This window comes from Aotus nancymaae, unplaced genomic scaffold (genome assembly GCF_030222135.1).
Source record: "Aotus nancymaae isolate 86718 unplaced genomic scaffold, 86718_ANA_hifiasm-v0.15.2.pri h1tg000040l, whole genome shotgun sequence".
Classification (NCBI taxonomy): Eukaryota; Metazoa; Chordata; class Mammalia; order Primates; family Aotidae; genus Aotus; species Aotus nancymaae.
Genome location: NW_026988454.1, coordinates 89,791,047 through 89,935,225, shown reverse-complemented (window position 1 = coordinate 89,935,225; position 144,179 = coordinate 89,791,047). Strand labels below are relative to the sequence as shown.

The window sequence follows — 144,179 nt, the reverse complement described above, 5'->3', positions numbered from 1 at the left end:
ACTTTTTGTACTACTTGGGAGAATGACAATCATCTTTATTAGCCTTCTCATTTGAAGAAAATACAAACTTTCATCAAAGTTTTCATGAAGGACATTATTCTCCTCACTCCAGGGAGCTCAATAAGATCTGTGCGGTGGATCAGAAAACTGAACCAGGCCACGAGTACTCCTTTGGAACCTAAATTTGCTTGTTGAGATTCCGCCAGCTGAGGCTTTATTCTTTTTTCCTCACTCCTGATGATTCTTTTATTCTCCTTTTGTTTTTAGCTGGCACTACTGGAATTTCATCTGTTCTGTTTTTCCCATTCAGTGCCAAATCTTTTCCTCTGATCAGTGTGTTCGTTTGTAATTAAAGTTGCCCCATGTACCTTGAACATATCCTCATCTAATCAAATGAAGCCTGGCAGTCCATATACAAGTCACAATCTCCCTTAGGTACATGATTATTTAAAACTAAGAGTGTGGTAAACTTCTGGAGTTCAAACAAAGTTGAAACCCAAAAATTCATACACAGTAACATTTATTCAGTCTTAAACATCATGAGTTTCTGAGTGTATACTTTTCCAACTTCTTCAACTAACAAACATTACTTAAAATGTCTGATGTGTATTTCTTCATTTAAATATAAAAACATAGGGGCTGTATTTTGAAGCCTTTGTTTATGTAAAACTTTCCATAAAAAGAGTTTCCAGAGCTTCTGTACAGCAAAGGAAACAATCATTAGAGCGAACCAGCAATCAACAGAATGGGAAAAAATTTTTGCAATCTACCCATCTGACAAAGGGCTAATATCCAGAATCTACAAAGAACTAAAACAGATTTACAAGAAACAAACAAATAAATCCATTCAAAAGTGGGCAGAGGATATGAACAGATATTTTCAAAAGAAGACATTGATGAGGCCAACAAACGTGAAAAAATGCTCATCATCACTAGTCATTAGAGAAATGCAAATCAAAGCCACATTGAGATACCATCTCACACCAGTTAGAATGGCAATCATTAAAAAAATCTGGAGACAACAGATGCTGGAGAGGATGTGGAGAAATCGGAACACTTTTACACTGTTGGTGGGAGTGTAAATTAGTTCAACCATTGTGGAAGACAGTTTGGTGATTCCTCAAGGGCCTAGAAATAGAAATACCATTTGACCCAGCAATCTCATTGTGGGGTATATACCCAAAGAATTATAAATTGTTCTATTATAAAGACACATGCACACGTATGTTCATAGCGGCACTGTTTACAATAGCAAAGACCTGGAACGAACCCAAATGTCCATCATGGATAGATTGGATAAAGAAAATATGGCACATATACACCATGGAATACTATGCAGCCATAAAAAACAATGAGTTCATGTCCTTCATAGGGACATGGATGAGTCTGGAAACCATCATTCTCAGCAAACTGACACAAGAACAGAACACCAAACGCCGCATGTTATCACTCATAGGTGGGTGATGAACAATTAAAACACGTGGACACAGGGAGGGGAGCATCACACACTGTGGTCAGTAGGGGGTGCCTAGGGGAGGGACAGTTGGGGGTGGGGAGGGTGGGGAGGGATAATGAGGGGAGAGATACCAGATATAGGTATTTCTCCCTTATTACATGGCAGCAAACCACATTGCCATGTATGTACCTATGCAACAATCCTGCATGATCTGCACATGTACCTGGAACCTAAAGTACAATTTTAAAAAGTTTTTAGTTTTCTTTAAAAATGTCTACCTTTTCTATTTTAACATAATTCATATCTATTTAAAAATTTGGAAGATATTGAGGAAACACAAAAAAATTATTCCAAATTATATCAGTGTGGTTGCTATTGACTGATGAGATAGTCTATTTATCTATTAAGATGTATGTTTATGAGTATGCATATGATGTTTGTGTATATACACACATATGCAAGTATATTATGTATTTAATATAGAGGTATATAAATAAATTCAGATTGGTATTTACTGTACTCACTTTTTTTAAGTTAACGTTTCATGTTGATATAATTTTAAACTTTATTTATAGAGTTTTCAAGTTTGGCACAAGGAACCGCAGTGTGCCCTCTATTCAGATTTAACAATTACTTTAAATTATTTCTATTGGTGCTCAGCATTTTATAACTTGCTGTTTTACTAGCAAGGATATCATATTTTCTAGAATTTACTAAATACGATTGTACTGCATGATTCTAATGATGATGATGGGGCTGATGTTAACAATGATGGCGATTGCTAAATAGTTATTGGGCATTTTTATGTGTTAGGCAGTGTTCTAATTGCTTTACATGTAATATTTCAATCCTTAAAATAACTAGGAGGTATATATTCTTATTGCTCCATGTTAAAAAAGCACAAATCAAACACAAAGAAGTGAGGCATCACAAACAGGCAGGTGAAAAAGCGAGGAATTGGTTAGGGAAAAAAACCTCAACCCTTATAGCAGAGGCACTAAAAGTACTATTCACTGGGTCAGAGCAAGACAGGTCATCACTCACAGCACAGCAACAGCAGAAGAATCAGTGTAGTAGTGCTAGTTCTCCTGACCCTAAATATCATGGGATGATGCGATGGCCTGGTTGGGCTGCAACCCAGGGCTAAGGGCTTAGTGTCTTTTATAATATGCAATAAACAAGCCCCTCCTGAGCTGTCACATGGATATGCTGTGGTTGACTTGACATACTCAACTGTGTAGGAGTCTATCTGCAGAAACAGCATCAGACTAGAGGAGATTAGGCCTTGTAACTTGACACACTGAGCAAAGTTGTGCAGGAAAGCTGGGGGCCGTGGCAGACTGCCCTTCTCAACCAATATGTAGTCAGATAAATTGATCCACATGATTAATTATATTATGACACCTTTGATCTCATTTTAAAAGTTTACTATAAATTATTGATTAGTTCCATTGTTGGGACTATAAAAGGTGTTTCTATTTTTCTTTTTCATTTTTTTTAGGGAACTTATAGTCTTGTTTTTAATTTTTGTCTTAAAGAAAAAAGTTAGCATTTTATAAACCTTATTATAGTATAAATGGTCTGTATCTTCAGTCCCAATTTTCCCCTGGGTTTTCTTGTTTTAATTATGTATTGATCAATTATAGTTGTATGTATTTAAAGGCTATAAAGTAATGTTATGATTTTTAAAATGATGTGACATGATTACAGTAAGCTAATCAACATATTTATCACCTCAAATGAACATTTTTTATGATGAGGCCACTTGGAATTTATTCTCTTAGTGAATGATAGAAATATATACGGTTTTCAACTGTTAGGGATCTTCACTATGTTATGTAGTAGATCTCAAAAAATAAATCAGACATTCTTATCTAAGTGAGACTTCATACCCTTTTACTATCTCCCCATTTCCTCCACACATCGGCCTCCGGTAACCACCATTCTACTCTCTGTTTCTATGAGTTCAATTATTTTAGGTTCCACATATAAAGGAGAACATGTAGTATTTGTTTTCCCGTGTTGGACCTATTTTACTTAGTATAATGTTCTCCGAGTTAATTCATATTACAATTGACTGGATTTCTTTCCTTTTTAAGGTTGAATTGTAATACAATGTGTTTATATACCACATTTTCTTTATCTGTTCATCCACTGATAGACACTAAGGTTGATTTCATAACTTAACTATCACAAAAGTGCTGCAATCAATGTGACAGCACAGATACTTATTCAAGATACTGATTTCAAATCTTTTGAGAAAATACCTAGAAGTTAGATTGTTGAATTATATGATGATTTTATTTTTAGTTTTTTGAGGAAACTGCAAACTGTTTTCCATAATGACTCTACCAATTTATATTCTCACCAATACTCTACAAGGGTTCTGTTTTCCCCACATTCTCACCAACACTTATTTTCCATATTTTTGAAAATAGCCATTCTAACAGGTGTAAGGTGATATCTCATTGTGGTTTTAATTTGCATCTTCCTAATGATTGGTGATGTTATGAACTTTTTTCATATATCTGTTAGCCATTTGTATGTGATCTTTTGAGAAATGTCTATACAGATTCTTTGTCCTTAATCAGATTGTTTTCTTTCTATAGAGTTCCTTATATATTTTGCATATTAATCCCTTACCAAATGTATGACTTGCTAATATTTCAGTCCGTAGGTTGTCTTTCAATTCTATCAATTATTTTTTCCTTTCTATACAGAAGGTTTTTATTCTGATGTAATCTCATTTGTCTATTTTTGTTTTTGTTGCCTGTACTTTTGAAGTAAAATCTAAAAAATCTTTGCCCAGACCAATGTTGTATAGTTTTCTCCTATGTTTTCTTCTTGTAGTTTTACAGTATGAGGTCTTATGCTTAAGTTTTTGATACATTCTGAGCTTATTTTTATATGTGGTGTGAGACAAAAATCACTTTCATTTTTTTACATATGAATGTCCACTTTTCCCAATAGCATTTATTGAAGAGACTGTCCTCTTCCCTTTGCATATTCTTTGCACCTTGTCAAAAATGAATTGACTATAGTTGTATGGGTTCATTTCTGGGCTCTTCATTCTGTTTTCACTGGTCAACGTGTCTATTTTTGTACCAGTACCATGCTGTTTCGATTACTACACTTTGTAGTATAGTTTGAAATCGGGTAATGTGATGTCTTCAGCTTTGTTCTTTTTGGTTATGATTGCCTTGTCTATTTGGACTTTTTTTGGATCCATATGAATTTCACAATTGTCTTTTCTGTATCTATGAAAAATGACATTGGAATTTTGTTAAGCATTACATTAAGTCTATAGATTGCATTGGATGATGTGAACATTTTAACAATATTAATTCTTCCAGTCCATAAGCATGAATATCTTTCCATTTATTTTTGTCTTATCTGTTTCTTTAATTAATGTTTTATAATTTTCAATGTACAGGTCTTCCATCTCCTTGGTTACATTTATATCTAAGTATTTAAGTTTTTGTAGCTATTGTAAATGGGATTGTTCTCTTGATTACTTTTTTGGAAAGTTTGTTTTTAGTGTACAGAAATGCTACTGATTTTTGTGTGTTAATTTTGTATCCTGCAACTGTACCAAACTTATTATTAGTTATAACAGTTTTTGGTTATAGTCTTTAGCTTTTTCTGTATATAAGATCATTCCATCAGCAAGTAGCAATGGTTTTACTTCTTTTTTTATTTGGGTTTTACTATTTTCTAATTTTATTTTTATTTCTTTCTCTCGTTTTATTGCTGTAAGAAGCACTTCCATTGCAATGCTAAATAAAAGTAGCAAGAGGTGGCATTTTGTAGATAATTTGTTTCTTCCTCTCTTGCTGCCTGCCTTTGTGGTTTGATAATTTTCTGTAGTTGTAGTTTTGAATCTTTTTTATTTTTTGTGTGTCTCCAATAGATTTTTTTCTTTGTTTACCATGATGCTTACATAGAACATCTTCCTCTTATAACTACATATTTCAAGCTGAGAGTGAGCAATTTTGCATACAATAAATCTATACTTTTACTTCCCTACACACACAATTTTCATTTTTAATGTCTGAATTTATACCATTTTATGGTATGTATTCCTCAACAATTTATTTCAACCCAGTAGTTATTGTTTTTGTCCTTTACCCCTGTACTAGGAATAAAATTACTTTACATACCAACATTACAGTCCTAGAGTATTCTGATTATTGCTCTGTATTACTCAGACCACTGGTATTACTTGTGCATTTATAACTTCTATGTTATTTATTAGAAGCCTTTTGTTTCAGTTTAAAGAACTCCCTTTAGCAATTCCTGTAAGGCAGGCCTAATGGTGATAAACTCTCCTAACTTTTGTTTACCTAAGAATGTTTTTATTTCTTCCTCATTTCTTTTTTCTTTCATTTTTTTTTTTAATGTTTGTTACAACTTTATTCATCAGAACCAAAACACCTGGAAACAACTCAGCCATCCTTCAATGGGAAGATGATCAAACAAACCAATACATCCATAACATGGAGTACTACTCAGCAATACAAGACAGAAACTACTGATATATGCAGCAAATTGCATGCATTTTCAGGGAGTTATGCTGAGTGAAAAAAGCCAGTCCCCAAAGGTTGCACATTATAGGATTCTTCTTATATATCTTTCTTAAAATGACATAATTATAAAAATAAATAGTAGGTTAATAATGGCTGGGGTAGGGAATAGAAGAGGGGAGAGAAGTAGACAGGTGGACAACACAAGGGATCTTTCTGGTAGCGGAAGTTTTCTGTATCTTTACTGTATAAATGTCAATATCCTGGTTTTGATATTATGCACATCTTGTAAACATCTTATTTTGTAAGATGCTACCATTGTCTCCATCATTTCCAAAAGAATGCTTTGCTAGGTAAAGTATTCTTGATTGACAGTTTTTTTTTTCATTCAGCATTTTGAATATTTCATCTCACTCTTTCCTGCCTTGCGAGGTCTCTACTAAGAAGTCCACTGATAGCAGCATTAAAAAACCATTGAATGTAATGTATTTCTTATCTCTTGCTGCTCTCAAAATTGTTTGTCTTTTATTTTTGATAATTTGATTATTATTTGTCTTGGTGAGACACCAAAGAATTCACCAAGACAAATAATAATCAAATTTTCAAAAATAAAAGACAAACAATTTCCATATTGAAAAATACGGAAAGCTTCACAAATTTTCATGTCATCTTTGTTCAGGGACTATGTTAATATTCTATCATTACAATTTTAGTACAAATGCTCATTGGCTTACGATAGAGTTACTTTCCAAAAAACTTATAGGTAGAAAGTATTATGTTGAAATATGCATCTGACTGAAAGCAATGGCTGGCTACTGAATTTAGGCAGGGTGAAATAACTATGGTTTCTACCAAATGTTTATCACTTTTGCACTATTGTAAAGTTGAAAAACCACAAGATAAACCATTATAAATAGAAGATTCTCTGTATATGTGCTGCTAAAATGAGCACTCTATTTTCTTTAACCAGAGAAAGTTATTATAAACATTCTTCACATACATATTTTTTCATATCTCTGGTTATTTACTTCAAGTAAATTTCTTGAACTAGAATTATTGCCTCAAAGACATTACATATTTTAAGTATTCTTTTTGCTATATTGTCAGTTGCATCCCTGAAATATTTCATGAGTCAATTCTTCCAGCAGCATTTTGTACAAATAATATTATTGTCTCCTTTTCAATATTGATGTTTCAATATCTCTGCTTAGCCTTCTTTCGACTTACTGAATTGACAAGAAAGTTCAGAGCATTGGTATTGGGAATATTTATACAAGTAAAAATCTATTTCTAATGAAAATTCTGTTTTCAAATTATTTGTTGGCCACCCAAATAATAAGCCTTGTTAAAAACCAAATTTATTTGCTCACCTGTTTTGTCTTTTCCAAGGATCAGAACTTTGATGAATATATGGAGGGGTTGTTAAAGTGAGTATTTTATAAGACAATAAAAATGTCTTCTATGCAACAAAAAATACATATAGCAATACTAGATTAAAGTGGTTTAATTTTTGTTTTATAATTATGGATTCTGAGCAACATGTACTGATACACACTTCCATTTTCTTCTCAAAATAAAATTAATAAAAATTATCAGAAAGTATAGACATGGGAGCCGTTTTTACATGTTTAATTTTCATGTTTCTTCTTCCAGTTTTCACTGACTGACTGACTGCTGTATTCTTCCCATTTTTATTCCACAGTATTTTAGTCCTCTGTCAGTCAGCTCCAGATGTTTTCTTGCAACTGTCATTTGCATAAGATTTCTAGTCTTTGCCTGTGCCTTTGCTCAGCACTCATTTGAATTTGAGTTTTTATAATGCCTCCACAAAGCTTTTACTTCTCTCTAAAATACTCTGTAAAATGCTTGCTCTTGATTACTTATACCCTGAGAACAGCTTTGCTCTCTGTGAGGTACCAAAGCTCTAAATGTTTCTCTACTCTCATTACTCTATGCGTTTGCTGCCTCTGGCCTTTTGTGTTTTGAACTTCCTTTGGCCTGTGGCTGCTGTGAGAAGGTCAAAGCTATAGAGTGGCTAAAATGATTAGTGAAGGGCCAACCTGAGAGGGTATTGAGCTGTTTCCCCATGAAATAGCAATCATAATGTTTCTTTATTTTCAGAATTTATTTTTGTAATAATTTAAAATTTTTAAATTCAGAGATAAAATAGAATTGAATAAATAGTATAGTTTATTTAATATGCCTTTTCACTGTGTCTCATCACATTGGTGATACCAAAATATTCTTCTTCTGAGATACATTTGGGATCTAAGGGCAGGCATGTTGTAATCTGAGGGAGAGACAGGCTTACCAGTTAATGTCATAGACTTTTGAGGTGTTCATTTTCTATCCAGGAGAATGAGCAGTTAAGAATTCTAGCTGGCCCAGGTTCTGCCTACTGATATAACTTCTATATTTGATGTCCTTCAGAGATACCATGAAGGGAACATTGGGGAGAATTCTCGTAATGACCCTGTTTATAATGCATAGAAATCCAGTCTGGCTCCGCCAGCGTCTTTTGTAGTCCAGACTTAAACAAACAAACAAACACAAACAAAACTCTTAGTGTAGCTGAGTTTCTAATGTTGGTTTGAGTCATTTATGTTCTGTTTTTCAGGTTGAGAGTTTTGTTTCAAAAAACTTTTGGTCTTATTTTTTGATGTCAACATTCCTCTAGACTTCTGTTAAACCTTTGTTTATATTATTTGGTTTTAGGAAGCTCTGTTTGTAGTAAACCAAGCCAGATAACTTGTTGCATCATGGTCCTTCATGGATTTGGGTTATTATTTTTATCCATGTCTTATCCTGGAATACTGACTCCATTTTTACCTACTTAATGGCTGTAGTCTTAAGGCCCAGAAGAAAAACATTGATCAGCAGAGCACAATTTCTTAACCTGCTCATGTATATTAAGCCTAAATCATAAAATCTAGATAGTTCATGAAGAAGCCCAGCGATAATAATTTCTTTCTGTTACCTTAGTTAGTTGCACATACCCCATACAAATATTAGTATATAATAAGGACATCAGTCTAATTTGGAGGTTTGGAGATTTCTTGTCTTAAATCTTAAAGATACTCTGATATCTTTAAGTGGACGATGACATCCTTTAAAACTTTGCTTTTTATGAAATAGCCATAGATAACAACGATAGCTGAACTATTTTGTTATTGACAAACCAAACTGCTATTTTTATATTCCTTGATAGACGAATCATCATTGCCCCCCAACCCAGAACTCACTTTAATTTATCCAGTTAAATGGTTTTATTTGGAACTGTTAATTATAATGTCATTTCTTATACTAATTTCTGTTGCCTTTAAGGCTATTTTGACTGCAAATAACTGAAACCCACAAAAGCAGCTTAAGTAAAGGAGGAGAAATTATTATAAATGTATTCTAGTATCTCATGGAAGCCTAAAGCAGAAAGTATGTTAGGCTTTAGGAAGGACATAAAACAGGAATCTAAACAGCCATACTTTTTAGTTTCTACTAAGACAGTCTCTTACCTTCTTATGTCTGTTTTATTGATTTATTTCTATGAACTAGAATTCTATTTAGCCACAATGCAAGTTCTCGTATTATATATCTTCAGCTACAAGATCAGTGTCTCAATTACAGGCAACAAGGCAGAGAATCTGATTGGTCTAGTTGAGTTTGTTATGCATTCATATTCATCAGCTCTGTCTGTGAGATAGGGCCATCTAGGACAGAGAGAACTGTATAACCATAGGGACCCAAGAGGGCAGAATTTAGAATAGGAGATCATGGTCTGCTAGACATCCAAATAATTATCTACCAGATTTTCCGCTGATCGAAACATAATTCCAAGGAACAGCACTAAATAACATCTCAGTTAAAAAAGCTCAGAGAGTTTGATAATTTTATCCAGATTACCGTGTAGGCTGCAATTGATTTGGAGGATGACTTTGGAATATTGAACTCAAAATAGGTGTATTATTTCAATTTTATTCTCTAATGTCTGCATAATAACCACATGGGTTTAGCTTTGTCTCAAAATTTAAATTAGTCTTTAGGCTCATGTCTGAGTAGCTTTGTCTTTCCTAGTTCATTTCATTTCATTCTTTTTTGGCTGGATTTCATTGGCTAGTAATTTTATGAACAAAGCTCATGGATACTGTAATCCTGTCTACTTGTGAATGTTTGCTTTTATTTTTTTTAATAGTTGAAGAGTGACTTGGCCAGACAGAATCCTTTACTTCTACCATATTTTCCTCAGAACTCTGCAGACTGTGCTCCACTTTCTACCTGCCTGTAGTGTTGCTGTAGAGAAGGTTGACACAGTCTGATTATTTTTTTTTTTGCTTGGAGAGCGCTTTCCCTACCTTAAGTTCCATGTGATTTTTTTCCTTCTTGTGAAAGTTCCATAAATTCATCAGGATATAATTTGGGATTGATTATGTTTGTCAGTGGTTCTTGGGACACGATATGCTAATATTTTGGGGAGGTTATCTTATAAAATACATTTGAAAACTTTGATGAGTTCTCTTTTTTCAGGAATAACAAATAAGCATATTTTGAATCTTCTTTGCTATCATTTTCTAGATAAAGTCTGTCTATTTGACCCTAAAACTTCATTACACATTTTATTTAATTTTTATTTTACCAAACTATTATGTCTTTTCTTGGATTTTAGTCATGTTAATTTAAGTTGATAACCGCCTGGTTTTCTTCTTGATGATTCTGTGTTGCTCTTGTCTTTCTTTCTTTTTTTTTTTTTTAAATTTTTATTATACTTTAAGTTCTGGGGTACATGTGCAGAATGTGGAGATTTGTTACGTAGGTATATACATGCCATGGTGGTTTGCTGCTCTTGTCTTTCTTAACTGAGTTCTGCTAGCTTATGTTTCACTTTCTGTCTTCATGTAACTGTCAGAGGATCCTTTGGGTATTGCTTCACCAGCCAGAAAACTTCTGTGGCCAGCAGCGCCTCTGCTTGAGTTTTGCTCATGCCTGTTGGACTCATTCTGCCCACTCAGCCTGGCAGGTTGCACTTGGCTTGTGCTACCAGCCTGGATCTTATGTCTGCCAAGGGTGAGCCAGGTGTGGAGTGGCGAGGGGTGTGTGAGCAAGTGAGTGCAGGGTCTGGCCATTGCACAAAGCCAGGCATGCCAGCTGCGGTGGCAAGGCAGGCAGCCCCAGGCACTGGCACAGGTGCCAGCTGCACGTGAGGCTGCAGCTGGGCCAGATCGCAAGCAGCTTCTGCTGGGTGCACCACTGTCTGGACAAGGCGAATGCAGTGGCACCTGAAAGCTAGGAGACACCAACAACCGCAGAGCCCCAAAAAGGGCGTTATAGGGTATCACAGCCCTGGCCTGGGGAGCTCCTACTTCTGGGATCCCAGAAGGGCTGCAGCTCTTCTGTGCTTCTCATCACCTGCGGCACAGTGAGTTGGGGAGGGATGTTTTGCGGGGATGTGTTTCAGCCCATCTGTGTTACAGCTCTTTCAGTTCAGCCACCCAACTCTAGCCTGCGGCTTCAGCGCTGGACTGGCCCCGCCACTGCTTTCTGTCATCTGAAGTGTCCGCCCTTTGCTGGCAGAGGGCAGGAGGGCTGTAGCGTCATAGCCCCTTTAGCTCCTGCCCACAGCTTGGCGAGCAAGCCAGGGAGGTGTTACAGCTCCTTTCGCTCTGCCATTTGGTGGGTCCTGGGTTCTTGTTCTGCATGCAGGAAGAAGGAGGTTACACAGACAACTGGAGGGTAGCAAGGTGGAAAGGAGCTTTACTGGGAGACCGAACAGCTCTCAGCAACGAGGAGGCCGGAAGTGGGCAGCTCTTATCTGCTGGCAGGTAGTCCCAACGAATGTAGAGGATACCCGAGGTGGGTAGCTCCTATCTGCAGACAGGTAGTCTCCACAAATGTCCCACTGAGTCTGACTGAGTGAGTGGTGGAGCGGGGTAGGGGGTTGCGGTGGAGCGGGGTAGGGGTCGCGGTGGGGCTTTACCGGTGCTGAATGGGGGAAATGAATGCTAATTGGTACATAGGGAGGAGGAAGTGTGTGCTGATTGGTCCATGGGTGGCCAGGGATGGATGTGGAAAAACACTCTCTGATTAGCCAAAAGGCATCAAGGAAGTTCTCACTCCAGGTTGCAGACTTCACCTGGAACTGGCAGCCTGGCCCCCAAGGTTCAGACCTCTCTAGCTTGAAGGTGTGGTTTCACTGGGGACTCGCCCCTTCCTGCCCAGGAACCTGTCTTCCTCCCACCTCTGTCAACATGCAGTCTACAGCCCCCAGGCTCTCCTCACTGAGGGGTGCCCACAGGCCCATGTGCACCTGCCCTCAGCACTCCGAGTCTCCCTCCTATGCACCTTGGTGCCCCAAGTCTGAAGGGAGCCGAAACAGCAGGGACGGGGGCGGGGGCTGCAATGTCAGTGCTACCCTGAGCGTGTGCACAGCTGGCCAGGTCGTGACAGTACCTGGGCTCAGCCACAGCTTTGTTGTGCACTGGAGCGGGTGCCCGGAGCAGGGAGATGCCAAGAAGCAGGAGCATGCACTTCCAAGCCTGTGGGGGAAGCGGGCTTCCCTGGCATCAGAGTGTACAGACATGTCCGGAACTGTCGCTGGGAGGTTGCAGCTGCGCCCAGAAGCACGGGCTCCTGCCCCACCAACTTGATAGGGCAGGGGGGCTTCCGCCAGAATCACCTGTTCCTGGCCCTTGCCAGCTCTGCAGAACGCACAGCCCTAGCCACACCTTCCCTCTTATAGCCAGTGTCTTTGCAGCGGCCACTCCAGTTGGGCTGCCACTGCCATCATAATCTTATCCTTGAAACTCTGTCTCTTCCTTGAGACTTACCCTTTGTGGTAGAATCAGTTTGTTGTAATTTGAGATTGGAAAAACATGGAGAAATTTTATTATTAATTTGTTCATATACTGTTTTCCTTTTTATCTATTCTTAGGTTCATATTAGTTGTAGTTTGAACATGACTCATGTTTAAGTGGGACCAGATTATATTTTTATGTGAATAATGTGGAACAACTTTGGTAACTGAGCTGTTTCAGTCTCAAGCTTTGATATGGGACTTACTGTCTCATACATTCTCTTACCAAATCTACAATCTTCTTTGCCCTGGATGCACATCTCCTGTCAATATTGTGTGCATGTGAAGTGTGTGTGTGTGTGTGTGTGTGTGTCTGAAATTAGTGGTTTCTAAGCAATACTCACTAAACCTCTAGCTTTCTGATTTGAAATCTGGTTGTTTTTCCTTATCTGCACCGTCCTATTGTAGTCTCTGTTTTTCTATTTTCTTGGTTTACTCTCTACTTTTGGTGGGATTCATCATTCAGTCATTTATTAAAAGATGATATATTTGAGTAAAATTTTGAAAGCTCACATATATGAAAATGTCTTTGTCTTTCCCTCAAACTTAATTGATCATCTGTCTGGGTATAGAATACTGAATATAGAATATAGAAGACTTTATTCAAGTTTCCAAAGTTGCCATTAAGAAATCTGATGATTTTGGATTTTCAGTCTTTGTATTTACATTTTTTCCTCATTGCTTTTAAAAACTTCTAATTATCCTTGGTGTTAGCAGTTTTTTAATGGGTTTCTTCATAAAGGCACTATTTATCCATTTTGCTTGGCATTCATTGGTCTCTTTTTAACTTGGATGGTCATGTACTTCAGGTCTAGAAAAAACATTTGTGTTATTTATTTGAGAATATATACCCTGCCAATTCTCTTTTCTGAGATGAGAATTCTTTTGAACTGGTTGTCAAGCACTACAGACTGCCATCCATTTTTTGATCTCTTCTGTTTTATTTTTATCTTTTGTTTTAAAAATGCTTTTGAGAGATTTTTAACAACCTTAATGATTAAAATTATGTCTAATTTTTTAATATTTCAGATTTTTTGAGTGCTTTTAAAAAATGACATTCCTTAAAAATAGATGTAGTGTACCTTAATTACATTATATTTGAGATATACAGTTAATAGCTGTAATATACAGTTATCTGCATATGCTTATATATGCATATATAAATTTATGTATATAAATTATATATATTAAATATATACATAATTTATAAGTTACAGTGTATTTGCAGTTTTTTTTTTTTTTTTTTTGATCCCAGCATAGTCTCTGTTGCCTCTGGCTACTTGCTTGTTTCTGTATCTACATTTAATATTATAGGCTTTTCTCAACTGCCAGGTGATTGTTAGCAGTCTTTTCATATTCTAGAGTGAAACACTGAAATTCTGACTGCAAACTCTGTGGCAAAAGCAAGGTTTGTTGACTGCAAGATTTCACTGATAAGTCAAAGATTGATCATCTCTTTAGAAGATCCACAATGGACAATATCAATTGATCCTTTATTTTAGTCAGTTTTTCCTAAGAGGATATCTTCAGTCTCATGCCTGGAGATATAAATGAAGGTTCTGGAAGCCCCAGTGGGTCTTACTCTTCATATGTTATGTTTTCTGAGTTTCCCCAATTTTGATTCTGGTATCTTTTGCTTAGGTCTGCCTAGTGTCTTGACTCGAGGCATTGGGTTCTACCTCATTATAGAGTGAATCACCAGGCTTCTCAGAGTGGAGAAGAAGAATTGCTTGGCAATTTCCAAGTGATCTAGAAGCCTAACTGCACCCTATAAAGCTCTTCAGCCCATCATTCTGTTTGGAAACTACACAATATTTCTTCCTCTTTTGTAGTTCCAATTATTACACTCCTTGTATTTCTAATTCTTGAGATTTTCCAGGGTCCTAAGATGTGCGTTTTTAAATTTCTTGGCTTTTACACCCCCAAGTTCCTAAGTAATATATTTCTCTGCTTTGCACAGTTACTGATAAGAACTTCTTGCTTCTAAAATTTTTTGTTTACTGAGAGTTACTTTTTTATTGTCTTCCTAGATTAATATCTTATTAACTCTTTCTTTGTAACTGTAGTGGTGTTTTCAGAGGGGTTCATAATAAATGCATGTATTTAATCTGTGGTTAGTCACTGAAAACTCTTATGTACACTTTCAGAATCTCAGTGTCTAATAAAAATAGAGACTTTTCAGGGTCTCTGATGGTAGGCATTAGTCAATATTCAAGTACTTTATGTTGTAAGAATGATAGACATGGTTCATACTGCTGAGATCAAGCATGTTTCTATGAAATCTTGTAGTTTTAACGATGAACCTTAGAAGCACAGTCTTTCTTTGATAATGGAAAACTATGTATTGTTATTAACTAAAATACTATAGCTTTTTTCAGAATGGTGACTGAGTATATTCTTTGAAAGATTTTAGCTTGAAATGCTGTAGGGAAATGGAAAATGGTACAACCAGAATAGTATTAAATTGAGATGAGTTGACAGAGAGTCCAATCTGATCTTAAATTTTCACATTGCATTTAAACTCTATTATGTTATGATTTCTACTCTATTACTTTGTGATTTTTGATTTAACTTAGAAAAAATTGTGGGCATTAACACTGAAGTAAACTATTGCAGAACTGTGTAAATAATAGCTTTATTTTTGTATTAGCAATTGCAAGAACTTTTAGGGGTTCTGATAGACTCCAGGGTAGCTTTTCAGAAAAATTCAAATTTGTTAACCTTTATTTGATGATTTCCTATTAAAAATTTTTAAATCGCAATCTTACCTACCTAAAGAAACTTTGTTTTCTGCTTTTGGTAAGTGAATCTTTTAGCGATCCTATGAATGCTGGATTTCATTGGAACTATGGTGTAATTTACAATATGTGCCATCTCAGTTCAAAACATTTATTTAACAAAAGAAAGAAGAAAAACTAACAAATATTTATGTTAGTGGTATAAGATACTTCAACATTTTACAAATATTCAAATGTGAAAATTATATCAGTGAGTGAAATAAGATAACTAATGTTTATATTAACTACCTGTATATGTATGATGAGTTCTGGTATCAAACAATAAAAGAATAGTCGAATATTATGCTTCCTAATAAGCAAATTTTAAAGTGCTTATTATTGTAAAATTTAAAAATTATAAAATTTGTTTTTAAATGCTTAAAGTAACAATTTATTATTTATATATTACTTTCTAGAAAAAGTCAGAATTTCTATTGTTTTATTATTTGTGTTAATTGGTAGGATTAATGATGTTAATTGGTAGGATATGATTTAAGGCAAATGGGTAGCCATGTTTAAGTTTTTTTCAAAATTTATAAAACTTATAATGGACATTTTAAAAATGATACTTTCTTAAATTTTTCCTAGAAGAACTGTATTTTTTATAATACATGTTTTTTTTTAAAAAAAAATTAAAATTCTTTCTAGTACCTTGAAAAACAACTTATTATCTACATATACTATACTTTCATATTGCTTTACCCTTTTAAAGAAACTTTATGTAAATTGTGTTTTAGGCATTTTCTTTTTACAACATGTATAGTTACATACATGCATTGAACATTTTTTATTTTTAAAAAAATTTCTTCTTTTTTTCCAATTGAACTTGAAAATCTATGGTTTCTTTTTTCCATTCAAGATACATGTAAAGGTATAATGTTCCCTAAAAACTTATTTCTTTTCATATGTTTTAGCAGGACTGGTAAGGAGGCAGGGAGAGAGTAATGCTATGCTTTACCCCTTTTAAATTGTATCAATTACACTTCTTCTAAGATAAGTTTTACATTTTGAGCATTTCCTGTGGAATAAACAAATATTCCCATGCCTCTGTAGCTCTTTCCTGTAATGTGACTAGAGAAGAGCTCAACTTTGGTCCTGTCAAGGGCAATTTTTTTGGGTATATATTTAAATGTCTTTACAGTACTAAAATAAATGTTTGGAAGACAGCTGCAAAGCAATCTTAGTGCATAATTCCTTTAGAATCTTGTAGATTTTCCTACAACTTTTAGAGTTTTCTTCTGTATTTAATTTCATAGCACTTTTATCTTAGTAACAATTTTATTAAGTTTTCCAAAGAATTCAATATAGTTTTCATAGAAACAGCTATATTTAGCACTTACATTTCTTTAATTTGTGCTATCATGATGATAACATGTAAAAATGTCATACATTTTGGTGAAAATGTAACAGACTCTTGGAAACTGGTGGAAACAGAAGAGATGCATAGAAAGTAGCTTGACAGCTTTGAGTATTTAGTGTGACATGGTCATCATTTACTATATTTTACTGAAGAAATGAAGAGCGTTGCCTAGTCTGATGAGTCAATTATATAGAGATCAATTAAGAAATGTATTGCTGTAGTGAAACCCTGAGCATCTGTTGAGTGAGAAAGGGGTGATGGAATTCGTTATGTTTCCCCTGAAGTAGGTGTAATTTCTTTCACTGATATGCAAAACTTCTGTAGATTTAAGTACTTTTAATTCTGATTAATTAAGTTGTAGTACAACCATATGATGGACTACTACTTACAAAATAGTATCATGCATCATGAAGCCAATTTAAATACTTAAAAGAAAGATGCCTATGAACTATACTGAAGTGTGTGCATATATTTATGTGTGCCTGTGTGTTTAACTGCTTCATAGGGGGATTACAATGGGTGGGGGAAAATTACTCTTTAAACACTTTGAACTGTTCGTACATATATTACAATCAGGAATTGCTTTTACAGTGCTACAAAAAAGAATATATTAAAAAGTTCCCTGCACTAGGAAATTTATCTTTTCTTGCTATCAAATGCTGTCCTTAGTTAAGTGGAAATAAGAGTACTTTCCATACACAGTTGTTAGAAGGATTTTTTAATAGTTAATATTTATTCCGTACTTAACTTGTCCCAGACACTTCCCATGAGCCATCTTCTGTCAAATTTATTTTTTTAAATGACATATAAAATTGTATGTATTTATTATGTACAACATGAGGTTTTGAAACATATATACATTGTGGAATGGTTAAATCTATGTAATTAACAAGTGAATTATCTCACATAGTTTTGTGATGAGAACACTTAACATCCACTCTCTTAGCATTTTTCAAGAACACAATATATCATCAACCATAGTTACCTTGCTATGCAACAGATCTGTCAACTTATTCTTCCTAACTGTAACATCTCCCCTCCCTCCCGCAACCCAAACCACCCCAGCCTCTGGTAATTACCATTATATTCTCTACTTCTATGAGATAAACTAGAAGGGATAAATGTGGTAATAAATGTAAAGTGCTTAGAATTCTGCCTTGCACATAGCAAATGCTGTATATGTTTGTAGCATTATCAACATTATTACTATGATTGTTCCAGGGTCTGTGAACCAACCCTGTGCTCAGACCCCCAGTGCCATTCTTGACAGATGCGGGTCTTGAGCGTGGAAAGAGTGCACGTGGGCTTTGGAGTCAGACAGATGTGGTTTGAATTCAGGCTTCATCTCTTACAGATATGTGTTCTTGGACAAGTTATTTTAATTAAGTCTTTCAAGTTTTTATTCTCTAAAATAATGACAGTAATAACTGCCACCCATGGTTTGTGGCTATAAAATAATTGTAAGGGATATGAAATATTTAATATGTGATGAGGAGCATATAAGTACTCAGCTATGCTGTCTGCCTTCCTTCTTTCACTCCCTCAGGCTTCCTTCTCATCATGATTTCCTGCTTTACTCTGCATGACTGAACAACTTTTTTCTCACTTCTTTTATAGTATGAGTAGGAGACTGTATGCTCTTTCTCTTAGCATTTTATTTGTACAACTCCTACACAGACACTTACCAAATGCTGTTATAGTATTAGTCTTGATTGCAATATTTGTTACTAAATTTTGTTATATAATTTTACAATTGGGGTTTCTATCTAGAGAGAATAAACATTAATAGCTCTTTGTGTTTTCCTGATATTCATAGGTGCAGAATTGGAGCACAAGTTTAATTGTTCATTTCTACTTTGATGGCTCCATCCATTTTTTATGATTTTGGGAATCGTTTAGGACAGCTACCTCACTTAACCCCAAATAAGACTTCTTTTGTTATTATGCCACTGACAACCTTCAAATGAGTCACATACCTTAGTATACTTTTTACTTTTTAAAAGTGTCTGGAATTCTAGAGAACATCCAAATAGATTTTCTTTATACTTCCTTTAATAAACAAACTCTCTTTTAAAAAAGCAACCTGGAACAGGAAGTCAGAGAAAATTAAGTATGATTGAAGTTGTTGGTATCATCTGTCAATACACTTAAACTGAATATGTCTATGTTTTCTATTACCTGGATTTAAATAAAAGCCTTCTTGGTGGACATACAGTGTAAGGCTGATAACACCATGTGCACAGCGTACCCTTTATCTTTGCATTTTCAGAGATTACTCTAAGTTTTATTGTCCATGCAAGGGTAGATTCCCAGTTTTTTCTGGGCTAAAGGTTATACAGTTGTTGAGGGTCCTCTTTAATAAAAGGAATTCAAAATTTAAAATTCAAAGTCAGATACAAATATGAACATTTCTTAAGGATAAGAAAACACAACTTAAAATTTTATAAACCTTACACATTCTGTAAATATTTGAAAACCCCAAAATAGAACTTGCTACATTTGTGACTGCAGCGTGACTTTAATTCTTTTGAAAAGACCCTAAACCTGTGGAATAAACCTGTGCACACATCTGTGCTTGCTTATAGAAATGAAGGCTAGAGGCTGGTAACAACAAACTAGCCACAAGGTGAGAAATGAGCTCCGTAGTGCCACCCTAACCTGAATGCTCACTTTCTTACCAGACTAAAATCCCCATATAGTGGGAAGAGATGCACTCTGCTAGGCACATGTAGTTGTCAGACACAAAGGAAAGAACAAAACTACTACACTTCAACTTTCTCTGGAAAGTCCCGCCTCTGTCCCTGAATCATGCCCCCAGGCTCTACCTACCTGTCCTAAAAGTCCTTACAATCCCCCTTTACTTTACCCCACAGAGAGAAAGTGCTTTGAGTATAAGCTCCCCTTCTCCTTTCCTTGATGAATGAATGAAGTTTCTGTTCTGCTTTACTGAACCTGGTCTCATTTTATTGGTGTCAACAACACTGAGCAGAGAAAGGACCCATTAGGATCAATGACATTTTTGAGGATTGGTAACGTTATATTAATTAATTGCCTCACAAAGTTCTATAATACTCTTTCCTATATATTTAGTTGCTTGTCCTTTGATATCCTCATTGGAAAACAAATAAATTTATAATATCCTCTATAAAGACTATAGAAAGATAATTTTCTTTTAGCCCAGCTGATTGAAGTTTTTTTTTTTTTTACTGTTAACAGCTGGGACACATTCAATATGTAATTGTGCAACAAGATATACTTAGTATTGGTAGTATTGCTCTTGGTTTGTGCCCTACAAATGCAGGTATTCTAATAAATTCTATTTCAAAGAATGCATGAAAAACATGTTGTTTTGATAATTATGCGATATTACTGAGCATATTCTTGAAGGAATAGAACTTCATTTTGATTGGCGTTGAAGAGAACTGAATAATTTTCTTCTGATTTTACATGTCTGGTAATTAGAAGAATTTTCCGTAGATTAGCTTGTTGCTCTGTACATTTCAAATCTATTTCTCCTCCATTATCTATGAATGTTCTGTGCTGGGAATAAGAGGGCATGTTCATATCAAATTATAATCTCTGGAGATATACATTAATATCAGTGATGCCTGGTGAGTAAACAGCAACTTAAACATACATGTGAAAACTGTGAAACTTAAGTAGATTAGACCCAAGAAAATACATTTCCAACTCAACTTTCTTTTAGCCAGATTCAAGAACATCCATGGCTAATCCATCCCTTTTGGACTTCAGGGGATTTGTGATGGGGATGAAGTCAGAAAAGAAAGAGGCAGCAGTCCAACCAGTTGTCATTAAAATATCTCATGTTTGAAAGTTTTAGAAAAACTAGTCAGGAACACGTTGCAAGGGAGTCTCCCAGAGCATTGCAAGGGCCTCATCTAAGTGAGGTGCCCTAGAGATAAGCTTCATTAGTTTCACAGGAAATCTACCTCTGATTACAGAAACTTCTGAGTGAAAGGTTTGCCTAGAGGGACCTACTTTCTCTAAACTCAGATGTGTCACATTTGATTTTGTGTCTCGTTGTATTTTCCTATTTATTTTTTTCTTAAAAGTTAAGAGCAACTCCAAACGCACTGAAGTTATAACATAAGAACTGTTCTGTTTCTTAGAGTACCAATTCTGTATGGACTATTAAAAATGAATGACTCACAGCATTATAGACAACAAGGAGGTTGGAAGGAAGCAAAGAATGTGTGCTGATCTAAAGAAAAAAAGGAGGCCTAGTTTAAACTGTTGATGGTAGAAAGGCAAGTGTTTTAAAGCCCAGAAATTCCCAGAAGATAACCACTGGTTTTCTAAGAGTTCTTTGATAACTTACAATAACAAGACTGTCTCCAGAGACTGAAGAATAATCTCAAAAATGAAATTATTAATTTATAGGAAAATAAAACTTTACACAGATCAGAATACTTGTGTTAACATGACAAGGTTTCTCTCCTATAGGCTAGCTTGAATGGCAAGTCTGATTATGAAGAAAAAGGTGCCTGGTAAGTTTGAAATGTGAACACAGAGTGTATGTGATATTAAGCAGTTCCTCAGACAATATATTTTGAATCTTTCTTCCCCATGTCTACTGGCCAAGGCTGGCTTTTCTCATTGACTTTGTTAGATGCACACTGCCATGTTTGTCATGTATGTTCTTTCTGATTGAAACAGTCTTTGTTCACACATATTAATGCCATTGTTATGACTGTGGTCAAATATGCCAATATGGGACCTATTTTACATCTTCTAGGTAATATAATGTACATAATATATATGTATGTATATTAAATTTTTAGATGTTTCTCAAAGTAATATTCACCTACAATTGACAAAGCAGAGGGTTTAAACAAAAACAGTAGCCCACTGCCTCATCAACTTCCATTCCTGGATCTCTCTCCTGAAGGTGACCTGCGTATCTGCAAATAATGTGTACAGTGGAGTTTCTTGATTGACAGTTTTTAGATATTTTGTATTAGGTTCTCGCCAAGGTAGATGAGGATTTAGTCTACTTATACCTACCCCATCTTCCTTCCTTTTCGTATAGTTATAATATTTTGTTCCTGAATCCTTATATTTGAAACATTAAATAATACTCTTATACCCTTAGTGTCTGTTCTGCTAATTATAAGCAGTAATTCTTAAATTCTCTAGTTTATAAGATGTAGATATTAGTTACCTCTTACTCCTCCTTTCAGCATTTCTCTTTTCCAGTTTCTGTTATTTATATTTTAACTTTTACAGTGTCATGATTTAACTTTTACAATGTCATGATTGATAACAATTATTATATATTACATGAGAGAGGTAGTTTATTAAACTCAAGACAAATAATGTTTGCATTCTGTGAATTGATTGTTAGGAAAAAAACTATACTAAAACCAATTTTATGCACAATAACCAATTTTTTTGTTTATACTTTAAGCTCTGGTGTACACGTGCAGAATGTGCAGGTTTGTTACATAGGTATACACATGCCATAGTGGTTTGCTGCATCCATCACCTGTCATCTATGTTAGGTATTTCTCCTAATTCTACCCCTCCTCTAGCCCCCCTAACCCCCAACAGGCCCCGGTGTGTGATGTTCCCCTCCCTGTGTCCCTGTGTTCTCATTGTTCAACTCCCATTTACGAGTGAGAACATGTGGTGTTTGGTTTTCTGTTCTTATGTTAGTTTGCTGAGAATGATGGTTTCCAGCTTCATCCATGTCCCTGCAAAGAACATAAACTCATCATTTTTTATGGCTGCATAGTATTCCAGTATAAACATGGCTAAAAGAAACCTGTATATTGCTTTGCTTAAAAACTCCAGGAAAGAAGTCTCATAATATGCAATATGAAATGTGTTTAAAAGTTGCTTTGCATGTACACTATATCCTTAAGCTCTTAACACAGACACTAGGTCAGTCAGTTCAAGACAACCAATCCTCTACTTGGTAAGAAGCCTGATATTACTTTCTGATATTCTGTATAAAATCTCCTGAAAGTCCTTGAAGAACTCATGTCTTCATTTACTTCTATGTATACATACAGGTATTCACGCCCACAATGAAGCTGTACAAGCACTCAATTCAGGTGCTGCTTGTGTTTTTTAATCGTGTAAATTGAGAAAATTAATAGCAGAACTTATGATTATACAACTATATTTCATTGATACGTGTCTTTCTTTATGTTTCTGGCTTTTCTCTTGACTTTGTTAGATGCACATTGCTATATTTGTCATGTTTGTTCTTTCTGATTGAAACAGTCTTGGTTCACTTAGTTTTGTTTTTCAACTGCTCCTTTTTTAAAAATCACCATTTACATTCTTTATATAATATTTTCTTCCTTTTACCCACTTCATTTAATATAGCAGCATTCAACAAGTCAAGATAACAATAAGCATAAAAATTGTCTCCTGGATAAATCCCAGGAATCCTAAATTCAACGTGTTAAAAACTTAATTCAGAGCCAGTCACAGTGGCATGTGCCTGTAATCTCAGCTACTCATGAGGCTGAGGTGAGAGGATCCCTTGAGCCCAGGAGTTGGATGCTAGCCTGGGCAATACAGCAAGACCCCATCTCAAAACAACAAAAACATCATCAACAACAACAACAACAACAAAACAAAAACCTTAATTCATCATCTGTATCTAGCCCAGCTCCTTCTATATTCTCCATCTAAGGACACCCAGTACTAAGGGCAAAAACTGAGAAGACGTTTGGGTTTCTTCCCCTCACACTCCATATCTTGTCTGCTGTGAAGTTGTTATTTGTTCTGCCTCATGAAGAACAAATGGATTAGGGTAGTTTTCTCTGTCCTCACTACGCACCTTCAAGCCATTCTCCATTTCCAGTTATAATAGTGTTTCTTATACTCAGATCAATAAAACCATGTTTTCTATTTAAAAGCCTTATTTTTTTTTCATTGTGTGCATGAAAGTACCCCAAATCCCCCACACAATATTCAAGGCCTTTCATTATGTAGTTTGAGCTCATCTTACCAGCCTTGTATCTTAATACATCTTCCCTTACTCCACTCTGAACTGTTCCTGAACCTCTAATATGCCACTTCCTCTTTAGGTTTTTACATATTTTGTCTGTTCCCACTGGAACATCTTCAGTCACTGTTCACATGGTGAACAGGTGTGCCAAGTCTCAGTTTAGATGGTAAATCCTTCCTTGAATATCTTCTTTTAGAGTCATTAAATGCCAACTTTGTGTTTTCAAACATAATGTTTTAACTGCTTTTCAGAATACATATAGTAGGCTGAAATAATCTCTTTCACTGTTTTATACACTAGAGTATACATTATTCATGGAGATTATGTTTTATTTACTGTGTAGCCCTAATGCCCAGTATAGATGGCAGCATTGCCTGGTCTATTTGCAAAGTGAATGAATGAAAACATCTAAGTCCTTTTCATAGATTCCTTGATTCTCTCAAATTATTTTCAGTAGAACAGACAACTAGCTCATGGGATGATATAAGTATAATTTGGCTTTAAAAGAAATAAATGACACGTTCAAGTTGCTGTTAGGGTTCTGAGAGTAATAAATTTACTGTCTTCACAAATTCCAAAGTAGATACCATTACAATGGCTTTTTTCATAGCCCTCTTTAAGATACTGAGAGTGGCAGGAGGCAGTCAAATGCCTAGGCAAGTAGGAGTGGGTCCCTGGTGAAACCCCACTTCCAACCTGAAGACAGTTTAACACCTGAAAGCCAAGCTACAAGTCAAGTCCTTGGACTGGATTGAGAACTTGTCTTTCTGTTTGGCACACCTTCCTCTGATTGATCCTCACCCTTCACCTATTTTACATATACTTACCCTTTCCTAATTTGTTTTCTACACTGTCATGCCCACCTTTGAGTGATATCTTTACTTTAAACTTTTTTGCATATGCACAAACCAATCAGTATGCACTCCCCATTCTGAGTCCATATGAGGCCCCAGACACAGCCACATGGGGGAATTTCCTGCTTTTGGATAAGGGAATCACCGCCCGCCCCCCGCCCGCCCGACCACACACACAGTTCCCCTCTTTGCTGAGAGCTTTCTTTTGCTTAATAGATTCTACTACACACACACTCCAGTGTCTGCATGCCAATTCTTCCTGGTTGTGAGACAAGATCTCGGATCTTGCTGAGCTAAGAAATAGAAAGACTGCAACAATACCAGGCCTACTTATGGCTTGTAGAAATTGCCACATGACTAAGAAAGCTACATTTTTATATATTTTAATTCTCCAATGACATCAGTATAAGATTAGCAATTGCTGCTTGTATTTTGGGGATTATAAATAAGATCTTTGTAGTTATTCTGAAAGAGATTGCATTATAATAAATTTGAATCAACTATTTAACAACTTATTTTTCTCCAAGAAAGCTATTTGAGATATTTTTCTGTAATAAATTGATTCAAAGGAAACTCTCCAAATGGAAAATTTGTTCTCTAGTTCTTTAATTAACCTCCACATACTGTTGGTTGGCATTCTTTCTGCAGATATTTCAAAATTTTTTCTATGCACTGTAACATAGATATATCACTGGTAGAGCTCTGTTTCTCTTGGAGGGTTAGATTTAGTGCATCATTTTGGTTCATTCATCTCTTCCATAGTATCATATCCACTGTTAAGAGCAGAAATTTTCTTTTCCATATATTCTATGCCTTGTTCTGTACCTCCCCATATAGATTTGCTCTTCTTGTTTTGTAATGGCATGTTTGTGTTTGAGGGAATTTTGGCTAAATTGTCCACATTTGAAAGTTACTCTGAAAATTGTATTTTCAGACTAGAGGTTGGTATAAGGCAGAGCAACAACTTTAACATTTATAAGACCTGCTCCTTCATTTGTTCTTAGACTGACTTTGTCCACTCGAGTGATGGATTTTCAGCAGCTTTCCTTAAAACCCCACTCCACACACAAGCCCTGAGGCTGGTGGCAGGAGAAAGCTGGCGCCAGATGAGTGGCACAGTGCCTTTTACACTATCACACTCAACCAAAATAGCTCTCCTTTTGTTCTATTTACATGTTGAGCTTCTGAGTAAGATTTCATCTGGGAAAATAAAGTGAATAGAGCATGTTATTACAAATTAATTTTAAAACATCTGCCAAAGAAGCTGAATAAGGCTTAGGAGGTAAATGTGATACAAAACAACCGAAGAACATAATTTACTTTGGTTCTGGCTATCTCCTGTATGGCCTGAGTATTCTACCCATTCCATGTACAGACTGATCAACACTTTTGTCATTAAATTATGGCTTGTCATGCTCGGAATCTTCAAGGAAAATTCCTATTCATAATAAAATGAATCCAATACTCACTTTCTGCAATAATTGTCCAGTGAGTGCCTTTGAAACTTCTGCCTCACCTGGAACTGAGAATGGCTGGATTCCTCATGTTGAGTAGCATTCTGAAAGATATCTTATTTTTCCTGAAATCTTAGTCAAGCAGGCACAGTATGCATTTTTTTCTGCTTATCTTTGCATTTTTAATACCCACACTAAATGTTAAATATCTAAAATGTGCAAGTGCATGGAAGTGACTCAGATCTTGTTCATTTCTATTTCCTTCCAGTGCTGCTCATATCTCACTTGTCACTTGTAGAAGACATTGACTGGTTTTTGTTCAACTACCATTCTTTTTCCCTCTTGCTGGAGATGGCAACACCCACCCTGTTTGGGAAATGCTCTTCCTCTTTTCCATGGGTTCTAAGGAAAAGAGTTTCAATACAGCCCTCTGGAACATAGCTGAGAGTGAGTCACCTGACCCAATTAGCTAAACAAAAATGCTCCTGTAGGATTTATACTTTATTTAGAGAGAAGAATTTCTATTTACTGTGGGCTTTATTAAAGTGAGATGAGGTGAGCCTGAGTAATTGTAGAATGTCCTTGGTTACCTCTAGGTTTGCTCAGCTAATGTCTGTCTGTTGATTTATATACTCTCATGATAATATTCTTGGGGATGGCAAGAAGTCTATCTCCCTGGAAGGGTGCCTGTAGCATGATGACTCTACCCAGAAAAAAAAAAATAGTTTCTATGAAATAGAGAATTTCTGTTTCCAAGATTTTCAAAGTTTTAGTCTTTCTTCCCATTTCAAAACACTACCATCTCTTCTTGTTGCAGAAAATTTATGAAAACTAAAACTGAATTTTGGTGATAGATTGCTGCTCCCAGAGATTCTGTGGTTGATAAGAAAACCAACAAGCATTCAACAGTTCTTACCTTTTAATTCTTTCCAGTTTGTGATGTACTGAATAAATTCACACATATTATTATCATATGCATCTTACAAAATGTCTACTGTAAAATATATTCTCTTCCTGTAGGCTATTTGTTTGTATTGATTCCATGGGTCTACCCTATAAACATTTGCATTAAATATAACTACTAATGATGATCCATTTGAACTATTCTAATTGTTTTACCTTTGTTAATCTTTTTCCATGAAAATATAAACATAACTACTCTTAAACTCAAATATCTCTTTCATACCTTGTGAGTTAGTTTCTATCTTTCCAGTCAATGTACATTGAATAGACTCCTTTTCACTCCCTAACAAGTAGAGTGAGAAGGAAGAATTAGAGCTAGGGGTGAGACTGAACTCATCACTATCCAAGTGACTATCCAGGTGAACAGAGAGGTAGAAAACAGGTCATCACTTGGGTTCTTATTGTTTAACTTGATGGAGTCCTGCCTCTCTTCATCCCTAAAAGACTATAGTCATTGAGATGAGACATCATTTTAGCAGAGTGTATTTTGTTAATAAAAAAAATAAAGCAAAGCTCTAGGGGTTTGTTTATTCTTAAGTCACAATTGAAATACACAATTTAATTGCGTTACTTCTCTAATCATTGACTACTCCTTTCCTGCTACAAGGGTAGGTAAACTTTGTAGCAAACCTAACCTTGCCTACAACACCTGGGATTGCTCTTCACTACAGGAATTGCTACCCCTCTGCTTAGGACATCCCTTTCCCACTCATCAGGAAAAGGGATACCAAAAGCTGGAGGTAAAATGCATATTTAAATCATGTGTTATATCAAGAAATTTCAGTTTTATATATGGTGTTGAAATCTAAATCTCAGATACCTTGACGTGTCACATGATTTAGACCATTAGAAGAAAAACTATAGCTGAATTAAATTTAAAGGAGTTTAACTGAGCAATGAACAATTCCTAAATTGAGCAGCCCCCAGAATTACAGCAGATTCAGAGAGACTCCAGGGATGCCTCATGGTCAGAACAAATTTATACACGATAAAAGGGAAGTGATGTATAGAAATCAGAAGTGAGGTACAGAAACAGCTGGATTGGTTACCAGTTGGCATTTACCTTATTTGAACACAGTTTGAGCACTCTTCAGTGTATGATTGGTTGAAGGATGGCTGCTGGGATTGGCCGAGACACAGCTATTGTTACGGGCACATACTCCTAAATTAGGGTTTCAGTTTTGTCCACCTATTAGATTGTGGTTCATCCACACGGACTCAAATATAAAAGTACAGTGCCCTTCTCAGGTTATATTTAGTTCACTTTAACAAGACTAAAAGGTTATAGCATTCGCTCCCACTAGCAAAGATTACCTAAGAAAAATTTTTGTTTGAATGAGGTGTATCAATCCAAAACAAATATGCATATAGTTTAGCAGTTAATTTAGCTCCAAGTAAGTTAAACAAGTAACAGTTGTTCAAAAAATAGATTTTTAAAGATATTGCAATATCCAAAAGTATTTATCAATTATTTCATAGTAAATTTTCCTATGTAGCTTTTTACTAAAATTTACTTAGGTAAAAAGACATATTCAGAAGCACATTTCTCAACCATAGGTAAAGGAAGAGCCAATTTCCACAATAAGAATTAGGAATTCTCACAAGTGATATAATTAGAAGAAGAAGTAGTAATCTTATATTTGCAGCCCAAATGCCGAAATGAGGTTGTTATTTAAAACCCAACTGTGGTATATATTCTGAAAATATTCACATGTTACAGCATTGTAAGGGCCAGAAAAATTATTAAATACTTCAAGTATAAATGGTATGGCTGCAAAAGCGGAACCACCCCAAGGATATGCCCAGCATTCATTAACAAATCAGAGCTGCAGATAGCATTATCAGATACTCTTACCAGCACTGTACACTGCTCATTGGAAAGCCAGCACAGGACTGTAATTATCATGTTCACATACATTCTGTTCAAAATGTGTAGTTATCTCTAGCCCTCAGACAAATATACACTGCAGCATTTAGAGTTGCATAATAAAAACTTCTTGAATATACAGTATGAGGTGAAATGTGAACAAATATGATAAATATTTTTAGCTTTAGATAAGATTATTTTGAATTAGCAGAAAAAGGCAATATTACTATATTACTTTCTGGGTAAAGACATCTATGTGGTCTAAATGTGTCTTACTAAGGTGAATTGAATTTAATGTTTGTATTATGAAGAGGCAAAGTATGGAACAACAAAATTCTATCTAGTCTGTTAACCACATTAATAAGAAACTTATGAGATAACTTGTCTGATAATTTCATGAACCATTAAAAGTATTTGAGAGGTTTATCAGCAGTATGTTTCTGAGGTTTTTTAACTTAAAATCTTTATGGGGGAGAAAATTTAATGTTTCTTCTGGTGAATTCTAAACTATTCGTTCTTCAGAATTCTGGGTCAGGTTTTAAATTTGATTTTTATCGAGAATTAGGAAAGAATGAGAGACCACCTGTGTCACTCCTGCCTTAAAGGGGATAAAAACGCAATTTACAGGAGGGCAATTTGCTTTGTTTATCCCAGCTTTCACTGTGAACCTTTCAGTTTTAGGGATGATTGTGGTGGAGGTGAAAATGGATCTTTATTTCCCTGTCAGGTGCCAAATACCTTAACTTCTCTTTTCCATCAACTTTTCCGTAAAAATAAAAACTCCCATTTCATCAGTGTATTGACTATTTTATTATTATTATTATCATTTGAGATGGAATTTCACTCTTGTTGCCCAGGCTGGAGTGCAATGGTGCTATCTTGGTTCCTGCAACCTCCACATCCCTGGTTGAAGCAATTCTCCTCCTCAGCCTCCCCAGTGGCTGGAATGCAGGTGCCCACCACCACAGCTGGCTAATTTTTGTACTTTTAGTAGAGACGGGTTTCACCATGTTGGCCAAGCTGGTCTCAAACTCCTAACCTCAGGTGATCCACCTGCCTCAGCCTCCCAAATTGCTGGGATTACAGGCGTAAGCTACGATGCCGGGCCCAATGTGTTGACTTTAAGAATGAGTTGGAGAGAAAACATAGTGATTAAGTGGGAATGTTTGGCAGTCTTCTTCTCAAAAGGGTTGTAGTACTTTGTTCTAAGAGAATTGCGTGTTGATGCCCACTTGGTATAAAACATGGATTTTGGAAGTTCCAGAGATTGAGAAGTGGAAGCGTTCCCTTTAGAAGGATGTGGGAAGGGCCAGCAGTAGTAGTGTATCTCACCTTTTTGTCTTCATTTCACAATACAATTTCAAAGATGCCTCCTTGTAACATATTAAACTACTACTCCATAGCTGAACATACTGCAGTGATTTTTCTCTGGAGGGTGAAGTAATCAGGATGCTTTTACATTTTTCTTCCCTTTGTATAGCTCAAGTTCTTACAATTAGCTTATAGTCGTTTTATAATTTAAAAAAGGCAATTTCTATTAAAACTGAAATAAAATGAATTTAAAACTAATCAAGAGAATCAATATGGTCTTCTAATGAGAGACTGAAAAGTATGTGAGTAATGAGAATTTTGGGACAGAGAGAATATATGGTATTACTGATATGCTTTAGTTGGAGAATAGTATTTTGAATCAAGCTCTATAATTTAGGAAAATCTTCTGAGAGTCATTGTAAGTGTGTAGTAGGGATAGTCACTCACCCAAAAAGAATTAAGGAGAAATGAATGGAGAAAAATCAGAATTAGGAGTAGCAAGTGTGCCCTAGGCCCTTAGATACTTATTTTGCTTATTTTTAATTTATCTGTGAAGGAAAGGGTTGATAGCTGGTCTGTGACATTTCCTCAAATCTCAGAAACACCTGAGAATTTGATGATGCATTGCATCCTCCTGGGACTCAAACTCAAGGAATTGTAGAAATATACCAGATCCACGGTAACAGTACACCTACTGAGCACCTATACCTCATCCTAGGAACAGCTTATTGAGTAACCAGTAATTGCCAAATCAGTGTATTGATGAGAAGGAGCTCCACCAGAGAGTGAGAGTAAGTCATTTATCCTGATGGGACAATGTGACTAGAAGTGCATAAAATACAGGGTACACTTACATACCCTGAGGGACAGTAAACTCACTGTTTATGGCTTTCTTAGTCCGAAGTGGCCTGTATACATCCAGCCTTGTCTCCCCCGACTACACATGTTTAAAGTTCAGCCATGGGGCCCCTGCTGTGCTGTGGATTTCCATGCTACATTGCCTATATTGGCTCCTAAATAATTTGGTACTAGAAGAAACGTGTGTCTTTTACTGCTGCTGACTGTGCAGCGAGTGTTGCAATGTATACTAATAAGTCTACTTTGTAAGTTTTTTTCAACTTTTAAATGCTCATTTGTATTCAAAAGTTAGTCTTGGAAAAAATATATAAGCCATAATATAAGTTCTTCAGTATCTTTTGGGGGAAAAAAAAGTGGCTTCTTTTACCTCGTTTTCAAAGAAATCTGATGGCTTAATTATAATGCAAAAAACCTGTCGATTATAAAAATCAGTTCTTTCTCTGAGATCACAACATCAAGAGAAGCATACCACGAGGCACTGAATTTTATCAAATTGAGTGGAGACATTTTCAAACATTAATTTTTACTATGACTAAATGTGTAAAAGGACATTTTTAAAAGGGAAATTATTTTCAGTTTTATTCAGTCACTCAGAAGGAATCATGATGTACATTTTATAAATATCATTTAGTTTGACTTTGCACTTGTCTTTTCACCTATCTTTTACAGATAAAGTGATAAAATATGACATTTCAATGGAAGCCTTGAGTATAATTCAAATAGGACAAAGTTGCTAAAATATGCATTTTGAGAAATTCAGGACTGTCACACACAAAAAATGATAGGATAGTGTCATACACTGAGTTTTTTCTGAGGAGTCCCAAGCACCTTGCATGTATTATGTTATTGTTCTCACAAATCAATATAGAGAAGCTGAAAGACAAAAAAAAGTGCTTTTGCAGTATATATCACATGGACTGGGGATAATATTATTCAGGGTAGAACATGTTTTCTTCATAATCTGAGATTTCAGTATCTACGTTTTTTTGATACAAAAATACTGTTTTTATATCCCTTTTGGCCTTTATTTTATAGAAATAGTATTTTAGGAATTATTAGAATGAGTAAAATTTCTAAAGACAACTTTCTTTTGGGAGGGCTTTTTTATTATTATACTTTAAGTTCTGGGATACATGTGCAGAACATGCAGGTTTGTTACATAGGTATACATGTGACATGGCGGTTTGCTGTGCCCATCAAATTGTTATCTACATTAGGTATTTCTCCTAATGCTATTCCTCCTCTAGCCCCCCACCCACTGACAGGCTCCAGTTTGTGATGTTCCCCTTCCTGTGTCCATGTGTTCTCATTTTTCAACTCCCACTTAGGAGTGAGAACATGAGGTGTTTGGTTTTCTGTTCCTGTGTTAGTATGCTGAAAATGATGGTTTTCACCTTCATCTATGTCCCTGCAAAGGACATGAACTCATTCATTTTATGGCTGCATAGTATTCCATGGTGTATATGTGCCCAAATTTTCTTTATTTAGTCTATCATTGATGGGCATTTGGGTTCGTTCCAAGTCTTTGCTATTGTGAATAGTGCCGCAATGAACATATGTGTGCATGTGTCTTTATAGTAGAATGATTTATAATTCTTTGGGTATATACCCAGTAATGGGATTGCTGGGTCAAATGGCATTTGTGGTTCCAGATCCCTGAGGAATGGCCACACTATCTTCCACAATGGTTGAACTAATTTACACTCCCACCAACAGTGTAAAAGCATTCCTATTTCTCCACATTCTCTCCAGCATCTGTTGTTTCCTGACTTTTCAAAAATTTACTTTTGACTAGACCTATTCTGGTAAATGAAACCATTACTTGTGTCAAATGGAGCCACTGTTTTAACAGAACCATTCATTTTTTAAATAGAATCATTGTATAAGTATCCCAAGAAAAGAAAACTAATTGTCAGTCTCTATGTAAATATCCCCAAAGTAAATATTTTTCTTATTGCATTATTTCTTGTGCCCCTTTCTACTCTCAATGTTCTCCTTTGGATATTAAGTTGCATAGTCACTGGCAACCTACTTGACAGAGATCTAGCCTGGATTGCGGTGTTGCTTTTGTTCTTATAGAATATATTAACTTTCCCGTAATTAGTGTGATATAGTTACCTTGGCAGTTTTACAATCCAGCTTCTGCTTTGCCCAATTCTGTTTTCTTCTTATTAAACCACATAAGCCAGACTTGTCTATTTGTGTCTAATTTGTCTATATAACCTATTTTCCAGATTTTGATCCCTGACCACATTTCCAATTTAAATGTGGAAGGAGGTAGTAATGAAATCTCTAGACTGTAAAACTGTCATTCTCCATATACCTTCACTTCAAATATTCTTGAGGCTCAAAAATAATCTCAAGGCACTTATTTTCTCCTAGGGTGTGTAGAATGAAACCATGATACATGCCAGATTTTGTTCATGTAAGCATACAATATCATGACAGGTATCTCCAGAGACTATTAACAAAAGGACACTGATAGTACCCCTGTGGCTGGAGAAATGCAAAGAGATGATGTTAACAGAACCATGAAACGAGGAGAAACTAGACCCAGGGAGGATGATGACGCTCAATGAAAACTAAAATGTTAAAAGAGATGCCGGTGCTGAAAGGAAGAAAAAAAGCCACTTAAAGCAGATTTAGGAGGTGGGAGAAGTAACCTGGTTTTTCTCACCTCCGGTCTTCTAATTATCTTTCAGTGCCCCCTTTGGTCAAAGCTATTATCTGTGTGTACATGCATTGTATACAAAGGTTATTTGTCTGTACACATAGATCTACACAGAGAAAACCTTTGTACGTAATGCATGTTCCCAAAGATAAGATTGGGTCTCTTCAATCGTCACCATATTGATAGTAAAATATGGCACATGAATATAACTGTCCGGCAACTCCAAATAGTGCAAAACAACAGTGACTGATTTTCAAAAAAATGGAAGTATAATAATAGCCAGCCACTTTATTCGGAGGCCTTCACTCAGAATCTACTTATTTACTCTAATTTTGCACATACTTACCCTGTTTGCTAATTGCAAGCGGACCAGATTAGCAATTTAGAAATGTAAAATGGACTAGCAGGTATAGGCAGAGACAGATCAAAAGTTGGAATATTTAGCAATCTAACAATGAAGAAAATAGAAAAAAAAACAGTAAAATTCAGACAAAATAATTTTAGTTTTCCTGTTGTTGTTTAATATGAAAAAGACATCTATCAGACACAACTTGAAAGCCCCTGAGGGCATGCCCTCGAAGTGTGAAATTTTGGCATTTATTGATGTTGTTAAAGGTGAACAGGAATCACTAAGAAAAGGTTAAATTATTCACAGTCTCAGCTGTTGAAATGGGGAGAATATATAAAAGTTATACAGATCTTTAGGATCAGTGTCTGACCCCAAGTTGAAAACTAATATATTTTAAATTTTTCATAACATCTTAATACAATATGTAGGTACTATTAAAGATATATAAATATATTAGATGTGAACAAGAAAAATTATTGTGAAAAAGAAAAACGAAGGAAATGCTGTGCAAGCTTCTCTTAAACACGTGCACAAACACACACATCTTATAATAAAGAATCCAAAGGCAACATCAATCTTTTTCACAAATATTTATTGAGGACAAAATTTTCAAATTTTGAATATGTTTTCTTTGCATAAAAGTCAGTTAGTTTCAAACAATCATTTCGGAGGCTAATGATAAAAAACGGAAATAGCCAGATACATTTTTAACTGCATCATTTATTTTAGATTACCTTGAATATTTGTAACTGGTCACATGCAAAAGCCTGCCATTTTATTTTGCTTATTTACAGATATTAGAATAGTTCATTGGGGACATATTTGCTAATTGAAATAGATTAAATTTTAAAAATATGGGACGTTTGGCAAGGATGTCAGATAATTTAAAAAAGAAGAGGTGAAATTAGTATTCATATGTTATGGCTAAAAAACCTACAATTTTCATAAAAATACATTTTTGTGAAGATTTTTGAAAAAAAATTCTACAGTAGAAAGTCAGATGAGAGGTAACACTACAGGTTGAGTTGCCACCAACCTTACTACCCAAAATAATTTTTAAAATTATTTTGTGTTCCTCTGCATATTTCTGGAGAGAAAGCCCGTAGATTCCATCAAAGGGAAACCCTCCAAACAGTCAAGTAGCTTTCAACTAGAATAACTGCAGTCTGCTCTCCCAGTATCTCAACAAAAGATACACTAAGAATCACTGGTGAAAATAACTCATTTGTGGGTTTGGTCATTTATATGTTTTAATGTGTTTATTAATGATGAATTTGGACAAAAATTTCCCTCAATGTACTAGACAAGTTTTAGTGAGTGACAAAAACAGTTAAAATCATTTTGATGTTCGTATGTCATTTTTGCTATTGGATATAAAATTCCAAGTGTAAAATTCCTATGAGCTAAAATTCAGTATCGTCCTTAGAAGAGGGATATAAAAAATGACAGTTCTTCATTTGTAAAAGTTAAATGGCGGAAAATGGAATTGCATTTTTAATGACATATAATTTAACCAGTGAGTGAATAAAGATTTTTATCACCTCACAGAAAAGTATATTTTATATGTTTAATTTATACCTATCCTGAATATTCTTAAATCATTAAACATGAAAAAAAGTAAATTTCTGCAAGGACCTTAAATAAAGAAATTATAGAAGGCAAGTATATTAAACTCACCTTCCACTCTCTCTAACTTTTCCTTCCAAACCCCAGTTCTCATTTTTATTCTTGGGCTGGAGTTTATGTATTACAAAATCTAAAGTTCTTGATGACAGTTTACTGCGTACATTTCATCTGGTGCTGATTTTTAATTTCTCATCAATGAGTAACAAAATTATTTAATCTATACTTAAAATTTATCTTCTTACTTGTGTTGATAAATACAGTGGGCTATTGTCATTGTAGCCCTGAAATATTTTTTTGATGAACCAATTTTATTGAAATTGAAGAATAAGTAGGTAACAATAAGCACAAAAATAGGAATCAGGAATCAACTCATCCTAATGTGTTTCTTCATTAAAATCGAAATGTAAGCCCCATGAATAAAAATGTTTTTATCAACTTTATGCTGCAGCATTCTGAATTGTATTACAATTCATGGAATTCAGGTTTATTTCAAATGGTATCATTTACAAATGGGTAAATTTTAAAGGAAACATAGGCAATTAGAAATCCTTAAGCTGCATGAGAATTAATTGAGAATTAAGTGAGAAAACTAGAGAGACAGACTTCACAATTTCTTGATATTTGTATTTACATATGACATCCATTTATGTAGAATATACTAAATGACAGTCACTATATTCTCAAAATTAGTCTGCTCAATGACTTGATGAAGTACACAATATTGTCCTCATTTTATCTGTCCAGAGGAGTTAGCAATTTGTGAAAATTTACACAGACAATAAATAGGTAGTAACCGAGGATTAAGATCAAGAATATATGATGACGAAGTTGGTGATTGTTATTCTACTCCAGCTAAAAGTTTTCAGCATAAAATAACTAGAATTACTGATAAAAAAAAAATGAGCTACAGTAATCCTAATTTATGTTAGTAGAACAAGGAGCTGGAAGCTACACTGGCTGTATTTCACATGGCTTTCTGTCTTAGCTGACTCTGGAGGTCCAGTGCTTGTCTCTTGTTATTTCTTCTTATATTTTTTCTTATATTTGCAATGTGAATGATACTGGATGAGGAAAAAAGATATTTTGATAGCTGAACATGCGTTCATTAAATTAGATTCAGCTACCAATATTAACTGAGCATCTATGATATGCTGACACTAAAAATACTAGAAAGTTTTCTATGCAGGATTTCATTCTGGCCACATAACATTCCTTTGGTGGCATTAATGGTATTGGTTCTGTTTCCTGTATCCAGTTTGCCTAGTATTCTGACTGTAAGTGTCTCTTTCTCTCTAGCTCTCCATCCGTGACTCTTCGTTTCCCTTATTTCTCTCTCTTTCTCCCTCTTTTTTTTAAAACAAAATTTCTTCCATTCAACTTTTATTTTAAGTTTCAGGGTACATGTGCAGGATGTGCAGGTTTGTTACATAGGTAAACATGTGCCATGGCTGCACAGATCAACCCATTGCCTAGGTATTAAGTCCAGAAGCCATTTGCTGTTTTTCTTGATGCTCTCCCTCCCCCTGCCCACTCCCCATGACAGATCCTGGTGTTTGTTGTTCTCCTTTATGTACCCATGTGTTCTCATTGTTTAGCTCCCACTTACAAGTGAGAACATGCATTCTTGGTTTTTTGTTCCTGCATTAGTTTGCTGAGGATAATGGCTTCCAGCTCCATCCACATCCCTGCAAAGGACATGACCTCTTTCCTTTCTTAGGGCTGCATAGTACTCCATGGTGTATATGTACCACATTATCTTAATCCAGTGTATCATTGATGGGCATTTGGGTTGATTCCACTTCTTTGCTATTGTGAATAGTGCTACAATGAACATACGTGTCCATGTAACTTTATAATAGAATGATTTATATTTCTTTGGGTCTATACCCAGTAATGGGATTGCTGGACCAAATGGTATTTCTGCCTCTAGGTCTTTAAGGAATAGCCATACTATCTTCCACAATGGTTGAACTAATTTAAACCCCTACCAACAGTGTAAAAGTGTTTCTTTTTATCTGCAAGCTCGCCAGCATTTGTTGTTTTTGACGTTTAAATAATCACCATTCTGACTGGCATGAGAAAGTATCTCATTGTGGTTTTGATTTGCATCTCTCTAATGATAGTGATGTTGAGGTTTTTTTTCCTCATATATTTGTTGGCTGCATGAATGTTTCCTTTTGAAAAGTGTTTTGTACTTTGCCCACTTTTTAATGTTTTTTTTTTCTTTTAAATTTGTTTAAGTTATTGGTAGACTCTAGATATTAGACCTTTGTCAGATGGGTAGATTGCAAAGATTTTCTCCCGTCTTGTGGGTTGTCTATTCACTCTGGCGATATTTTATTTTGCTGTGCAGAAAGTTTTTAGTTTAATTAGATTTCAGTTGTCAATTTTTGCTTTTGTTGCTATTGGTTTTTGCATTTTTGTCATGAAGTCTTTGCCTGTGTTTATGTCCTGAATAGTATTATCTAGGTTTTCTTCTAGGGTTTTTATAGTTTTGGGTTTTGCACTTAAGCTTTAATCCATCTTAAGTTAATTTTTGTATAAGGTGTAAAGAAAAGGTCCAGTTTCAGTTTTCTGCATGTGGCTAGCCAGTTCTCACAGCACCATTTATTAAATAGGGAATTCTTTCTCCATTGCTAGTTTTTGTTGGGTTTGTCAAAAATCAGATGGTTGTAGGTGTGCAGTATTATTTCTGAGTTCTCTGTTCTGTCTCATTGGTCTGTGTGTCTGTTTTTGTACCAGTACCCTGCTTTTTGGTTACTGTGGCCTTGTAGTATAGTTTGAAGTCTGTCAGTGTGATGCCTCTACCTATGTTGTTTTTGCTTAGGATTGTTTTAGCCATTTGGGCTTTTTCGGCTCCATGTTAATTTTACAATATGTTTTTTTAATTCTGTGAAGAATATCAATGGTAGTTTAATGGAAATAGCATTGAACCTATACATTACTTTGGACAGTATGGCCATTCTTAGCTATGAACATAAAATATTTTTTCATTTATTTGTGTCCTCTGATTTTTTTGGAGCAGTGGTTTGTAGTTCTTCTTGATGAGGTTCTTCACTTCCCTTGTTAGCTGTATTCCTAGGTATTTTATTATCGTTGTAGCAATTGTGAATGGACGTTCATTCATGATTTGGCTCTTTGCCTGTTGATAGTGTATAGAAATGCTAGTGATTTTTGCACATTGATTTTCTATGCTGAGACTTTGCTGAAGTAGCTTATTAGCATAAGCTTTTTGGGGCTGGGTGTGGTGGCTCACACCTGTAATCCCAGCACTTTGGGAGCCTGTAGCGGGTGGATCACAAGGTCAGGAGTTAGGCCACCCATCTCTACTACTAAAAATATAAAAATTAGCTAGGCATGGTGACACATGTCTATAATCCATGCTACTCAGAAGGCTGAGGCAAGAGAATCACTTGAACCCAGGAGGCAGAAGTTGGAGTGAGCTGAGATTGTGCCATTGCACTCCAGCCTGGGTGACAGAGCAAGACTTCATCTCAACAACAACAACAGCAGAAGCATTTTGGCTGAGACGGTGGAGTTTTCTAGATAAAAGATCATGTCATCTGCAGACAAAGATAATTTGATTTCCTCTCTTCCTATTTGAATACCACTTATGCCTCAATCTCAGAACTTGTTATTCGTCTATTCAGGGATTCAGGGATTCAATTTCTTCCTGGTTCAGTCTTGGGAGGGTTGTATGTTTGCAGAAAATCATCCAGGTCTTCTAGATTTTCTAGTTTATGTGCATGGAGGTGTTTATATTATTCTCTGATGGCTGTTTGTATTTCTGTGGTTTCATTACTGATTTTCCCTTATCATTTCTGATTGTGTCTGTTTGGCTCTTTTTTTCTTCTTTATAAGTTTAGCTATCGGTCTATTTTATTAATTTTTTAAAGAAACAGTTCCTGGACTTGCTGATTTTTTAAGGGGTTTTCATGTCTATCTCTTCAGTTCAGCTGTGATCTTATTTCTTGTCTTCTGCTAGCTTTGAGATTTGCTTGCTCTTGGTTCTCTAGTTCTTTTAGTTGTGATGATAGGTTTTTAACTTGTGATCTTTCTAGCTTTTTAATGTGGGCATTTAGTGCTATAAAATTCCCTCTTAACACCACTTTAGCTGCATCTCAGATATTCTGGTATGTTGTCTCTTTGTTCTCATTAGTTTCAAAGAACTTCTTGATTTCTACCTTAATTTTATTATTTACCCAAGTGTCATTCAGGAGCAGTTTGTTCAATTTCCATGTAGTTGTTTGGTTTAGAGTGAATTTCTTAATCTTGAGTCCTAAATTGATTGTGCTGTGGTCTGAGAGACCATTTTGTTATGATTTCAGTTCTTTTGCATTTGCTGAGGAGTGTTTCACTTCCAATTATTTGACCAATTTTAGAGTAATTGCCATGCAGTGATGAGAATAATTGATACTCTTGTTTTTGGAGGGAGAGATCTGTTGATATTTGTCAAATCCACTTGATCCAGAGATGAGTTCAGGTCCTATAAGCCTGAAAATTTTAATGCAGTATATCATAACCATTTGTATTGTTCTGCCATATCTTGAATGAAGGCAACCCTATATATTTTGGAAACTTATCTACTAACTAACAACATAGGTGAATGGCAGATGCCCTATATGTTTCTCTCAGAACCATTCCAGTTAGCATTTCACTCTTGTCTTAACTTATGGCTTACCATCCTGTTCCTTAATTTCTTTTCTTTTTTTGAGACGGAGTTTCGCTCTTGTTATCCAGGCTGAAGTGCAATGGCGCGATCTCGGCTCATGGCAACTTCCACCTCCTGGGTTCAAGCAATTCTCCTGCCTCAGCCTCCCGAGTAGCTGGGACTACAGGTGTGCACCACCATGCCCAGCTAATTTTTGTATTTTTAGTAGAGACCCATCTCTACTAAACATTTCACCATGTTGGCCAGGATGGTCTCGATCTCTTGACCTCGTGATCCACCTGCCTCGGCCTCCCAAAGTGCTGGGATTATAGGCGTGAGCCACTGCGCCTGGCCCTGTTGCTTAATTTCTTATCTTTATGTTGATATTTGGTCATCATGGTTTGACACTTGGCTCTCTATTAAGAACTTGATATAACTCCAATTCTTGTGCAACATTTCTAAAATAACTTTCCATATGTTAAAGTAATTTTCAATGGCAAAACCTTCATATACTGAGTGCATCATCTCATTTCTTCTGTAAATATACCCCTGAGGGCTTGTGTCCTACCATTAATGTTATTAGAACAGTGCAGTCTGAAGTGTATATTATAAAGTGTAAATGGCAGTTTTAAAAATGATTATATAACAAATTGAGGTACTTCATTCAATTAGTGTGTGCTCTAGAATATAAAATGGATCTAACTATTAGAATTGCAAGTAGTTATTTTTAGTAATAGTGTCATTATTGCCTGCTGTATTATTGAATATTATACTCTCTTAAACATTTAACTTAGTGCAAGAAAAGTACTAAATTTGGGTGTGCATGTTTTAAATTACTTTCAAAGAATTTGAGGCCAGGCTCTAGTATTGAGGGATTTGACAGACCTGGTATTTGACTTTTAACAAATAATCGTTTGAGACACATAAGATGTCTAACAATGTAGTGACACGTAAATGACTTTCAGTTCTGAGGTAATCTATCTTTCCTAATAGACTCTCCATTTAATGTGTGAACTGTCATGTAATGATCACTACCAGTGCAGTTAAAGGCTTTTATAATTAAATCTGTATTGAATGGACTTCTTTATCTTTTCTAGGCACTTTCCTGCTATGTGTTTAAACTCTATGTAGTTTGGAGTACTGACGTGAGATATGTCAGACTGAAAAGGAATCATGTTCTGTGGCAGGGGAAATACATTTTTGCTTAGTAAATAGACACTGAATTGCATTTATCTATGTAATTACATAACTTGCAATGCCACTTATAGCTTGGGAAAGATGTGAAATCTATGGAAAATATTATTGTAGTATAACTTGGTGAAGAATATAGAAACGCTTCTAATCTCTTTCTCTGTACCATCTGCCTAAGCACTGCAGGGAAACTGTGACTTATGGTGGTCGAAAGCACTGACTCAGGAGTTGGCATGAATTTAAGTTCCGATTGTTCTATTTACAATCAATGTGATTGTTGGTTATTTATTTATCATTTGTAAGTCTGTAAAATGCAAATAATAGAGTTGTTTCACATTCAAATGTGAATATGTGTAGGCAAACTACAGTACAGTGTTTGATGACTAATATTATGATCTCTTTTTCTTAATCTGTCAACATAAAATTATGTTGTGATTCTATTGAGGAAAACTGTATAAATGTACAACATTTAAAATTTGGCCGACAAATTAGAAAACAGACATTCATCAAAAATTTATTTTCTTTGCAAAATTATTTATATAATATTTCCTATTCCACAATGGTTTACATTGCAATTCACCGTGAATTGGGTTACATTCACACACATTAATTTAACTGTACATAATAAAATCCACAAAATGGTTGTTTTGGACCCAATGCTTTTTCTTGACTCCAGATTCTCTTTCAAAAACTATAGGATAGATTTATTAACTTTAGTAGAATAATATAAATACGTGAATATGTATAAACTAAAAAGTGTTTATTTACAAAAAATGTTTTTATAGATACAATTTATGGCTCTATTGTACAATCATGGATGAATACATATTTCTAAATCTGTTTTACGAACAAGTAGTTGTTTAATGTCTGAGTTTTCCAGTGTTCAAACAACTACTAACTACCAGACTATTAAGGTGTAATCAGTAAATTATTATCTGTAATTGGCTTTTTCTTCAACTTGTATTTCTTTTTTTTTTTTTTTCTCCGAGATGGAATCTTGCTCCGTTGCCCAGGCTGGAGTGCAGTAGTGCTATCTCAGCTCACTGCACCCTCGGCCACCTGGGTTCAAGCGATTCTCCTGCCTCAGCCTCCCAAGTAGCTGGGACTATAGGAGTCTGCCACCACGCCTGGCTAATTTTTGTATTTTTAGTAGAGACAGGGTTTCACCAGGTTGGCCAGGGTGGTCTCAAACTCCTGACCTCATCACCTTGTATTGTTAAATGTCACTTGGGTTTCTTTTTAATTGGTGAGATGGTCATATTTTTAGAATTTCTACCACCACAGCTTGTGTTTCATGAGATTTAACCCAAAATTACTGTCCCAAATCCATTAGGCTATTTTGAAGTGTTAGAAAAAAAGAAGAAAAAGAGAGATTTCCTACATTATCACATAGTTTCAAAAATTCCAGAAAGTAAAAGCTCAGAAATGTGACTATAAAATATTTTAAGTGATTACTAAATTATTATTTGGTGATAGGAATTGGCAGAAACAAATAGACAGATTTTGTTTTTCTTTTCAATCCAGCACAAATACAAATGTATTAAAATATATTAATGTTTTTTATATATTTGAAAGCAACAAGGGACTGGCATGTAAAAGTGTGGCCTGTGACACTCTATTCTTTCGTTGAAAGGGATAAACTGGTTCATTTTTTTCTTTATAGAAGTGTACTCTAGTCTGAATCTTGTGCATTCTCTCTAACTTACGTGGGCCAGATACTGTAAACCCAGAAATAACAAAACGTAACTTAGTCCATTTCTCTAATTCAGTATGTAAATCTGTAAGCCAAAAATCAGCTTATGTCTCCCCAGTAAGTCAGAATGAAAGTGTAGAGAGAAAACCTTGGCTAAGAGAAGAAGTGAAAGAAGCATGTACTGTTAACTAAGACATGAAGCGCTGTACCTTATTTTCTTAAAATTACCTGGACAAAATGGCAGTAATTAACACAGTGTCCAAATGAAATACCATTTACGAAGTTTTGTTTCAAAAAGTAATCTGCTTGCTATCTATTGACATAAGTTAAAATCTGTGTTGATTACTTAAGATGAGTACAAATTGGTAATGTTGTATCACTAATTCACATGTAACATATTTCTGGCTATCTTTGAGTTCTATAATCCCTTGTGAAATTTAGAAAAGAAAAATATAAAACATTGGTTTTGATATTAGTTCAAACCTTACCTGTGCCACTTACCAGTGACAGAGTACCACTAATTTCTATGAGCTTCAACTTTTTAATTTGTAAATTGGGGCTATTAACAGAATAGCGTGAGTATGTAATTGTAACAGCCTCTCAAGTTACTTCTATGCTATAGTGATTTTTTTTTTTTGTTTTGGCTTATTATAGATTATTTTTTTTTTACATTTAAAGCAAAATCTTGTGAGATTCATTAGGATGGTTTTTCTTATACTCTTTCCATGTCAAATTGGACTTATCAGTGATGACCAGAACCACTGTATTAAAATATATATTTTTCTTATAATCATCATGTATTTGCAGAAAAAAAATGTGTATTAAAAAGAAATAGACGTAAAGTACCAATAACCTGAGCTTTAATTGTGTGCCTGCAATCTAATAGGTGTGTAACTTCCCTGGGTCACAGTTTTTTCACTTATAGAATGAAAATAATAAAAATATCTGCCTTGTTGTCACACAAGATATTATGAGAATTGAATCAGATTTTTTTTGTTTAAGTATTTCTTAAACTGAAAATCGATGTGCAAACGTAGTCTGTCCTCTTTATTCATTTTTTTTTCAAGTGACAGTTTCATTTTTGCAGAATGATTGAATATTGGTGATTTTTTTATGGTCTTCACATACTTTTTCTTATTCACACTGGATCTTTCAAAATGGCTGGCAGTAGTTAGGAGGGCAGCCTGTTGCCTAGCAACAGTGTTTTCTGAATGCCCACTTTGGCAACAGAGCTTATGGACACATGTATGCACTACTAAACTACTATTTACAATTACCAAACAAATCTGTGGCATTTCTACAGCTAATTATGTGAACAAGAATTTGATAACCATGACTAAGAACCATGGGTGTTACAACATGGATTAACTAATTTTAGACAATTTTTAAAGAAATTGTATTTTACCTATTCATCGTATTTTATTTTTTGAACTGACATCCATTTTGTTCATTACAATCATTACTGCCTATCAGTAAAACTGATGTCCTTGAATTTCAAAAATATCTACAAATTTGTATGTTTCCTATGTATTAGGCAGGTATTCAGACTAAATATATACTTGTAATAACACAATAGTCAAAGCACAGAGTTTTATTTAAACTACCAAATAGATCTATAAACATGTCCTTGATTAATAAATTTGTAATTGGTTGCTGCTGATTTTAGAAATGAATTCAAATTGAGCTAACAGAAGCCCTTAGTTTTACTAAATGTCATAGTGAATAGCTTTGTTCATATACATAAATATTAGTTTGTTAGGCAAAGAGAGCCCTCTCATAATTTCCTTGAGGTTTTTAGTACTTATAGTTCTTAGGCTCTACTGAAGCACGTTTTTCTCAAAGTGAGTGTGCAAATCACTGAAAGTGTGCAGCCATTTGGAGTAATCAGATATCTCTCAGTAATCAGCCTGAAAATAGTTCTGACAGTTCACATTAGAGCTAATTAGTTTGTGGCTTTGTTAATTGCTATAAGACTAGCTGATAGTTGCTTTGGGATTATTACTTGTTCTTTTCCAAAGCCTTTGAAGCAATCATAATATCCATTTGTAGAAACTGATGTAATACTAGAGACAATACCTTGTTTTTGCATTTGCCCTTTAACATCTTATAATATAGCATTAGCAAGATAGATTATTCCTTGTTGCCTAAAATTCAGGACATTAATTTTGGTTTCTAAAAACTACAGTGGTGTCTAAATTCATCTAAAGTTTCTTTCTCTTTGCTTGAGTCATCATATGACTTTTCAAAAGATGAAATCCTATATTTTATGTGTGGAGTCTTGTTTTTCACACAGCATTCAGGAAACATGTGCAAATTATTATTTTTTTTGCCACCTACTGTGATATTCACAGGTGCTACTTCAGAAACAGAATGGTTATAAGTAGTAGAGATTTTGGGGGTGGAAAAATTAAGAATGATGTTTCTTGGCATGCAACTTTTTATTTTAAAATAGGGACCGGATCTTGCCATGTTTCCCAGGCTAGTCTTGAACTTCTGGGCTCAAGCCATCCTTCCACGTTGGTCTCCTGAAGTGTTGGGGTTATAGGCATAAGCCACTGTGCCCAGCCTCATGCAAATTCTTAATATTGGTTGCTCATAAAGTAAAAATATTGCAACAGTGCTATCTCCATGTCTGAACATAAGGCATATGCATCTCTTTTCAATCAACAATGCTACATGTGAGTTTTCACTAGAAATTTTAGTATAAAGCAATATGCCACTCAACTAATAACAACCATTATTTGTCTTTTAAAGAAATGGAAAAAACAACAACAATAAAAACAATTTAAAAACAATTCATGGCCATAACCATTTGAAAAGATGTATTATGCTACTGTGATTTAGGGGACTACAAATGTAAAAATAGTTACATACTTATTTTGGAACCCATAGGATTGGGAAAAATGTAAAATTCTAAAACATCAGGTTTTGAGATTTTCTGGAAAACAGCAACTCTACTACTAGTGGAGATCAGATGTATTGCAGTCATTTTAGAAGCTATAAACTGAAAATGTATACACTGTGATCAGCAGTTTCAATTCTAGGTATCTGCAAAAGGGATTAGCACATCTGCCAAAGGAGATATGAACATAGATGAATTATAAACAAATGTTAATTAAAAAGGAAAAGGATAGGTAAAATGTGGTACATTCTCATATGAAGAAACAATCCACCACAAGTAAGATTTAGCAAAAACAACAAACTGCAGAATCAGGCCCCTACAGAGTTTAAAGGTATAGAAATGATGAAACAAAGAATATAAAATAAGACTACTTTGTTTAAAGAATAAAAGGTAGAATTTAAAGTATGATTGCGAAATAAAAGCCTGCCAAAATTCATAGCTAGATTTATTTAAAAAAAGAATATAATAGAATTTCCAGAAATCAAAACAGTATATAGCAATGGAAAGAAAAGCAACTTACTACAGAGTTAAAGTTGTAATTAATTAATGGAAGAGAGAGCAGAGAAAATTTATTCAGAATGAAGATGAGAGAAAAAGAAGTAGATAAAGCAAAGGTAAAATCTGAGCACATGTAGGTTAGAGAGACAGTCTAGTCTATGTCCAAAACGGTTCCAGGAGAAGAAAATAAAAGGCAGAGAGATAGTATTATGTGGTATAACAGCTACTTTTTTTTTTTTGCCCTAGAATTTGTTAAACATACAAATCTTTAGATTCAGAAAGGTTCACATATCTCAAGCAGTATAATTTTCAAAAACTCATACCTAGACAAACTGCAGTAAAACCGAAGAACCTAGAAGACAAGGGAAAGATTTTAAAACCAATCAGAAGAAAAGGCTGATTACTTAAAAATAGACTGTTAACATAGCAACAATAGCAGCTGAAAGGAAATGGCAATAATTGAATTTCATGGGCTGAGAAAGAACATTCAAACCATAAACGTAAATTCAGAAAGACTACCATTCAGTAGTTGAGATGGAAGACTTCCCTAGACTCCTTTGTGCGACTTGTGATGGGTGATATCTCATTTTGCTAGGCTACTGCACTTAAACCCCTTGCAGGAGGGGGAACATGTAGGTGAGGGAGAGCATTTGGGGGCCAGGGCCAGGGCTAGTGCTTTTGGGCTCTGGCCCTACAGTAGCATCTAGCAGTGTGTTACAATTAATGCTCTTTTAGCAGTTGCCATCTATGGAGGGCTAAGTGTTAACCAGCTCAGTGGAGAGTCAGGGTGACAGCCTTTTTTACACCCAGCCCTCTTGGTACTCAGGTCCTTGCCTGGCATACAGGAAGAATCAGGTAATACAGACTTAAAGGATGGTCAATGTGGAGGTTTTATTGAGTGATGGAGGTCGCTCTCGGAGGAATGGGGAGCTGGAAAGGGGATGGAGTATGAATATAATCTTCCCCTGGAGTTCAGCAGTCCCAGGCAGGACTCCTCTCACATTGTCCCCCCGAATTCCTCTTGATGTTCAGATGCTTCCTTTTTTCCTTCTCTACTGCACTGCTCTGCTGCTCTGCCTGTCTGTCACTCTTCTGCTCATGGAGCTTGGGGTTTGGGGTTCTTATGGGCATAGGATGGGGGGTGGGGTGGGCCAAAGTGGTGTTGGAAAAGGCAACATTCAGATGCTGTATTAGTTTGTTTTCATGCTGCTAGTAAAGACATACCTGAGACTGGGAAGAAAAAGAGGTTTAATTGGACTTACAGTTCCTTGTGGCTGGGGAGACCTCAGAATCATAGTGGGAGGCGAAAGGCACTTCCTGCATGGTGGGGGCAAGAGAAAATGAGCAAGATGCAAAAGCAGAAATCCCTGATAAAGCCATCAGATATCGTGAGACTTATTTACTACCACGAGAACAGTATGGGGAAACCACCCCCATGATTCAGATTATCTTCTGCTGAGTCCCTCCCACAATACCTGGGAATTATGGGAGTACAATTCAAGATGAGATTTGGGTGGGGACACAGAGCCAAACCATATCGGGTGGGAAAACCAGAATGTCTGTTCTCATGTGGGGCCATGGGTCTAGGTTTGAGGGTGGAGCCCTCACCAGGGATCCCACCCTCCTGCCTTCTGTCCATATCATAATGACACTGGAATAAAGGTGTTGTCAGACAGCAAATACTGAGAGTGTTCATTATCAACAAATTCTCCCTAAAGGAACTTTCACCCTTTACAGGGGAGAAAAGATCACACATCTGGCATATTGTAAGGCTGACCAAAAGGAGGGAAAGGCAGTCCCAGGGTCAGGTTCAGCAAGTTTATTTCAACCTGATGGGCTGTCTCACCACAGCCTGACTTACAGACTATAGGGATTATATAGGGGGTTTGCAGGTAGCCAGGTGCTATTCTAAGAAAAACTGCATTTTGGTTCTCAGGGGCTGACATCCTGCTTCATTGGGTCAACTTTCTGGGTCTGAGAGCTAGGTGTGACCACATCCTGGAACCTAGGTGCCCTGTTTACAAGGCCTGAGGCTGTTTCTGTTATGAGCTTGGCTTAGCAGGGGAGAATGGAGTGGGTGGGGGCTCTATGGTCCCATCTTGTTGGGGCCCTAACGTTCCAGTCTTTTGTTTTATATATATACATAGAAGGAAAGGGAAAGGGGGCATCGTTTGTCTTTCTTGAGCAGCTTTGTGCTGAATGGGGATGTTGGTTGGGGTATGGGTGGCTTGCAAGTTGGTAGTCTTGGAATGTCATTATAGCTTGTATTGTGCCACAGTAAAAGCTTGTAATAGATTGTGCAAAAACTGGGTGAAAAGGTGTAAGGGTCAAGGGCCAAAGACCAAGAGGAGGAGGAGTTACAGCAGGACCAAGCAGGGCCAAGCAGCCAAGAGGCCCAGGAGCTGAGAGACCAACTGGGCCAGGAGGGCCAGGCAGAATAATTGTTTTTCTTTATCTTTTGGGCTTGGTCTTTGAGTCTTTTGACAAAATATGGTACTAACCTAGATTCATTGATGTAGAAACAGCATTGTTTATTTAAAAAGAAGCACAGACTTCCTTTTTCAACAGTGAGGAAGTATGGGCCTCTGTGGTTTTTGTAGGGTGACTGCTGCTACAGAGTTTAGTTGGTTTTGGAGGTGAGTGATAGAGTGTTATTTTTTTTTAAGTGACGATTGGAAGTTTTGGAAGAGCAACTAGAAATATGATAATGAGGTTTTTAGGCTTCCTGCTTCTAACCTGACACTAGTTGTGATTCTAAGGGCTACTAATAAAAGAATGAACTGTGCTTTTTGTGGGAGGTAGGTGTGTAGTGTAGCAGGGACAGGGAGTTCTTGGTTTGGAGGGACAAGGTTAATGTTGAGGGTAAGGTAGACTAGGGTGCAAGTACCTGTCTAGTCTAGTAGGGAGACAGAAGTAGGTTGTGGATCTGCAGAAGAAGATGCCTGAGGTGTTAATGTAAACAGACAAGTGGATTGAGCATAGGTGTTCCTATGCTCAATGTAGGTTCCTTGTTTGGAGGGACTTGGTCCAGCTTTAATAACCTAGAATGAGGAGGAGAGAGAGACCCTTTTGAGAACTCCAGTCTGGGAAAGGGGTTTCCATGTTTGAGAGGCAAGAGGTGGTAATGTGGAGGGGCTGGGCAAAGAGGGCATTAGCTTTAGGCCATTCCTTTTTAGGGAAACTGAATAATTTACTTGGAGTGAGGTACGGGAAGAAGAATGGGAGATGGTTTGAGCTGAGCCACAGGCGGAGGGAGGAATAGTGCCTATGTATATGTGTCCATTGGAAGAGGTGACATGTAAGGGGGCTTGGCCAAGTTTTGGAGTGTGGAGGGTTATGGGACTTTGGATGGTAGGGTGAGGGAGTTTTTCATGGTCATAATTGGCAGTGTATGTGGAGAGAAGTTTGGTAACTGTTAGCGAGGGAAGTGGGATAGTTTCTAGTAAGGGTGAGGGTTTTGTTTATAAATTCAGAGCCTTTTTGGATGGTGTGTGAGAAGCAAATGGGAGTATGATCCCAGGACTGAGAAACTGGGATAGCTGAGTAGGCAGCAGAGGAAAGGAAAAAACAGTTCCAGGAATGGGAAGCAAATGTAAGGTTGGAGTGCAGTAACAAGGAGTGAGAGATTGTTTGAGCTTGTAGACGTGAGAAGGGACTTTGAGAAAGCAGAGGCAGTGGGGCTGACTATTAAAAGAGTTAGGAACTTGAGGAAGAATCAGAGTTTGTATCTAGGGGAAGGAGTTGATAGCGGTTGTATGGGGAGGTGGCCTCTTTTAGAGGGTGTATGAGGTGGCCAATAGAGTTCTATGTATAGTTAAACTCTGCTGGCAGATGAGCAAGGAATAGGTGAGTTAAAACCTTTTTTTGGTGTGGGAATGGGGAGAGAGGAGAGGAATTTTAATATTTGGTATGCTATGGGGAGAGGCTGTTCCTCTTAGCTGATGTGTAGGGATAGGAGGAGAGTGGAGGGCTCCTTGAGAGGAAGTGACAGAACAAACATGACAGTTTGAGGCTATGTTTTTTAGTGTGGGTAAATGAGGGGGGGAAGAGAAGTAAGGGTGAAGAAGAAGATAACGGGGTGTGCACTGATATGGAAGGATTGGTGAAGAGATGTTAGAATTTTCTTGGAGTTTTTGACTATCCAATTCCCTTGGAAGGAGGCTATTTGTTGTAACAGTGAAGTGTTTTTGGTGGGGGAATACGGGGGTTGGATTGTGGCAGTGATGACGGGGACAGGGGCAGGGGCAGAGGAAAGGGAGGCTTCTTTTCTGCCTTATTGGCCTTTCAGTTCCTTTTTGAGATTTTATCTGATCCTGTTTGGTATCCTCGGCAGTGTATAACTCCTGCCTTAGCTGGGAGGTGTGCGGCTTGGAGGAGTTGGTAAATAAGGGGACCATTAGTGATAAGGGTTTCTGCCTAGAATGGGAGTAGGTTAGCGAGGCATGATAAGGAAAGAGAGTGAGAAAATGGTATGAGATAGGGAACAAGTGAGGTGTTTGGTGGCGTGTTGGTGCAAGATAAGTCCATCAACCTCTACAACAGACATGTGAAGCATGAGTTGGTCCTGAAAATTCAGGTAAAGCCTTGTAGTAGGTGGCCTTGGTATTACTTTAAAAAGAGATTGGCTTACCTGCTACTAACAGAGTTACTCTGGGCTCTGATACAGTGATGGCAGATGGGGCCTGGGGGCCCTGGGCCCCGTCAGTCTTCAGCGGCTAAGTCAAGGAGCTGTGGGAGTGCAAGCAGTTCTTCACCTTTTGTCTTGGTGAAGGGGTTATGGGTTAGAGGTACAGGCTTTTCCGTCTGCCTGTTGAGAGGACAGTCAGACTTCCAGTGGCCTGTGTGTTGGCAGATGGGGCAAGGGTTTTTTGGCACTTGTGGATTGGGACATGCCTGTGCCCAATGGCCTTCCTTGCCACACTTGAAACATGCCCACGCAGGTGCACTGCTATCGGTGTCTTTTGTGCCCCTGGGTGCCATAGCCAGGCTGTTTAGGTTGGCAAATGACTGCTGCTAGAAGCTGGTATTTAGCAGAATCTCCTTGGGCCTTATTTATTTTACTTTGTTTATCCCTGCTATTGAAGACCTTGAAGGCCAGGTTAAGGAGGTCTTGTGGGTTTGAGGGGCCTCTTCAGCCTTTTTAAGTTGGCACCAGATGTCTGGAGCAGAGTGAGAGATAAAATGAGTGTTAAGAACTATGGTGCCTTCTCAAGAGGCAGGACCAACATGGGTGTATTTTTGGAGGGCCTCTGTAAAATGGGAAAGGAACTGGGTAGGATTTTCATCTACCTTTTAGAAAATTTGAGTTTTTCAAAATTCATGGCCTTATGGGCAGCTTTGTTAAAGGCCTGCAATAAGGCAAGTAATTATATGATTACAGAACACTTGGCCTGCATTGTGGTCTGGTATTCCTAGGCTGACTCTTCTGCGGGGATGGTGGTAGCTCCTATGGGCTTAGTAGGATTTTGCCAATGAAGATTTTTGGCATGTGCCTGGGCTGTGAGCCACACTATTTTCCTTCTCTTTAGAAAGGAGGATAGAAAAGAGGATAATATAGAGATTATGCCAAGTGAGTTCATAAGACTGAATAAGATATTTAAATTCTTACCCCAGAACCTAAAGTACAATAAAAGAAAAAAAGTAAATTCTTTGATGTAAGTGTCTGGATTGGAGGAGAAGCACCTGAGGTGCTTTTTGATTTGGGACAGATAGGATAGAGAGAAGGGGACGTGAATGTGGACAATGCCTTCCACCCCTGCCACTTCTTGAATCGATGGAGTAAGGGAGCTGGCTGTGGGGGATGCTGGGTCAGGAGCAGGTGGAGGGTGGAGATGGAGAGGAGTTGGAGTCAGAAGCAGGGAGACTGGAGAGGGGAGAGCTAGAGCTGGGGCATAAGGCAGAGGTTCAGGGTGTCCTGGCCAATGCTCAGGGCATTGGTGGGGAGGAACAAAGTCAGCCAGGTCGAAAGAGGATGCATCGTCCACTGGGGCCATGGAAGGGACTGAGTTGGGTTTTCAGTGGGCAGGAGGATTTGGAAAGAAGGAGCAGGACTGACAGAGAGGGGTGGTTGTGGAGGCTAAAGAAAGCCTGAACATAGAGAATCCCAGTCCATTTACCATTGCAGTGGCAGAAATCGTCAAGGTCCCGAAGAATGTTGAAACTGAAAGTACCATTTTCAGGCCGCTAAGAGCCATTATTTAATTTATATTGGGGCCAGGCCATATTACAGTAGAAAATTAATCTTTTCGGCCTGACTTCAGACTAGATACCAAGGGTGTCCAGATTCCAGAGGAGGCATCCTATTAGACAGAATGGACTGGCCGAACTCCATGGTAAAAAGCCGGAAGAGGAGGAGGCTGGTGAGGAGACAGAAGACAGGAGAGAGCATCCTCTGCCCTCTTTCCTTTACCTAAGAAACAGTGAATTTGGAACAGTTGCTGTTGAATTAGGCATCACCAAGGTGACAGGACTAAGGCCCCTGGGACCAGAGTCCTTGGTCTATTACTGGGACTTTTGAACAGAAAGCAAACAGTCGAGGGCCCAGACCAAGGCAAAAACCTCTATTCAACTTACCAGCAGGGAGGTGATAATTTGTATGGAGATAACAGCAGTTGGCAACGGAGGTCTGACGTTTCCCTCCTGAGTCTGGAAAGGGGTTCGGGATGAGGGGGCTAGCTGTGGGAGCAGGGGCAGGGAGAGAGAAAAAATGACCAGTACCTACTCCCATCCCGAGTTTTGGCACCAAATGTAAGGTTGACCAAAAGGAGGGAGAGGCAGACTCGGTCAGGTTCAGCAAGTTTATTTCAACTTGCTGGGCTGTCTCACCACAGGCAAGTGAAGGCAGCAGCCTGGCTTACAGACTATGGGGCTTATATAGGGGGTTTGCAGGTAGCTGGGTGCTATTCTAAGAAAAACCGCATTTTGGTTCTCAGGGGCTGACATCCTGCTTAATTGGGTCAATGGGTCTGAGAGTCAGATGCGGCCATATCCTGGAACCTAGGTGCCCTGTTTACAAGGCCTGACGTTGTTTCTGTTATGAGCTTGGCTTAACGGGAGAATGGATTGGGGGCGTCTATGGGCCCATCTTGTTGGGATCCTAACATTCCCTAAAGGAATTTTTACCGTTTACGGGAGAGAAAAGATCACAGATCTGGCATACTAAAAGGCAATGTCAACAAACAAAATGGCATGTTTCTGAGTAAATTCAACAAATATTTGTTGTATAATAATAATAAACATCTAGTTTGGGGGAGTAAAATCAAGCTAGAATTGAAATGCTGGAGAACAGCCTAATCATTGTAAGTGATCTCAGCTCACTTAATGAAAGACATTGAGTGTCAAATATCAATTAAACTGCTTTATATGAGACAGAGTTGAAATATGACATGAAAGCAGGGTTCAACATAAGTGGATGGGAACATCTATATCAGGTATAAATCAACTAAAAATGGCCGTTGGAACTATACTAATACTTTACCAATTAGATTTTAAAGCAAAAACCTTAAAAGATAAAAAGAGGGTACTATTTTGGAAAAAAAAAAGTTGATACATATAGTTTTAAAATGTACAAAGCAAAATTTACATAACTTCAGGGAAAAATAAATATATCCGTTATTACATTCTTAGAAAAAAACTAGATTAAATTATTTTTTAGAAATGAAGAAGGATTTAGGATTTAAACAGGTCCATTAATGGGTTTGATCTAGAGGGCATATATAGCACCTTATACTCCAAAACTGAAGACTAAATATGCTTTCCAAATTTTGTAAACATTTTGCAAAAATTAATGACATAAAAGACCATAAATCTCAAAAAATAATAAAATTCTGGTGTTATACATCATTGTTGTCTGACTGAAATACAATTATAGACAGAACCAATACACCACCATTTTTGAGATATGAAAATGGAAATAAATTTATATATACTAGAAATCAATTATGAAAATGGCCTTATTCTATATTTTCAAATGTTTAAAAGGCAATTTCAAATAATCATGGTGAAACTGGCCCAGTTGTCCCGTAAAACTGATGTTTATGATTTCTTTTGGATAAACATGGAAATTGACCCTCCCAGTCCTACAACTTGTTACATTTGTCTCATCTGAGTTCCTTTCTCAGGAAACCAAGTTTTAGGCCTCCCAGATGGCGTAAAGGAAATAAAATTTACTGATAACTGAATATGGACAATGTGATGGGCAGACCCCTCACCTGTCATTATTGCCTAACTGACTACCTGCTTACTGTTGACCAGTTGTTCTTCCTTACCCTTCCCTAGCTGATCTCCCATTTCCTTACCTGCAGCACCTACATATAGCCTTCTTCACTGGCAATACTCATTGTCTTAGTGATTGGCTATCTGTGCAGTGGGCAGCAGGACCTAGATGAAACCTCTAGAGTTTCAGTAACAATGGGTCAAGCGAAAAATAGATAAATTAGAAAATATTTAATTTTGAAAAATAAAAATTCTACTTGTTAAAGCATATATAAATGAACAACTTATAGGATTAAAGTCTTATATTAATAATATCATTTTTTTAACCAATGAAGGAATGAGAGTGGAAAATAGAGGCTAAGAAACCAATTTAAGAATAAAACTAGAATAGAAAATATAGGAATATTTTGTATCTTAAGGAAGAAAAGGATAAATCCAGAGTAAAATAATGAAAAGAAAAATGTTAATACCATAAATTAACAAATAGAAAACAAATATATACTTGAAAGGATGAAAAAAGCTAAGGCAAATTCTTTAAAAATAGAATAAAATAACTTCTGTTAAAGACTAATCAATAAAAAAGACAAAAAATTTGGAAATGAAACAGTCATACATAAAGAAGCAGCAGTTATTTTAAAATATGACAAAGATAATAAATTTGCTAGTCCCACATTGGTTAGTAGAGAAGTTACTAAATTCGTATCATTTAGTCCATTTAGCTCTTTTAAATCTGCTGTGATGAACTTTTTACAAGGTAAGTAGTAGAGGTAAATATCCTGTAAATGTAATAGGATAACTGGGAACATGAAATAGTAGAATTTTTTTTTTTAATGTTTATTATTCTTTCTTTTCAATATTTATTTGTTTGTCGATGCTATTAGGCAAATGATGCTACCTGTAAACCTATAACTTGGCTTATATGATAGATAATTAGGTTATTATTTTTCTTTTTAGATAAGAAAGGATGTTTATTTTTCTTTCATTTATCCATAAAATTCCTGACATTTTTTGATTTTCTTTGACTGCTTTGGATTGTCCTACTCAACTTCTATTTTATATACTTCTTGTTAGAAAAGTTGGAAACTGAAAATGACCTTTCCCAAATTCTCTTGCAACTAAGTTTCTTGTGAATTAGTTTCCACCATTTAGATATATTTATGTAGTATTTGAAAGGCAGAAGTAAGATGGAGGCCACATGCCTGATGTTCCTGGCTTTGCTGCCAACCTGAAGTTCTTGGACACATGTGGCTTGCTCGCCTCCATGTGGTCTGTCTCTAGTTTTCAGGTGTGAAGAAGCAGTGGTGGCAGTGGTGATGGTTTTTGTTCTTACTTCCTAAACCCTAGGGTCAAGTTTCAGGTTTTATTTTATTTCTTATTCTGCATGTGAGAAGCATTGGTGGCTGATATGCGTTCTTGATTTCAGTTTCTGTATGATGATGACTTCAGGACATTGGCTCTATATTGTTCTGGTAGTCATTCTAAGAGTTCTAGTCTAGAATTTGCTTCTTATGATATATTCGGGTACATAATTCCCTGATTAAGTTGCTTCCTGCTTTAAAGAATAATGTCTTGTTTCTTGTCCTAAACCTTGACCAAGACAGACAGATGCTGTGGATATTTTTTTCTTTATACTATAGAGAATAATATTGAGGCAAGAGACCCTCTATTGTGCCTATTAGCCACAGATTTGACAATAGAATCAATGCCAACCTAAGTAGTGTTGATTCGTTTCTCTCACATAAGTCCTTAGGTATTAGCACAAAGATAGATAATCATTCGCGGTCTACAAACCAACACTGATTTCAGTTTGAGAAATATCCTTGTCAAGGTAAGTCCTGCTACAGCACTTTCTGTAACATACTTTTCCTCTAGCTTTCTCCTGCTCAGATCTGTTTAGTATAGGTAAAAGCCACTGCCTGAGAAAAACAAAGGACAGTGCCAATCTATATCCTTATGGTTAACCAGATATAACACTAGGAAAATTTTTCATTAAAATTTCTCAGTGATGAACTGATGAATGTTTTTAATATCAGCGGAACCAATTAAGCTATAGTTGTTCATGTTCATGTGTGATGTGATGGCTCATTTGGTCAATTTATTTATAACTCCAGTGAGTTATCCATTCATTAATAAGAAGCATGTTTTATCCTGAGGGATATTTGGACACAACAACATATCCTTGACCTAAGTCATGTGTTGCTCCTGGGAAGAACTGATGGGTGACAGGTGATGATTTATTAAAGTCTATACCTGCCATTTGATTTTTCCTCAATAATGTCAGAGTCTTCATTTTTAGACAAGGTTTGTATAAAATAATCCCAGAGCATTTGAACAGTCAAGTCCTAGGGCATAGCACTTGCTGTCAGCTATTCTCCCTGCATAGAAGATATATTGTGCTACTTCTATTTTTTATTGTAAGTTTAAGAGAAATAGAATGGGAATTGAGTTTTACAACTGTATCTAAAATTTTCCAGTTTAATGTATGACAGATTTAATTCTGTTTCCCAGAAAATGTCTATACTTGGCTTCCCACTCTAAAAATGAATTTGCTTATGTAGATCTACTTTGCTGATTGTAGAATTTTCTTTGAATTAGTGACCAATATGTGGTGTTATTTCTCCCATGGCTGTAATACATAGGTCCAAGAATCAAGAGATGTGAACTAACACAAAGAATTGAATTATGTAATGAGGCTCAGAGATATTACCCAGTAACATACTTTACTAATAAATTCAAGGGTACAAGCAGTCAAAAAGCACAGATGAAGCAGAAGTCTGTGTCATTCTTTAGGAAGCTATGACTCATGAATTTATAAGTTGGCATACCATAAGTAACTCTAGACCAAAGACAAGGACATCCTTTAAAATCTGTCCATAAAGATTTTCTATTTAATGTTACTAGTTTATTTACCAAGATAACAAGATATCAACTTGTTTGTAAGTTGATTAGACCACAGTTGTCTGTCCTTTTTCTTTCCCTTGGGTGTTATTCTCCCTCATCTTTGCAATTGACAGATAAATTGATCACATGGCAACTTTAGCTCCTTTTCTCCCAGGATGGAATGAGAGTGGCTCCCTTCACTATTATACTTAATCTACCTGCAGAACTTTGACTTCACATCTCTGTAACTTTGAGCATTGCTGATTCAAAGGTCTTAGTTCCCAAGGGGGAAAAAAACATGCGTCCACCATTGTATGCACAATGGTTCCATTAAATTGGAAGTTGAGATTTCACCTGATTATTTTAGTGAGTTACAATATTGGCTGAAGTGATGAGTCCAAGTTATCAAGGGAAAACAATATTGTAGCCATACAATGGACCAGGAAGCACTATCAATGGACCCAAGTGGGTCCTCTAGGGTACCATATGTATTAATAAATATTAATGGAAAATTAAAAGAATCGAAAATTTGTAGTACCACTGAGGTTTCAGACCCTTTAAGGTCTTTTTTTTTTTTTTTTTTTTTTTTTTTTTTTTTTTTTTTGAGACGGAGTTTCGCTCTTGTTACCCAGGCTGGAGTGCAATGGCGCGATCTCGGCTCACCGCAACCTCCGCCTCCTGGGTTCAGGCAATTCTCCTGCCTCAGCCTCCTGAGTAGCTGGGATTACAGGCACGCGCCACTATGCTCAGCTAATTTTTTGTATTTTTAGTAGAGATGGGGTTTCACCGTGTTGACCAGGATGGTCTCGATCTCTTGACCTCGTGATCCAGCCGCCTCGGCCTCCCAAAGTGCTGGGATTACAGGCTTGAGCCACCGCGCCCGGCCTAAGGTCTTAAATGACCAAGTAAAGAATTTCAGCCCACTAAGATACTGGTCAACTCCAAAGGGAATACAGAATGGTTTGTGAAAGAAGGAGGTTATAAATATCAACAATACTCATGGCAAGCTACAGAACTAAGACTACTACAACTGTACACATTTCCTTCTTTGATTATCATATGTGTATATATATGAACTAATTTTTTCTCTCTTCTTTCATCTTCCAAGTTTAAATAAAGATGTTGTTGATGGTTAATTTTACAAATAAGATTTTAAATTTCTAATTGTCAGATGAAATGTTGACATAATTAGAGGAGAATTTTCATTGCCCAGGTATTAACACTGAAGCTGTCATGAATAGAATGACAGTTGGGATGCTGTGTCTCCTTTTTGGGGGAGGGTATCTAAAAGTAAAAGTATTTTAATTTGTGTGAAGGATAGTTACATCTGATTGTCTTATAAAGCATAAAGGTATTGTTGTTATGAGCAAAGATGCAAAGTAGCCAAAAAGATAGACTGCCATTAGCTGTTGTCTCTCAGCTCCAAATTCACCCTTCTGTCCTCTGCTTTGTGATGCTGGGGCTGGGACTTTGCAAAATATACTGCAAACATATTGCTGACAAGTGCATTTATCAGCGCTCTTCCTGCTAGGTTCTGCCAGTGGAGGGCAAAAAAGGGAGACTAGAAAAGCCTGCTGAACTATGTTATTTGAGTTAACATTTTATAATATGCTTTAAGCATCTGATTTAAAATGACTACCTAGAACTGTTCCCAGCTCTTCCTCTACGCTCCTGTGAAAACAATGAAAATATGAAAACTCATCACTGAAAATATAGATAGCATTACCCTATTGTCAGATTCTGAGAGTTTTGCAGAGACATGGATGAAGCTGGAAACCATCATTCTCAGCACACTGACGCAAGAACAGAAAACCAAACACTGCATCTTCTTACTCATAAATGGGTGTTGAACAATGGGAACACATGGACACAGGGAGGGGAACATCACACACTGGGGTCTGTTAGGGGGTTGGGGGCTAGGGAGTGATAGCAGGTGGGGCGGAGATTAGAGAGGGAGAGGGATAACATTAGGAGAAATACTTAATGTAGGTGATGGGGCATGGATGCAGCAAACCACCATGGCATGTGTATACCTATGTAGCAATCTTATAAGATCAGCACATGTACTCCAGAACTTAAAGTAAAAAAAAAAAATTAATTTCAAGACTGATGATAATTGTCAATTCATATCCTTGTCCCGCTTTTGCATGGGATTGTTTATTTGTTTTTTTACTTATTTGTTTGAGTTTGTTGTAGATTCTGGATATTAGTCCTTTGTCAGATGTATAGATTGTCAAGATTTTCTCTCACTCTGTAGGTTGTCTTTTTACTCTGTTGACTGTTCCTTTTGTTGTGCATAAGCTTCTTAGTTTAATTAGGTCCTAGCTATTTATCTTTGTTTATATTGCATTTGATTTGCGGTTCTTGTTCATGAAATTGTTGCCTAAGCCAATGACTAGAATGGTTTTTCCACTGTTCTTCTAGAATTTTTATAGTTTTGGATCTTAGGATTAAGTCCTTAATCCATCTTGAGTTGATTTTTGTCCAAGGTGAGAGATAAGGATCCAGCTTCACTCTGCTACATGCAGCTAGACAAGTTTATACAGCACCATTTGTTGAAAATGGTGTCCTTTCCCAGACTTTTTGTTTTTGTTTGCTTTGTTGAACTTCAGTTGGCTATAAGTATTTGGGTTTATTTCTGGGTTCTCTATTCCCTTCCATTGGTCTATGTGCGTATATTTGTACCAGTACCACACAGTTTTGGTGACTGTGGCCTTATAATATAGTTTGAAATCAGGTAGTGTCATGTCTCCAGATTTTTGTTTGTTTGTTTTTTTGCTTAGTCTTGCTATGGCTATGTGGGCTCTTTTTTGGTTCCATATGAATTTTAGAATTGTGCTTTCTAGTTCTGTGAAGAATGCTGTGAAGAATAATGGTGGTAGTTTGATGGGGATTGCGTTGAATTTGTAGATTGCTTTTGGTGGTATGGTCATTTTCACAATATTGATTCTACTTATCCATGAGCATGGGATGTGGTTCCATTTGTTCTTGTCATCTATGATTTCTTTTAGCAGTGTTTTGTAGTTTTCCTAGAGGTTTTTTGACTCCTTAAGAATATACCTAAGTATTTTTTTTGTAGCTGTTATAAAAGGGGTTGAGTTCTTTATTTGATTCTCCATTTGGTCACTGTTGGGTGTGGATTAAAAAACTAACTATTGGGTGCTATGCTCACTACCTGGGTGCAATATACCATGTAACAAACCTGCACATGTATCCCTATATCTAAAATAAAAGTGGAAATTAAAAAAAAGACTGATGATAGAGGAATAAAAGACAATCAGTGACATAGTCATACTCTGTAGCTAGAGCAGAAACCCCAACCTCAATGAAATGTGGAATGAAAACCCTTGATTCTTTTTCCTCATGACCCCTAGTACTTAGTGTTGTTGATAAGAAGTTTTATGTTATTATAATCCATAATCCATTATAAATCACCCGATTTTTTCTCCCTGAAAGCATTTGAACTTTTTATTTATAGGTGATGCTTTGAAATTTATAATAATTTGCATTGATGTCTTGATTTTTATTATTCAATTTACAAGTCACATGCTGGGCACTTATCTAAAGAATCACATGGAACTTCAAATCTAGAATATTGTTTTCTATTATTTATTTGAAAATTTTTTCCCTCTGTTTTCTCACTGTATGTTCTTATTAGTTGTACGTTAAACTACTGTAAGTTGTTCCTTTTCCCTGGATTGTCATTTTTGAATCTGAAGTCATTTTTTGTTGATTTTAATTTAGTCTTTTATGTTTATAGTGTTCAATATCTTCAATATCTGATATTTTTGCATGTACATTTGTAATTTAAAATATTCTTTTTAGAGATTTTGTCTGGCATCTGTCTTTTGCTGGCTTCCGCAGAAGTGGAAACATCTCAAATTTCAGAATGTGGGCATATGCTTGTGATAGCCTAACTTGTGTTAGCCTAACTGACTCCACCTTAGCTGTGAGCCAGACAGACTCCATCTTAGCCTCTCCCTCCCCGCCATCTCACCTGCCATGTCTCCCTCGGGTGTGTAACTGGGTCATGCTGATGCTGTGCTTAATGACGCTGTGTGTATTCTACCGTATAACCATTGTAACCACATTCTGCTTGGCAAGCACACCTGCTATTGTGAATACTCCTCCTTGGACCCCCCTTGGTGATTGTATGGAAATACCCTGGCCTGCAACCACTTCCCTCTAACCTGCTCATTCTGCTTCTGTAAAATTCCCCTTCAGCTAGGCTCCCCCTCCCCTACCTTAAGCAAGGCATAAGAAGGAATGAAGCCCCTTCCTCGGGGCCAAGAGAATTTCAAGCATTAGCTATCTCTTGATCACCAGCAATAAAGGACTCCTGATTCTATCTCAGAGTGTGGTGCTTTCTCTATGACTCGCTGGGTTACAACATGCTAAGGCAAAAATTCACAATTTGCTGCTAGACCAGTTTAAAGATAAAACGTTGTTGTTGTTTTTTGGGATTTCTTTCTTTTATTTGGCTGGGAGGATAAATACTTGCCTGCCAAGCATTCTGTACACTGAATTGGAAAGTTCCATTGTTTAGTATTTATTATCAAGGTATTCCAATTTTCATACCCACCTTTTTTTATACCAGTGATTTAAAGTGTTAAACGTTTACAGGGTCTAGCCAGTCATATGAATTTCCTTTGCACACATTGTAGAGGATGAATTCTTACACTGTATATCAATCAATACTTCTCTGTGTGTCCTCTATCTTGCAGAAAATTGAAATTATCATACCTATCGTTCCCTCCATGGCAAATGTCATTATTTTAGTTTACATCCCATAATGACTCTTCTTTGACTTATACAAGCCATGGTTTCATAACCTTCAGGTTCTTCCCAATTCAGTTGAAACTTGTTTTTTACATCAGGGTTTTCTACCTAAATAGCAAATATAATTATGTCATTACAGTGTTTAAAAACTTCTCTAATTTAATTGGTGACTATGAAATTAAATGTAAACCTGTATTTTAGCCTACAGTGTCTGTAAAAAACATAATATTTTCGTATACTTTTAATAATTAGCTTTACTTATTTGACAGTATTTTATTCTATCTTTTCTAGACAGTATGTCTATTAGAAAATGGACAGGTTTTATTTACCTGTGCATCTCGGTGCCAACAAAAGTTTGTCACAAAATTTTTTATTAATTGATTCAAAACACTTTTTGAGAATTCCTACAATATCAATTATTTGTCTAGATTCTGGATATACAGTCTTAAAGGAAACATATAGAACTGTTTCCATAAAAATCTGACAGACTAAATATATGTATAAAACTTTCCATCCTGTCTCATTCTTTCTGTGTCCTGACACTGAACTTTTCACCATTTTCATAAAATGTCAAGAATATTTAGAATTCTGAGTCTTGTAAATGGTGTAAGACTTATAATTAATACTCAAAATTATGTGCTACCTTAACATCTGGTAAAATCAGGAGGGCTTGAATGTCCTAACTGCAAGTTCCCCTCCACATTGTGCTCCCACAGATAAGGACCCCTAGATAACCAACCCTAGTTATCAAAGGATCAGGCATAGTTCTAGTTCATCTCTGAATTGTGGGTTTCAGTTTCCTGACAGCTATGGAATTATTCAAACAAGGAAATCACATCCTTCCATAGGAAACAGAGGAGTACCCCACACTCTTGATAACACAAAGCCTGTCTTTCTTGACCCCCAGTTACTCACTCTGTTCCTATGCTCAATCCCTTTGTGGTCTTGTGTGGTTCAGTGTCCTCTTCCTCCTATCTGTGAGTATATGTTACTAATAGGTGCTGTTGATCTAATCTGTTCAGTTTTGGGGAAATATATGTAATTCTTCCTACAACCATAGGGCAAGAAAACTTCTCTCACCAATGGGATGAATAGGGAACTATTGAAATAATTCGTCTCCTTGTAAATCTGTACCTTTCTTTGATTTGTCTAGCCTAAAATCTTTATGAAAAAATATTTCATAAAGATTTTTTCAACTTATCAGGAAGATTTACTCCATTTTCTTTACTATGTCTAATTTTCATTAATCTCCTTACAAGATGACATATACTTTTTATTTATGCATATTATCTTCTCTCACATATGGTGAGCATCTCAAATAAAAAATTCTCTTTTATATTCCTGCTAACTAGTAACATGCAGAATACTAAGTATTTGCTCAGAATTATTGTTTAGATAAATTAATATATCCAAACATATGTCGTCCTTTTTAGCTGGGACTCAGCAGCCATTTAGAACCATTGCACTGAGAGAATCATCTGTGGTACTTATTATTTAGCAAAACTTAGTAATCTAAGATTAAGTGTTACGGCCAAGAAAAGTCAGTTTGATTCTTCAAATAGTTGATGTATATAATGAAAATAAGGATGTAGGCCGGGTGCAATGGCTCACACCTGTAATCCCAGCACTTTGGGAGGCCGAGGTGGGTGGATCATGAGGTCAGGAGTTCAAGACCAGACTGGCCAAAATAGTGAAACACTGTCTCTACTAAAAAATACAAAAATTGGCTGGGCATTGTGGCTCAGGCCTGTAATGCCAGCTATTTGGGAGGCTGAGATAGGAGAATTGCTTGAACTGGGACCCAGGAAGTGGAGGTTGCAGTGAGCTGAGATCGCACCACTGCACTCCAGCCTGGGCTAGAGTGAGACTCTATCTCCCCCTCAAAAAAAAAAAAGAAAAAGAAAAAGAAAAGAAACATGTAGTAATATGATTTAATTGGAATGTTTCATGTAAAATTGTGTACCATTTGAAGACTTTATTTTTATGATAGTACATTAAGATAACTAAATATACAAGACAATAGAAAAAGATGAACTAGGAAAGAACATGTTCTAAAATGTCTCAAGGAAGTAAATAGTTCCTCAGAGACCTAGTACATTCAGGCAATATAATTACATGGAAATTGCTGGAAAACCAGTTGAAATCAAAAGAGTGGCAATCTGTCTTCCATTCAGATTGCTTCATTAAGTAGAAATAATAGAAAGCCATAGGAACTTTCAATCATCATTTCTGAACAGTTGATTGAATTCCTAATAAATAATGGAAGGCAGAATACACAAGATGGCACACTGTTAAATTCTTGTACTAAATGTTTTGAGAGACTGTTTGGGAAATAGTGTTCTGATAAATTTCTATGTAAGTCAGTAAATAACCTAATTTGCCAAAGGAGGGAGTAAACTACCTCTGTAGTGTAGTGTTTATTTGAGCAATGAGTTGCCTATGTTCTTTTATGTAAGAGAAGAAAATAGGGATAGAGAAAAACAATGAAGAGAGAATGAGTGATTAATAGAAGGAGAATCTTCCTCTGATTTTCAGTAAAACAATTACAATATACTTCATTGTTCATAATTCTAAATAATGGCAAGAACAAAAGCATAGATTTTTGACATTTCACATAAGAATCATCCTTGGTAAAAAAAAAAAATATGTTTAGAATGGCATTTCATAGTGACATATCCATTCAGAACCCTAATCTGTTAGACTGTTCAATATCTAATTGCTTCAAATAGATACTATTATGAAATAAACCATCTCAAAATTTACCACTTAAAACCACTTATTTAACTTATGATTTTGCTGGATGTCAATTTAGAGTGGGCTCCGTTGGACAGCTTTTCTTCTTGGACAAGCTCCTTCATACATTTTTAGTCAAGATGTGATCAGCAGCTTTGGTGATCTTGGCTGGGCTTTCTCATATGTCAGAGGCCTTTTATAGGAAAATTACATAGACTCTTCCCTGGTTGACACATTATCTTATCATCCAGGAGACTATCCCAGGCTTGTTCACATGGTAGCTGGGCAGAGTGTCGAGAGGGAAGGAAGCATGCGAGGCCCCTGGAGGTATGGTCTTGCAACTGCTACACTATTATTTTTATTATATTACATTTGCCACCACAGAATCATCTCAGATTCAAGGGGTGGAAATTTATAGACTTATTTTTAAGAGAAGCTGTGATGGATGTTATATGGCAAAATATATTGATATAGAGAAGAACAGAGTATGGTAATTATAGCAATTTAGCACAAAAATCTACAGAAAAAAATGGAGACTAATGAGAAAACAGTCCTGGAAACTGATGACAGACATAAAATATTTTAAAATCAGAAATTCCTTTAGAATATTGCTTTAAAATTTTATAAGTATTTATTTTAGGTTTCTATTTCTATTGACTATTTCTCAAAAGTATTGATGAATGTAACAGGAAAACAATGGATCTTGTATACCATAAATGTAAGCCGATCTATAAAGGAATATAAACTCAGTTGCCAGTACTAGCTATAGAACTTCATGGTCTTCCATTGATTATATTCTAGCTAAAAATAAATTTTTCAGCTATTAATCCTTGTGTAATTTATTTTAAGTTAATAAATTTGAATGTAAAGGATTTACTGATAATTTTGATATTTCATTAATATTATTTAAAAACATGTAATAATTTAAAAGATCTAGTTAATAACAATTTAAAAGGCTATGATTAAAGTTTTTGGTTATATTTGTTATTAGAGAAAAACTTAATAGAATCTCTCTGTTATTGATAAGGAGTTTTTTTTTTTTTTTTAATTTCCTGTACCTTAGCTGAAAAAGTGACTCCTACAAAAGTGAACATATAACTATAGAACTTTTCAGTACTTATTGAGTTATCAGAATCAAGCAGTGTTGGTTCTAAAACATGAGCTAGGTAAATTATCTGCAATATTTCTCAGAACAGCATTTTCAACTTCTATCACATAAAGATTGATTATATAGAAACAGAAAACTGAGGGACCCAAATAAAACATTCCCTAATTTATTTATTATTAGCTAGCTCAGAAAGTAAAGAATCTAAAGTTTTATCCAATTCAGATAATTCATATTCAAAGAATATTACCACAAATATTTATATTAATAATCCATTTTAATATACTGGAAGTCAAATGAAACAGTGCTGAAATGAGTTAACATGAGATTTCAGAATTGAAAAAATATTTCTACATGAATTGCTGATTGTTAAGAATACCAATAAAGACACTAGTGTTATTATTTAAGTAAAATAGTGACTAAACTCTTCCCCCAAAACACAGAGGAGATGAAATAAGGTAATTGCTTTTTCTATAATCTAAATTATAAAGCCTGCCAGTGCTGAAGATTACATTTGACCTCATATGGGAACTGAATAGCAAAGTCCTGTGACAAAAGGGAAAAATAATTTTGCTTAACTTTTAGATAGATGCAGTAGCATATAGAAAGCATAAAATATTTTCCCTTTCCTCAATACAAAATTTAAAAATAGAGAATAATCAAAACAGCAAGGTACTGGTACCAAAACAGAGATATAGACCGATGGAACAGAACAGAGGCCTTGGAGGCAACATCACACATCTATAACCATCTGATCTTTGATTCACCTGACAAAAACAAGCAATGGGGAATGGAGTCCCTGTTTAATAAATGGTGTTGGGAAAACTGGCTAGCCATGTGCAGAAAGCAGAAACTGGACCCCTTCCTGACACCTTACACTAAAATTAACTCCAGATGGATTAATGACTTAAATGTAAGACCTAACACCATAAAAATCCTAGAAGAAAACCTAGGCAAAACCATTCAGGACATAGGCATAGGCAAGGACTTCATGACCAAAACACCGAAAGCACTGGCAACAAAAGCCAAAATAGACAAATGGGACCTAATCAAACTCCACAGCTTCTGCACAGTGAAAGAAACAGTCAGTAGAGTGAATCAGCAACCGACAGAATGGGAAAAAATTTTTGCAACGTACCCATCTGACAAAGGGCTAATATTCAGAATCTACAAAAAACTAAAACAGATTTACAAGAAAAGCACATTCAAAAGTGGATGAAGGATATAAACAGACACTTTACAAAAGAAGACATATATGAGGCCAACAAACATGAAAAAATGCCCATCATCACTGGTCATTAGAGAAATGCAAATAAAAACTACATTGAGATACCATCTCACGCCAGTTAGAATAGCGATCATTAAAAAAATCTGTAGACAACAGATGCTGGAGAAGATGTGGAGAAATAGGAACACTTTTACATTGTTGATGGGAGTGTAAATTAGTTCAACCATTGTAGAAGACAGTGTGGCAATTCCTCAAGGATCTAGAAATAGAAATTCCATTTGACCCAGCAATCCCATTACTGGGTATATACACAAAGGACTATAAATCATTCTATTATAAGGACACATGCACACAAATGTTCATTGCAGCACTGTTTACAATAGCAAAGACCTGGAACCAACCCAAGTGTCCATCGATGAGAGACTGGACAGGGAAAATGTGGCACATATACACCATGGAATACTATGCAGCCATAAAAAATGATGAATCTGTATCCTTTGTAGGGACATGGATGAACCTGGAAACCACCATTCTCAGCAAACTGACACAAGAACAGAAAATCAAACACTGCATGTTCTCACTCATAGGCGGGTGTTGAACAATGAGAATACATTGACACAGGGAAGGAAGCATCACATACTGGGGTCTGTTGGGGGTGGGGGATAGCGGGGGGGTGGGGTGTTGGGGAGGGATAGCATGGGGAGAAATGCCAGATATAGGTGATGGGGAGGAAGACAGCAAACCACATTGCCATGTATGTACCTGTGCAACAACCTTGCATGTTCTTCACATGTATCCCAAAACCTAAGGTGCAGTGGAAGCAAGTCCTACAGTCCATTGTTGCTCAGCTTCTAGGATGTGACCCCTTTTCTGGAGGCATGTGAAGTTGCCTGACCTACTCAGTTGCTGCAGCTGCAGCCACCAATGCCTACATTTTTTTATTCATTTATCTGTTGATAAACATTTAGGTTGATTCCATACATTTGCTCTTGTGGGTAGTGCTACAACAAACATGTGAGTGCAGATATCCTGTTGACATATTGATTAATATCCTTTTTGGTAGATACTCACTAGGGGGATTGCTGGATAAAATGGTAATTCCATGTTTTCTATTGTTTGGAATAGTTTCACAAGGAATGGTACCAGCTCCTCTTTGTACCTCTGGTAGAATTTGGCTGTGAACTCATCTGGTCCTGAACTTTTTTTGGTTGGTAGGCTATTAATTGCTGCATTGTTTTCAGACCTTGTTATTGGTCTATTCAGGGATTCAACTTCTTTCTGGTTTAGTCTTGGGAAACTTTAAGTGTTCAGGAATTTATCTATTTCTTCTAGATTTTCTGGTTTATTTGCAAAGAGGTGTTTATAGTATTCTCTGATGGTAGTTTATATTTTTGTGGGATTGGTGGTGATACCCCTTTATCATTTTTTATTGCATCTATTTGCTTCTTCAAATACTAGACCTTTGACAAAATTCAACAGTCCTTCATGTTAAAAACTAAGTATTGATGGAACATATCTCAAAATAATAAGAGCTATTTATGACAAACCCACAGCCAATATCATACTGAATGGGCAAAAACTGGAAGCATTCTGTTTGAAAACTGGCACAAGACAAGGATGCCCTCTCTCACCATTCCTGTTCAACATAGTATTGGAAGTTCTGGCCAGGTCAATCAGGGAAGAAAAAGAAATAAAGGATACTCAACTAGGAAAAGAGAAAGTTAAATTGTCTCTATTTACAGATGACATGATTGTATATTTGGAAGATCCCATCACCTCAGCCCAAAATCTCCTTAAGCTGATAAGCAACTTCAGCAAAGTCTCAGGATACAAAATTGATATGCAAAACTAACAAGCACTTCTATACAACAATAACGGGCAAACAGAGAGCCAAATCATGAGTGAACGCCCATTCACAATTGCTACAAAGAGAATAAAATACCTAGGAATACAACGAACAAGGGTTGTGAAGGGCCTCTTCAAGGAGAACTACATACCACTGCTCAAGGAAATGAGAAAGGATACAAATGGAAAAATATTCCATGCTTATGGTTAGGAAGAATCAATATCATGAAAATGGCCATACTGTCCAAAGTAATTTACAGGTTCAGTGTTATCCCCACCAAGCTACCGTTGACTTTCTTTACAGAACTGGAAAAACAAACAAACAACAACCTTAAATTTCATATGGAACCAAAAAAGAGCCTTCATAGCCAAGACAATCCTAAGCAAAAAAAAAAAAAAAATAGCTGGAGACATCACGCTACCTGACTTCAAACTATACTACAAGGCTACAGTAATCAAAACAGTATGGTACTGGTACTAAAACAGAGATATAGACCAATGGAACAGAACAAAGGCCTCAGAAATAATGCCACACATCTACAACCATCTGATCTTTGACAAACTTGACAAAAACAAGCAATGGGGAAAGGATTCCCTATTTAATAAATGGTGTTGGGAAAACTGGCTAGCCATATGCAGAAAGCTGAAACTGGATCCTTTCCTTACAGCTTATACAAAAATTAACTCAAGATGGATTAAAGATTTAAACATAAAACCCAAAACCATAAAAATCAAAGAAGAAAACCTAGGCAATACCATTCAGGACATAGTCATGGACAAGGATGTTATGACTAAAATACCAAAAGTAATGGCAACAAAAGCCAAAATAGACAAATGGGATCTAATTAAACTAAAGAGCTTTTGCACAGCAAAAGAAACTATCATTAGAGTGAACAGGCAGCCTACAGAATGGGAGAAAATTTTTGCAATCTACCCATCTGACAAAGGTTTAATATCCAGAATCTACAAAGAACTTAAACAAATTTCCAAGAAAAAAAAACCTCATCAAAAAGTGGGTGAAGGTTGTGAAAAGACACTTCTCAAAAGAAGACATTTATGCAGCCAACAAACAGTGCTGACGTGGGTTGATCATCAGAGATCAGGAGCTCGAGACCAGCCTGACCAACATGGCGAAACTCTGACTCTACTAAAAAGACAAAAATTAGCCAGGTCTAGTGGTGCATGCCTGTAATCTCAGCTACTTGGGAGGCTGAGGCAGGAGAATCATTTGAACCCGGGGGTTAGGGAGGATTCCCTCTTTTTCGCTCTTGTTGCCCAGGCTGGAGTAGCTGAGATTACAGGTGATCCATGCACCTTGGCCTCCAAAAGTGTTATATTGATTTTTAAACCTCTATCTCATTTGGTTCTGCTCTGATCTTTATTATTTCTTTTCTTTTGCTAATTTGGGGTTTGGTTTGTTCTTGATTTTCTAATTCTTGTTAGAATAAGAAGAATTAGAAAATAAATTTGGCTTTCTTTCTACTTTCTTAATGTAAGCATTTATTGTTATGTTTTTGCTGTATCCCACAGTTTTTGTTACATTGTCTTTTCATTTCCATTTGTTTCAAGAAATTTTTTTATTACCATCTTAATTTCTTCATTGACTCAGTGGTCATTCAGGAGCATGTTATTTAATTTCTGTGTATTTGCATAGCTTGCAAAGTTTTTCTGGGTTTTGATTTCTAGTTTTATTCCATTATGATCAGAAAAGATGCTGGGTACTATTTCAATTTTTAACAATTTGTTGAGAGAAATTTTTGGACCTCCAGGTGGCTTGCTTGGATGTTGGTAGTTGAAGCAGTGGACCTGGTGGGTGGGTTAGTTAGGTCCCTGGGCAACCTGTGTATCATGGGCAATAGCAGTAGCAAGATAATTCCTTGGGTCCTGAGCAGAGTGTTTTGATGTTAGCAGTGGCTGTGGTGGGGCAGGTGGGCTAGTCTCCAGGCTCAGAGGTGGTACTTGCAGGTAGGTGCCAGCTGAGATGGTTGTAGCTGGGAGTTTAGACCCAACTTTAAGCACCCAGAAAGAGTGTTCAAGTGCCCAAGGTGGTGGATTGTTGGATGATCCCTAAGATCCTGGATTGTGTGCTCTGTCTCAGAGAGAAATGCGAAGCCAGGCTTGACATACTTATGTTCAGGCTTCTTAATGCTGAGAGCACACACTAGCCATGGTGTGCGGGATAGAGTTGATTCTCAGGCTCCAGGCAGAGAGCTAGGGTGATGGGCAGTAGGAGCAGTGCTGAGGCCATACCATTGGAGTGGATGGGGCTTGCCTCAGTGGCCATATCCTGGTCCAGTATTCCTATAATAATGTGCATATCCCTCTCTTGCCCCAGTTCTGGTGCGGCTCCTCCCAACCACCCAGCTGTAGGAGCCCTCTTCCAGCTTGCAACTAAGTCCCAGCAGCAACTCGTTCCCCACTTGTGTCCCAGTTTCAGTCCTGGCAATGCTCGCTTCCTAGCACTGGCAGCTGCAGCCCATGTCCCACTTGATTCTCAGCCTCTGCTGAGGAAGTCCATTCACAGCTCATGCCCCAGTTCCAGCAGCAACAGCCTGTGTTTCTCTAATGCCTCTGTCCCCAGGACAACAGCCACAGAACATGAGTTTCCCTAATGCTGGGCTCTAGGACAAAGACTGTGACTGATAATGGCTCCTTGCTGTAGTTGCTTGGGTCTCAGAAAGGGTGTGGGACCCAGCAGGAGCTTCCCTCCGGTGAAGCGCTATCTCATGGTCTCCTGGTAGCTGCCTGTGTTAGTTTCAGAGCTTGGGAGGGTGGAGAGGCTATCCTATGGTCAGGGTTACATAAATCCAGTGGGGATGTGGAATGCTGGAAGTCTTATCCCACAGTTGAGAAGTCTCTTCTGGCTCCCAGCTGATCCTGGCCAAGCAGACTGTCTTTTTTCTTCTCCTTCCCTGCTTTTGGTGTTTCCTGTCAGTTTTCTGTTAAATTCTAGTGTTCTCTCTTGGATAAAGAAGACATCTATTGATGTGACTTGGGTCTTAGCTGATCAGTGCAAGGGACTTTGAAAGGATTCCTATAATAATATACACAATGAGAGATGAAAAATTTCCCAAAAGGAAATGGCAGTACTGTTAGGAAGAGTAATGGATGTTGCATGTTTTAGGCCTTTTGGTCTGCAATAACAAAATACAATAAATCAGGTAGCCTTGTAAACAACAGAAACTGTCTATATACTGTTTTGGTTCTTGTAAGTGGAGGAGGGGAGCATAAAATACTTATGGACTGCCATCTTGAAGCTGAGATTCAAATTTTTTAAGGTCAAAAAGTTTAAGCCCTGTGTAATTTTAGCATTAAAGCCTTAAGTAGCAATCTATTAAAAGGCAAAAGACATTTTCTATTTTTATAAATACATTGTGGTATACTTATAATATTTTATGTAATATTTTCAATAGCTAAATTTCAGTAGATTTATTATGCCAGTTTAGTTCTTAGAGACTTTAACCTATACGCAGCAATTATGCAAATTAATACTGCTTTGAGAATTGACCACTAACATTGATCACATGGAGTAATCAGTCATTTAATAGGTACAGAAAAATATGTCCTTTTGAGAGTTTCAGTTGACTTATCAAGGCACTTGATGTAATTTAATCCTTGTTGTCAGCTGTAGATACAAGGGGGCTGCTTTAAAGTAAGAAAATTTTAAGTGTGTCACAGTTTTAATGTTCATCTTATTACCTAAGCAAGTGTTCTTTCTGGCATTCCAGTTGAAATCTAGCTTTTTTTCTACTTTAGGACAAGGTTATTGAGGACTATGAATAAATGAAAATTAAGTTTATTATCCACATGACCTCAAAGTTATCCTTAGAGGGCAGATAATGACCGTCTTAGTCTCTTCTCTTGGGGTGCTCAGGCTTAACTCGCCAGGACATGGTCTGATGGGTTGGAGGAAGAAGTCCTCCTCTAAGACTGTGGAAGATGACAAATAAATCACTTGGGTTCACTGGTCCCAAGTAACAAAATGAACCAGGGCTAAATTTAGCCAAAAAGAAATTTGTTGGAAGGCTGGAGAACCAGGCTTAATGGACTACATTTATTGGATACTTAATAGGTGAAAAGAGCTGTTCTCAGTACTTGAATTGTCTCATTAAATCTTTACCATAAGCCTATGATGTGTGTTATTGTTCTTGTTTACAGCTAAAGAAACAGAGGTACAGAGAATTAAGTAAATTGTTCAAGGTTACACAGTGAGTGCAGTACAGGCCCCAGGATAGGAATCAGCCTGTCCTGGCTGACTGTGCAAAACTACAATACTGTTCTGCCTGGGAGGAGCAGCTGGATCAAGCACACACCAGCCATTTTTAAGTCTGTGGAGCTCTCTGTCAAAGATTCAAACCTCACAAAAAACATCTATTGATGTGACTTGGGTCTTAGTTGATCAGTGCAAGGGACTTTGAAAGGATTCATATAATATGCACAATGAGACACGGACAATTTTCCAAAAGGAAATGGCAATGCTGTTAGAAAGGGTAATGGATGATGCATGTTTTAGTCCTTTTAGTCTGCAATTACAAAATACAATAAATCAGGTAGCTTTATGAACAACAGAAATATATTTGGAGGCTGAGAAATTCAAGATGAAGGCAGATTTGATGTCTAGTGAAAGCCTACTTTCTGATTTATTTATGGCACATTCTTGTGCTGTCTTCATGTAGTGGAAGAAGTGACTGAGCTCCCCTGGCCCTCTTTTATAAGGTACTAATCTCATTCATGAGGGCTCTCTGCCCTTGTGCCATAATCTCCTCCCAGAAGCCCTAGCACCTAATACCATCACCTTAGGGGGTTAGGATTTCAACATGAATTCTGAGAGAACAAAAATATTCAGACCATAACAGTGGGTAATCCTCTAGAAATCAAATCCCTTCTACATCAGAGGACTAATACAACTAAAAACCAAATCTTATCTCTTGCAATAGGGAAGAGTCAAAAGGTTATCAGCACCAAAGGAACTAAGAGAGGAGAAAGAAACTAAGATTTTTTTTTTTTTTTTCTAAATTAGGAAGGTATAAACAAGCCTGAGATGAAGAGGATAAAGAGTTCCCTAAAATATCAGACTGTAGCCTACTTTCATAATATATGCTTAGTTTATAAGCTATCAAAAATCTGAGGGAAACTGAACCCACACTGTAAATTAGAATGGTACAGAGTTTACTCTCCATTTAATTTAAATACATAACCAACTATAAACCATATACAACAGATTCAAGTAGTGATTAATTTATTTTTCCCTAGTTAAGAAAGTGCTGAAACCCTTAGCAAGGCATATCCTATTTTTCCCAAGTTTAAGTGCTGGGTAACATAGACATACTTGCTTATATCCTTTACCATCTTTTCCTTACAGAGGCCGAAATAAGAATGGATGCTACTTAGAAACGTCTAAAAAAAATCCTCTGTAAAAAAATTATCATCCTGCTCTTGGAGTTCAGCACTGGGCAGTCAGGTAAACATTCCTTTTCTTAACAAGGCTTCATGATGTTTGGGGTATGCCATGCCATTCATTAACAGAGGCCCAGAGAAATCTTCAAATGGTATGTGATCCAGCTGCTGTTTCTCTTAATTCTTTCAATTCAATACCTTAATGTTGCCAAGGGGAGCTTCGATGCAAAGATGAGAAAAGAGATGAGAACAGACAAGCTGAGAAAGGCCAAAAGAGAGCAGGGAATACAGGGAACACTGGCTAGAAAATTTTCGTGAAATTCTCATCTGATGAATGATTGGTTCCCTCTTAAAGGGAAATTTACTTATAAGGTGTACTTGTGATCAATTCTTTATATTTAACCAAAATATTTGATAAATTTTGTTTATAATTTTATACATTGTAAAATTATAGATTATCTTACATAAAATGTGTTTTTGCTTATTCTTGTTCTAATTTTAAGAATCCTAAGGGTAATTTTTATTTTAAAATATTATAGGAGGGTCATTTATTATATTATTCTAATATAACAATGCTATTTCCTATAATGATTATAGATTTGAATAGCTAATAGTTAGATTTTCTAAATTAAAAAAATGTAATATGATTTTCTGATTCTGAGTGGAATTTGCTAATTATATATAAGGTCACTTGTTTGTCAGCTTTGTCACAGACCCACTAACTTTTGTTGTACATGACTGAAGTTGCTTTGTACCAGGTACAAAGAAAAGCAGGTTGTGTGTAAATGCCATGATTTTTCTGCAGTGCAGTTCACTTGTTTAGATAAATTACTCTAAAAAGTGCATTTGTTTCTATGAACCTTGTTTGAGATGGAATATAGAGTGGCTTATTTGGGTATGATTCAATTTAAATTCAGTCTGCTATGTTGCAAACAGCTCTGATTTTCCAGTATTTTCAAAATTAATTTATGGAGACACTAGCTTTATGTTTGAATGTGGTAATCATAAAATTTTGACAAAATAGTCTAACATTTTAATACCTATCGTGGGTAATATTAGCTCTTTCATCAGTTGAAAAAAACAAAGAGGACAAACCACAAAGACAAGCAAGAAGGATGGGCAACAGCTGAGATTGTGTGTGGAGGGCAAAACACAAAGGGACAGCAAAGCCGTGGGCTGATAGGAGGAGCTGCAGAATTTATTCTTACTGTCCTATCTCAAAATGATTTTTGAAAACAAATTAAACAAATTATGATGCTAGGGGAGGGTCAGTGGGGGGTGGGGAGTTGGGGAGAGATAGCATGGGGAGAAATGCCGGATATAGGTGAAAGGGAGGAAGCAGCAAATCACACTGCCATGTGTGTACCTATGCAACAATCTTGCATGTTCTTCACATGTACCCCAAAACCTAAAATGCAAAAAAAAAAAACCTCTTAAATCAAACTGATTTCAATTCCTAGCCAAAAAAAAAAAATTATGATGCTCCCTTATAATTCTTAGAAAAATAGGAAAGTCCTCTTTCTCATTCAGTAATGAGTGAATGAATGTGCTACTCCCGTACTTTCCCCTTCTCAAACTTGAAGAAAACTTAGTTTCTATCTACACTTGCTGTAATTTTACTTTATCTTCACTTTTCTCCTGATATTGCTCCTGTCAAGGTCAGTAATGAGCTTCTTTTCATTAATAAATCCATCTGGATATTTAGCTTCGGCCTGTTAACTTCCCTCTTAAATTTAATTCTATTGGTTTCTGTGTGTTTTTAAAACACTTACTTAAAACTTATAAATTAGGTTTTTCTGTTTAAAAGCATTTCATACAAAAGAAAAGTCATGTGCAATAATGGTTTGGCTTATTAGCTTCCCTCTTACATTTGATTCTGTTGGTTTCTGTGTGTTTTTAAAACACTTACTTAAAACATATAAATTAGGTTTTTTTGTTTAAAAGCATTTCATACAAAAAAAAAGTCATGTGTAATAATGGTTTGGTTTATTAACTTCCCTCTTACATTTGATTCTATTGGTTTCTGTGTGGTTTTAAAACACTTACTTAAAACATATAAATTAGGTTTTTTTGTTAAAAAGCATTTCATACAAAAAAAAAGTCATGTGTACTAAAGGCATCATAGTAAAAATAATAATGGTCCTGGTCACCAACCAGCACTACCCCTTTCCATAACTCTCCAGATGCAAACAACTTCTCCACTTTTAGATGTTTCCTTGGTACATACTGTTATAATTTTAAGTAGTATTCTTATACTACAATCTAAAAACTTAACTTTAGACTTTATGTTTTAAATATTGTTTATTTCTATTCCAAATATTGTCTATGATTTTATTTTCTTATGTGAGTTTATTAATAATGTCTCTATTTTTTATTTTCTAATAGTTATTAGAACAACTATTTGCAGTATCATTTTTGTAAAATATTTTCCAATATGTTTTTCTATATGTACAAGTCTGCTAAATAATTTATCAGTTCAATCACTTTTTTCTGGAGATGTCTTTCTGGAACTCTCTGATCTCTTCTTTCAGACCCACTAATTCTTTTGGCAGCAGTATAGCATTTGTCTTGGAAATTCTTGCCTTTCTCCCCCTCTGTCAGTCTTTCTTATTCTTGGTTTACTCTTTTCTTGGTGGCACATGTTATATTAAATGAATATATATATTTATAAATATATGTTAAATATAAATGTATATAAATATATAAATATAAACATTATAAATTTCCTGCTTTTGCTGTGTACCACAAATTTTGATAAATTATATTTCCATTTTCCTTGAGTTCATAATATTTAAAATTTCTATGGAGCTTTTTTTTTTAACCTATATGTTATTTTGAAGTATGTTGTTTAATCTCCAAGTATTTGGGGACTGTAATTGTTAATATTGAGTATCAAAACTTGATTGGATTGAAGGATGCAAAGTATTGATTCTGGGTGTGTCTGTGAGGGTGTTGCCAAAGGAGATTACTGTTTGAGTCAGTGGACTCCGGGAGGCAGATCCACCCTCAATCCGGGTGGGACCGTCTAATCTGCCCCCAATGTGAACAGAAGGAAAAGTAGGCAGAGGAAAGTGGGGAGATTCGACTGGCTTTGCCTCCCAGCCTACATCTTTCTCCTGTGCTGCATGCTTCCTGCCCTTGAACATTGGACTCCAAGTTCTTCAGGTTTGGGTCTTGGACTGGCTTCCTTGCTCCTCAGCTTGCGAATGGCCTATTGTGGGACCTTGAACTTCAACAGTGTTACTCAGTCCCTCCACCTCTTAAGTAGGACAGGATGGCCAGAGGGGGCTGGAATTTGGCATTTCTTTTCCTCCATAGAGGAAACTAAATTTGGGCATTTCCTTTCCCCCATGTGATAGGCTACAGCCAGCTGATGTTGGGTATTTTCCTTCCTCTAGGTGGGTTAAAGTCTGATAAAACCCTGCCAGGTTATGCTATCATAAAATTGTTCTCCAGAGGGCAGCCCTTGTTAAGATGAACAGAATACTCAGAAGTATTTCAAAATGATTTCTTAAAATGGATATGATAATAGCACTGCCTCATAAAGTCATTGTAAGGATTAAATATGTTGATATATTTAAGAATAATGACTGCTACATAATAAGTTCTAATAGCCGATAGACTTAGATTTTCAATTACTTCCTTACTAGTTAATTAACTGCTATGTACTTTCCTGTATGGATGTACCATTTCACAATTAACAAAGTTGACTGTGGCAAACTGAGAGTCTGGGAATTATATCATTGTATTGGTCATTGCAAAAACCATTTTGTTATATACAAATAATGTGAGTAAATTTAATAAGTGCTAGTAACATGACAGCACAATCTCAGATATTCTTCTTAATAAAATTAAATAACTCATGGCTTATGTATTGACCTAGAACTATTGGCCTGGATTAAAAATCTCTGTTTTTACTATTTCTACCTCAGTGAGACATGCAATTTACAGAATACTTGTTTTTATTTCAAAGAAAATATACAAATAATAGTGTGTGTGTGTATGTGTGTGTGTACATTTATACAAATATAAAAATAGAGAACAAAGTAAGTACTGGGATAAATAGCAGAGGAATAATTGAGAGTTATGTAATTCACTTCATCATAAGCCAAAATATATTAAATTAGTATGCTCTTGAGCTATTCCTTCAAAGATGATAAAGGATGGTTTTTGGAAGGACTGAGACTGTAACAAGACAGGTATCTCTGTCTTCACAAATTTCATTGCTATCAGTCTACTCTGGTATACATGAATATTAAAAGACATTTGGAAAAAAGAATAACACTATCACATTAGGGGGAATGGAGACAGCAAACCACCATGGCATGTGTGTACCTATGCAACAATCCTGCAAGATCTGCACATGTACCCCAGAGCTTAAAGTACAATAAAAAAAAAGACTACCACGTTAATAATGCTACTAATTTTAGTAGAAAGTGCCCCTCCCAGCCAACATTGAAAGCCTTTGAATCATCAAAACACACGTGCTGGATACCCAGATATGCTATCCCAGTTTTCAAAAAGAGAGGAATATTTAACTCAACAAGATTTGAATGTGAGAGTTTAAAGAGGAAATAACTTCCGAAGGAATAAGGTGGATTTACTAAGAAGGCACACTTTGATGAAATGTATTTCTTTCTGTGAGGTTGTTTCTCATGGTAGTGTAAGTAATATAGCAAATTCTAATGTCAGTGACAATTTGACAAATTTTAAATATCATATCCCATGGAAAAATCTATGTATCGTACTTGGTAGGAAATTAAGTGAATTCTTTAACAGTGGAACCACTGCACTTGAAGGGTCCTACTGATTATACTGTCATCAGCCTGCAGGACATAGTTGTCTGGTGGTATGCCGTTGAGTTTATTTTATTAATACCACTGACTTGAATGTTGACATAGAAATAATTCTTACTAAATTTGTAGACAGCATGAAGCTGGGAGTATAATAAATATATTTAGTGACAGAATCATCATTTAAAATGTTCTCTATATATTGCAAAACTGTTCTTTAACTAGATGAAGCTTACTTGGAAAAAAACCTGAAGTACTACATTTAACTTTTTTAGGAAAAAATACTTATTTTATACAGAAAAATTTTGTCTATAAAATCAATATCAACCAAGTTTTGTTTACTAAATAAATATTTATTACATACCTATATATGCTTACCCTTTTATTTTATTTTACTTTAAGTTCTGGGATACATTTGCAGATTGTGCAGGATTGTTACTTAGGTATACACATGCCATGTTGGTTTACTGCCTCCATCCCCCTGTCAGATACATTAGATATTTCTCCTAATGTTATCTCTCCCCAATCTCCCCACTCCCTGCTATCCCTCCCCTAGTCCCCCCACCCCCCAGCAGACCCCAGTGTGTGCTGTTCCCCTCCCTGTGTCCATGTGTTCTCAATGTTCAACACCCACTTATGGTGAGAACATGCAGTGTTTGGTTTTCTGTTCTTGTGTCAGTTTGCTGAGAAACATGGTTTCCAGATTTATCCATGTCCCTGCAAAGGACATCAACTCATTTCTTTTGTGACTACATAGTATTCCGTGGTGTATATGTGCCACATTTTCTTTATCTAGTCTGTCTTTGATGGGCATTTGGGTCGGTTCCAAGTCTTTGCTATCGTAAACAGTGCCACAATGAACATATATGTGCCTGTGTCTTTATAATAGACCGATTTATAATCCTTTGAGTATACACCTAGTAATGGGTTTGCTGGGTCAAATGGTATTTCTATTTCTAGATCCTTGAGGAATTGCCACACTGTCTTCCACAATGGTTGAACTAATGTACACTCCCACCAACATGTAAAAGCATTCCTATTTCTCCATATCCTTTCCAGCATCTGTTGTCTTCAGATTTTTTAATGATTGCCATTTTAACTGGTGTGAGATGGTATCTCAATGTGATTTTGATTTGCACTTCTCTAATGACCAGTGAAGATGACCATTTTTTCATGTTTCTTGGCCACATAAATGTCTTCTTTTGAAAAGTGTCTGTTCATATCTTTTGCACACTTTTTGATGGGTTATTTTTTTTTATATTTGTTTAAGTTCATTGTAGATTCTGAATATTAGCTCTTTGTCAGATGGGTTGCTTGCAAAATTTTTTTCCCATTCTTTTGGTGGCCAGTTCCCTCTAATGATTGTTTCTTTTTCTGTGCAGAAGCTCTTAAGTTTAATTAGATCCCATTTGTCTATTTTGGCTTTTGTTGCCAATGCTTTTTATGTTGTAGTCATGAAGTCCTTGCCTACGCCTGGGTGCTGAATGGATGGTATTGCCTAGGTTTTCTTCTAGGATTTTTATGGTGTTAGGTCTTATGTTTAAATCTTTAATCCATCTGGAGTTAATTTTTGTATACAGTGTAAGGAAGGGGTCCAGTTTCAGTTTTCTGCACATGGCTAGCCAGTTTTCCCAACACCATTTATTAAATAGGGAATCCTTTCCCCATTGCCTGTATTTGTAAGGTTTATTACAGATCAGATAGTTGTAGATGGGTGGTGGTGTTTCTGGGACCTCTGTTCTGTTCCATTTGTCTATATCTCTGTTTTGGTCATAGTACCATGCTGTTTTGATTGCCGTAGCCTTGTAGTATAGTTGAAGTCAGGTAGCATGATGCCTCCAGCTTTGTTCTTTTTGCTTATGATTGTCTTGGCTATGCGGGCTCTCTTTTGGTTCCACATGGAGTTTAAGGTGGTTTTTTCCATTTCTATGAAGAAGATCAGTGGTAGTTTGATGGGGATAGCATTGAATCTATAAATTCCATCTGTTTGTGTCCTCTCTTATTTCCTTGTGCAGTGGTTTGTAGTTCTCCTTGAAGGGGTCCTTCACATTCTTTGTTAGTTGTATTCCTAGGTATTTTATTCCCTTTAATCACTCATGATTTGGCTCTCTGTTTGTCTGTTATTGGTGTATAGGCATGCTTGTGATTTTTGTATATTCATTTAATATTCTGAGACTTTGCTGAAGTTGCTTATCAGCTTAAGAAGATTTTGGGCTGAGATGATGGGGTCTTCCAAATATACAATTATGTCATCTGTAAATAGAGACAATTTAACTTCCTGTTTTCTTAATTGAATATTCTTTATTTCTTTTTCTTGCCTGATTGCTCTGGCTAGAACTTCCAATAATATATTAAATAGGAATGATGAGAGGAGCACCCTTGTCTAGTGCCAATTTTCAAAGGGAATTCTTCCAGTTTTTGCCCATTCAGTGTGATATTGGCTGTGGGTTTGTCATAAATATTATTTTGAGATATGTTCCGTTGATACCTAGTTTATTGAGAGTTTTTAGCATAAAGGGCTTTTGAATTTTCTCAAAGGCCTTCTCTGCATCTATCGAGATAATCATGTGGTTTTTGTCTTTTGTTCTGTTTATGTGGTGGATTACTTTTGTAGACTTGCATGTGTTGAACCAGCCTTGCATCCCTAGGATGAAGCCTACTTGATCGTGATGGATAAGCTTTTTGTTGTGCTGTTGCAATCAGTTTGCCTGTATTTTATTGAAGATTTTTGCATCTGTGTTCATCAAGGATGTTGGCCTGAAATTTTCTTTTTTAGTTGTGTGTCTGCCAGGTTTTGGTATCAGGATGATGTTGGTCTCATAAAATGAGTTGGGGTGGATTCTCTCTTTTTGTATTGTTTGGAATAATTTCAGAAGGAATGGTACCAGCTCCTCTTTGTACATCTGGTAGAATTTGGCTGTGAATCAGTCTGAACCCGAACTTTTTTTGGTTGATAGGCTATTAATTGCTGCCACTATTTGTTGATCTATTCAGGGATTCAACTTCTTCCTGTTTTAGTCTTGGGATGGTATAAGTGTCCAGGAATTTATCTATTTCTTCTAGATTTACTGGCTTATGTACACAGAGTTGTTTGTAATAATCTCTGATGGTAGTTTGTATTTCTGTGGAATCGGTGATATCTTTTTATCATTTTTTTCTTCCATCTATTTGATTCTTTTCTCTCTTCTTTTTTATTAATCTGGCTAGTGGTCTATCTATTTTGTTGATCTTTTCAAAAAACCAGCTCCTGGATTTGTTGAGTTTTTTGAAGTGTTTTTTGTGTTTCTATCTCCTTCAGTTCTGCTCTGATCTTAGTTATTTATTGTCTTCTGTTAGCTTTTGAATTTGTTTGATCTTACTCCTATAGCTCTTTTAATTTTGATGATAGGGTGTCAATTTTAGATCTTTCCCTGCTACTCATATGGGCATTTAGTGCTATAAATTACCCTCTGGACACTGCTTTAAATGTATCCCAGACATTCTGGTACATTGTGTCTTCATTCTCACCGTTTTTGAAGAACATCTTTATTTCTGCCTTCATTTCATTATTTATCCAGTAGTCATTCAGGAGCAGGTTGTTCAGTTTCCATGTAGTTGTAAGGTTTTGAGTGAGTTTCTTAGTCCTGAGATCTAATTTGATTGCACTTTGGTCTGAGAGATGGGTTGTTATGATTTCCGTTTTTTTTTTTGCATTTGCTGAGGAGTGATTTAGTTCCAATTATGTGGTCAATTTTAGAATAAGTGTGATGTGGTGCTGAGAAGAATGTATATTCTGTGGATTTGGGGTGGAGAGTTCTATAGATGTCTATTAGGTACACTTGGTCCAGATCTGAGTTCAAGTCCTGGATATCCTTGTTGATTTTCTGTCTCATTGATCTGTCTAATATCGACACTGGAGTGTTAAAGTCTCCCACTATTATTGTGTGGGAGTCTAAGTCTCTTTTTAGGTCATTAAGAACTTGCTTTATGTATCTGCGTGCTCCTGTATTGGGTGCATACATATTTAGGATAGTTAGCTTTTCTTGTTGCAATTGATACCTTTACCATTATGTAATGCCTTTCTGTGTCTCCTTTGATCTTTGTTGATTTAAAGTCCATTTTGTCAGAGACAAGGATTGCAACCCCTGCTTTTTTTTGCTTTCCATTTGCTTGGTAAACTATTTTCCATCCCTTTATTTTGAGTCTATATGTGTCTTTGCATGTGAGATGAGTCTCCTGAATACAGCACATGGATGAGTCTTGACTTTTTATCCAGTTTGCCTGTCTGTATCTTTTGATTGGGGCATTTAGTCCATTTACATTTAAGGTTAATATTGTTACGTCTGAATTTGATTCTTCCATTTTGATACTAGCTGGTTGTTTTGCCAGTTAATTGACACAATTTCTTCATGTGTCAATGTTTTATACCATTTGGTATGTTTTTGCAGTGGCTGGTACTGGTTGTTCCTTTCTATGTATAGTGCTTCCTTCAGAAGCTCTTGTAAGGCAGGCCTGGTGGTGATGAAATCTCTCAGCTATTGTTTGTCCATAAAGGATTTTATTTCTCCCTTACTTATGAAGCTTAGTTTGGCTGGATATGAAATTCTGGATTGAAAGTTCTTTTCTTTAAGGATGTTGAATATTGGCCCCCACTCTCTTCTGGCTGTAGGTTTTATACCGAGAGACCCACTGTGAGTTTGATGGACTTCCCTTTGTGGGTGACCTGACCTTTCTCTCTGGCTGCCCTTAGCATTTTTTCCTTCATTTCAACCCTGGTGAATCTGATGATTATGCACCTTGGTGTTGCTCTTCTTGAGGAATATCTTTGTGGTGCTCTCTGTATTTCCTGGTTTTAAATGTTGGCCTGCCTTGCTAGGTTGGGAAAGTTCTCCTGGATAATACCCTGAAGAGTGTTTTCCAGCTTGGATTCATTCTCCCTGTCACATTCAGGTACACCGATGAAATGTAGATTAGGTCTTTTCACATAATCCCATATTTCTTGGAGGCTTTGTTTAATTTATTTTCACCCTTTTTTCTCTAATCTTGCCATCTCATTTTATTTTATTGAGTTAATCTTCAATCTCTGATATTGTTTCTTCTCCTTGATTGATTTGGGTATTCAAACTTGTGTATGCTTCACAAAGTTCTTGTGCTGTGTTTTTCAGCTCCATTAAGTCATTTATGTTCTTCTCTAAATTAGTTATTCTAGTTAGCATTTCATGTAACCTTTTTTCCAGGTTCTTAGTCTCTTTGCATTGGTTAGAACATGTTCCTTTAGCTCAGAGAAGTTTGTTGTTACCCACCTTCTGAAGGCTGCTTCTGTCAGTTTGTCAAACTCATTCTCCATCTAGTTTTGTTCCCTTGCTGGTGAGGAGTTGTAATCCCTTGGAGGAGCAGAGGTGTTCTGGTTTTTGGTGATTTCATCCTTTTTTCTCTGGTTTCTTTCCATCTTTGTGGATTTATCTACATTTGGTCTTTGAAGTTGGTGACTTTCTGATGGGGTCTCTGAGTAGATGTCCTTTCTGTTGTTGTTGAAGCTACTTCTTTCTGTTTTTTAGTTTTCCTTCTAATAGTTGGGTCTCTCTATTGCAGGCCTGCTGGAGGTCCACTCCACACCCTGCTTGTCTGGGAATCACTCTTGGGGGCTGCAGAAGAGTAAGATTGTTGCCTATTTCTTCTTCTGGTATCTTTGTCCCAGAAAGATACCTGTCAGATGTCAGCCAGAGCTTTTGTTTATGAGGTGCCTCTTTGGATATATGGGGGACAGGGAGCCACCTGAGGAGGCAATCTGTTTCTTATCAGAGCTCAAGTGCTGTGCTGGGCACTTTGCTGCTCCGTTCAGAGCTGCTGGGCAGGGACATTAAAGTCTGCTGCAGCAGAACTCACAACTGCCTCTTTTCTCAGGTGCTCTGTCTGGGAAGGTGGGTTTTTATTTTAAGTCCCTGATGTGCTGCTACCTTTTTTCAGAGATGCCCTGCCCAGCAAGGAGGGAGTCTCTTTACAGTCTACCTATAGAGGTGTTGTTGAACTGCCATGGGCTCTGTCCAGCTGTTGTGTAAACATCCTTGTGGTTTTGTTTACAGAGGTAAGGTTAGAACTGCCTCGGTGATGGTAGACTGCTTCGGTCATGGCAGACTGCTTTGGTAATGGTGGATGCCCTTCCCTCCACAGATCTCGACCATCCCGGGTTGAGCTCAGACTGCTGTGCTCACTGCAAAACTCTCAAGCCAGTGCATTTCAGATTGTTGGTCTTTGTAGGGGTGGGACCCGCTGAGCCAGATCACCTGGCTCCCTGCCTTTAGCCCTCTCCTTTTCAGGGAAATGTGTGGCTCTGTCTCACAGGTGTTCCAGGTACCAGTTAAAATGACCTCCCAGATTTGTGTGGGTTTTTGTGCTGGAAAACCGTGGCGCTAGTTGGCTGATGTGATCTCCTGGTCTGTGGGTCATAAAGACTGTGGGAAAAGTGCAGTATCTGGACTGGAGTGCCAGAGTGTCTGGAAAAGCCCCTGATGACCTCTGTTGGTTAGGGGCAGGGGGGTCCTCCAGTTCGTTGCACTTCCCAGTGAGTCAGGGCCCCACCCTCTCTCTGCTCACCCTCCTTGGGTTACATACAGTGTCCAACTAGTCCCACTGAGATGCACCTGGTACCTTGGTTGGAAATGTGGCTATCACTCACCATCTATGTTGCTCTTGCTGGGAACTGTGCTCCAGAGCTATTCCTATTTGGCCATTTTGGCAAACCTATGTACTTACCTTTTAAAATCTTTTATGGATTTACTTTTTGATTAATTTTTCTTTTTTGGTTAACTTATTCCTGTTACTATGTGTTCAGTTCTGTGAACTCACTCTGAGATTGACATGCACAAGTTAGGGTTCACAGAATGGAGGAAGATTCTGATAATTTATAAAACATGATGTAAAATTCTGAGAGGATGACTTGGAAAAAAGTTTGTGCAAAAGTAATTAGGAGTTTTGCTATTACTTTTAATATGAAGTGTTACTAGTTCTAAAATGGACTGGAAATAAAATGGATTTATTTGTGGCTCCAGTAGGAAGGATCAGGACCAAAGGACAGGAGTTACACAGAAAGAAATTTTAACTCAACATAGGAATAACCTTTACTTATAAGGACTTCCTGGAAAATGGAATGTGTTGCTTTGCTGAGATTTTTTAAACACTGGGAAATGTTCAAAGAGAGATATAATGTCCAATTGTAATGAATGTTGATGATAGGATTGATGCACAGGTTTAATTTGCTTTCTACTGTTCATATTTACTATGTTCATCTTAACTTTAGAATTATCTTCTTTTGGCAAAACCTGTATAATTCTTTTCAACTGAAAACAAGAGTCATCTGTGATGCTTCCTCTTGGCTCCCCAAATATTTTGGCTGCTCTCCTGGTTTCAATCAGATTGTAAAATATAAATGCCCAGATAATGCACCTGCAGTTTCTTAAATTACTATTTTTGAATGTGGTTTTTATTTTCCTCTTATATAATTTGAGCTTTGAAAATTTCTGGTAATGGTTTATAATTACCTGAAAATTTTCACATTTTATATTAATTTTACAGTATGTAAATTTTGATAGAATTAAATTACAGATAGCATTAAAATATTTTCTAATACATAATGTCAATATTTTAGAGAAGTATTTCACTGGTATTTTTGTGGAAACTTCTACACTAACAAGTCAATTCCTTTTCTTGCCTACATGCATTTTTTCCATATCATATATATATATATATATATATATGTGTATATATATATACACACACATATATATATATTACATTGATGTTATATTAGCCCTGCCATCTCTGTTACGATTATTTTAGCATTTATAGAACTGTGTATTTTTAATGGGTGGAATAAGTAAATGCAGTTATCTTAGCATGGTCAAACACATAGGCAAGTCTTAACATAGTCTGCTTGCTCAGTTCTCTTTAAGCTGGGTCCATGGGAAGGCTTTTGGGAGCACAGAAATCTATTTATGTATTTAAGGCATATGAATTTTACACAATAACATCACATATGCAAAAAATGTAATGTTCTTTATTTCTCCATATTTGGACCTGAGTTAGCGTATAAGCCATATTTCTGCTTCATAACAGAAAACTCAAACTCACAAAGTCAAGACAGTGTAGTCAGTTTTCGTTCAAACGTTTGTATCCTTTAGATAAAATCAGGATTCCTTTCTTCTCTTTCTTTACTACCCTCTTAAGTGATGTAAGAATCTTGAAGGCTGATGTAACAACTGACTTTTCTGCTCTTGGATCCTTGAAATTGTTTATCAATTTTTGCATATAAAATATTTTTATCTTGATAATTATTAAGCTTTATCTTTTATTTGTTCTCTATCTACACCAGTATCTTCATTCAAGTTGAGTGTGATGCACCTAAAATCTTTCAAGGGCTTTCTTATTTTTCTTGGGATGAAGACAAATCTCCTTAACAGAATGCTTGCTATATATTTAACATAGTTCAAGGCTGAGCTGTTTACAATGAGCAAAATTTAAATAACATCAAAGCATAGCATGGCATACCTTGACAAATTAGAAGAGATCAGATATTGTGGTACAAGGAAATGGGGTCAGCTGGTGGGTAATCTAGTTTAGCTTCAACTGCAAGCTCCATGTGGCTTCTCCTACCTAATCCTACAGAGAAAGTAGCTCTAACAGAGAGAATACAGATGCAAAGGCAATCTAAACAGAGCACCAAATGTTACAGAGAGAAAGCACTCCCAACCAAGAAGACACTCATGAGATTTCCAAGTAAAATCAACAGCCAGAAACCTTCATGAAGTATTAGGAGAAGGTAAACGTTATGTTGGAATCAGTGGACAAACAGCATATTTTTATGTTTTGAGGAAGTACATTTGCTAGACCCTCCCTCTTGTTATATTTATTTTGAATCACCATCCCCATGGTCCATATCCCTCTACAGTTCTCATTCTCATGTGTTTCACACATATCACTTAATATGAATGCATCTCAGTCAAAATATTCGGTATTCCATATATACTTGTGTATATATATGATTTTATTTAGATAAATACTTTCTGTTTCTATGCAATCTCACTTGCAATAGTTATCCATGTTGCTATTTTTACTGCTATATCATTGCTGCTGGCAGCTGAATATTATGTATACATAGTATATATAGTATGTACCTACCAAATTTGATGTATTCATTTCCCTTGAAATGGCCGTTGGACTGTCCATAACTTCCTATGACCACAATGTACACTGAGATAGACATTCTCACATGTTTTTCAAGGACTACAGGAGAATTTCCTTAGAATACAGACATACTAAAAACTGAAACTACTGGATTATGTTACATACAAACCTACTCTAATTGATTTCATTGAGCTGGATTGCTCTGGAGAATGGCTACCACAGTTTGTTCCCATTAATGATGGTCTAGATTTTTCCACACATCAGTTCTTTGTCAACACTTGGAGTTAGCTCACTTTTTTTTCTTTTTACAATATGATTGAAGTAAAATTGTGTCTTATTGATGTTTTAATATACATTTACTGATTACTTGTGTTATAAACATCTTATATACTTATAAACCATTCAAGTTTCTCCTTCTAGTAATTGGCTTTTCATATATGTTGAACATTTACTTTTGGGTTACTTTTTTTTCTTATCTATTTCAATTATTTGTATACTGTAGATAAAACAATCAGCTATTAGTTTGGGAAATTATAAACAACTTTCCCAGTGTGTTTTTTGTCTGCTATTGTTATCTATATAACCTTGCTTTGAAAAGAGTAATTCTTATTTTTATTGATGTAATCAAACATCAATTGTTAAATTTATGCTTTTGTACTTTGAATTTAGGAAAGCCTTGTGTTTAAATGATTATATTCTTCTATATTATTTTTTATTAATGCTATATTTTATCATTTTACATTTAAGTTTTTAATCTAATGGGAGTTATATATCATATGAGGAAGCAAACAAACTTTTAGGTTGTAAAAGTGGCCAAAAATCTCCAGGTGAGAGAGAGTTTCATAGTGGGCATGTTTTGTGTTGCAAATTGACTGTTGTCTCTTGAAGCAATCTCCTGGTGGAAGAGAGTCCTGTTCTGGAGCTCCTAAGCATATAGTTAGATAAGCTTGCCCTTATCTAAAGGATTCTTCCTAAGTAATCCTTTCCCCAAAATAATCTGCTACACAAATCATCCTTTTCTTACTAATTTTTAGTGTCATTTCTATTATGTATTAATTGCCCACACATATAAGTTGGTTGTTTTAGTGTGATGTTCTCCAAAGCCAATCCTTAGCCAAGCATTTGATTACACATAGTTTATTTGGAATGTAGCTACTGTAAATGAGTATCTCCATTTTTCTAAGAGATAGTTTAGTTTTTTCTTTTTTATAATTTTAAAAAAGATGTTAAACCTATGGAACACTTCACAAATTTGTGTGTCACCCTTGTGCAGAGGCCATGCTAATCTTCTCTGTATTGTTCCAATTTTAGGCAAGCACTATTTTTTTTCTCTTCTCTTTCCTCATTTTTCCGCTTCCTGCTTAGTTCTTTAGAAATGCAATTATAATTTTTCACTTCTCCTTTACCAGATACTCCCTACAGGGCAAGCTTATCTAACTATTTGCTTAGGAGCTCCAGAACAGGACTCTTCCACCAAGAGATTGCCTCAAGAGACAACAGTCAATTTGCAACACAAAATATGCCCACTATGAAGCTGTCTCTCACCTGAGATTTTTGGCCACTTTTACAACCTAATTCTGCCCATGAAGGCAGCCATGGTCACCAGCTCGAGTACCCAGTAGACAAGGCACTGAAGCAAGTTATGTGAACTCCCATCTCTCCCGCACACCTTTCATGCAAAGACTCCTTTTAAAAGTGCCTGCTTTCTACTCCAAAAGCAAAGCAGTACTCTTAAAGCAGGAAGCCAGTACTTATTCCTCTAAACTAGCTTGGGAATAAAAGTCACTTTCTTTATACCAGACTTGCTCTTATTAACTGGACTCTGCAAATTTTGAGCAACTGAACCTGTATTTCATTTATAGTACCGCTTTAATCCCAGTGGTAAATTCTGGGAGCCAGATTAAATACAGGAATTGGTGCACCCAGAGTAAGGAATCCAGGGGTGTATATACACCAAACCACTGCAATGCTGATAAATGGTTAACAACTGCCTTTCAGGAAACAAATAGTTCACAGTGCTTGTGATATCTGCAGTGTAAATATCCTCACCAGACAGAAGTGCAAACTGCTGAGTGATTTCAACTTGCTTGCAAAGTTCCTGAAATTTTAGCAATTGATTCTCTTGAGCTGGAAGAAGCCAGCTCCAGCCCAACACTGAAAACCCAATCAATAGTTATTTGTTGAGGGCTGTTCCTGAAGACTGTTAAGTCTTTGGCACTTGGAGCCATCTGTGTAGGTGGCAAAAAGTCTCCAGTGACAAGAGAAAATCTCCAGGGAAACTAAATACAGGTACTGGCAGTTGGAGAACCGGCACATGAGGGGAGACATAGAATGCACAAAGAGTGTCAGCTGCATGGACTGGTCTCTGGAATAGAATACAAAATCTTTTGTATCCTCCTCTGTCTATTAGAATTTTTAGTATGCCTTAAGAGTTTTTTAGGGCTTGTTCTTTGTTATTCTTTTTTAAACATTTCTTATTTATAGATTCTTTTTCTTCAAATTCTGATTGGATATATAGATTAATTGGGAGAAAAGTAGGATACTTCTTTAAAATTTTAGTCATCTTGTAACTGAACCTTTATTATAAAGATCATAAGATGTTTGTTTTACTTATATTTTTGGTTTTCCTTATTTTCTTCCTTCATGTGTGCTTGCTTGCGCGTAGTCATTCAGTAGTAAGTATTTACTAGTAATTGATTAACTTCATATCCTAATTCTTCCGGCTTCCCACAAGATTCATGAACTTGTTTTTCATTTAAAGAACAATGATTTTTAGGTTATGCAGACCTCCTTGATGGTGTCCAGAAGTTTGATTAGGCTGAGGGATGCAAATATCTTTGATCATGGGAGGATCCTGCCTTCCCTGTACCTACTCTATGCTTTAAAGCCCCTAGTTACGTTCAAAGGCAGGTCAGCTTTGAGGGTTTGTCTTTCCTGCTCCCAAGCTTAGGCCAAATCAAATAAACCTTTATCTGCTCCTAAGTGTTGATGTGTCAGTGTTTGGCTTACTTACAGTGCATTGAGTATATGAACCTAAATTTTGGGGTTCACTAACAATCTCATATAGGCTATTATTTATTTGTCCAATTACTCAAATCATTTTATGTTCTGTGGTAAGTTCAATGCTATTTTCTATAAAACCTGTAATCATTCATTCATATTTTAACTTCTAGATAATTCATGGGATTTGATGCTATTGTGAATGGTGTCATTTCTATCACATTATCTAGTTAGTTATTGCTGGTATAGAGTTTTCTTGTTGACACTATTGAGCTTTCTGTGTACACCATCAGAATTTAAACCTTGTGGTCCCAAGACCCCTTTATAATCTTAACATTTACTGATGATCTCAAAATTATTAATCCCAAAGATTCTGATGAGCTTTCATTTATGTGTGGTGATATTTATTGTATTAAAAATTAAAATAGACTGGGCATGGTAGTCATGCCTATAACCCCAGTACTTTGGGAGGCTGAGGAAGGCAGATCCTGAGGTCAAGAGATTGAGACCATCCTGGCCAACATGGTGAAACCTTGCCTCTACTAAAATTACAAAAATTTGCTGGGTGTGGTGGCATGCACCTGTAGTCCCAGCTACTTGGGAGGCTGAAACAGAATTGATTGAACCTGGGAGGCAAAGGTTGCAGTGAGCCGAGATTAAGCCGCTGCACTCCAGCCTGGGCAACGGAGCAAGACTGTGTCTCAAAATAATAATAATAATAATATAGAAAATTTTAAATTATTTAATATAAGTCATTAGAAGTTAAATAACATTTTACTAATGAAAAATAACTATATATTTCCAAAATAAAAATATATTAAAAAGAATTGAGTTGTTTTAGCTTTATGCAAAGCCTTTAAGGTTTGACTTAGTAGAAACTGCTAAATTTTTACATATGCTTTTTATTTCAGTCTGTTGCCATGTTATGTGGCATATAGCTTCTGAAATCACTGTACAATCATAAGAAAATAAAAGTGAAAAGGACAAAAACAACTTACTATTATGAAAATAGTCCTGACCTTGTGAACTCTAAAAGGGTCTTAGGAACCCTCAAAATCTTCAGACTACATTTGAGAACTGCTAATGTAGATGACTTTCTCATTTATAATTATTTACATATTCAAATATGTTGTCTATTATTTATTTTCTTTATTTTCTCATGCTGACCAAGATTTCTGGTTTTAGGTTGTTCTCCTCAACTTTGTCAAGGGTTTTCCAACATTAGCACAATGTTCAATTTTTAAATTAATTATTAGCTTAGCGGTTCTCTAATTCAATAATTTATGCTGCAGTTATGAAATTAATTTTTTATTCCTGTTTCTTTGGATTTGCACTATCCTTTTTCCAATTGTGTTAATTGAACTCATAATGTTTTATTATTACTATTTTTACTGTTTTGATTGATATGTTTAAAGCTATAAATTTCCTCTTGGTACTGCACCAACAGTGTACTATAAACTTTAATGTAGTGCTTTGTTCATGGGTGACTCATTAATACATTTATACTTCTCCAGACCAAAGGATTTGTTGTTGTTAGTTACATTTATTTAATTATGGTCAGAGAACACAAACTATATACTCTTAATTGTTAGAAATTTATAGGGATTTGGTTATAGCTTAGGAATTTAAAAGCATATGTATTATTTATTATTGAGTATAATGTTCTTGATAAGATTTTAATATCTATATTTCTTTTTAACCTAAAAACAAAAAGGTTACTCATTATTACTATTACTACTTAATAATAGATTGAGTAGTAAGTAATAATAGATTCCCATCACACTGATTCCTAATGACCCATTGTACCTCTTTCAAGGGTGATTCAATGATAGCAGATGTTACCCTTTGCATGCTGACAGAATATATTTTGCACTACAAAAGAAGAAACCTAAGCTTGTGAATTTGGAAGTTTATGTAGAAATTGCTATGCACATACCACTCTCTTCTGTAAAGTAAATAAATTTTCTCTGAGAAGAAAAAAAGTGAAGATTCCTGCCCCTAGTATGCTAGCACTTGGCACTCGAGAAGAAAAGTTTTATTGCCCTTTGAATGGAAGCAGATGGCTCCAGGTCTGACACTTGGTATGTGAGAAAATGGGTCTGGGAAAGAAGAGAAACTTTTTTTTTTTTTAAATGACATTTCAGTTTTCTTTGCTTAGAAGTTCTAGCCGTACAGAAACATGAAAATATTCATATTGTGTCTCAGAACTTCTATAATTCTTTTGTTCAGGCTTAGTGTGTTTTAAAAATCTTCTAGATCTTTGCTTATATTTATATTCCTTATGCATTAGACTCTGAGGTTTTTTGTAAAAAAGATTTCAGCATAATGTTTGGTTTATCTATTTACTCACAGCTTTATTTAAGTTATGAAAAAATTAATGTTGAGGCTATGTTGATAGGTGCATATGTGTTTGTGATATTGCATTTTTAAAATCTATTGTTCTTTTACAGATACATGACATCTTTTGTTTTACCTTGTGAATTTTCCTTGGTGAATTCTACTTTGCCTGTTATTAAAGTTTTCATTTGGCTTCTTTTTGTTTTTTATCTGTTTGATACATTTATTTTCATTCACTTACATTCAAAATTTCTACATTCCTTTACTTTAAATTTGCCTCTTATAGAAAACATATTTCTAGATCTTTATTTTCTTATTTATTTTGTATCAAGCCTCAGATTCCTGTCTTTTAATTGATATATTTAATACATATATATTACTAATACATATAATACATACATTTACTACATATAAGTAATACTGCATTAGGACTTTTTTGCCATCTTATTTCATATTAACATTTTCTATTTCTGTATTTCTATTTTGCTTCTTTTTGTCATTTTCTAGCCTCATTGAAAAGGTTGATTATTCTAACATATGAGTTTTTTAGAAAGTGTCTATTATTAGTTTTCTGGAAGCTACCCTAATTAATTAAGATTCATACCTAAATTTACTTTTCTCTAATATTTCTGAAATTGATCAGTATCTTTATATTTTGGACAAACAAGGTGACTTTATCATGCTCCCCTTTCTAGCTTTCAGTAATCTCTTGCCCTTCCCATCTCTTAACCCTGACATATTGGTTTCATTTATTTCTTGTCCTGGCAGACTTTGGGGTCCCATTCTGGGTAATGATAGAATGATATAAGTTATTTATTATAGCCCACTTCCAGTATATATTTTAATCATTTTCCATATTTATTTTTATCTTCTTGTTAAAGTTCTGTTTCCCAAAATGTTTTAAAGAAACTTTGTGTGACAAAACTTCAGAGGCATTGAGAATATTTTCATCTACCCTCTTATTAAATGATAGTTTTTTGTATATAAGTTCTATAAATAGAAATACTTCTGAAAACATTACTACACTTTTTTTTCTTAAAGCGTTACTCTTGAGAACCAAATGTAAATCTGATATTTTTTTTTATAGGAAGACACAGTTTCTTTCTTTTTCTTTTATTTTTGTATGTATAAATTTATGGGGTAGAAGCGTACTTTTATTACATGAATAGATTGCATATTGGGGAAATGAGGGCTTTTAGGGTATCAGTCACTCAAATAGCATACATTGTACCCCTTAAGTTATCTCTCATCATCTATCCTCCTTCTATCTCCTTATTCTTCTGGGTCACCACTGTCCATCATTTCATACTCTATACACTCTATATTCATATGTATACATTATTTAGTTACCACCTTTTAAGTGAGAACATGCAGTATTTTTCTTTTTATGTCTGACTTCTGTCACTTGAGATAATGGCCTCCAGTTCTATTGATGTTGCTGCAAAAGACATGCTGATATTTTTTATGGCTGAATAATATTTCATTTTGTATATATTACACATTGTCTTCATCCAATCATCTGTTGGTGGAAGTTAGGTGGTTTCCACATGTTTGCTATTGTGAATAATGCTGTGATAAACATACAGATGTAGGTACCTTTTAAATGTAATGAGTTCTTATCCTTTGGGTAGATAGATATGCAGTAGTGGGATTTCTGGATTCAATGATAGTGCTATTTTTAGTTCTTTGAAACATCTTCATACTGAAGGTTTTACTAATTTACATTGCCACCAACAGTGTGTAAGAGTTCCATTTTCTCCGTGTTCTCCCCAAAATGTTATTTGTCTTTTAATAATAGCCATGCCAATTGCTGTAAGATAATATCTCATTGTGGTTTTAATTCACATTTCTCTGACGATTAGTGAGATTTTTTCACATGTTGGCCATTTGTATGTCCTCTTTTGAAATATGTCTATTCACATCCTTTGTCCACTTTTTAATGAGATTATTTGTTTGTTGTTGTTGAGTTCCTTGAGTTCTTTTAATTCGGATATTAAATTTTATAAATATGTTATTATTTAACTATGCCACATATAGTTTGCAAATATTTTCTCCCATTTTGCAGGTTGACTGTTCATTCTTTTGATTATGTATTTTGCTATAGTGAAGCTTTTTAGTTTAATTGAGACACATTTGCCTATTTTTGTTTTTGATGCCTGTGATTTGAGGTCTTTGTCATGAATTCTTTGCCTAGCTCAATGTCATGAAGAGATTACCTAGGTTTTCTTCTAGTGTTTTTATAGTTTCAAGTTTTACAATTAAGTCTTTAACCCATCTTGAGTTGATTTTTTTATATGGTGAGAGAGAGGGGTCCAGTTTCCTTCTTCTGCATAGAGCAACCCAAATTTCCCAGCACTATTTATTGAAAAGGCGTTCTTTTCTAAGAGTATATTCTTGTCCTTTTTTTTCGAAGATAAGTTGGTTGTAAGTACTTCTGAGTTCTCTGTTTCATTCCATTGATCTATAAAGACAGGCTCATTATGTTGTGATGTGTTGGACTTCTTATGCTTGCTTAACAGCTTTATTCTAAAATCTTTTCTTGTTCTTTAATTTTGGGAAATTTGCAGTCATATATTAGACATATTTTCATTCTTTTCTATTTTTGGTTGTTTTGAAACTTCCATTATATGGATAGTGACACTTCCACTAAATTCTACGTATATTAATGTTTTTGTGGTCAACAACAGAATTAGTTTATACAATAAATAACTGTTCTCGGTGGGCACAGAAAGCATAATTTCAACTAATAAGTATTAAGCATTTGCCATTTTATTGCACTGTTAAACCTGTAGGTATTTTTTTGGGAGATTCTAAAACCCAGAGATGTTATGTGATTTGCTCATCTATCTAATAAAAGTAGGACTAGATTTCAAACCTAAGCTATGTAATTTTAAGTCTTGTATTCTTTTCATCCATATTATTGTCTTCCCTAAATATGTAAAACTAGAAACAAAAATGAAAAGAGTATCAATAAATTTCTACTATATCAATGATATGTGAGGATTGTTTCCAAAATTAGTAAGAAAATATCTCTGATAAAATGCTCAGCTCACTAGATAAACTTAAAAGTCATGGGCAAACCCACCTAATCAAAGCCTCACTGAGTATATCTCACTCTCGTTTTATGTATGAGTCCATGAAATATGTTAGCTGATCTTAGAAGCAATATATCAAATATGGCGTTAAGTTAAATAAAATGTTTCCTTTTTATAATGGAAAAATTTGTTTTAATTTTTTTAATATAAATCCCATCACATTTTATTTATGGACACGAGTCAGTTTAAAGGTATTACATATTAAAAAATAAGCGTAGCAAAAAGACAAATAATCCAAACAGTCATATCAAGATCATTGTTTTCACAAAAGCAACATGAGGAATCCCAATGATAAATTAAATGATTCTGAGAAAATAAACAGGAGCTATGAAAATTAGACAATCAAAGGAAATTAAAGCTCCTCTTAGTTGATTGTGTTAGGCTGTTTCTTGCCTTGCTATAAAGAAATACCTGAGGCTGGGTAATTTATAAGAAAAGAGGCTTAGTTGGCTCAAGGCTCTGCAGTCTGTACAGGAAACATCGTGCTGGCATTGGCTTTTAGTGAGGGCCTGAAGGGAGAGCAGGTGTCTCACATGGCATGTGTGGGAGAAAGAAAGATTGGGAGATGCCACACAATTTTAAACAATCAGATCTTGAATGAACTCAGTCAAAACAGAGGGGCTGGTGCTAAGCCATTCATGAAGGATATGCCCTCATGATCCCCATACCTCACGCCAGGTCTCACCTCCAATGCTGGGATTACATTTCAACATGAGATTTGGAGAGTAAAAATTCAAACTATATTATTCTGCCCTGGTCCCCACAAATCTCATGTCCTTCTCACATTGCAAAATAAAATTATCTCTTCACAAAGTCCCCCAAAGCCATACTCATTCCAGCATTAACTCAGAAGTCCTAAGTCTCAAGTCCAAAATCTTATTTGGAAATAAGTTTCTCTCATCCATGAGACTAAAATCAAAACAAGTTATTTACTTCCAAGATACAATGGGGGTATGGGCATTAGGTAGACATCTGTCCAGAAGAAAGAAAATGGCCAAAAGAAAAGGGTTGTAGGCACCACGCAAGTCTGAAACCCAGCAGAGCAGTCATTAAACCTTAAAGGTCCGAAATGCTCTCCTTTGACTCCATGTCCCACAATCAGGGCACACTGCTGCGAGGGGGTGGACTCCCAAGGTCTTGGGCAGCTCCGCCCCTATGTTTTTTCAAGGTTTAGCTCACATAGCTCCTCTCACAGGTTGGAGTTGAGTGCTAGTAGGTTTTCCAGGTGCAGCATGGAAGCTGATGGTGGATGTACCATTCTGGGGTCTAGTCGATGGTGACTCCCTTCCCACAGCTCCACTAGGTATGTTCCAGTGGGCACTCTCTGCTGGGGCTCCAACCCCACCTTTTTCCTTCACACTGCCCTAGTAGAGGTTTTCTGTGAGGACTTTGTTCCTGTGGCAAGCTTCTGCCTAGGCATCCTACGCTTTTCTGTACATCCTCTGAAATCTCAATGTAGACTCCCCGGCTTCTTCACTCTTGTCCTCTGTGCACCTTCGTGCTTAACACCACCTTGAAGTCACCAAGGTTCATAGCATTTACCCCCTCAGAGTGGTGGTCTGAGCTGTATCTGGGCCCCTTTGAGCTCCAGCTAGAGCCGTAGAATGGGGGGATGCAGGGAGCAGCCACCGTAGGTGGCACAAGGCCTTGCTGCTCCTGGCCTGGCCCAGGAAACCATTCTGTCCTTCTGGGTCGCTGGACCTGTGATGGCAAGGGTTACCTTGAAGATCTCTGAAAATGACTTGGAGGCCTTTTTTCTATTGTCTTGGCTACAGGCTCATGTCTTTCTTTTAGTTATGCAAATTCCTCTAGCAAGTGGTTACTCTGCAGCCTTCTTGGATTCTTCCCCCGAAAAGGGGCTTTTCTTTTCTACCATGTGTCCAGGCTGCAAATTTTTCAAACTTTAATGTTCTGCTTACCTTTTAATTATAGGCTTCAACTTTAGGTCATTTGTTTGCTCCCACATCCGAGCATTGGATGTTAGAAGCAGACACACCACATCTTGAACATTTAGCTTCTTAGAAGTTTCCTCTGAGAGGTATCCTAAATCATCACCGTAAAGTCCAAACTTCCACAGATTCCCTACGGCATGAACAGAATGCAGCCAAACTCTTTGCTAAGGCATAACAAACATGACTTTTGCTACAGTTTCCAATACATTATTTATTTCCATTTGAGACCTCTTCATCCTGACTTCCCTGTCCACGTCACTATCAGCATTTTGGCCACAACCATGTAACCAGGCTCTCTAAGAAGATCCAAACTTTCCTTGATAGTCGCATCTTCTTCTGACCCTTCCACACTCTTTCAACCTCTCCCTACTCCAAAATGTCTTCCACATTTTCAGGTATATTTTTCTGAATGTTTTACTCCTGCATACCATTTTTGTGTGTATGAGAGGCTATTCATTCCTACATTGCTGTAAATAACTGAGGGTGAGAAGTTTATAAGAAAAGAGGTGTAGCTTGCTCATGGCTCTGCAAGCTGTATAGGAAACATAACACTGGCATCAGCTTCTGGTGGGGGCCTTAGGAAGCTTCTAATCATGATGGTAGGTGAAGGGGGAACAGGTGTCTCACATGGGGGGGTGGGTAGGAGCAAGAGAGACAGTAGGAAGCACTACACATTTTTAAACAATCAGATCTCATATAAACTCACTCATAACAAAGGGGATGCCACTAAGCCATTCATGAGGGATATGCCCCTATGATTCCAATACCTTCTACCAGGGCTTACCTGCAACACTGAGGATTGCATTTCAACATTTGATTTGGGGAGACTTATATCCAAACCATATCAATGGTAATGGCTTTTCACCATACAGGATAATAACAGATGAAATAGTGATAAAACATTAGGTTTTCTATGCTAGAACTTCAGAGTTTCAATGCTGCAAAGGACTTTGAAAAGTTATAATACAATATTTAATATTGATAAGAAGAAATTGATACCAGGAATGCTAAGTGACTAAATCAAAGGCAACAGAGTGCAACTGGCCTCATAGGAGTTTAGTAGTGATACTGAGTCTTTTTCACTGACAGACAATGGTGTGGTAAAAGTCTTTAGAGCCTGGTGCACTTGGGCTTGAAACCTGGTGAGGCTACTTATGGCTATGTGCCTTGGAAAAGTTATTTAACAGGCTTCTCTATATCCATAAACTGGGGGTAGTAGTACTTAATCTGATAGGGTTACTGTAGATAGAAGTAGACATAATTATGTAAAATATCTGATTCAAAGTAGGCTTTAAACCAGTGTTAACTATCAGGGGTTATTATCAAAAGAAATGCTGTTATTTGTTGTAGATTCATTACATTTGAGTTTTATCAAACTAGATCAATATTTTCTGTTCTTTAGAATGAATTTTGATACGAGATTATTTGGATCTACTGTCTTACTATTGGTCATGTTTTTCTGTTGAGTGCTTTGAATTAAATTACATCAGTGGTATACAAATACATACAATTTTGGGGTGTTTTAAGAAAAGGAAAAAAACACTGTGGATATTTGCTCACCAGACAAATTTTTATTCATTTCAAATCTAAGAATAGAATGAGGACCTACGTGCTATTGTATTTGTGAAAGGACATAATACTACCATCTTGGTAGAATGAAAATTGATGACTTGGCTAAAATATTAACTATAAAAGATAAAAAAAGATTACCAAATATTAGAGAATGACTTCAAATGATGAAAACCCAGATAAAAAAAGTACTTTTAATTGAGTAAAATAACTCAAGCCCTTAAATAACTCAGTGATACTACTGAAATATGAAAATATTAATAATGATTATTAACAAAGCTGAACATAATTGACAAATTATAAAATACCATGTTCATATAAAGTGGTAGTGGGAATGACGTGAGAGGATGACATGGATTTTTAAATTTTGCTGAAATCTTTTGCCTTCGTTTGATTAAAGAAAAAGACTGTATTCAAATTAATGATTTTAAAGAAAGGACTTGGAGAAACACTTATAAACATTAAAATGTAAGTTGTTGGAATAAGAAAAATAGGAAAATTTCAAAAGGGCCAGCTATACACTGCTTTCTGACTCTCGATGTTTAATACTGTTGAATTTAGGTAATGGATAGATACATATTTTAGCTTGCCTATTCACATATACGATGCATCAGAACCCGAAGAGCCCATTCTGCAGCACTTTTTCAGGGGTTTGGATCTTTTAGACTGGGATAGGACCTGGAAATCTGCATCCTAAAAAATTTCTTCAGATAATTTGCAACTAAGTTTGGGAAGTACTGCAACAGGTTAAAATATCAATTATTTTAAAACAAATGAATATTGTGCTTCAGTTACATAGAAGAAATGGTTCAGACTCTTGGAAGCATAGACGATCATTTCCTTGATCTTATTCTCAAAGAATTTAATCTGTTAAAAGAGAGTTGCCCTAGCAGTCCCATAAGAAAACTACTCTTACATTAGCTAAATGTAAGAATAGATTACTTTCCTTTTGCCTTCATTATTTATCCAGTAGTCATTCAGGAGCAGGTTGTTCAGTTTCCATGTAGTTGTGCAGTTTTGTATTAGTTTCTTAGTCCTGAGTTCTAATTTGATTGCACTGTGGTCTGAGAGACTGGTTGTTAGGATTTCCGTTTTTTTGCATTTGCTGAGGAGTGATTGACTTCCAGTTATGTGGTAGATTTTAGAGTAAGTGTGATGTGGTGCTGAGAAGAATGTATATTCTGTGGATTTGGGGTGGAGAGTTCTGCAGACGTCTATTAGGTCCGCTTGGTCTAGATCTGAGTTCAAGTTCTAGATATGCTTGTTAATTTTCTGTCTCATTGATCTGTCTCATTGATATTGACAGTGGAGTGTTAAAGTCTCCTACTATTATTGTGTGGAAGTCTAAGTCTCTTTTTAGGTCATTAAGAACTTGCTTTATGTATCTGGGTGCTCCTGTATTGGGTGCATACATGTTTAGGATAGTTAGCTTTTCTTGTTGCAATTGATACCTTTACCATTATGTAATGCCTTTCTTTGTCTCCTTTGATCTTTGTTCATTTAAAGTCCATTTTGTCAGAGATGAGGATTGCAAACCCTGCTTTTTTTTACTCTCCATTTGCTTGGTAAATCTTCCTCCATCCCTTTATTTTGAGTCTATGTGTGTCTTTGCATGTGAGATGGGTCTCCTGAATACAGCACATGGATGGGTTTTGACTTTTTATCCAATTTGCTAGTATGTGTCTTTTTATTGGGGCATTTAGCCCATTTACATTTAAGGTTAATATTGTTATGTGTGAATCTGATCCTACCATTTTGATACTAGTTGGTTGTTCTGCCCGTTAGTTAATGCAGTTTTCTCATTGAGTTGATGGTCTTTATCATTTGGTATGTTTTTGCAGTGGCTGGTACTGGTTGTTCCTTTCCATGTTTAGGGCTTCCTTCAGGAGCTCTTGTAAGGCAGGACTTGTGATGAAATCTCTCAGCAATTGCTTGTTGATAAAGGATTTTATTTCTCCTTCACTTATGAAGCTTAGTTTGGCTGGATATGAAATTCTGGGTTGAAAGTAAAATATGGCAGATATACACCATGGAATATTATGCAGCCATTAAAAACGAGGAGTTCGCGTCCTTTGTAGGGACATGGATGAACCTGGAAACCATCATTCTCAGCAAATTGACACAAGAACACAAAATCAAACACCACATGTTCTCACTCATAGGTGGGTGTTGAACAAGGAGAACACATGGACACAGTGAGGGGAGCACTATACACGGGGGTCTGTTGTGGGGGAGTGGGGGGGACAGCAGGGGGGTGGGGAGTTGGGGAGGGACAGCATGGGGAGAAATGCCAGATATGGGTGAAGGGGAGGAAGGCAGCAAATCACACTGCCACGTATGCACCTATGCAACAACCTTGCATGTTTTTCACATGTACCCCAAAACCTAAAATGCAATAAAAAAAAAAAAAAAGAAAGTTCTTTTCTTTAAGAATGTTGAATATTGGCCCCCACTCTCTTCTGGCTTGTAGGGTTTCTGCCAAGAGATCTGCTGAGTTTGATGGACTTTCCTTTGTGGGTAACCCGACTTTCTCTCTGGCTGCCTTTAGCATTTTTTCCTTCATTTCCACCCTAGTGTATCTGATGTTTATGTGCCTTGGGAAAAGAGAAGAGTAAGAGATTACTTTCCTTTTGGAAAGGAGAAGAGTAAGAGAGCAAGCTTTCTGAACCAGGCTTTATAAACTGTTAAGTCTCAACAGGATCCATGGAAAGAAGCCTTTCCAGGAATGAACAATAATGTGAGCACCATCAACAAAATCTGCTCAGAATAGATTTAGAGAAAGGCAAATCATTTACGTTTAGAATACTTCGATGGCCATATGTTCATCCAGTTAATATTTGTCGATAGTACACCAGGGGAAAAATACTTACAGTATGAGTAGAGAGAAGTAATCAGATTCACATGATACTCAACTAGAACTTAAAGATTAATTAAATGTAGGCTAGAACTTAATGATTAATTGAATTTGGGCAGGATGTGAATGAGGGAGAGGAGTAAAAGATCACTTGAGATTTCTGGTACAGACTACTGCCTGTGTTATAATAATAGATACTGGTTTTTTGATACTCTTATAGACATTGAATGTGATCATTCGACTTAGTCTCACTTAAACTTTGTGACAGTGCAGTGAAGTGGGAAATATAGCCCCTCTGTTGATACTAGTGATAGTCATATTATCATGAATGGATAAGGGAAGTTTTCCATACTTGAACACTTTCTTTCTTTTTCTCTCCTATTAAAGCAATCAGGAACAATAAATATATGATTAATATTCTGCTACTGTCAATGGGAAATGATACATTCTAATTCATGTTCAAAGTAAAAATATTTTAAATTACATTGCTTTAGGTGAGATACTTAATTTTGATAAACAGGCCTCTCACTTAAGATCTACTATGATTGTGTTTAACTTTGAGCTTAAGAATTCATTAACACTGTTTATTACTCTCAATTTAGTTGCATGCTTTTGGATCGAATTATTTATCTTAAAATAATAATCCCCTAAACCACTTATTATCAGGAGTTAAGAAAACAAATGGAGATATTTTAGGATGTGCAAATCAAATGTATTTTTCTCTTAATTTTCACTAAGAGTAGGGGTGAGTTTTTAAATATAATTCCAGGAAGAGCTCATGTTCCCTCTCCAAAAAGTATGCTTTTATTTCACAGAAAGATGTTGAAAATTGAGAAACAGAGTAAAATGAGAAAATCAAAGATTGCTACGAATAAAAATAATGTTCTTTCTTAGTTTCTGTTATTTTATTTTTCATTATAATTTAGGGTATTATGAATTTTGTAAAAGAATTTCATCAGAATTTCAAAAGAGAAGGGAACCTAGAAGAATCGCCAATTCAAACCTTAATGATCAATTTATTGGAAGTTAAGCAGTACAGCCACAGGATGAATATATGTGTAATTATAATAATTCTCAACAATAATATTATGCCAGGGTGTGGTTCCTTAGCACACAGTTCAGTGCTGCTCATACTTGCCCCCCAAATTTGATTAGCACATACTTTTGCTTGAAGAAAGAAAATTGTGTCAAAGTCTAGTTTAAGTCTGTAGTAACCGGTAACGAAATGGAAGAAATTTAAATTCTACTGTCTAATGCCCCTGGGACATGGAGAGATTTATAAGTAAGGCCACATTCTACTCTCACTCAAACATCCCATCTGCCCTGGATTCTGCCAAATTCAATAGTGACTAGAGACAAGACTGTGTACCTCAGAGTTATTTGAAGTATCCATAATTAACAGAAGGATTAGAAAAATTTGGAGATACTGTGACTATAATATACAGATCTATAAACAGCCTTGAGCTTGAAGTAACGGTGTGTTTTAATTTTTTGTCATGTTCATAGAGAAGAAATTGCTCACATTAATTTCTTTTCTATTCAGCTCCACTCCAGTACATGTATTAGAGCAATGTCTTGCCTATGATTAAACAAAACTATGTATCAGGCCCATATGAAAATAGTGTTATAGATAGATTATATAGATACATAGGTAGGTAGATAGATACATACATAGAGAGAGAGAGAGAGATAAGTAGACAGATCAACTTATTTCTCCTGGTGGTCAGAAGGTTGGGACAAGAACATGTGCTTAGTCTTTAGACCTGTATCTTCTCCTGTTTCTAGGTTTCCAGTAGTGAGGGGTGACAACCATTATTAGAATACAGCCAGTGGCAATTGTGAATGACAGTTCATTCCTGATTTGGCTCTCTTTAAGGCCGTTATTGGTGTATAGGAATGCTTGTGATTTCTGCACATTGATTTGTATCCTGAGACTTTGCTGAAGTTGCTTATCAGTTTAAGGAGATTTTGGGCTGAGACAATGGGGGTCTTCTAAATATACAATCTTGTCATCTGCAAATACAGACAATTTGATTTCCTCCTTTTGTAATTGAATACCCTTTGTTTCTTTTTCTTGCTTGATTTCTCTGGCTAGAACTTTGAATACTGTATTGAATAGGAGTGGTGAGAGAGGGCATCCTTGTCTAGTGCCAGATATCAAAGGGAATGCTTCCAGTTTTTGCCCATTCAGTATGATATTGGCTGTGGGTTTGTCATAAATAGCTCTTATTGTTTTGAGGTATGTTCCTTCCATACCTAGTTTATTGAGAGTTTTTAGCATAAAGGGCTGTTGAATTTTGTTAATGGTCTTCTCTGCATCTGTTGAGATAATCATGTAGTTTTTGTCTTTGGTTCTGTTTATATGGTGGATTACATTTATAGACTTGCGTAAGTTGAAACAGCCTTGCATCCCCAGGATGAAGCCTACTTGATCATGATGGATAAGCTTTTTGATGTGCTGTTGCAATTGGTTTGCACTAACAAAGGATGTAAAGGACCTCTTCAAGGAGAACTACAAACCACTGCTCAAGGAAATCAGAGAGGACACACACAGATGGAAAAACATTCCATGCTTATGGTTAAGAAGAATGAATATTGTGAAAATGGCCATACTGCCCAAAGTAATTTATAGATTCAGTACTATCCCCATCAAGCTACCTATGACCCTCTTCACAGAACTGGAAAAAAGCCATCTTAAACTTCATATGGAACCAAAAGAGAGCCCACATAGCCAAGACAATCCTAAGCAAAAAGAACAAAGCTGGAGGCATCATGCTACCTGACTTCAAACTATACTACAAGGCTACAGTAATCAAAACAGCATGGTACTGGTATCAAAACAGAGATATAGACCAATGGAACAGAATCGAGGCCTTGGAGGCAACACCACACATCTACAACCATCTGATCTTTGACAAACTTGAGAAAAACAAGCAAAGGGGAAATGATTCCCTGTTTCATAAATGGTGTTTGGAAAACTGGCTAGCCATGTGCAGAAAGCAGGAACTGGACCCCTTCCTGACACCTTACACTAAAATTAACTCCAGATGGATTAAAGACTTAAACATAAGACCTAACACCATAAACACCCTAGAAGAAAATCTAGGCAAGACCATTCAGGACATAGGTTTAGGCAAGGACTTCATGACCAAAACACCAAAAGCATTGGCAACAAAAGCCAAAATAGACAAATGGGACCTAACCAAACTCCACAGCTTCTGCACGGCAAAAGAAACAGTCATTAGAGTGAACTGGCAACCAACAGAATGGGAAAAAGTTTTTGCAATCTACCCATCTAACAAATGGCTAATATCCAGACTCTACAAAGAGCTAAAACAGATTTGCAAGAAAAAAAGCAAACAAACCCATTCAAAGTAGGCCAAGGACATGAACAGACACTTTTGAAAAGAAGACATATATGAGGCCAACAAATGTATGAAAAAATGCTCATCATCACTGGTCATTAGAGAAATGCAAATAAAAACTACATTGAGATACCATCTCACGCCAGTTAGAATGGCAATCATTAAAAAAATCTGTAGACAACAGATGCTGGAGAGGATGTGGAGAAATAGGAACACTTTTACACTGTTGGTGGGACTGTAACTTAGTTCAACCATTGTGGAAGACAGTGTGGCAATTCCTCAAGGATCTAGAAATAGAAATTCCATTTGACCCAGCAATCCCATTACTGATTATATATCCAAAGGATTACAAATCATTCTGTTATAAAGATACATGCACATGTATGTTCATTGCAGCACTGTTTACAATAGCAAAGACCTGGAACCAACCCAAATGCCCATTGATGATAGACTGGACAAGGAAAATGTGGCACATATACACCATGGAATACTATGCAGCCGTAAAAAACGAGTTCGCATCCTTTGTAGGGACATGAATGAATCTGGAAACCATCATTCTCAGCAAACTGACACAAGAACAGAAAATCAAACACTGCATGTCCTCACTCATACATGGGTGTTGAACGATGAGAACACATGGACACAGGGAGGGCAGTATCACACACTGGGGTCTCTTGGAGGGGAATAGGGGAGGGACAGCGGGGATAGGGATGTTGGGGTGGGATAACATAGGGAGAAATGCCAGATATAGGTGACAGGGGGATGGAGGCAGCAAACCACCTTGCCATGTATGTACCTATGCAACAATCCTGCATGTTCTGCACATGTACCCCAGAACCTAAAGTGCATTAAAATATATAGATATATATAAAAGAAAGAAAGAAAGAATTTCAAAATGCAGCTCTATTCACTACTACCCAGCATTCCTGATGTTTCTTGCTTTACTTATTACCTTCTAAATACTAGCAATTTACATATTCATCATGTTTGTCTCCCTCCTCCTCCTCTGGAATGTTAATTCATAGAGAAATCTTCATTGTATTGACTGAAGTAAAGCACCTAGTGTCTGATACATTATATAAACAAAAAAGAGTACAGCCAGTGGAAAGTATGTTGGGGCCGGATGAGGTCTCAGGCCTGCAGTTAAAACCCTGGGTAATTACTTACTCAATCCATTCCAATGAGACTAAAAGACATACTGCCAATGACAAGACAACATGATTTTTTATTATAGAACAAAGGAATATAAAATGAAAGCCAAGTGCAGCAGGTAATTCATTACCAATGTAGTTAACACTGATTAATACACAAAGGCCATTTGTAGTTGTGCTTTCAGTCCTCATAATCCCTTTACCACCAGGTTAATATTGTCCTCTTGCTTACTATTATTAGTGAGAATCAGAAGCTGAAAGCTCTTTTGGGTCCCAGCTATTTTGTGGTCTTACTAATAGCAATCTTCCTACAGTAGAATAGTTTGAATCATCTCTCCCATGGAGCAAAACCTACTGGCTATTTCCCTGCACACCACCATTCTGGCTGTCTCTGTGCAACACCCACTTTACCTCTAAGCTTAACCTAAGCCTCAATTTCCTGCTCTTTGTTGGCCTACCTTTTCTATTATAGTGGTTATTAGGTCTGTTTATGAATAATCCAATTTGCCTCTCCTTACAGAAACATGGTAGAATTGCACTTCACCAATGATTTTAAATTAAGTATGGCCACTAACTTGCCTTGGGCAAATAAATGTTAAAGAGAAGTATCATGTGCTATTTCCATGTGGCAGCTTTAAGAGCCAGTGCATACTTTACCACAATCATTTTTTCCTGCTTCAGAGATCATGGAAATAGGAGTTGATAGCAAATGTTTGTTGGCAGCATCTTTGAATAAACACAAAGAGCAGGGCCTTCTTTCAAATCTGCAGTGGACATGAAGCATTAGACCATTGAAAAATTGAGCTTGTTTATTACTGCAGCATAACTTAGCTTATTCTGACTCACTTTATACTTAGAACTTGACAATTTTCTATTCAACTTGACTGTTTCACCAGCAAAAACTGGTGAATGATTTTGAAAGTTGATTTTTGAAAGCCTATTTTTATTGTAATCCAGAATACTTCCATTAAATAATCACAGTAAACAAATTTTATCTTTATTTTTACATGATGGAAAATCACTTATTTGACTTTCTTTATAATTTGTCCCCTACATTTCAAGGTCCAGTTGTCTAAATAATATAAATGATATCTCCACAAAAAGTATATGTTTATAACCCTAGTGAAAATAGCAATTGAGCTGGGCACAATGGTGCATAACAGTAGTTCCAGCTACTCAGGAGGCTGAGTTGGAAAGATTGCTTGAGCCCAGTAATATAAATTGCCCAGGCAGTTTGAGTCCAGCATGAGCAGTATAGTGGGACTCTGTCCCTGAGACAACAACAACAACAACTATGTATTTCTAGATAGTTGTTGCTATATGTGTATGTGTATGTGTGTGTGTGTAGTTGTTGCTAAATATATACAGTTAGTTATTTAATCATATATTTGTAAATTTAGTTATATATAATTAAATAACTTTAATTGATACATTATATGTTATACAATTATAAGCTATAAACACATTTCTGCAAAGATATAATTTATATATTTATTATATATTTATATTTATGTTACATTTATGTCATTTAGACAATTAGACCTTGAAATGTAGGTGGTAAATTATAAAGTAAAAAAAAATTTTCCATCATCCCAAAAAAAGTCAATTTAAAGCATTTGTTTCCTATTTTTATGTATCTGTAGCTATCTGTATCTATCTATATAGGTATACAGCAATTAAAATTATTTTAAAAACCAACTGTTTAGGCAAAACTATATAAAAGCATGTAAAATGGTCTCTGACTTCTCCCAGTTTTGCTTTTAAGCTGTTATATTAATTTAAACTGTATGTCATATTACTTAAAAAAATAAAAAATCTGTATAGATCTGAAATATATTTTTTTACCATTTTAAAGTAATTTTTTCTTGTTAAATGGATATCTGGGCCTGCTTATAAAGCAGGACAATATAAGGTACAGCTATTGCCATAACTCTAAAACCAGTATGTGAGCTCAGTTTTAATCATTTTAATTTTTTCCTTTTTATTTCAGTATTTTTCATTTCAGTTCTTTTCTGTCTTTGCAGTATCTTATCCAAGATTCAAGGAAAAGCTTAAGTAAAGTTGTAAATTTGAGAAAGTTTGGCTTTTGCTGTCTCTGAGTCATTTCTTTGTCCTCTGCTCTATGCCCTGTCAACACCTCTCCTTTCCTCTGCTATTTTCACGTATATAAACACAGTCACAATTCACCTCAGGTCTAATGATGGTAAATTACATCTTTGCACAAATTGAAGTCACTGGATTTCCTTTTCAGGAATCCATGCATTTTAAACTGTCTGTGATAATAGTAGAGCCCTTGTATATCCTTTGAAAAACATTTCATATATCAGATGGGAGAGAGACTTTTGGGAGTAAGAACTGCTTTCTAGCACCTCGCAAATCAAACCCTTTGGTGGAAACTTTTCAGCCAACAGAAGCCGGCATCTTGGTTTTGAAGTTTAGACAAAGCAAGAGAGGGACTCAGGCCACTCACTTGCATAAATACTTTTATTTGTATTCAACTGTGTTTCAGCTGACTTTCTAACCTTTTAGAAAACAGCATTTTGGATTCTTTGCACCACACGGTAGCTCTGTGTGAAATTTATAGTAATTTAAAAAGAAACTCCCTCTGGCTTCACATGACTGAACATTTGATTAAAATTAGGGAAACCGAGCTGCCAGGCAAGTCCTTCTAGCTCCGTCTGGAACATCTGCTGAAGTAAGCCTTCAGAAGTCAGACAGAATTGAAATGTTATGCTCTGGGGGAAATATACATAACACAAAATTAAATGATGAACATGAACAACATGAACGGGAGAGTTCGTAAGGTGTGGACCATGTGTAAGCTGATTAGTTACTGGCTTAAATATGAGGGCTTCAGGAAACAGTAAAAGAGGGATTTCTGGATTCGCTTGCTTGTTTGTATTATTAGCACAAAGTGTAGTACGGCAGTACTGCACCCAAATCTAGGTGCAGTAAAATTGTAGGTAACATAAAGATTTTAAAAGAACGAAAAAGGTTCATTATAATTCAATTTTAAAATGTATTTAAATGTTAAAATAGTGTATATATTTCAAAAACTCAAAAGAGTAAAAAATTATTATATTAAGAAAACAGCAGTATGCAAGCCAAAATTTTTAGAATTCAGGTAAAAGCAGTTATTTGGAGATACTGGGAAATTAAAACATATGAAAGGTTCTTGCTAAATTTTTAACATCTATAAATACATAACTGACTGTGACAATTTCACTAAAAATTATCTCCAAAGGGATGTGTTACGATATTACTTAACCAACTAAGCTAACTTTTTTTCAAATTTAAACAAGTGGCATATTAAACCCATTGAAACAATAAGATGAATAATTGTTGGTAGTTTCTTACTTTGACCAAAAAAAAATGCTGATATAATTTTGGGCTGATGCCAGTATTTAGATCAACCAACATTGTTTATAGCTGAGTAAACAATAGGTAGATTATAGGCCAAAATTATATTATGGATTATTTCTTCCTCTGTTATAATTAGCCAATTATCAGCATAATAAAGTTTTGTATTAATATTTTTATTGCTAATTTCTCAAAATAACCATGGGTGTCGTTTTATATATTCAAAATTATTTAAATAATAGATTTGGCAATTGTTTGACCTATTTTACTACTGTAATATTCTTATTAAACAAAATGATTCAGTCCACTCAGAATATTGTCTATAGAATTGAAATTCTAAATGCTTGGTACTTGAGAGGGAAATAGTAAAGCAGAACTTGAAAGATGGAGGTGCACTATAGCAAAGTGGTATTAAAGAGAAATGAAGTTTGAAGAATTTATGTTTCATCTGTGCTGCATTGGTGGTACCGTTTGTTGAAATTCACACAGTTTGTTATTTTCAGAGAGAAATATAACATGAATAAAGTTTTAGGAGATTATAAAAATGTTAGTAACTCTTTGGTCCATAGAAATATGTTTTCATAAATGGTTACATCAGAAAGATTTTATTTCAAATATATGCTTTAATAAACCATCATTCTCAGCAAACTGACACAAGAACAGAAAATCAAACACCGCATGTTCTCACTCATAGGCGGGTGTTGAACAATGAGAACACGTGGGCACAGGGAGAGGAGCACTACACACTGGGGTCTGTTGGGGGGAAATAGGGGAGGAGGCAGCGGCGGGTGGGGAGTGGGGGAGAGATATCATGGGGAGAAATACCAGATATAGGTGAAGGGGAGGAAGGCAGCAAATCACACTGCCACGTGTGCACCTATGCAACAATCTTGCATGTTCTTCACATGTACCCCACAACCTAAAATACAATTTTATATATATATATATAATACTCATACATATTCATAAAGAAATTCATGTGTATGACTCACAGGACTTCTCAGTCATTTGTGAAAGAATTAAAATTAGCCAGTGGGAGAGTGCAGGTGTCTCTCCTGTTGCTGCTCCTTAGAACTATGGTACTTGAATGACTAGGTAAAATTTTGTTACCATGTTTAGTCCTTAAGGATTAAACTTTAGGACTCTGATGTTATTTGCTAGTATTAATGTTCTACTAATATTTTAGAGTACTTCTTAATCTAGATTAGGTTAATTGGGGTGTCAGAAAAGAATAGGAAAATTAAAACGCCAGCCTATACACTATTGAAGTGGAGGCCAAAATGTTGTATTAAAGTTAGGGGATAGTTTTGAAAAGGAAATGCGTACTGAGTAAGAAATATAGAAAATTAAGCCTATCCATGTAAAATCATTGAAGGAAAGCAGCACAAAGAGTCAGAGACAGAATAACGTTGAAGCTGTAGTTCTAGTTCTGCGATGTGGGTAATACGCTGTGCTCATGCACTAGTCTGGATATTGGAATTCAAAATTGAGGTTAGATAGGAGATTGGCTCTTCAAGAGCCTGTAGAATAAAGAAATGGAAAAGCATTAAAAAATTGCAGAGTACTGTATATGAACTTGTGTTTTGGCTTTTTTTTTTTTTTTTTTTTTTTTTGAGACGGAGTTTCGCTCGTTACCCAGGCTGGAGTGCAATGGCGCGATCTCGGCTCACCGCAACCTCCGCCTCCTGGGTTCAGGCAATTCTCCTGCCTCAACCTCCTTAGTAGCTGGGATTACAGGCACGCGCCACCATGCCCAGCTAATTTTTTGTATTAGTAGAGACGGGGTTTCACCATGTTGACCAGGATGGTCTCGATCTCTTGACCTCGTGATCCACCCGCCTCGGCCTCCCAATTGGCTTCTTAATGATGTTGAAAGGTGCAGATTTCTTTTGCATAGAACATTCTTCTGCAAAATACTTTGTGTAGTTATTAGGGAATCAGATGTAACAAGTAATTATAGTTAAGATATATCTCACATTATATGTATCAGTTTGAGTTATAGTTCACTTAGAACTTGTAACTATGTTATAAAGTGTTGCTCTTTATTTTTATAAAATAGAAAGCAGATAAAATGTGGAAAATTTAAAGTTCTTACTAACATTTGACTTGGTTGATTCTCTAAGATAGTTAATGAGCCAAGAAATTTATATATATGTTAGAGAGGGTTCTAAAATCAGTTTTTTTATAGACTTACTCAAAATCAGTGAGCATGATTTAATAAGCAGTTATTTGAATATATAAAAATCAAAAAATAAAATGTAAAAGTTGACAATTTTGTCATTTACCAAAGCTATTTAGCAGCCTGAGATATATATTTTAAGTTTTACAATATTTCTATTTATTTTAGTGCAAAATGACTCACTGCCATTAAGTTTTTGTGGCAAAATAATGCATTATAACAATGTATTCTTATATAAAATTGTGTCAGGTTGCAATCATGTCTTCTTTTCTCAACTAAGGATCTTTGGAGAATATGCCACTCAATCTAAATCACTGTTTTAGATACTTTATTTAAAATTGGTGAAATTTGTACTTTATTCATAAGGTTCTCATTTTCCAACTGGAAAAAGAGTATGCAACTAAAGGATTTATTGCTTGTATTGACATGATTAGAGTCAACAAGAATACCATATTTGTGAATACTCTCAAATATTTGGGTTAGATTTATGTGTTTACATATTTATACAAAGCAATAACAAATTTTTTCTTCCTTATTTTTCTACCTTTGCCCTAATTAGTGCCCCATATGTCTCTTAGGACTGAGCTGCCTAAAATCGTATGAAGACTGTACTTTTGATTCTTTGTGATATAATACAATATGGAGAGCTAGATGCTTTGTGTTACAAGTCACTAGTGATTTTGCTTTAAATTGACCTGATTTTAATCTCTTTTTAAAAGATGCCATTCTGGATTTTGTGACCATTTTTGTCAAAATGAACTTTTGTTTTGTTCTTTATCTCCTGGCTTCTTTTCTATTTACTGCAACCTAATAAGTTCTTTTTTATTTTATATTTACTTTGACTTGGTTCCTGTTTTTTATTCTCTGAGCAGGTAAAAAGCTCAGAGGGTTTTGTGCCTTTTCTTAATATTATGTGGGTTTTCTCTTCTACATCTTACCTTACTCCCCATTTTCATGAACTTGTCAACTTTATGCTTTGTTACAAACTATTCTGATTATTTTTCCCCTCCAATACTGTATTACTTATTTGTTGCTACATAACAAATTTTTCCTAAAATGAGCAGCTTAAAATAACAATAAATGGGTATCTCACAGAATTTCTATGCATCAGGAATTTGGGAACAGCTTAGCTGGTAGTTTTGGTAATTTTAGCTGGTAATCTTTTATGAGTTTGAGGCAAGATGTTAGCAAAGGCTCGACTGATGCTGCAGGCTTCACCTCCAAGTAGCTTACACGTTTCCGGTAAATTAATGCTGGTTATTGGCAGGAGGCTTCAGTTCCTTGACATGTGTTTCTCTTCGGAGGGCTGTTTGAGTTCCTCATACAGTAGCTCGTTTACTTCAGAGTAAATGAAACAAAAGAGAGTAAGAGAGAAAGTACAATGTCTTTTATTACCTAGCTCAGAAGTCAAACTATTAGTTATGGAGGTCACCCTATTCTATGCAGAGGAGAACCACACAGTGTGAATATGAGTAGGCAAGAATCATTCAGGGGCATCTTGGAGGCTAGTCACCGCAAGTCTTTGTAACACATGACTTCTCATTTCAATTCTAATCATTCAAATTTCTCAGTTGGATAATTTTATTAAACACTTACCATCATTACATATCTTTCTAAATTTATCACCCTATGAAACAAGTCCATGTTTGCCTTTTATTATCTTGCTTGATTGAAGCTTCATATCAGACTCACAGAATTTTGGTTGCTCAATGTACAGCTTTTTTGTAGACAGCAGGGAAATCTCACATGTGCATATCCTCTAGCACAATTGTTGTTATCTTTTCCTGTCAGAATCAATATCAACTTGTTCTGATTGTTTTCCCTGTTGTTGCTCAGCTTCTCTTTACTTTGACGTTAGTTTTTTGTCTAGGCTTTCCTCTATCCATTATTAGTTTTATTTTGTAATCACAGACTACTCTAGAAGCATTATTTCACAAATAATCTGATATTTTAACCAAAGTAGTTGAAAACTTATATCCACACAAAAGCCTGCACGTGGATATATCTATAACAGCTTTATTCATAATTGCCATAACTTGGAAGCAACCAAGATGTCCTTCAGTAGGTGAACTGATAAACTGTGGTACACGCACAAACAACAGAATAATATTCAGCACTAAAAAGAAATGAGCTAATAAGCCATGAAAAGACATAGAGGAAACTTAAATGGATATTAATAAGTGGGAGACACCTATCTGAAAAGGCTACATACTATATGTTTCCAACTTTATGACATTCTGGAAAGGGAAAAGATCAATTATTGCTAGGGGATGGGAGTAGGGAGGAGGTTGTACAGGCAGAACACAGAGGACTCTTAGGTTAGTAAAAATATTTTGTAAGACACTATTATGGTGAATGCCTATCACTATATATTGTATGTTCTCTGAACTTGTACAAACACCATGAACCCTAATGAAAATTATGGACTTCTAGTGATTATGACATGTTAATCAGCTGTAACAAATGTACCATTCTGGAGGCGGGTGTTGATAATAGGGGAAACTATGCATGTATGTGGGAAGGTGGAGTATGGGAGATATTTATATGTTCCTCTCATTTTTGCTGTGAACCTAAAATTGCTCCAAAAATAGTTTTTTTTTAAATCATATTTATCTTGCTTTTTCTTGTCACAAGACATTAAATCTACAAGGAGCTCTGGCTCCTTTTAGTAGAGAATAGCATTAAAGACCAAAATATAGGAGCCAGAAGAGCACATTTCATTGCTTCACATGAACTCTGGAGGTAGGCAAGTTGTTCTGTTTGATGTATACGATTTTTGTTTTGTGAATTTTAGATCATGTGGTTATATGCAAAATAGTCACAATCACCATTTCAATAAAAGTTTCTTGCTGTACACAAACTCTAGAAACAGGATTTGATTTCATATGAGATAAGAAATTAAAAGAATAAAAATTAGATGATGCACAAATGTGAGAAGGAACTAATGAGGAACTAGCTGATAATAGTTGGTGTCTCACCTGAAATTTAGAACACTTTTATATAAAAGTAATTTACTAACAAGTATATTAGGTAAGAGGAATTCAGACCTCCATGCTTCCTATTTGAAGCTACATGGTGTAGAGCAGCTCTTCATTTTCTGTCAAAATATCCATCATAATTTTCATTTGTCTCCTTGTGCTTTCCCCAAAATTGTGAGGGTTAATGGTTGGGAGCTCAAGCTCTAAAATCAGTTCTAAAGATTCCATTACATGGAGCTGTGTGACTGTAAGCAAGACATGTAAAGTCTCTAAACTAGTTTCTTCATCTATGAAATAGGGTAAGAATAGCAAACTTATGGTATTTTAAATATAACTGTGACATAAAAGGCATTCAGTTAACATCTAGAAAGTGAATGAAAGATAATGTGTTATATTTTGTATGTGTTATATCATCAAGGGATTTGCATAGTGTCTGGAACCTAATCAATTTTGGTTTAATGCTAGCTTCTTATTATTAATTCAGTCTGACTTCTTTTTTATTTCGAGAAACTTTTCACTAGCACTTTTGTTGCAGAAAAGTCCTTCCAACAATCTAAAACTTTACATTGTGGACATGAAGAACATCACTGAAGTGTTTCTTAATAGACTCTGGGCAAGAAAATGATGTGGTTCACTGAAAAAGTACTAGTTTTAGAGTATATTTGCAAACTAGGGGACAGGATAAATTGTAAAGTCTTTCTGAAACTCATTTTGGTCCTTGAAAAAATGGGATAATATCAATCATTAGAATTGTAAGAATTAAATGAATAACTCTCATTGTAGAGTAATAAGTAATCCTATTTTTTGAAAGAATGACCACTTCTTAATATAATTACCAAACCTACCAAAAGATGTACCTTTCCTCTCCCCTACCAGCCACTCCAATCATCAAATGCTGTGGAATCTGTCTTCTCTATTTGTGGTGATTATCTGGTTTAGTGACAATTGCTTTGGAGTGGGATTTATTTTGTCTTGGTTTGTGTTTTACCAGTTTAATTTTGTTTTAAATAAGAAAGCTAACTTACATTTCTCAGACATTAGGTTTCATGAATGCTTATCTGTAAAACAAGTATTGTATTATCATACTTGAGGAATTAAGGGACTCAAGTAATTACAGCACAAATACAGAAGCTGATCATCTTATGCACAGATGATTGGAGATGTTTGTTAAGCGCTTCTACATACTACAGCTCATCATTTTGGTAAGGGCCCACATGAAGGCTATATTTAGAGTAACTCAAAGTAAAAATTACATGACTTGAAAGGTGATCTAGTAGAAGCTCCTCAATTTACAGACAGTAAAACACAACCAGGGCTTCATGACATATGTCTGTAGTCATGTTGACCATAGGAGGATACCTAAGCTTGAGAATACTTTTGCAATTTTACTATGCAGAATATTTCCCAAGCATTGGATTCCTCAGTCCTTATGTTTTGGCTTCAAACTGATGATTATTTAACAGAAGAAAACCATTTTTCTTGGAATGGTTTTGCACAGTTAGAAATATAATGTGTTCTCCATCTTCTCCTAAGCATTAAACCATATTCACTGATAGATACAGAGTGTCAAGCCAGATTAACTGCTATTTTTTTTTTTAGGCTTAATGGCTCTTTTATTTTCATGGTAATTATCATTGGTTGGGCATTAGTATAGATAATGTACACATGAAGGTTCAAACTACAGGGCTACATTAGCTTCAGTGTCTCTCTAAGTGACAGAGAAAAAAAAGTCAAATGAAAAACATATGAATATAATAGTTTATAGAACCCCATGACCTATGTTAAAGAGCCTGAAATTTTGTAAGAGCTACTTTATGGGTGATTGGATGCAGTCTTCTAAATAAAACACAATGTAGTAAACTGATTTTAAATGACACTAGATATGGAGGGAGAGATCTATGAGAAGAAAAATTGTATTAAAATTGAAAGATATATGTTTGATTAGGAAAAGCAGAAACAAAACATTTAAAAATATGAAAATTGAAATGAGATGATGAACATGTATTAATAGCTCTGGGTGTGGCAGTGCACACCTATAATCTCAGAGCTTTGAAGAGGCCAAGGTGGGAGGCTCACTTGAAGACCAGTCAGGGTAATGTATTGAGACTTAATCTTTACAAAAAACAAAGAAAATTAGCCAGGCATGGTGGTGCATGCCTGTAGTCCCAGCTACTAGTGAAGCAGGAGGATCACTTGAACCTGGAAGGTCAAGGCTGTAGTGAACTATGATTATGCTACTACATTCTAGTCTGGGCGATAGACTAAGACCCTGTCTCAAAAAAATAAGTTTATTAATAAAACATGGGAAGAGAAGTTATAAAATGCCAACAGCATGATTACTTAAAACAAATACTTAAAACCTTGCAAAGCAGCTTGCATGTAGAGGGCAACAATTATTTATTGAATGAATAAATTAACACCTAAGCCCTTCTACCCTAAGATGCACTTGAAATCACCATTTATGGAAACCCTTGAAAAGACTATATGAATAAATGCTCAGTTTTTTGAATTTCTACAGTGTATCTTCAAATATGCTATATATATCATATGTACTATCCCTACAATAATCATATCAGGTAAAATTTTTTACCCCACTTAACAGATGCACAAACTTAAGTTCAAAGATTGAATGTAACTTGCTCAATATTATACAATTAAAAAATGAAAAAGCCAGGAATTTAGCCTAATCTGACTGACTTCAAAGCTGAAGCTCTTAACATTTCTGCTACATGCATCTCTACATTCAAGAAGAAAGAAAAGATAATAAATATAAACTTAAAGCTCATAGGCAATATTCACTAACTTAAAAGACATTTCACAAGCATGAAATACAGAAGCAAATAATCTATGGTCTTGAGTGATACCAGAGTCAGACTAAAACAGATGATTGTATTTTCAGGTAAACGAGTTGTGACTTGAAAAAAGGAAATTCCAGGATGGCTTGGAAGCAGAGAATAAGGCCACTTATCCCTGTCTAGATAGTTTTTCTGGGTATGAATTCTGAGCTAAATATTAAACACTGTATAAGAGTGAACTCAGTGAAGTCAGAGGTGGGTTGTAGGAGGAGGGAAGAACACTTGTGAGGTTTATCGCAGTCAGGGAGCAGGGAAGAAGCCCAGATACATGCTAAGGGAGATAATAGACCAAAAGGTTCTCTGAATTAGGGTTTTTTCCCCTGAGGCAATAATAAGCTACTGAAGGATTTTGAACACAAGTCATGGTGGGTTTTTTTGTGAATATATATTCTGTTTGTAGTGCTATAAATGAAGATAGAACATTGCTGCAACATTCTAGGCAGTCTAGCACTATGATACTTACACCTGTGGCCTCCGAAGTATGGGGTATATACTTCTGGCATACATAAGAGCAGCTAATGGGCCAGACAAAAAATAAACGTTAGAATTTCTATTTATTTTTATTTCAACCATGTTTTTAGTTTTGCATATTTTTATAACATAAAAGTGTCTACACTTATAATAATGTTGTGAAATAAAAATGCGTGGAGAACACTGTTTTAAAAGAGATGGTTAAATATAAGTAATGTGTTAGATTTTTGTAGGATTTGGTAGGATTTTGTTAAGAGTTAGATAAATGGAAGTAAGGTGGTAGGTAATATAAGTAAGAGAGAAAATACAGCAAGAGAAACATAAAATGAGTAATTTAATTTTATGATGAATTTGTGGTGCTGCAGTTTAAGTAAAAATGCTTAAAAGATAGATCAATCTACTAGAACTAAAGTGAAACAATGTATTAGTGCCATAAGTTTTGAAGTCAATGTGCTATGGAGGCCAACTGAAACCATGTAAGTGGTTGAAATCAGCAAAGAAGTCTAGGGAAGGTGAACAAAAATGATAACCTGGCCCAGAACCCCAGGAACACTGACACTTGGAATGAGCGCTAGAAAGGAGGAGGAGGAGAACAAAATTGAGGGGCCGCAGAGGAAGAACAAAAACTGAGGTAGAGAGTGGTTTGATGGAAACTGAAGAGAGTGTTGATGTTGAATCGATATTGATGTACAATTCTGCTGAGAGGCTAAGTAGGAGAAGAGCTAATATACATTTTGTATTTAGAACATAGAGTGATCAGCATCCTTTTCAGGAAGCAACTTCAGTGACATTGTGGGAATGCAAAGCATTGGGAGAATTCCAAGGGTAGAATAGTGAATGAAAGTGAGGAAGTCAGGATTAGGAATGATTTCCTAATATATTCCTATATATTTCCTAATTTATTCTAATATATTCCTATAATTTTGGCTGTGAACATGGATGAGAGAAGGCTGGCATAGGATGAACTATTTAAAACATTAAAATATGGAAGAAACTCAAGTGTTTAAATGATGCTGATGAAAAATAAAGTAGCAAAGCTAAGGATACAGGGATTGGTGATTTCTTTCCTGTCTTTATCAATGTTTATCTTGTTGCTTATGGCAGCTCTGAATAAAGGAACTGAGAGGAAAGGTTTCCCAAAATACAGTCCTAATCATCTGTGAATTGAACTTACAGGGAAGAATAGAATGAACAGTACTTTCAGTCCCCCATGCAGATAAGAAAGAGTGAAAACCAACCAGAAATATATAAAGGGAAAGAGGTCAAAAGAGGCCTGCATTTTTTAAAAAAGAAACCATCCCACAATGAATTCCTAGAGAAGCTTCCAATTCTCTTCCCCAAGGGTGGCATCTGCTTCTTGTGAAATTAGGTAATTTTAATGAGTAGAACTGAAGATGCTGAACATTATTCTATCCATTGAACATGACTTGGGCGTGCGGTGGAATCTAGCACACTGCTGCCTCAGGTTGACCTAGGAATTGGAGAGTGGTAGGAGCTGACGAAAGGAAAATAACTGATATTGGTCAGAAAATCTCACCTGTAACCCGTTTTGCCCATTTCCTAATTTATTGAGGACTTGATGACATATATCCATTTTGTCTTATCCCATTTTACTCTGAGAAATTGATTTAATAAAATTTTCCTATTCATTTTTTTCACACGTTGCCTCTTTTTCTGCAGCTAGGTTTAATTCCTGAACGTTTGCCATTTCCTTGTTCATGTTTTGTTTGTTTGTTTTTGGTACAGCATTTGCAACACCTTAGCCAACTAATCAGTTCATAGTACTATTTTTCCTGACAAGTATATGAACATGACATGAGAAGACGTCATAGTCAGTTGTACTGTCCTTGGGCGCAGCATATATTCTGACAATTCTTCTAAGTTTAATCAATGTTTTGAAATGAGTGAATGAATGAATAAATTATGCATCATGGGAACAATTTTCCTGTTCTCTAAAATAGATACTTTTTTATGGATCACTTTTATATATATAATGTGATTTAAATCCAAAATACAGCTGGAGTCCCATTCGTGCCGATAAGAAAGTGAAAAAAAAAATCAGCAACATCAAGACAAACATCAAGAGGTCAAGACAGGCCTTCACATAAAAAAAGAAACTATCTAATTATATAAGTTCCATTGCATTTGAGACTTAAACTCATTAGTCACTTTGAGGACATTTCATTTTGAATTCTCACAAGGATATATGTTAGTGATAATCAGCTCCATTTTATGGATGAGAAAACTAAGCCTAGAGAGGTTAAGTAAATTGCTCAGAATTTCTCAACCAATAAGTAGCAGAGTTAGGACTGAAAAAGAGATGTAAAAGATGTCAAAATGGCAGCTTTTGTTTTCTGGACCATGGTGTATGCGTTTTCAGCTCTTATTTACTAGTATTTTTGTGGTAGCTTGTTTTCAAAGATGGCTACTGCCCATAACTTCCCCTCCCATGAGAGTCAGAGTATGTTTCTTCACCCCCTTGAACTGGGACTGACTTATGCCTGTTTTGATGAAGAGAATACAGCAGAAGTAAAGCCGCTGCAGTTCTAGACCTTGTTAAGAGGACTAGCAATTTCTTTCTCTAGTCTTGGAGATCTGAGATGTCATGTAAAAATTTCAGACTGCAGAGAGACGCTACATGGAAGTGTAGGTGTGTGAGTGAAGAAGTTATCTTAGATGACCATCCCAATTGAGGCTTCTGATGACTTCAAACCCAGCCTCTATAGGATAAAACTGCATGAGAGACCCCTCAAAGAGAACACCCAGGTTAACCTAATCGACCCATAGAATCCTGAGATATAATAAAAAATTGTGCTTGTAAATCATTAAATTTTGTGGTAATTTGTTACGTGACATAGGTAACAGAAGCAGTGTATTTTATCAAATTCAAGTTTAAATTGAAATTACAAATCATTGTGTCCCTGGCTTATTATTATCTGAGTAAATCTGTTAAGATTCAGTGACTATCAATATGTCTTTCTTAGACTGGACAAAGAAAGTGTATCACATATACACCATGGAATACTATGCAGCCATAAAAAACAGTGAGTCCGTGTCCTTTGTAGAGACATGGATAAATCTGGAAACCATGATTCTCAGCAAACTGACATAAGAAAAGAAAATTAAACACCCCGTGTTCTCACTCATATGTGGGTGTTGAACAATGAGAACACATGGACACAGGGAGGGGAACATCACACAATGGGGCCTAAGGGAGGGATAGCATTAAAAGAAATACCTAATGTAGATGATGGGTTGATGGGTGTGGCAAACCATCATGGCATGTGTATACCTATGTAAGAAACATGCATGTTCTGTATATGTATCCCAGAACTTAAAGTATATTAATAATAATAAAAAGAATTACACAGCTTTAAAGTAAATGAAACTTTAAATATGATAACAAATGGGCTCCTCCTTTGATTTATTCTTCATAATTTTCATGCAACTACCATTTTATTGAAGCCTATGATAACCTTGTAAGTCAAGGCAGTAGAAGAGGTTTTTTTTTACTGAGGAGGAGAGTAGGCTGGATGTTAAGTGACTTAGACTTTGTCTCACAGCTAGAAAGTAAGAGTTGGAATAAGGATTTACAACTGCTAACTCTGAATTTACTAATCCACACTTTGTCTTCTGCAGTAATTATTAATAACTATCACTTATTCTCTGCGTATAAGCTTATATTCAGGTGGCTGTCTATATTTAATATTTCAAGGTCAATATGGTAAATTAATTCCTTATCACTGAAAGTGGGTTGGATATAGAGAAGAAAGCAATATGATGTTGTGGAAATAGCAGGAGCTGGTTTGTCAGTGATTCAACATGTCCTATAGTGTTTTTCTACTCACATATACATCTATAAGTATGATTTCTTATTAGGTCTGAGTGTTTTCAATAAGACAGAGCACGCACACACTTTCAAGAAAGGAAAAATAAGGAAAAAACCAAAATTGATTAGAAGGGCTCAATACAATATGATTTGTCTGTCAATTCTAGATTAAATTGAGAAGAGAAAAATCTAACACAAATTTAGAAGGCAGTATTTATAATATACAAGGTGGATGTTTTTAATTTAACCTTCATATAGTGATCATCGTCACATGGCCTTTCTACCTGTAGCTCTGATCCTAATTGATAAGGTATGCCAACCATGCCAAACGGAGTCAAAGAAAAACCACCAGATCAGTTCAAAAGTCAAGATATGGTCTCAGGCTGTCACTGAAAGATTCCCTATAGGAACTGCTATTATAGGAAGCTTCTGCAAGAGCTGTAATGTGACTGTGCATTATTATTTTATTTTAAATAACGTTGAAGGCCTGTGCCAAATGATGAAATGCTGTGAGAAGAAATATGTGTCATTAGAGGAATAATAGTAATAATTGTTAAAATTAATATTGCCTTCTTAATTTGGGAGGTTTATTCTTTTAGCATATTATAGCTCTCAAATGTAGCAGCCTAATTCAGGAATTATTCAGTGCATGATGCTGTGGAGTTATTATATTACTTACTAAATACTTATATATATCCCTATTTGTCAATGTCTGATTTATTCAGCTCATTTGTGGCCATTCTGCTCCAATTACTGTCCTTGTTTAAGATTAACCCACACGTGTCAAACCTGGTTCTTTCTCCTGAAGTCACGTTTCCAAGTTGCATTTACACAGCTCACTCAGAAAAACTTTTAAGCTTCCAGTTATTTTCCTACAGTAGACTCGTTTCCATTTGTCTCTGCAGTGAGTACTTTCAGAACTAGCAAGAATCAGAGAAAAATAATCAACTTTTGATGTATCACTTGCTCCGAATTATTTAAGAATAAAGACTCTTGTGACCATCTTAAAAAAATACAAACAACTTTACCCCTATTTTAACTCATTCACCCCCATCTCCTTTCTCTGCTACCCCTATTTTAACTCATTCACCCCCATCTCCTTTCTCTGCTACCCCTATTTTAACTCATTCACCCCCATCTCCTTTCTCTGCTTTATTTTTCTCCATAGCACCAATCATTTCTTAATCTTCAATCTAATTTACTCATTTTGCCAGTTGTTTTTTTTTAATTTCCCAGGATTCTTTAGAATGATAGTTAAATGAGGGTAAATGTCTTTATTTATTTAGTACTTTATTATCAATGTCTGACACATAGAACGTGCATAATAAATGTTTGTTAAATCAGTAATGAGCTAACATGGAGGTCTGCTTCTTCATCTGTAAATTTTAAATAATGAAAGTATAGACAACTCTTATTAGCCAAAGCTTTTTCATTTCTAAAAAAGTGATAGCAAATTTCCAGATAGAAGGAGCCTATATTTCATTATTTTTAATGGAAAAAATCATGAGTTCTAAGCACATTCCAAAATGCCAACCAACTCTTATTAAAACATTTAAAAATATCCAAGTCATAACCCATAAATTATTTCTGGATAGCATAAAAAGGTCAAAATACAACATACCTAATTATTTAACAAGTAATAAAGTGAAGTTACTTCACTGGTGAATATGTTTCTGTGCAGTATACAATATTACCGGGAGTTTTCCTTTCATACTGCAAGAGGCAAGTACTCCAATGCAAATAACAAATAAAATAATAGGATAAATATAGAAAAGTATCTAACTAAATTGAAACTTGCTAATAGTGCCCTCAGGCATCTGACATAGCAAGCAGGAATCTGTTATAAACTTCAAAGTAAAGTGTGGAGAAGATAATAGTAATAATATGTAAAAGGTTTAAACAACTTTAATACACCTCATAATCTCATCAGGAGAACAAGAGAGATAGAACTGCAATATGATTGATATTTTCTCACAAAAAGGAATGCCCAATTTAGATGTGTCTTTGCCAATATGATCATGCAATTTTGTTTAGGGACCTTTGGACTTTGATAGTAAAGTTTCGGTAAAAAATATTTTTATACAACTCATTATAGTGAATGAATAGTGCAATTTTTGAATAGCAAGAGCTAATTGCATATATCTCAAAAGGTTTTTGAGCATTAAATGAGATGTTCTCTGTAAAGAACTTGACCCTATTAATTACTCCTTGTATAGTAATGAATATTATGTCTGAAAGTAGTAGATAGATATGATTGTCATGAAATTTACTGCCAATTAATGATATACCTATTTTTTCTTGTGAACATTCTCTGTCCCCTGCTCATCAGTGATTTTTTCGTAACTCAGTAATCTTATAATTTGCCAATTTTGGGAAAATGAAATAAAAGAGAGTCCCTAAAATGGTCACATTGAAGTATCATTCTAATCAGCTGTGAACAAGTAATGGGCTATCCTGTAGCTGTAATGATGACTGTTATTCTTTCCAGCTGCTCTTAATAAGACTCTTATACTGATTTGTCTGGTGTCCAAAATAATTTTTGAGAAGTGTTACCCTAGGAGCTGGGAACCAGTAGAGTTGTTAGCATCTGGTTTAAACATTTTGGGAAGGACTGATATCCTGTTCTGCCTTTCTTAAGTCCATCTGTATTATTTGAGATGCCTGGTCTATGGTAGGTTTATATATCCAGTATTGCACTTATGAAATATATTTATTTTGAAACTAAATAAATATTATGTATGAAATATGGCTGGAAAGCGGATGCTGGCTTTATGGATTCTGTTAGTACCACTATAGAACTACGTTGTATATCTAACTTGGTTGATAATGACCAAAAACCACAACAAAAAGGTAGAGTAAAATATGAGTCTCCCATGCTACCTGATAGTAAAATTTTATTTTTGTTTTAGAAAACATTATCTACCAGTAAACTAGAAAAATAAGTTTCTGGTTAAATAGCCAGATGGTTTATTTCCCTTTGCATGGAAAATCTTTGTAGTAGTCTGCATACCCTTAATTTAGTAAAGGGGTGCCTCATTAATATAAAAAATTAACTGAAAGAGATACCAGTTAGTCTCATTCTCTACATTACCAATGACTTAAAATATACTATTCATCCACAACAGTATCAGTAATTAAAGCCAGAATTTGTATTCATATTATCATTTTAGCTTCATATGCACAGCTTTAATTTAGTTTCTGTTTGTTTTTTAAATTCTGTGCAATTTGGAGCTCAGGAATATATATTTTGAGTTTACAGGTTAAATAAACAGCATTTACTCTCATCCTGTTAAACAAGCCTTGAATGCAATTTGGAAGAAAAGGGGAATGCTAACCAATAAAGAGCTAAAATGCAAACAGGCTGAGTAGATTAGGGAAATATAAGGTTCTCCTATGAAAAAACGAATTGCTTTTTATTGATAGTGGACTAATATGCATATTATTTAACTACATCTTAATTAGTTCACTCATTTCACAAATACTCATTTAATACTTATACAGTTTCAAACACTTTACTAGCACAAATTAATTTGTATAATAACAAAAGAAAAATACACAAAAATTATAGGGCAAAAATCTAAGACTAAGATTAACTTATGCTACTATTCAATGGAGCTATGGACTAGAAACTGAGAAATTCTTCATGATTCCAGAGACAGATGGAAGACCAAAGAAGTCTCTTTTCATGTAAGCAATATATCTTCAGCCTTATATAAGAGAGACAGAACAAATCACTGACAATAAATAGAAAAAATCTAAGAATTAAAGAGGAAAATGAAAAAAGAGTGGAAATAAAAAAGTAAAGGATGCAAAAGAGATGTACAACAAAGCAAACAAAGTTGATATTTCATAAAAACATTAATAGAAAGACAAACCTCTGTCATGATTGATTAAAACAGGAATTAAGGAAGGCACAGATAAATATGGTGAATAAAAGGAAGGCATATTATAAAGCAGAGATTACAATGATAAGAAAAATACTATAAAATATGGCAACAATTTTGAAAATCATAAAAATGTATTAAAGTCTAGAAAAGCAATTATGAAAATTGACTCATGAAATAACAATAATTCTATTTCTGTCAAAGCAATTGAATCACTTTAAAAAAAAATTATTCCTCAAAGAAAATACCAGGCCATGATGATTTTACAGGTTATCTCTAAAAAGAAACCATACCATTTCTTTTTCTTTTTTATGTGGTAAGAATGTTTAACATGAGATCTTGCATTATTTTCCTGATCTTGTTTAGTTCTATGTACTCTTTATAACTCAGTAAGCTTCTTTAAGGTGATTATTTTGAGTTATTTGTCAGACAGTTCCTCAATCTGCATTTTTTAGGGTCAGTTATTAGAGATTTAGTTTTATTATTCTTTCAATTTTGTTATTTTCCGGATTCTTCATGTTTATTGTAGTTTGCATTGGTGTTGGTCATGTAAAGAAACAGCTACTTCTCTCAATCTTTACAGACTGGCTTTGGCAGAAAAATATTTTCCTCAGTCTGTCCATATAGAGATTCTGGGATCCTCTCAAATCTTCTCTATGGATGTGTAATCTTTGGAATGATGTGTACCATGGGCCAGATCATTGTAGACATGTTCCACTCTTCTCCCTCCTTTCTTGTGGAGAAGCCTTGTGTTCTGTGCCTCTCTCAATCTCTCTGAACCATGCTAGGCATATCAGGTACCCTACCCTTTTTCTTTGCTTTTAGCTGGCCATCCCCCATCCCAAACTGTGAAAATTCCACCAATGTTCCAGGTAAAGTGAAACAGAAACCAGCCCTCAGGAAACACACTGAAAGCAGGGACATTGGAAGAACCCTCCATTTCTCTTGTTCCTAAGAGAGTAGCCCCATTTCTATTCCTCCTTTTACTCTTGCAGAGCTTTGACAGTCACAGGAATCTTCCCATCATTTGTTCTTTATTCTGAACTGCTCCCAGGCATCTGAACTATACTGGTTCAATCAGCACTTCATCCCAATTTATCAAATTTTCAAACAACAGAAAAAGCAGAAAAGTTATTTTTCCCATTCTTCATTTACCAAAATCAAAATTATTAGGAGAAAAAATTACATACACATTTTAATAATACATATACAAGCAATAGCCACAAAGCAAATATTAACATTCAATATGTATGAATAAAAAGACACACTCCAATTATGTCAGGCATATTTTATGTGTAAAGGAACAGTTTCATTTTATGAAATACATAAATGTAATTCATGTTAACATATAAAAAAGAAAAATTATGTGATCAACTCAGTTGATGCAGAAAAAACATTTAATTAAAAATGCAACCACAATTCACAAAAATCATTATTAGAAAATTAATCTTAGAAGATAGCTTTTTTCCTGAAAATTGATTTTATTTTTTTAAGCTACACTTTTTATTCTTATTGGGAAAAAAACAGAAGAGTTGAAAATATGAAAATATGCAAAAAATCACATAATCACCACTTACATTCTATTTTATAGTGGAAGTTATAGGGAAAACATTAAAAAATTTTACAATGTATGGTTGATGAAAGAATATATTGCTATACATGCCATATTCAGTTATGTAGAAAATCTTTAAAAAACTAGAACAAATTATTAGAAATAATAAGGGTGTTTATCAAAGTAATTATAAGATTAATATATTAGAGAAAATCATATTAAATTTGCCATTATGTGATCATTTAGACAATAAAAATGGAATGTGTTATGGCTCAACCTAATACAAAGTCTGTTGAATTTCTCAAAACTAAAAGTAAACAGTAAGAAACATGTTTTGTCTGTTACATCATGTATAGTATTAATAAATAATATCAAGTATCTAGAACTAAAGCTGACAGAAAAGTATAAAATTCTATTATAGGAATAGTAAAGAATGCCTAAATAAGTGAGAATTTATGTCATGGTTATAAATAAGAAGGATTAATGCTATAAAGTTGTCAGTTTTTCTCAATTGATATATGGACTCAATAAAATCCCAATTAAAGGTTGTAAGAAAAAAAATTAATACAAATCCAATTACAAGGTTTTACAAGAAACTTTATTAGATGATTCTAAAATTTCTGTAGTAGAGTAGAAGTAAACAGACAAGAATAATCAGGAAATTTCTAAAGAACTACAAAGCAGGAATTATTCTACCAAGTTTCAGGATTTATAAACTTTTTGATTAAAATACCATGGTAGTAATCCATAAGTTAAAAAATATTTTCAAACAATGCAGTAGAATTAGGTAAGTGGAATATACCTATACATTTATGAATGTTGATATATGACGGAGCTAGCATTCTACATCATAGGAGAAAGTAGAATTGATCAGTATATGGACTGGAAAACCGTCTATATTATAAAAGATTACATTGAGCTCCTACCTCAAACCACACACAAAAGTAAATTCTAGCTGGATTAAATACTTAAATTTCAAAAACAATGATTAAAAATAAAGGTAAATATTTTTAAAATCTTGGGGTAGAAAATATTTTCTTAAAATCCAAAAAAACACATAAAGGAAATATTGATAAATATTACAATGTTAAAGGTAAGAATATTTGTTTATCAGGACATAAGTGAAAAGATTATATAATCTAGAAAAGGATATTCTTGTTACATTTGATCAACAACATATAGTATCAAGAATAGCTAAAGAACTTCTACCAACCAATAAACAAAGCACTAATAACTGAATAAAAAAAAAACCAAAATATATGCAAAAACATTTTACTGAAGAGCAAATACATGTAGCCAATAAATATATGAACAGGTGTTCAATATACTTAGTGATCCAAGAAATGCAAAGCATGAATACATTGATATTAACTTTTGCACTCATTTGACTGACAATGTTAAAAGCAATATCAAGAAATATTCTTGGCAATATCAAGAGAGGTATGTTCACCAGCTATTTTATACCTTGTTGGTGGGAGGTTTAAATGATGCAATGAGTTTTGCAAATGGTTTGGTATTATCCCTTAAAGTTTAGTAATCACATACTATATGAAACAAAAGAATCTATAGGCATGAATTCAATAGCAAATGTACAATAGGAAACTTACACCAGAATGTTCATAGTCACACATTTCACAGGAGGAAGAATCTGGAAGTGGTTCAGAGGCCCAGCAAATAAAGACAGGATGGGAGAGCTATTCACATAGTGTTCTGGTATCATGCCAGACAGGGTGTGAAATATTTAAAGGTTGACAGAAAAATGATCTTGCTCTCCAGGGCTTGTAACTTTTACAGAAATATAAATATTAGTAGAAAAAGTCCAAAGAGATGAAATTGAAATTATCTGATTTTGATGTTCTGAATGATTTTCATAAGCCATACTATTTTATGAAAAATAAAATCATGTTAAAATTTATGGCCCTAATGTAATGAACTGGAATACCTAGAATATATCACCTAGAACAGTGCCCTGGCACATGGTAGGTATCCAATAAATATTTATTAGATAAGTAAACAATATTTATCAAATTACTAAAATTATGCATATTTAGAATACTAAATTTAAGTAGTATATTAAAATAATGAAAAAAGAAAATATTTGCCCAAAATTTTCTTTGGAGATGGTATTGACATTGACAATGAGGAAAAATGGTATATAGGAGGCAGGAATAACATGCAGCTCCCACTCAGAAAGACAGAGCAGCATGAGGAGGCTCACCTCATAAACTTTTGCTCCAAGAACTGCTGCAGGAACATACCAGGAAAGCTACAATAATCCACAGACCCTATAAAGGAAGCAGCTTGCTGCTACAGGCTCTGTGAGACTGCTGAAAAACTGTGAGTGCTCAAAGTGTGAAAGGGGGACTGTCCATCCCGAACACACATCCTCACAGGAATCCTGAAAGTCTAGATTATGAGAGAAGGATTTGACCTTACCTATATAAAATACAGTGGTAGAGGAAGCAGCAGCAAGAGCCCTGTAGACACTCTTGGTTCCAGGAATCCATTCCTGACTTTGTCTTGCACATGTCCTTGAGAAGAAAACCTTTGCTGGTGGTGAGGCATGAAACCTGAAAGTCCTCCTTGCATTCTCAGTGGGGAGGCTTATAGCCCAAGGAAAGGTCTCAGCACTGCTCACCAGCTGCCTGAAAACAAACTTGATGCTGTTGAGGGGGATCACAGTGGGAGTGAGAAATGGCCTTTTGAGCTGCCTGGGAACTGGGTGAGACCTGTTACTGCTGGCTTTCCCTCTCTTCCCTGGCAACCTATGTGATGTAGCAGAGGCAGTCATAATCCCCCTGGGAACAAAAGTCCATTGGCCTAAGAGCCACACCCCATCCTCCACAGCAGCAGCAGCAGCAGCAGCAGCAGCAGCAGCAGCAGCAGCAGCAAACCCTGCTCAAGGAGAGGCTGAGCTCAGACACCCTGCCCCGACCTGATGGTCTTCCTTGCCTGCCCTGGTGGCCAAAGACAAAAAACATAATCTCTTGGGAGCTCTGCCCACTGCCTGAGAAACCTGACAAGTTTGTATCCTCCCTTATACTACCAAAGCTGATACTCTCTTGAAAGCACCACCTCCTGGCTGTAGGCCAAGCAACAACATGCCAGTGTACTAAACAAAAACATAATAAAGGACCCTCACAGAGTCTACTTCACTTCCCTGCTGCCTTCACTAAAGCAGGTGCTGGTATGCATGGCTGAGAGACCTGAAGACAGATCACATCACAGGACTCCTTGCAAATACTCCCTAGTACCAGCCCAGAGCCTGATAGCTCTCCTGGGTGGCTAGACCCAGAAGACAAATAACAATCACTGCAGTTTGGCTCTCAGAAAACCTCATCCATAGGGGAAACGGGAGAGCACCACATCAAGGGAGCACTCTGTGGGACCAAAGAATCTGAGCAACGGTCCTTGAGCCCCAGATGTTTCCTCTGAAATAGTCTACCCAAATGAGAAGGAACCAGAAAATCAATTCTGGTAATTGACTAAACAAGGTTCCTTAACCCCCCAAAACATCACACTAGCTCACCAGCAATGCATCCAAACCAAGAAGAAATCTCTGAATTGCCAGAAAAACAATTTTGAAAGTCAATCATGCTACTCAAGGAGGTACCAGAGAAAAGTGAATATCTACTTAAATTAAAACAAATGACACAGAATATGGATGGAAAAAATTCCAGAGAAATAGATAACATAAATAAAAAACAATGACAACTTCTAGAAATGAAGGACACACTTAGAGAAATTCAAAATACATTGGAAAGTTTCAGCAGTAGAATCCAATAAGTAGAAAAAAGGACTTCGGAGCTTGTAGACAAGGCTTTAGAATTAACTCAATTTGACAAAGAAAAAACAATTTTAAATAATGAACAAAGCCTCTAAGAAGTTTGGGATTATGTTAAACATCCAAACCTAAGAATTGGTTTTCCCGAGGAAGAAGAGAAATATAAAAGTTTGAAAAATGTATTTGAGAGAACAATTGAGGAAAACTTCTCTAGCCTTGCTAGAGACCTAGACATCCAAATACAGGAAGTTCAAAGAACATCTAGGAAATACATTGCAAAAACATCATCACCTAGACACATAGTCATCAGGTTTTCCAAAGTCAAAATGACAGAATCTTAAGAACTGTGAGACAAAAGCATCAGGTAACCTTAAGCTTCATAAATGAAGCAAAGATACAGTATGATTCAGACAAGCAAATGCTGAGAGAATTTGCCACTACCAAGTCAGCACTACAACAACTGCTAAAGGGGCTCTACATCTTTAAACAAATTCTCAAAATTAGCAAATAGAACCTTTTTAAAGCATAAATTTCATACCTATGAAACAGAAACACAATGTGAAACAACAACAAGGTATTCAGGCAACAACTAGCACAATGAGTAGAATAGTACCTCACTTTTCAATACTAATGTTGAATGTAAATGGCCTTAAACCTCCACTTAAAAGATACATCATGGCAGAATAAGAATTTACCAACCAAGTATCTGCTGTCTTCAGGAGATTCACCAAACACATATAAGAATGTATATAAACTTAAAGAAATGGAAAACTACATTCCATGCAAATAGACACCAAAAGCAAGCAGGAATAACTATTATTATACCAGAAAAACACAGAAATTAAAGCAACGATAGTTAGAATGACAAAGAGGGACATTAAATAATAATAAAAGGACTAGTCCAACAGGAAAATATTACAATCCTATAATGCACCTAACACTGGAGCTCCCAAATTTATAAAACAGTTACTACTAGACCTAAGAAGTGAGATAGATAGCAATACAGTAGTAGTGGGGGACTTCAATACTCCACTGACAGTACTAGACGAGTCATCAAGACAGAATGTCAACAGAGACAATGGACTTAAAATATACCCTAGAACAAATGAACTTATCAGATATTTACAAATACATTCTATCCAGCTACAGAATGTATATTATATTCATAAGCACATGGAACATTCTCCAATATAGACCATATGATGGGCTACAAAACAAGTCTGAAAACATCTAAGAAAATCAAAATTATATCAAGTATTCTCTCAGATCACAGTGGGATAAAAATTTAAATCAACTCCAATAGGAATCTTCAAAATGATGCAAATACATGGAAATTAAATAGTTTACTCCTGAATGATCATAGGTCAACAATGAAATCAAGATGAAAATTAAAGAATTATTTGAACTGAATGATTATAGTGACACAATCTATCAAAACCTCTGGAATACAGCAAAAGCAGTGCTAAGAGGAACATTCATAGCATTGAATGCCTACATCAAACAGTCTAAAAAGGCACAAATAGACAATCTGAAGTCACACCTCAAGGAGCTAGAGAAACAAGAACAAACTAAAACCAAACTCAGCAGAAGAAAAGAAATAACAAAGATCGGAGCAGAAATAAATTGAAACAAAAAAAATACAAAAGATAAATGAAACAAAAAGGTAGCTCTTTGAAAATATAAGCAAAGTTGATAGACCATTAGTATATTAACCAGTAAAAGAAAAGAGATGATGCTAATAAGCTCAGTTAGAAATGAAACAGGCACTATTATAACCAATATCACAGAAATACAAAATATTATTCAAGGATGCTATGAACACATTTACAGGCACAAACTAGAAAACTTAGAGGAGAAAGATAAATTCCCGGAAATATACAACCCTCTTAAACCAGAAAGAAATGAAAACTCTGAACAGACCAATAACAAGCAGCAATATTGAAATGGTAATAAAAACAATTGCTAACAAAAACACATCCCAGACCAGATGGATTCACAGCTGAATTCTATCAGACATGCAAAGAAAAATTGATACCAATCCTAACAAGACTATTCCAAAAGACAGAAAAAGAGGGAATCATCCGTAAATCATTCTATGATTGAGGAAAACTTCCCTGGCCTTGCTAGAATCTAGGCATCCAAATACAAAAAGTTCAAAGAATACCTAGGAAATACATTGCAAAAACATCATCACTTAATCACATAGTCATCATTTATGAAGCCACTCTCATCCTGATATGAAAACCATATCATTCTATGAAGCCAGTACCACCCTGATATCAAAACCAGGAAAAAGCATAACAAAAAAGAAAGCTGCAGACCAATATCCCTCATGAACATAGATGCAAAAATCCTCAACAAAATACTAGCTAAGTGAATCCAACAGCTTATCAAAAAGATAACCATTATCAAGTGGGTTTTATACCACATGGTAGGGATGGTTTAACAAACGTAAGTCAGTAAATGTGATATGCCACATAAAAATAATTAAAAACAAAAATTAAATGCTCATCACAATAGACACAGAAAAATCATTTGACAAAATCCAGCATCTTTTATGATTAAAACCCTCAGCAAAATCGACATAGAAGGTAATAAAAACCATATACAATAAACCCATAACCAACATTATATTGAATGGAGAAATAGTTGAAAGCATTTTCCCTGAGAACTGGAACAAGACAAGAATGCTCACTTTTACCACTCCTCTTCAACATAGTACTGGAAATCCTAGCCAGAGCAATCAGACAAGAGAAAGAAAGAAAGCATTCAAATCAGTAAGAAGGATGTCAAACTGTCACTGTTTGTTGATGATGCAATTGTATAACTAGAAAACTGTAAAGATTTATCCAAAAAATTTCTGGAACTGATAAATTCAGCAAAGTATCAGGATAAAAATTTAATGTACACAAATTAGTAGTTCTGCTGTACATTAATAGTGACCAAGTTGAGAATTAAATGAAGAACTAAGCCTCCTTTACAATAGCTGCAAAAAGTAAAATAAAATACTTGGGATTATACCTAACCAAGGTGATGAAACCTCTCTACAAGGAAAACTACAAAGTATTTCTGAAATAAATTATAGATGACATAAACAAATGGAAATACAACCTATGTTCATGGACGGTTAGAACCAATATTGTGAAAATGACCATACTGCCAAAAGCAATCAACAAATTCAATGCAATTCCCATCAAAATACTACCATCATTCTTCACAGAACTAGAAAAAAAAATCCTAAATTTCATGTGGGATCAAACAAGAATCCACATAGCCAAAGCAAGTGTAAGAAAAACAAAAACAAAAACGAAACTGGTGCCATCACATTATTTGACTTGAAACCATACTATAAGGCTATAGTCACCAAAGTAATGTGGTACTGGTATAAAAATAGGCACATAGACCAATGGAACAGAATAGAGAACCTAGATATAAAGTGAAATTTTATCTTCCACAAAGCAAAGAAAAATGTGAAGTGGGGAAAGGAATCCCTATTCAACAAATGATAATGGGGTAATTGGCAAGCCACATGTACAAGAATGAAACTAGATCCTCACCTCTGAACTTACATAAAAATCAGTGCAAGATAGCTCAAAGACTGCAATGCAAGATAGCTCAAAGACTGAAATTTAAGACTGGAAACCATAAAAACTTGAGAAGATAATATCAGGAAAACTCTTGCAGACATTGGCTTAGGCAAGGTCTTTATGACCAAGAACCTAAAAGCAAATGCAACAAAAACAAAGATAAATAGATGGGACTTAATTAAACTGAAAAGCTTCTGCACAGCAAAAATAAACAACCAACCAACCAACCAATTAGCAGAGTAAACAGACAACCCCAACCTAAAGAGTGGGAGAAAATCTTCTCCAACTATGAATCAACAAAGGACTATCATCCAGAATCTACAAGGAACTCAAGTCAACAAGAAAAAGACAAAGAACACAAATAGACAATTATCAAAAGTAGATATACAAATGGCCAACAAATATATGAAAAGATGCTCACATCACTAATTATCAGGGAAATACAAGTCCAAATCATGATGTGATACCACCTTACTCCTGCAAGAATGGCGATAATAATAATTTTTAAAAAGTCAAACAATAATAGATGTGCATGGATGTGGTGAGAAGGGAACACTTTTACATTGCTCGTGGGAATGTAAACTAGTGCAACCACTATGGAAAACAGTGTGGAGAGTCCTTGAAGAACTAAATGTAGATCTACCATTTGATTCAGAATGCCTGCTCCTGGGTACCTACCCAAAAGAAAAGAAGTCATTATGCAAAAAATGTACTTGCACATGCATGTTTATAGCAGCACAATTTGCAATTGCAAAAACATGGAACCAGCCCAAATGTCCATTAATCGACAAATAGATAAAGAAAATGTGGTATGTGTATACACACACACACACATACATACACACACACCATGGAATACTACTCAGCCATAAAAAGGAACAAAATAATGACACTCACAGCAAACAGGATTAATTGGGAGACTATTATTCTAAGAGAAGGAACTCTGGAATTGAAAACCAAACATTGTATGTTCTCACTCATATGTCAGAGCTAAGCTATGAAGGATGCAAAGGCATAAGAATGATACATTGGAATTTGGGGAATTGGAGGTAATGGTGGTGGGTGACATGGGATAAAAGACTATCCATTACACATTGGGTAAAGTGTACACTGCTTGAGTGATGAGTGTACCAAAATTTCAGAAATCACCACTAAGGAACATATCCATGTAACAAAACACCACCTTTTCCCCAAAAATCTGTTCAAATTTTTAAAAACTAAAATAAAAAAATGTTTTTATTAAATTTAAAAAGATAAAGCTATAGAAATCATTTTCTATTAGTGATTATTAATGTAAATAGCACTCATGAATCACTATAAATAACTAATAGTTTTTACTGTTAGTAATCCACAAGGTAGCTATTTCATTGGTATAAATTAGTAATATGTAATGGCCCACTATTGTACTACTGCAGCTTGCTGATTTTAATGATCCTTTTATTAGTACAAATAGTAACTCTGCTAAAATTTAGTGACATGTTTCAACATTTTTTTTAACTTTTATTTTAGGTTCAGGGATGCATGTGTACGTATGTTGCACAGGCAAACTTGTGTCGTGAGGATTTGTTGTACAGATTATTTTGTCATCCAGAAACTAAGCCTAGTACCCAATAGTTTATTAATATTTTTTTTGAATCCTCTCCCTCTTGCTAACTTCTACCCTCAGAAAGGCCCCAGTGCCTGTTCCTTTCTTTGCCTACATGATATCTTAAATGATACAAATTTTAAGAGTTCCAAAAAGACTATAATAAAATAATTGCCATAATCAAGATCAACCATAGAGCATGGAAAGGTATTAGAAAAAATAATTTTAAAAATTTAAGAAATTATTTGCATCAAATAAAAAATTTTGGTAGAAAAATATAGAATGCCAGGGACAAAGAAAAATGTTTTTGTTTCAGTAATATATATCTTATAAATATAAAATATGACTGATAAATTTCATGAAAAACTAAAACAGAAAAAAAATCTCAAGAATTAAAACTGACTATAGATTTTGCAAATCTAGGCATATGATTAGGTAATTTGACTACTAAAGTACTCTCTTTTTGAAAATTATTGATCTCAAGCAAGAAATTCTAACTGTACAGAAGATAGAACATTTTGGAAATGAATATTATATAAACATGTTAAATGCCAAAATAAATGATTCAAATATTTTTACTTTATCATATTTCAAAAGATTCTTCATTTTGTTCATTTTTTTTTGGAGACAGAGTTTCGCTCGTTACCCAGGCTGGAGTGCAATGGCGTGATCTCGGCTCACCGCAACCTCCGCCTCCTGGGTTCAAGCAATTCTCCTGCCTCAGCCTCCCGAGTAGCTGGGATTACAGGCGTGTGCCACCATGCCCAGCTAATTTTTGTATTTTTAGTAGAGATGGGGTTTCACCATGTTGACCAGGATGGTCTCGATCTCTTGACCTCGTGATCCACCCGTCTCGGCCTCACAAAGTGCTGGGATTATAGGCATGAGCCACCACGCCCGGCCTTGTCCATGTTTTAAACTCTTTAAAGAAAGAACAAAATGGACCCAAAGGTGGCAGATTTTTTCATGTATTTCAGATAAACATGAAGAAAGGGAAATATATCTTAAAAATTAAAATGAAATATTTCTAATGTACTCTGATTTTAAATATTTATAATTACCAGTGCTGCAGTAAAGAAACTATATGTAAATGAGAAAAACAATGCCATGTGGCATCTGAATGCATGACTCAGTTTTTAGTGATGCAATGTCTAACATCAGAGATCAGCCAAGAGACTTTATGAGTATGATTATGAGAACTTTTGCATTTGGCAGGAACTGTAGCAAAATTTGAATATTATGGGAAACATTTATGAAGCATACAAATATTGCCAGCAAAATGACTACATGTTATTTGGGGCATAAAAAACAACTGAATAATTAGGACAATAATAAATGTGTTTAGAAAAATAACTGAATAAAAATTGATATTAGTCGATACACATGCACACACATATAACTCATTACATAAACTTTGCTCAATTGAGAATAATTGCTGTTTGATTTGAAAAATTCCAAAATGCATATTTTCCAGATGAAATACTTTTATGTAGGCTTGCTCAGCAGATGACAAAATTGAGGAAAAAATAAAGACATTTTTAGTGGACTTGTAAAATCTGAATTTAACCAAAGATAATCCAAGTGGAAGAGTAAAACAATGTGCAAGAAGAGAAAAGATTGCAACATGGGGAAAAGGACTCTCTATTCAATAAATGGTTCTGGGATAATATGCAGAAGATCGAAACTGAACCCTTATTTTCACCATAAACAAAAATTAAATCAAGATGGAGTAAAGATATAAATGTAAGACCACAATATATAAGAATCTTAGATGAAAACCTAGGAAACATCACTTTGGACATTGGCCTTATGAAAGAATTTATGACTACGAGACCTATTGGTGTGCTGTATTCAAGACACCCATCTCAGGTGCAAAGACACACATAGGCTCAAAATGAAGGGATGGAGGAAAATTTACCAAGCAAATGGAGAGCAGAAAAAAAGCAGAGGTTGCAATTATAGTTTCTGACAAAGCAGACTTTAAACCAACAAAGATCAAGGCAGACAAACAAGGGCATTACGTAATGATAGCGGTCTCAATTCTGCAAGAAAAGCTAACGGTCCTAAATATATATCTATATATATCCTAAATACAGGAGCACCCAGATTCATAAAACAAGTTCTTAGAACCTACAAAGATATTTAGACTCCCACACAATAATAGTGGGAGTCTTTAACACCCCACTGTCACTATTAGATCCTCAACACAGAAAATCAACAAGGATATTCAGGACTTGAACTCGGCTCTGGATGAAGTGGACCTGATAGATATCTACAGAATTCTCCACCCAAAACCAACAGAATATACATTCATCTTGGCACTACATGGTACTTACTCTAAAATTGATCACATAATTGGAACTAAACACTCCACAGCAAATGCAGAAAACTGAAATCTTAACAGTCTCTCAGACCACAGTGCAATCAAATTAGAAGTAAAGTTTAAGAAACTCACTCAAAACCACACAACTACATGGAAATTGAACCATCTGCTCCTGAATGAGTACTTGATAAATAATGAAATTAAGGCAGAAATAAATAAGTTATTTGAAACCAATGAGAACAAAGGGACAATGTACCAGAATCTATGAGATGCAGCTAAAGCAGTGTTAGGGAACTTTATAGCACTAAATGCCCACATCAAAAAGCTAGAAAGATCACACATCAACACCCTAACATCACAACTAAAAGAACTAAAGAAACTGAGAGCAAACAAACCCAAAAGCTAGCAGAAGACAAGAAATAACCCAGATCAGAATGGAACTGAAGGAGACGGAAATATGAAAAATCCTTCGAAAGAATCAATGAATCCAGGAGCTGTTTTTTTTGAAAAAAATAACAAAATAGACTGTTAGCTAGATTAATAAAGAAGAAAAGAGAAGAGAATCAATTAGGCATAAAAAAGGATAAAGGGGATAGCACCACTGAACCTACAGAAATACAATGATCAGAGAATATTATAAACACCTGTATGCACATAAACTAGAAAATCTAGAAGAAATGGATGAATTCCTGCAAACATACACCCTTCCAGACTGGACAAGGAAGAAGTTGGATCCCTGAAAAGACCAATAACAAGTTCAAAATTGAGGCAGTAATAAATATCCTAGCAACCAAAGGAATCCCAGGACCAGATGACATACAGCTGAATTCTGCCATAGGTACAAAGAGGAGCTGGTACCATTTCTTCTGAAACTATTCCAAACAATTGAAAAGTAGACATCTCCTTAACTCACTGTATGAGGCCAGCATTATCAAGATACGAAAACCTGGCAGAGATAGAACAGAAAAAAGAAAACTTCTTTTTTTTTTTGTGGCAAATATCCTTGATGAACACTGATGCAAAAATCGTCAATAAAATACTGGCAAACAGAATTCAGCAGCACATAAAAAAGATTATCCACCATGGCCAGGTGCAGTGGCTCAGGTCTGTCATCCCAGCACTTTGGGAGGCTGAGGCAGGTGGATCACCTGAGGTCAGGAGTTTGACCAGCCTGGCCAACATGGCAAAACCTAGTCTCTACTAAAAATACAAAAATAGCCAGATATGGGTCACATTCCTGTATTCCCAGCTACTCAGGAGGCTGAGGCAGGAGAATTCCTTGAACCTGGGAGGCAGAGGTTGCAGTGAGACGAGATCATGCCGCTGCACTCCATCATGGGTGACAGAGTGAAACTCTGTCTCAAAAAAACAAAACAAGACAAAACAGAAAACATTATCCATCAGGATTAAGTCAGCTTTGTCCCGAGGATGCAAGCCTGGTTCAACATATGCAAATCAATAAATGTAATTAATTATATAAATAGAAATAAAGACAAAAACCACGATTATCTCAATAGATGTAGGAAAGGCCTTTATAAAATTCAACATTCCTTTATGTTAAAAACTGTCAATAAACTAGGCATTGATGAAACATATGTCAAAATAATGAGAGCCATTTATGACAAACTCACAGCCAATATCATACTGAATGGGCAAAAGTTGGAAGTGTTCTCCTTGAAAACTGGCACAAGACGAGGATGCCCTCCCTCACCACTCCTATCCAACATAGAACTGGAAGTTCTGACCAGAGCAATCTGAAAGAAATAATGTGTATTCAAATAGGAAGAGAGAAAAACAAACTATCTAAGTTTGTAGGTGACATGATCTTATATCTAGAAGATCTCATTGTCTTAGCCCAAAAGCTGGATAAACTGATAAGCAACTTCAGCAAAGTCTCAGGATACAAATCAATATGCAAAAATTACAAGCATTCCTATACACCAACAATAGACAAGCAGAAAGCCAAATTATGAATGAACTTTCATTTACAATTGCTATAAAAAGAATAAAATACCTAGAAATACAGCTAACAAGGGAAGAGAAGAACTTCTTCAAGGAGAACTACAAACCACTGCTCAAGGAAATAAGTATAGACACAAACAAATGGCATAACATTTCATGCTCATGGATAGGAAGAATCAGTATTGTAAAAATGGCCATATTGCCCAGTTTATAGATTTAATGCTATTCCCATTAAACTACCATTGACATTCTTCACAGAATTAGATAAAAACTACTTTAAAATTTGTATGGAACCAAAAAAGAGCTTGAATAGCCAAGACAATCCTAAGGAAAAACAATGAAGCTGGAGGTATTATGTTACCTGACTTCAAACTATATTACAAGGCTGCAGTAACCAAAACAGCATGGTACTGGTACAAAAACAGACACATAGACCAATGGAACAGAATAGAGATCTCAGAAATAAGACCACACATCTACAACCATCTGATTTTAATCAAACCTGACAAAAACAAGCAATGGGAAGAGAATTCCCTATTTAATAAATGGTGCTGGAAAATCTGGCTAGCCATATGCAGATAATTGAAACTGGGTCTCTTCCTTATGCCTTATTCAAAGATTAACTCAAGATGGATTAAAGACGTAAATGTAAAACCCGAAACCATAAAAAAACCCAGAAGAAAATCTAGGCATTACCATTTAGGACATAGGCATGGACAAACATTTTATGATGAAACATCAGAAACAATTGAAAAAAGAGCAAGATTGACAAATTGGATCTAATTAAACTAAAGAGTTTCTGTACAGCAAAAGAAACTATCATCAGGGTGAACCAACAAACTACAGAATGGAAGAGAAATTTTGCAATCTGTCCATCTGACAAAGGTCTAATGTCTAGAATCTTAACAAATTTATTTATGGAAAAAATTTACTTGTTAAATTATTTTAACAAGGAACTTAAACAAATTTATAAGGAAAAGCAATCCCATTAAAAAGTGAGCAAAGTACATGAACAGACCCTTCTCAAAAGAAGACATTTATGTAGCCGAGATATATATGAAACAAACTCAACATCACTGATCATTAGAGAAATGCAAGTCAGAAAGGTAATGAGATAACGTCTCATGCCAGTCCGAATAACAGTTATTAAAAAGTCAAGAAACAACCGATGCTGGCATAGCTGTGGAGAAATAGGAACACTTTTATACTGTTGGTAGGAATGTAACTTAGTTCAACCATTGTGGAAGACAGTGTGGTGATTCCTCAACCACCTACAACTAGAAATACCATTTGACCCAACAATTCTGTTACTAGGTATATACCCAAAAAATATATAAACCATTCCATTATAAAGATACATGTATACGTATGTTCACTGCAACACTATTCACAATAGCAAAGACATGGAATCAACCCAAATACCCATCAATAATAGACTGGATAAAGAAGATGTAGCACCTATATACCATAGAATACTCTGCAGCCATTAAAAGGAAAGAGATCATGTCCTTTGCAGAGACGTGGATGGAGCTGGAAGCCATTAT

At 35.7% G+C, this 144,179-nt stretch overlaps 1 long non-coding RNA gene and 2 pseudogenes across 1 annotated transcript; all 3 read right to left on the bottom strand.

Annotated features, from left to right (window-relative positions):
- Positions 1–6,613: 6,613 nt before the first annotated feature.
- Positions 6,614–6,711, bottom strand: LOC135268547 (U6 spliceosomal RNA; annotated as a pseudogene).
- A 55,746-nt stretch (positions 6,712–62,457) lies between these two features.
- On the bottom strand, positions 62,458–131,927 carry LOC135268307 (uncharacterized). The gene is made up of 3 exons (XR_010336564.1): positions 131,831–131,927; positions 124,748–124,878; positions 62,458–62,811 (listed from the first exon to the last, which is right to left on the bottom strand). It is a non-coding gene; the product is annotated as an uncharacterized LOC135268307 (long non-coding RNA).
- On the bottom strand, positions 90,192–90,291 carry LOC135268517 (U6 spliceosomal RNA; annotated as a pseudogene).
- Positions 131,928–144,179: the final 12,252 nt, after the last annotated feature.